This window comes from Pleurodeles waltl, chromosome 7 (genome assembly GCF_031143425.1).
Source record: "Pleurodeles waltl isolate 20211129_DDA chromosome 7, aPleWal1.hap1.20221129, whole genome shotgun sequence".
NCBI classification, from domain to species: domain Eukaryota; kingdom Metazoa; phylum Chordata; class Amphibia; order Caudata; family Salamandridae; genus Pleurodeles; species Pleurodeles waltl.
Window position 1 is genome coordinate 1,512,583,462 of NC_090446.1, and position 144,179 is coordinate 1,512,727,640.

The 144,179-nt window shown below is 45.9% G+C and overlaps 1 protein-coding gene across 2 annotated transcripts; it reads right to left on the reverse strand.

The window, feature by feature from the left end:
* Positions 1 to 19,242: 19,242 nt before the first annotated feature.
* Positions 19,243 to 117,209, reverse strand: LOC138246608 (phospholipase A2 inhibitor NAI-like). 2 transcript variants are annotated; one of them, XM_069201308.1, is made up of 5 exons: positions 117,064 to 117,176; positions 103,839 to 103,958; positions 60,079 to 60,228; positions 23,257 to 23,406; positions 19,243 to 19,548 (listed from the first exon to the last, which is right to left on the reverse strand). In XM_069201308.1, exons 1-5 carry the CDS (start codon positions 117,098 to 117,100, stop codon positions 19,424 to 19,426), a joined length of 582 nt encoding a protein of 193 aa, XP_069057409.1. In that variant the 5' UTR covers positions 117,101 to 117,176; the 3' UTR covers positions 19,243 to 19,423. The 2 variants fall into 2 exon arrangements, with proteins under 2 accessions (XP_069057409.1, XP_069057408.1); XM_069201307.1 differs by lacking the exons at positions 19,243 to 19,548; positions 23,257 to 23,406 and adding an exon at positions 55,697 to 58,961 and having other exon boundaries at positions 117,064 to 117,209.
* Positions 117,210 to 144,179: the final 26,970 nt, after the last annotated feature.

The following is a 144,179-nucleotide window of genomic DNA, read 5'->3' on the forward strand; positions in this document are numbered from 1 at the left end:
TACATCTCCCAGGTGAATGCAATGTTCCCTGGCTCAGTGCATCACGCCTACATCCTGCGGAATAGCAGCATCCCGTATGTGATGGGTCAACTCCAGAGGCACCGGGTGTGGCTATTAGGGGACTCTGGTTACCCCAACCTGTCCTGGCTATTGACCCCAGTGAGGAATCCCAGGACCAGGGCAGAGGAAAGCTACAATGAGGCCCTTGGGCGGACTAGGAGGGTGATCGAATGCACCTTCGGCCTCCTGAAGGCCAGGTTCAGGTGCCTCCATATGACAGGTGGTTCCCTATTCTACTCACCAAGGAAGGTGTGCCAGATCATCATCGCCTGCTCAATGCTTCACAATCTTGCATTGTGACGGCAGGTGCCTTTTCTGCAGGAGGATGGTCCAGATGACGGTGTTGTGGCAGCTGTGGAGCCTGTGGACAGTGATGAGGAGGAAGCTGAGGAAGAAGACATAGACAGCAGGGAATCAGTCATACAGCAATATTTCCAGTGACACACAGGTGAGAACAATTTTTTTACTATCACATTCACTTTCACACTTCCACCTCTATCCTGTCTGTCAATTAGTAGCAGTATTTGGTAACTGAGTTGTACATTTCCATTACGGTTTCACAGGTGTGGTTACCAACGTGTGTCATCTGCTTGCATCCTTCATGGGCTTGTGATGTGTGACATAGGTATGTTGGCATTACATTTGAAAACGCATTTTATCACTGTCATTGCTAATAACATTTTCAAAATCACAGACTGACTCCAGATTGTTTTGTGGTTCAAGGGTGTTTATTGAAGTGCTAATTATTGGAGGGGGTGGCAAAATGGTGATGGGTGATGGTGGAGGAATATCCATGGCAGAGTCCAGTCTATTAGTCTCACAGGTGCACTGCCCATATGGGCATAGGAAGTGGAGCTGGGGCAGTTCCAATCTGGACAGGGTAACAAAGTGAGACAGTGGGAGGACAATCAGGGTGGTCTCATTTCCTGGCGGGGGTCTTGCCATTTTGCTCTGTCCTGTTCCTGGATCTCAGGGACCGCTTGCGGGGTGGTTCTCCATCTGCAGGGGATGGGGTGCTGGTGTGGTGGTCGAGGCGGGGCGTCCTGTCCACTAGCGCTGGTGGAGGTGGTGGGCAGTTCATCGTCCATGCTAGTGTCAGGGGCCCCTTGGAGTGCCACGGTGTCCCTCATGGTCTTTTGTATGTCCTTCAGCACCCCTACCATGGTGCCCAGGGCGGAGATGATGGTTCTGAGCTCCTCCCTGAACCCCAAATACTGTTCGTCCTGCAGGCGCTGGGACTCCTCAAACTTGGCCAGGACCGTAGCCATCGTCTCCTGGGAGTGGTGGTATGCTCCCATGATGGAGGAGAGGGCCTCGTGGAGAGTGGGTTCCCTTGGCCTGTCCGCCCCCTGTCGCACAGCAGCCCTCCTAGTTCCCCTGTGTTCCTGTGCCTCCGTCCCCTGGACCGTGTGCCCACTACCACTGCCCCCAGGTCCCTGTTGTTTTTGGGGTGGTGGGTTACCCTGGGTTCCCTGTAGTGGTGGACACACAGCTGATTGGCATGTCCTGGGGACGGAGGTATGGGCCCGCTGGGTGGGTGCTGTGCTGGTGTTACCAGAGGGTGGAAGGTCAGTGTTGGGCTGTGCCTGTGCAAGGGGAACCGACTGTCCCGAGGCCCACGATGGTCCGGGCTGGTCATCTGGATCCAGTTGGCCAGAGCTGCTGTCGTCACTCTGGGCCTCTTCTGTGGGTGGAGTGGAGATGTCTGGACCCTCCTGTGTGGTGACGTTACGTAGTGGTCCTGCAGGGGTATAGGAGCATGATTATTGCATGTGTGTGTCATGGTGTGCAATGGGTGGGTGTGCGTGTACCCCAGTGCAAACATTCCTGTGTGGGGGCTTGTATGATGATGGTTGGGGGGTTGTCATGGGTATGTGCAGTGAGCATGCTTTAGTGCTGGGTGTCCATGCTTAGTTGTGTCATGCAGGGCTTGGTGTTGGGATGGGTGTTTTTTGTTATGAGTACATTAGTGAGGAGTTGGAGTGATAGGGGAGGGGGTGAGGGTGGGGGTGTGTGATAGCATGCAGGTAGGGTGGGGGATATGATAGTTAAGATTTGACTTACCAGTGTCCATTCCTCCACCGACTCCTCCGAGGCCCTCAGGATGCATGATGGTCAAGACCTGCTCCTCCCATGTTGTTAGTTGTGGGGGAGGAGGTGGGGGTCTGCCGCCAGTCCGCTGAATCGCGATGTTGTGCTTGGAGACCACTGAACGCACCTTCCCCCGTAGGTCGTTCCACCTCTTCCGGATGTCCTCCTGATTTCTTGGATGCTGTCCCACAGCATTGACCCTGTCGACGATTCTTCGCCATAGCTCCATCTTCCTGGCTATGGAGGTGTGCTGCACCTGTGCTCCAAATAGTTGGGGTTCTACCCGTAGGATTTCCTCCACCATGACCCTGAGCTCCTCCTCGGAAAACCTGGGGTGTCTTTGGCGTGACATGGGGTGGTGTGTGGGGTGGTGTATGTGTTGATGACTGTGGTGATGTGTAGTGGTGTGGGGCGTTTTGAGCGTGGATGTTGCATGGGTGATGGTGTTGTGTGCCTCTGTGCGGTGGGGTTGTCTATTGCTGTAGTCTCTCTCTGGCTTTCTTTCTGATTTTTTGGTCGTAGGGGTTTGTGGGTATGTGGGTGTGTGTTTTATATTGTGTTGGGTGTGTGGGAGTGGTATTTGCATGTGCACCAGGTGTGTGTATTTGGAATTGTCCAATGTGGCTGTGTTTTGGAGATGTGTGTGTATTTTGAGCGCAGCAGTGTGTACCGCCAATGGAATACCGCGGTTGAAAGATTGCCGCGTGGATTTGTGGGTCGTGATAGCATGGGCGTGTTTCTGTTGGCGTGATGGTGGAGGAATTGTATTCGCCAGTTTATCACTGGCCTTTGGTGTGGCGGAGTTGTGTGGGTGTCTGAATTTCGGCGGATTCCGTGCTGTGGGTCATAATAGCTGTGGCGGAATTCCGCGGCCGTGGTGGTGTATTGGCAGTCTTCTGCACGGCGGTAAGCGGCTTTTACCGCCAATGTTGTAATGACCCCCTTAATCTTTAAAAATGTGTATCTTCACTTGTGTATGTTGGATTTTTGTTGTTTTGGTCTTGTTTTACTCAGATAAATACTGGCTATTTGTCCAAACTGGTGTGTAGTACTTTTGTGGTGTTTTCACTGTGTTACTGTGTATGTGCGTATACAGCAACTTTATACATTGACTCAGAGATAAGCCTGACTGCTCGTGCCAAGCTACCAAGGGTGTGAGCAGGGGTTATCCTAGATGTGTGGCTCACTTACCCTGATTAGAGTGGGGGTCCCTACTTGGACAGGGTACAATCCCCGACCAACTAGAGACTAAGGGGGTGATTCTGACCCCGGCGGTCTGAGACCGCCGGGGCCAGGGTCGGCGGGAGCACCGCCGACAGGCCGGCGGTGCCCCGCAGGGCATTCTGACCGCGGCGGTTCGGCCGCGGTCAGATGCGGAAAACCGGCGCTGCCCATGTGAATCCTGCCCATGTGAATCCTCCATGGCGGCGGAGCGCCCTCCGCCGCCATGGGGATTCTGACACCCCCTACCGCCATCCTGTTCCTGGCGGGTCTCCCGCCAGGAACAGGATGGCGGTAGGGGGTGCCGCGGGGCACAATGGCATGGGCACTGCAGGGGCCCCGGTAAGAGGCCCCACTTTGTATTTCAGTGTCTGCTATGCAGACACTGAAATACGCGACGGGTGCCACTGCACCCGTCGCACCTTCCCACTCCGCCAGCTCAATTCTGAGCCGGCGTCCTCGTGGGAAGGATGATTTGCCCTGGGCTGGCGGGCAGCCTTTTGGCGGTCGAACGCCAGCCCAGGGCAAATCCCAAAATACCCTCAGCGGTCTTTCGACCTCGGAGCGGTATTTTGGTGGGGGAAGTCTGGCGGGCGGCCTCCACCGCCCGCCAGACTTAGAATGACCCCCTAAATTTCTCCACACAGATATGTCCTTGCAATTTCTTTCTGCACAGATATGTCTCTTGCAGTCATTCTTCTGTGCACATAGGTCATGGGAGATTTTCTCAGTACTCATTTATGTGCTTTGAACTCATTTCTGGACAGACAGATTTTCTAAATTCCCATTTTTTAATAGTGATCTCATTTTCCTGTATATGTTCCTGAGATCCCACATTTAGGAGCATGGCCTGAACTCCTTCCTGTACATAAACCTGCTTCTCAGTCCCCCATTGCTGTAGACATAAATGTACAGAGAGCTTAATATATTTTCTGTAAACAATTGTTATTGGCATTTTCATAAATAATACTGTACAGTAGCAGTGGTTTTTTAGAAGGGCACATACATCTAATAATAAATGCAATGTTGGTGCACTTGGGATGCATACTCGTCCCACCAGAGTTGCTCCCACCCCAACGGAGAACTAATGATCCAGACAGGCCACCATTAACAACCCTCCCTCCCTCTAAGTTCCCCCCACCCAGCCCTCCCAACCCAGGCCGACTGGAGTGGTGACTAATTAAGAGGAGTGTAAATGCAAGCATGAGTGTACAACAGAGGACAAACATGGTGCCCATTGCACTGTGGGTCCCTATAATGCACCTACTGCCTCTACAGGAAGGGAAGATGTGCATCTGCAGCATTCTAGGAGACCACATTCAGTAGCAAGTGATCCTCTTGATTGTGTTACACTGCTGGTGAGTGTGGTGCAACTGAACACTCATCTCTACCCAAGACATTGACTGAGGTTTTGGTGCCCTTTCGAAGCTCCTCTATAAGGGCCTTCCATGCTTTGACCATTTTCATGGAGCCCTGGCCCTAAGGGATTTAATCACTTGACACATATATCACCAGATATAGCTTTGCGTCAGTATTCTTGTCTCAAAACCCAATTTTTTTACATTGAAATCCTAAGATATGTTTTCTGTACATAGAGGTCTCTTTTCAGAATTTGTGGATCTTGGACTTTGTACTTTGGACTTTGTGACCATACATATCTAGATATTAATTGGGGGTGAGGTGCTCTTTCTTCACACATATATGTAATGTGCCAGATTATTAGCCTGGGTGACAGATCACATTCTCGAGAAGAGCTGACACAGCCCCCACAAAGCCCAAACAATCTCACTCCTTCTGTGGGGAATACATGGTTCGTCCCAATTACTTCAGCTAGGCTTTCCTCCGAGAAATGCATGTGGTAGATGTACAACAGAACAAAATACATTCAAGACACAATGATTGCAAAGATTTTCAAATTAAATTAGTTACAAAGGGATAACCCTAATAGGAAAAACTGTATATCTTGCAGAAAATCAGTTGTAGGTACCAGGGTTCACTGAAAATGAACTAAACTCTCCCAAATCGGTAATGGCGTAAGTGAGTGGGGAAGGCATCTTCAACCCTAATTCATGGAATGTGGGAAGCAGTGACCAGAGTCCCATGCACAGCTCACTTTGTACATGTTTGAGGCCCAACCCTTTCAATGGTTCAAGACTACAACCCATAGTCAAGAACTGATTCACAGGGCCAGACATGGGTATTCTACAATCCCATGAAAACCTGTAACTTTGCTGAATAAAAACACACACCATTAAGATGTGGGTCCTGCTCTTTCATTTTTTAGGATGTGTTAACACTTTACTCAGTACTGTTGAGATTTATGAAAGAATGTTCTTTAACTTCATTTTTGGTGGCCCAACTGTCTTCAAACCTCCTTTCTACACCAGTTCCTGGCTTTATCTAGAGAAAGTGTTTCTGCAATTCCTGTTTGGTTCCACAGCAAAATATTGAGCTACGACTGCCATGTGGGAGTCCTGTGCAAAAGCACAAACTCACTTTTCGCCCTCCTCAAATACATGGAAAACCTGACACATGTGAATACAGGAGAAATCATTTTATATTTCAATAAACATCTGCACCCTCTAACCACAGTAGAGCACTCATATTACAGTCAGTCTCCATTGGCAAGTTTTGGACTCCCCAGTTCTTGGGGACAGCAGGAGACAAACTTTCCTAAACCATTAGGGCTGTCTTTCAGCTTTGGAGATGAAATCCAGATCTAGAGATACAAAACTCTGTGTAGTCCTCTGTCAAGCAGACAGCCAGCTTGTACATGGCTCGACTCATGCCAGACACACTGTTGACCCAATCTTCATGTCCAGCAACAAGATCACATTTGACAACATCTCCCCTCTCACATAAACAGACCACTCCATTGTACACTTATACATCAGTGCTACTCACCCAAATATACCCAAATTAACCACCAAATTTGGCCACAACTTGAGAAACATAACAGAATCAGACTAGACCATTGCCCTCAGATCAGCCAACCCTCACTGGTGACCTATGAAAAGAACTACAAAAAGATCCACACACCTTCAACTACTGGATCTCGGACTGTGCCAACAACCTGACACTGATGAAAAAGATCAAACACACAAGAATGAGCACCCAAGCATGTGGGTGCACCGAGGAGATCAGAGACTCCAAGCACCACTGCACGCAGCTGGAAAGAAAATGGAGCACCAGCTGAGACAACGCCTGCAGAGTAACTTAAAAATCTTCTCCTAGAAGGTATCATGGGCAAATCAAAGAAGCCAGGAAAGCAACCCTTGTGACCAGACTCAAATTCTCCTCTAACACGAGGAAAATAATTCTTCAACATCGTCAAGGAAGTTACCAACTCAACAGCTGCCACCAACACAATCAACCCCTTGCCGACCCTCAGCAACAACCTTTTGGACTACTTCAACTTCGCATCTCAAGCTCCAATTGAGGCTAATCCTAAAGATCTCAGCAACTATTGGCCTATCTCACTCTTTCACTTCCCTGCCAAAACCCTCAAAAAGAAGATGAATGAGCAGCTTGAAGAGCACTACCTTCTGGACCCTATCCAATTAGGATTCCAAAGCAACCACAGCAGGAAGCCACCCTCCTAGCAACTTCTAAGTCGTGGACAGAGGAGAAATCACTGCACTCATCCTACTCGACCTCTCGATGGCGTTCAACACTGTCACCTAGTCCCATCATCACCAGACTTTAGGAATCTGGCTCTCCTCCTACATCTTCAACAGGATATAAATGGTTAAACTCTCCACTTTCACCTCCAAACCCAAGAAGCTCATCTAAAGAGTTCCAGTGTGATCCTCCCTCAGCCCGACCCTGTTTAACATTTATATGGCACTTCTCGCCCACATCATAGAAACCATGACTTCAACACAGCTTCCTAGGCTGATGACACTCACCTCATCCTCTCCTTCACTGACACAAACAACACAATCAGGAAAGAATTCAGTGCCTGCATGTCTGCATGTCTGACATAGGAAACTGAATGCAAGAGAAGTGCCTCATTCTCAACACAGATAAAACATAGGTCCTGATCTTTGGAAATAAGAGTTTCCACTAGGACTGCTCTTGGTGGCCATCCGACCTGGGTCCTACACCTACCTCTACTGACCAAGCCAGAAACCTCAGCTAGGTCTTGAGAAGTTTCCTGAAAGTAAGGAGGTCTTTGGTCTGGCGCAGGTGGGTGGGAAGAGTCTACCACATTTTGGCGGCAAGGTGCAAGAATGATCTCCTCCGGTTGTAGTTCTGTGGATGCGTGGGACGGTTGCGAGGGCAAGGTCGGCAGAGCGGAGACTATACTCCCTTAGGAGGTAAGTAATATACACAATATATACACTAGTACCCAAAAACAGGTATGTACACAGTCAGAAAACAGTGCAAATAGTGAAAATCACAATAGGTTGCAATGGGCAGAGGGGGAATACAAACTATATACTAAAATAGTGGAATGCGAAAGTCAGTTTCCCACCTAGGCAAGTGTAGTGTGTAGAGGGGCACTAAGACTGTAATAAAACACCAAAGGTAAGTAATAGAACCCACCCCAGAGCTCAGGAAAAGAGGAGTAAATCACAGTAAGTTTCCTGAAATACATAAGAAGTTGTGAGATAAGATTATGCAAGAGCCAGAAGAGACTGCAAGACACCAACAATAGATTCCTGGACCTGAAGACCTGTGGAAGAAGCAGACCAAGTCCAAGAAGCACTGAAGAGTCCAAGGAGAATAGGAGCCCCTGCTAACCCGGATGAAGGTGCAAAAGAAGAACCACCGGTGAGCAGACAAAGTCAGTTAAGCACCCAAGAAAACAGTTGCGGGTTCCTGGGTGGTGCAGAAGATGTCTCATGCCAGATGGGTGATTGCAGTCTGGTTTGCATTGCTGGATTCCGCCAACCATCCTTGGCACACGCAAGGCTCGCGGTTAGCAGAAAATGGCGCTGCCAGGGACCAGGAGGGACCTGGTGGCATCTACCCAGGAGGAGGAGACAGAGGGGGCTCTCAGCAACTCAGAGAGCCCCCAAAAGACGAGGCAGTGCACACAGGAGTCCCACAGCATGGGGACAAAGAAGGTGTAAATGAAGGCCCATGCAGCACGACACAAAGGGATCCCAGGCCGCCGGAGAACCACTCAGGAAGCTGTGCATCGCACGATGGAATGCTGTGGGCCAAAGCTGTGCTGTGCACAAAGAACTTCTTGAAAGGTTGCACACAAGCCTTGGCAACTGCAAGTCATGCTGTGCACGGGGGTACTGTCTTGCATGAGGAGGCAAGCTCTTACCTCCACCAGAGTTGAACAGCTAGATCTTGGGACTGTTGGGGTCACTTTAGTCCACCACCCATGTTGCTGGATCCGCTCTCGTTGCGAGAGAGGACCTACGCCACCGGACATCACTGCAGAGAAGTGCCTGCTGAAGCAGGGAAGTGACTCCATCACTCCATGGGAGATTCCTTTAGTTCTTCTGGTGCCGAAGACAGGCATTTCTCGGAGGATGCACAACTTTGAAACTGTTGCAGTTGCTGGCAGGAGCTGAAGTTAAAATGTTGCAGAAGTTGTCTTTGTTTCTTTGTTGTAGTTAGTAGAGTTTCTGGAAAGTTCAGCTGCGGTTCCATCTGTAAAAGATGAAGTAAAGGATACAAAGGATTCCTGCTGGAGTCTTGCAATCCGAATCTGAAGAAACACCTAGACGATAGACCCTAAATAGCCCTGAAAGGGGGATTGGTCACCTAAACTGGTAAGCACCTATCAGGGGAGGGCTCTGACGTCACCTGCTGGCACTGTCCACTCAGATGCTCCCAGAATGCCCCACCACCTTGGAATCCAAGATGGCAAAACTCAGGGACACTCTGGAGGAGCTCTGGACACCACCCCTGGGGTGGTGATGGACAGAGGAGTGGTCACTCCCCTTTCATTTGCCCAGTTTTGCACCAGAGCAGGGACTGGGGTCCCTGAACCGGTGTAGACTCGATTATGTAAGGAGGATACCATCTGTGCCCTTCAAAGCATTTCCACAGGCTCTGAGAGGCTATCCCTCCCATGCCTGTAACAACTATTTCCAAAGGGAGAGGGTGTAACACCCCTCTCCCAAAGGAAATCCTTTGTTCTGCCTCCTGGGCTTGAGCTGCTCAAGCAACAGGAGGGCAGAAACCGGTCCATGAGGTGGGAAGCAGCTGGGGCTGTCTGGAAAACCTCAGAAGGCTGGTATGGCAGTACTGGGGGTCCACTGTGGATCCCCCAGAGTGCATTGGATTGTGCAACCAATACTACAATCAGTATTAGGGTAAAATTCCAAGTTGTTAGACACCTTACATGGCCATATTTGGGGTTACCATTGTGATGCTGGACCTAGGTGTTGACCTATGTCCAGTGCACGCCTAAAATGTCATCCCCGCACTCATGAAGTCTGGGAAAATGGTCCTGGATGACGTGGGGGCACCTCTGCTAGTACATGGGTGGCCTCACACACAGGTACTTTGCACCAAGCTTTCAGGGTTGGAAGGCCTGACATATAGGTGATATATAAGTGACCTAGTGCAGTGTAAATGGCTGCAATGGCAGTACTGTAGAAGCCTTTGTCTGGGCTCCCTATGGGTGGCAAAGTAATGCTGCAGCCCAAAGGGATCCCCTGAAGCCCCAATGTTCTGGGTACCTAAGTACTATGTACTAGGGACTTAGAAGGGGGCTCAGTATGCCAATTTGGGATGGAATACTGGGTTACCAGTATGTAGTGACAAGTTTAGGAACAGAGAGAGCATAAGCACTGGGGCCCTGGTTAGAAGGATCCCAGTGACACAGTCAAGCATACTGACAAAAACAGTGAAACATAATGACAAGTAGGCCACAAACCATAAGCACTGGGGTCCTGGCTAGCAGGGTCCCAGTGACACAGTCAAACACACTGACAAACAGGCCAGAATTGGGAGTAACCATGCTAGAAAGAGGCTATTTTCTCACAGCTACCACATCCTCAGAATGCTTCACAAAAGTTTCAAATGGCTCCCCATGCACACCAGATGCCCGGTCACCAAGGCCCTCATCATCATCAGACTGCATTGTCTACCCATACAGAAATGCTACAAATGTAAGCTTCTTACCCACACCTATAAATCCCCCCACAATGCAGGACAAGTGATGCTCAGCAACACAATCCAACTCTATTAAGCCCCCCAAACATATGTGCTAAACTTCTCTGCCTTGCCTTAGTCCTTGGCATCCACAGAATCAAGACAAGAGGTTGCATTTTATCTTTCATCGCAGACAAAAACTGGAACAAACTCCCTTTACACATCAGAGCCACCACTCCACTCCTTGACTTCCACAAGAAGCTGAAGACCTAGAGGTTCAAAAAGGAACACCTCTAAACACATTCTTCTGCTCCTGGATACCCTCATGGGTGATAAGCTGTGTCAGACAAATCTACATTGCATGACATAGAAAGACTTCAGCTGTAAAGAGGATAATTTATTTTTCTTGGCTTTCTTGGGTAATGCCATCTCTCAGGTGAAAGATGACAAACAGGAATATTTAAAGGATAAACCTAGCCTGTTTTCAAAGGATGATGAATAACTCAAACTACAATTGCCAAGCATTCTCAGACAAGATTTACAGCAAAATGGCTAACTTCTGTTCTAGGGTACCACTTTTTGGCAAAAGCTATTGCAATGTACATTTCACCACAGTGTTGAGATTTGAATGCAGAAAGGTTCTCTTGGGTTTACTTCTTGATTGCTTGGAGAAATGGTGACTCCTCCCAGTAGACACCCTGCACTTAATATGTGTGATATGTGTCCAGCGTTGTATTAGTGAGCAAATTATCACAAAGGGCAGAAATAATCCTCCTCAGCAGTTTTCGATATTCTTGATTGCAGTTGATTGCAAATACTGAGACTGAAAAGCAAAGCACTCAACCCATCCAGAATCATGGTTGAGAAAAGGCCTAAATTATGGACTTCCAGAAGAAAGAATATAAATCAATACTGTTGAAAAAAACAGAAAGCAAATGTTCAGGAACAAAAATATATGAACAGGGATGAAAGATTAGGGAAACAAATGTGTTGAGACTCATCCTTCTCTCACAAAGGCATCCTTATTTATGATTTGGGCAGGAAATAACATTACCTTAAAAAGGCTTCCACCTTTGTGACAGGCAATTTCAGAAAGCAAAAGCTAGTCTCCCTATCCCCTCATAAAACTGGTGTTTCCAGGAAATGAAAGGCAAAGTAGAAAGAACTAGCTGTTGGACACCCTCAATTCATCCACACCCTTTCAGTCATCCAACATTCTGCCTCCCATAGAGTTATTTGCCAAGTCCCATAACATTGGAGTCACTGGTACTAGCTCAGTTGAGTAACAGACCATGCAGAGAGCACAAGATGCAAAGGCACACTCTATTCCTATTAACAGAAGCAAGGCCATGGGGACACACTACTATCTGAGTCTTACTATGGGGTGTGAAACACAGAAACAAATCATTCCAGCCACCTGATTCCCTCTACTAACCTCCATATCTATAAGTTACTTCCAAGACAGGCTTGGTTACCTCTACCAAATATCCAGGAATATTTCTCTCTCTCAGCTTCCAAATAATCTCCCCCCCACACACCTTTGTATGACTTCATTTGTCTCAGAAAGGATTTGGTGTTGTGAGCCATATTCACTAGGAATTATAGCCTGGGTGTGTTCGAGTGAATTTCCCACCTCTTCCTGAGTCCTTGGTGTGGGCTTTCATTTGAAATCAAGTAGCTCACCTTCATAGTCCAAGCCATGAGCAGTGAGAGCTGCAGGAGGCCATCCAGGAATTAGTATGGCCTTTTGCTAAGGTACAAGTAAGCATAATCAGGATTTTAAAATCTGGATTACTGCGATGGGTAACCAACATATTGATTTGGTTTTGGTATATTTAATAACTTATATGTTGTGAAGTGTGTAGCTTTTTACCAGATGTCATCAACTTTGGGGTTTAGTCTGGCTGCAATTCTAAAAGCAAGCTGATTTTCCTGCTGTGAAAACATTAGCGTTTGAGCATGCTTAACCTTCAAGCGCAAAATATTTGTCTTATGGGTTGTACCCTAAAGCTAAACCTTTTGAACTGTGCAAAACATTTGCACAGAGTTGTGGTTGTTAACCCATAGTGTCAATTATGCAAGAAAAATGTTTTATTTTCAGAACTGAATACATGAAATTGAGAAAAACACTATTTGAACTGGTAGACAACATGTCTATGTTAATCATTCATGACACACCAAAAAAGACAGTGAAACAAATCTGTAGTACTAGCTCATGTGACCACTACTGAGATACTTTTCAAACAATCAAGAAACGCTGCATGTGAATCTATTTATTTAGACAGTTCTCTACTCCAAGATGGTCACAGATCCCTTTACATACAAATCTGTTGGGACAGGAATGTCTCCTGCATGGCATTTGGGCATGTTCCTCTTTCCTGAATTATGAAAGGCATGCACTTCAGAAATCCTGACTTCTATTTTGGACCAGTTGTCATGCTAATATAAGCATGTGAATCAAGGTCCAGGTCTATGTGACTCTGAGCAGCAGGCTAGCAGACTAGCCCTTGGAGTCACTGTTGGGGTCTTGGATTCAGGTGCAGGACCAAATCCCTCTGACTCAGGCAGGAGGGCAACGGGGCAGCAGTCCATTAGGGAAGCAGTCCAGCACACTGGTGGACCTTTCAGCATCACAGCAGTCCTTCATCCTGGCAGGCTATCCACAGGTCCAGTAGTGTACTGAGGGGCTGGAGGCTGAGGTCCAATATTTATATCCAGTTCTGCCCTTAAAGTAGGATAAGGATCTAGAGTTTTCTACTTGAAGTCCACAGGTTTCCTGCCTTCCCTGCTCTGACTCCAGACTAACTATAGGGGATATGCAGCCCTTTGTGTGGAGACAAGAAACAGTCTATTCAAGTTGAATTAGGTCTGTGCCCAGCTCTACCCTCCCATCCTGTCAGTGAGGGCCCATTCAGGCACACCTAAGCTCTCCATTGTGTGTGGCTGTCTTGGAGGAATACACAGAGCGCAACTGTCAGCTACACCCAGTTCTGTGACATAGAGAGAGGCAGAAGGAACTAAATGAATAAGGCAGGAAATTGCCAACTTTTTTAAAGTGGCATTTTCGAAATTGTAATAAAAAATCCAACATCAGCATGAGATAGACTTTTTCATTACAATTCCACAGTCACAAAACATTAACTGGTTACTTGTTCTCATTTGGAAGTTACAGCATGTTAACTGTAATACGCTAACTCCAATGTTGATCTATGGGAAAGATAGGCCTTGCAGTAGTGAAAAACAAGTTTAGGAGTTATTCACTACGAAGACATGTAGAACTTAAAAGTACACGTCCAACTCTTTATATACCTTCCTCCCTGTTCTCTGGGCTGTTCAGGATTTATTCTAGGAATGACTTACATGTCGTAAAAAGGAACGTTTAGCCCTGGCAAAATGTATTTTGCAAAGTCGACATGGCAGTGTGAAACTGCACACACAGGCTGCAATGGAAGGCCTGAGGCATGTTTAAAGGACTACATAAGCGGGTGGCACAATAAGTGCTGCAGGCCCACTAGCAGCATTTAATTGACAGGTCCTGGGTACATTTAGTAACCCTGTGTTAAGGACCGATGAGTACATTAAATATGCTAGGTGGGGGTAACCAATGCTACAATTTTTTAAAGGGAGAGCACATGGACTTTAGAAGTGGTTAGCAATTGTAAGTGCAGAGAAGGAATGTAAAATGTTTGGGGGAAGAACACTCTAAGGCTGTGCAACAAAGAGTAGTGCCACTGATATGTGTCTGTCCAGAACTGTGTGCTGGTAACCTGTGTGTTTAACACTTGCATGTGAATGTGTAATGTGTGTAGCACATCTTGTAGCATGGTGCTTGTGTTTAAATAAACCTGAGTACTGAAGCCAGTGGGATCTATTTTGGTGCCCGCCCCATGGCCTGGTATAGCACACACAGGAGGTTGAGGACTGTTCTCCAAGACTGTGAGAGAGAATTGTCTCTATTCTAGTGACTGATTGAAGGAGATCCAGACACTGAGGTGAGGTCAGCGTCAGGGCTACCTTTTGAAATCCAGAAGGCCTTTGTTGGAAATAGACTGCTGATTACTCTTCCTTTGCATTGAGCGAGAGAATATAGCCCTAAAGAAAACCAAATGTCTGATTATATTTTGTGTCATCTTTTCAAAATGTTTTATTAAAATGTAAGTACAGATTGGTGGTTGGAGTTCAATCTGTTTTCCTATACTTTACAATGCAGAGATTGCCTCGCCTCCCCTTACAGTGATGATCTCCCTGTGTAAAGTATAGATTACGTTTACCTATACTTTAGATTACTTTTACCTGTACTTTCCCATACGGAGATCTCCTCCTTGACTGCCAAGTTTTCCAATGGTAAAGCATAGGGAAAGGTAAAAAATGTTTGTTCAAATTGGAAGTTGATAAAACTAGTTTAACATTACATATTAATGTAAATTATTTTATGCATTTATTTTAAGATTAGAAACAAATACAAAAATGCTGCAGTACTATTAACTACATTTTTAATTAATAATTCAATTATTTAACATATTTCATATTACATTAAAATTGTTGTGAAGAAACAAAATAACTCAGTCCAAGCCTGCCAGTCACCTTAGAGTAGTGGATGGGGTCCCTTGAAAGAAAGCATCTGTGACAGAGCACTGGTGGTCTTAGATGGGAGAAGGCAGCATAGAAATGACTGGAGCTGAAGTAGGGTTGTCACCAATCCCAGAGAAAACTGCCAGCTCTCTCTTCATGTTTTAAGATTGTGCATGGGCCTGGACATGATTCTTAAGTACAACTTGATATGCAATAATATGTAATCATTTTAACATTTAACATGGCCTTTCTGCCTTTGATTACGGAAGCTATCAGTCAGAGGACATAAGGTGCTCATAAAAACACATTTTAAAGTGTTTTGTTTCTTAACTTGACTCATAAAGGTATATATTGATAAGCGATAAAGTATATGGGAGGGCATTAAATGTTAGTCATTCCAAGTGATTTCACAATGTTTGTATTAAAGGATATGGACAGAGCCCTAGAGTTTTTGTTTTCCTCCGGCACGCTTTGAATAAGGTGTCAGGCAAAAGTTAAAAGCAGTTTTAAAAAATTGACAAATGTATCAATAAAAGCACAGTATTGAAAAGCGGAAGTAACCAGCTTTACTTAAATATTTTTTGTTTAAAACCAAAGTAGTCAAAGCAAATAGCCTTTGTGTTACATAAAATAATTCAGTTAATTCAATATTTAAATAACAATATTTAGTTACTGTGTTGTAAAGCAGAGATCTCAACCTCTCTCTTGTCAGGTGTATTTTTTTTGTAACTTGGTTCTTGTTATTGTGCCTTTTCTGTTATAGGCAGCGCTACCAGAATGTAATTTTTAACTACTCACACCTGAAATGGAAAAATGTGAGGTCACTGTGTAAGGTCTTATCTAATGGAGGACTTCTTGTACATATGTGCAGCATGGAAGCCTTTTCTGTCATTGTTTCCACAAAGCATATTCTTGTACATTATTGTTTTCATACTCGAGCAACAGGAATGTTCAGCAGCATTGCAATTTTAGTTTTCTTAGGTTTCCAAACTAAAATCTTTCTCTCATGTATGACAAGGCAGTTCATGATACCAAAGCAGTGTCCATGGGCCTGCAAAGAAGCGCACCGAGCACATGATTGTATTGGGCAGGTCATGATAATGCCAGGCCATGACATTGTGAGAGGTCTCGATGTAGTTAATTTGTATTGCTGGGTACAATTTCTGACACAGTTAGTGTAAACTACCCACAAAGGGTCATTGAATGTGCCTCAGTGAAAGTTTCTGCTATGTGTGCATACAAATTGGCTGCTTAGGTCAAAGACAACGTTTTCCCTAAGGTGTCACTCATAGGCCCAAGTTTAAGAGGGCCTATCCCCACTTTAGAGGCACCATTTTTTATGCTAAGGTGGCCTTTTCCCTATGCCATATTTACAAAGTAAACCATTTGCACTACATTATGTATGCACCATGTATAATGTATGCAAAGGGAGCGTTCTCTCGTTAGGGGGACTGAAAAAATGGCACAAAGAAATCTAAGAGATTACTTTATGTAATTATTTTTGGCATTTTTAACGCCTGCTCAGAACAGGCATCAAAAGGGATCACGCCATTGTTTTAAATGGCCCCTATGTACCGATCAGGGTTAGCGCCAAAATTTTGGCGCTAGCCCTGAACAATACATCAATAGCGTCAAAACCTTTGACGCTATTGGCCCCTACCCTGTGCCATGGTGCACCGTAATCTAAACACTGCGCACACATGGTGGTGTTAGAGGGGCGCTAAGGGGTACAAGGAAAGTGGTGCTACACTAGGTGCAGCGCCACGTTCCTCAAATATGCCCCATAGTATAACATGTGAAAACTCTGCCTTGGTGGATTTAATAATTCCGCCGGCAGAATTGGAGGAGTTTTGTAATTTCAGGTGACTCTTGTATTGCAAAATTACAAATAAATTCTGCTGTTCTGCTATCGGAATTTATCTGCAGTGTTTGGTTTTTAAAGAGGGTTGGAAGAGGGAGCAGTCCCTCCTCGTTTAAAATCCACTACAGATTAAAGTTTAGTCTGCAGTGATTTTTAAACATAGAGGTTTAGCTCCCTCTTCTGGCTCTGTTTATTAACCACTTCATGCACTCGAGGGGTATGCACTACAGTGCACACAGCATTGCATATACCTCAGTGCTCTTACATACTCTGCTGTAACCACTGAAGAGTATGTAAAGGCACCAAGAAGTATGCATGCACTTCATTTGGTATCTGCCAACGCTATTTCTTAGCACAAAATGCATCCTCGTGTTCATTTTTGCATGCAAGAGTGAATTCTGCGCTAAGTAAAGAGTGCCAAATGTCCATTCAGCCCAAATCGAGGAATTCCATGGAATTTTATTGGAATTCCACTGAATCAACTTCGGCTAATTCTGCCCACCCCTAGTGAAGACTGAAAATGTTATACATTAGCTGCTGCAAACATTGAAATGTCACACATAAGCAGACCAAAATCTGGTAGCCCTGTTTAACATGGTTAAATGTAGGCATTGTGTCACCCACATATACAATAAACTCAGGGAGGAGTTCTGAAGGGACGGATGATTTATCTTAATCTAGGCAGATGCATTGAAAAGTTAACAACATATTTTACTCCGAATGTGAATTTATCAACAAACAATTTAAATTTGTTATCAGGGCCACTGGAATTATGCAGCATGAAAGAAATTATGTAGCCGGTTTGACTAAATTGTGCAGCAAGCAATTGTGCATGACGTAATGTCGCAAATTTTGGGCTATTCATAATTTTATAATTTTTTAACATGTAAACAATGCCGGGACAAAGGGTCAGCCTTATTAGTAACAGTTTAACATACAGTAAAAAGCAAAAGGAATAATGACCAGCCAATTTTTGCATAGGTTTTTCCACTGCACGGCAACACCTGTCACTGACATTTTAGTAACTTTTGAACTATTTAAGCAAGAAACTTTTTTTTGCTAAAATATGTATTTTATGTAGCAGATCATGAGTTATGTGGCAAATGCAGCAAAACCATAATAATATGGAAAACAACACATCAGCAGAATTGCAAAGTTCCAGTGGCCCTGTTAAAAACACAAAACATCAATTACCCATAATACCCATAGCTGCTTGGGCCATCACATGGATCTGCATTATTTTCTCAATGCCTTTTAAATAATAAAAAAAACAATAGGCAGACTATCAGTGATGTCTCTGGAAGTGAATATTCAAGTAGAACACATTAAGTCGCAGATAAACTGATGCTACACCTGGGCACTCAGAATAAGGCATTACATGGGAAGGGGAATTGCCAGTCATAGAATAGGAGCTCTGAAAATTTATGGTAGACTAACTCACTCTGCAAAGTATATATAACACGCTGAATATTCACCTTTCAGTGTCTATATTTAATTTGAATATGTACATCCCTTACATACCTACTCCCTTATTCAAGCGTCATTGAAGGGAACATTCACTCAGCCCCTAATGCTAATGTTGTTAATAAAAATAACAATACTATATTAAAAAAATATGAACACAACTTAGGGTCCCCTTCACAGAGGTAATTTACGCATAGTAAAGTTACAAGTGTGGAGTCTCCACACTCCGGGCAGACTGTAGTACAGAAATTCTGACCCAAATGTGGAGACACTGCCCTGAGTGCAGTGACTCAGCTCTCATACCTTTAGAACATGTAAGTTACCTTTGTGATTCATGCCCATTGTTTGCAGTGTACAATCTTTGATGCTAAACATGTCATGGAATGTCCTGCTGATGTCATGTGCATGCAGGAGGCAAAGGTGAAGTACTTCTACTGGGTGGTTGGTGACTTCAAGGAAATGGGCATTGTGTAGGTGGCCCTCACCGTTCCTTGCAGCGAGGTCCACTACTTTTTCACCACACGAGTACATTTGTCCTGTTATGGCTCCCTTTTAGGTTGCCCTAACTTTAGAAGTGCAGATTGTAAATAGGAATTGGCTTATTTTTTTGTGGGTGTTTACACGTCAATCCCTAAACCCCTCAGTTGTAGTAAGTATTCCTCATTTTCCAGCCTCACCCTTCGGTCCTGCCCACATTTACAACTAAAATGTGTACGTTCGTGTGCAGAGACCCCACACTCATCTTAGAAAAATATAGCATAATTGGGCCTGTAAACTTGGCAAGTAAGTTTGTGAAAAACATGTTGCAGTGTTTTTTGTAATATTAGAAAATGAACTACAAGACACAGTTTTAGAATAAGACCATGTGTGTCCCTTGTTTCAGCATAAAATGGAGACGGATCTCTGGAGAATATACTATCTTCTCTTTATTAATATAAGATCAAAGAAAAGTGCAAATTTAGGCAGAACCATACTCATTAGTACTTGATCATTATATGCAGTAATTCTATTTTGCAGACCTTAAAGAAATACAATAGCCAGGATAAAAACAACAAAAGAATGCACTTCCTGGCTGGTGCTGATTGGCTTTCACCACAGAGGCGAGAAGCAATCAAAGTGTTGAATAGTTGGGATGAGGCGACCTGGAAACCTGATGGACGGATCACAACTCGCCATATTGACACAGCCGCTTGCTGTCAGTTTAACAGGATTATCTATGAAGAAACAAAAGTAGGGATCAACAAGCAGCAGTGCACATAAGACCCGCCTTAACTAATACCCCAGTTTCTTACACCCTCCATCCCTGTACATTCTTCCCACCAGACAATGCTGCGACTATAGCTATTTTACAGAAGAATCAGGCCCATATTTATACTTTTTGACGCACAACTGCGCCAATGCAGTTGTGCGTCAAAAATTTTACCGCCGGCTACGCCATTCCAAAGCGCCATGCGGGCGCCGTATTTATTGAATGACGTTAGCCGGCGCTGCGGACTGGTGTGCGTAAAAAAAAATGACTCACACCAGGCAGTGCCGGCGTAGGGGAAAATGGAGCTTGGGCGTCAAAAAATGGGGCAAGTCAGGCTGAGGCAAAATTTTGGCCTCAACCCGATTTGCGCCATTTTTTTCAACGCCCAACCCCAATTGAAATTACTCCTGTCTTAGCAAAGACAGGAGTCATGCCCCCTTGCCCAATGGCCATGCCCAGGGGACTTATGTCCCCTGGGCATTGTCATTGGGCATAGTGGCATGTAGGGGGGCACAAATCAGGCCCCCCTATGCCACAAAATAAATACGAAAAAAAATACCTACCTGCACTTACCTTTCTTTCCCTGGGATGGGTCCCTCCATTCTTGGGTGTCCTCCTGGGGTGGGCATGGGTGGCAGGGGGTGCCCCTGAGGGCATGGGAGGACACCTCTGGGCTCCTTCCGAGCCCGCAGGACCCTTAACGCCTGCCCTGACCCAGGCGTTAAAAAACAGCGCCCATCAGGCTGGGCGCCGTTTTTTAACGTCTGCCCCCTCCTCAAAATGACGTCACAGTGTAAATAAGGCGCACAGGCCTTAAAGTCATTTTTTAGAAGGGAACGCCTCCCTTGCATATAATTAACGCAAGGCAGGTTCTCCCTTCTAAAAAATGGCGCACATGGTGGAACTTTGACGCCCGCTGCGTCGGATGTCAAAGTATAAATATGGGGCAGTGTTTGCGCCGAATGTGCGTCAAAATGTTGACGCACATTCGGCGCAAACAGAGTATAAATATGGCCCGCAAGGTCTTTAATGAGGCCCTCCCTCCTGTTCAAACTTTCAATTAGAGATACTCATCTTTTTACACCTGAGTGCTAAATGCCAAGAGATTACAAAGGCAATCAATATTTCAAATTCCCTCCCAAAACGCTTTCCTTTTTTCATGTAGGTTTCACATAACTAGGCTGTTTTTTAAAGCATGAAGACCCCCAAACTCAAGGCAATCACTTACAAATTCATGTTGTGAGGGGAAGAAATCAGTGGTGTGAAGTTCCCTGTGCAGGACCACCAATATGCATTACAGAGCTGAGAAGGTAGGTTCTCTGAGTTCACGGGTGGCCCAGTCGATATGGTGCATGATCTTAACCAAATCAAATTCACACTCCTCACTTACTTAACAACAACCTGGAGCCCTTAAAAGGAATTTAGTATTGTGGTTATTGGCTATAGAACATCAGTTCCCAACCTATGGTCCGGGGACACCTGGGGGTCTACAAAACCTCCTCAGGGGGTCCGTGACAGCTTACAAAATTAAATAATATTAACAGATTAATAAAGTGCATAATGATAATGTGGCTAAATGTACTATTGAAAATTTTTAAATTTACTATAAATGTCAAGAAATTTGAAATTAGAGGCTAAAAATTAAATGAGTAACCTCAGATTGATTCAGTGCAGGTGAATCAAACAGAATATAGCATGGACAATGTATGGCTTCCATTGTATTTAGAAAAGCACCAACCTTCTTATTAAATTACATTTTTTATTTTTTTCATTTATATTTGTTTGCAAAAAAAAATGTGTTATGATTCATGTATGTGTTTGATGAATGCTTGTTGCTGTATTTTTTGTTTTCTTTTGTGTTTGAAATCATCAAAAATGTTTAGGTCTCCTGCTTCCAGTAATGACTCAGTGGGGGATAGTGGGGTCCCCGGGTTCCAATAATGATAAAGTGGGGGTCCACAGAAGTCAAGAGGTTGGGAACCACTGCTATAGAAGATTGTGCTAGGCCGAGGCCTGTGCATCAAGTGGAAGAGAAAAAGCAAAGTTCATGGGTCCAATTCACAAAGGTAAAGTTTGACCAAAAGTCTAACTGTATTACTTTTTGGCATTCACTAATATAAAAGTTTGACTTAGACCAAAAGTCTTACTTAGAACAAAAGTCTAGCTTTACTACATTTCAGTTTTACAAAAAAAAGTTAGACCGAAGGTTTAATTTAAACTAAAAGTCTAACTGTACTATTAACCTCAATTACTGCTTGACTGGCGATGGGCCCTGAACAGTGGCACATGGTTAGGGGTAGTGATGGTTGATGATTGCAACAAGTGGTGGGGCATAAGTGCACTCATATGATTCCGCTCTTCAAGCGAGTATAGCAAACAGGCCCAATCCACTGATATTTAACTGCAGTTGCCATCTTGGTCACAGGTTTCAAATGCTGCTGGTGCCCTTTGCCTTTCTCTCATCTAAGATAAAAAATAAAAACAATTGCCTCCACTGATCCTTCAAACCTGGCTAAGAGGCAAGAGAATATGGCTGCCCATTTAACCTTTCACCAACATTACCAGCCTTGGCCCACCAGCCAAATCACTTTCACCTGCCCAGTTACCCTCATTCATGCACACTCACTCATCCCATTCAGGAATTCACTCTCCTTCACCCAAATGTCTTTCTTGACCTACTAATGCACATTCATGCATCCATAGTAAGCTTTCCACTACCACTCACCCAACACAAAATACTCAGTCACTCATAATTAGCCACTCACTCAGTAAAGCAATGAGATTTGCAGTGTTGAACTGGCCAGCTCTTTTCTCCTCTCTGTTGAAGATGCTACAATTTAACTTTCTATGCTTTGGACATCGGTTCTTCTGTGTGCCCCTTGCTAAATGCAGAAAAGTGCCAACAAATTATCATTGTTTCTGCCTGCCGGCTCAGCAGAATGCAGGACCGGGACATTGATGGCGGCTCCACATGGAGCCGCCGTCAATGCTGCTCTGAGGCGGGTGCAGGAGCACCCGTTGCGCAGATCACTGTCCATAAATCAGGCAGTGACCTGCATGACGGGGCACTTCATGGTGGACCCTGCAACGCCCATTTAGTGCATGGGTAGTGCAGGGGCCCCCAGGGGGGCCCCGGAGCACCCCTTCCACAAGTCTCCCCTGCCATGGAAAGGCTGGTGGAAAAAGGGTTCTTTATCTGGCGCTGCCCTGTCAGATAAAGTATTCTGCCATTGTTAGGATGCCTGTAGGCGGTAGCCTAGCGGTGGTGGAAGGTCGCCTGTGGCGGTCCCCACAGCCTTCATTATTTGGCGGCTGAGGTCGCCATAACGGAGGTGGTCATTACTGCGCCACCGGCATGGCGGTCTCGGCCGGCAAGTTCATAATGAGGGCCTATGTATGCTTTTGCTAACATGCTGTTTCTAGCATCAACATTTTATCTTGTTGTGTAGCCATAGAAATAATACATTACACATTTAACTTGGCTTAAGATTCACGTTACACTGGGACACAAGGTACCGCTTTAGCAGAGGGCATTCCAAGGTCAGCACAGAGTGATAGGACATTCTTTGCATGCTGCTCAGCCTGTCAGGGTCCATTTTGACCATGTGCTCACTACCTTTACACAACTTGCTTTTGAAAGTGCATGCTCTGCAGACCATTGATGCTAGCATACCTCCAGTAAGGTCCTCGTCTCCTATGAAATAAGAACAGTGTTCCTCCTCCCCAGTGCATTCTATTCTTGTCACTTCATCACACCCGGAGGTGCCAAGAGTTAGACAGGCATGACACGTAACACCATTCAAAGTGCTGTTTCTTGGTCCAACTGTGAATTCAAACACAAAATCCAATTAGAAGCAAAACATGATAGAGGCAGAGGTGGGCTGACTTTGGAGAAAAGTAAGATAGTCCACAACAGGTAGGTGAGAGTGAAAGGCAAGCAGAGGTGGAGAGTGCACAGTGACACACTTACAGGCCAGATGCAGAATAAAAATATGTTACTTTGGTGTACTAAGGTAAGTGATGTCTCATTCATAGCCTGGCTGTTCATACTGGATTAGGGGTTTGCGAAATTTGCGTAATTTGCCTTTGCACAATTATGTGAATTTTTGGCAAAATTACTCAAATTACGAACAATATACAAAATGCAAATCCATAATTTTGCGCTACATTGTAAAGCAAATTATGTCCGTGCATCAGTTTTTGACACGAGGACTTATTTTGCACTAAAAACTAAAGATTCTGGCTCGTATTTATACTTTTTTTGCGTCGCATTTGCATCGTTTTTTGACTCAAAAACGGCGCAAACTTGCAAAATACCATTGTATTTTGTAGGTTTGCGCCGTTTTGCGTCAAAAAGCGGCGCAAATGCGGCGCTAAAAAAAGTATAAATACGGGCCTCTGTGTGTTCACTGTAAATGTTTACTGCACACGGTGAGTAATTCATCACAGTGGCATAATGGTGCATTTCGGGAATTTGTTAGTTTGCCTCTGACTCCCATTTGTGTTTGTGTGGTTCATCATTTTACAAAAAAAAAATTGTCGCGTGAATGATAACTAATGTGAATGGATTTTAAATGGGTAAGTAATTAAACGCCACATATCTATATGTTAGAAATTGTGATTTCCTAATTGCAATTCCATACGAATCGCAAAGTGCAAATCGTAATTCCAAATGTACGAAACTCCATTGAGTTTCTTTTGTGATTCACAGTGAGTCACAACAGACCTACCTCACGAATATTAATGAGTCAGGTTGCAATTTGTGACCCATCATAAATCACAAACATTATAAGGATGGTGGCCTGCTGGGGTCAGCAGACAACCATGCCTTTGAATGCTTTTAAATAAAGCAATCTTTTTTTTTTTAAACACAGCCCATTTTCCTTTGAGGAAAAGGGGCAGCGTTTAAAGGGAAATAAATGAACATTTCCTTTTTTATGAGTAGGCAGTGGTCCACGAGAGCACTGCCTGCTCTTAAAATATATATTCCCAACCATTCTCAAAGGGGAAGGAGTCCACTAGGAATGCTTTCCTATTTGAGAATGGCAAATGTTTTGCAACCACATTTTGGTCACAAAGCATTCGTACATACCTGTCCAATTTGGTATTAGGAAGGGACACCCCCAACATCCCCTTTTCTAATACCAAATTGGACGGCCAAATTGCTATTCGATAACAATTTACCAATTTGCAATTTGGCCTTTGTACATTCCAAATTGCATTTTTCCAGTCAAAATGCTTGCAATTAGAAAAAAGCTTTGTCACTATCTATTGTTGCTGAAGCGCAGCCTTATTCCAGACAGGTCTCACACACACACACACGTATGAGCGACACATGCAGTCACCCGCAAACACACCTATACTTGTTACAGACTGCTACTTTTAGCTTTCATGTGCAGAAACTAACTGCTATGATAATGGTTTAGAAAAAGGAGTACAATGTTGTGAGGAAGTAGATCTTTTTGTGTTGTTACCCCCAGTTTTTGGGTGTGATGCTACTGGTTTTTGAACTCTTCACATTATGCACTGTTTTCCAGGTTGATATACGTGGCTAGCTCCAAATTGGCATATTTAACTTTCCAGTATATTATGTAGGAAAGATGCCAATGGCTAGGAAACATTTGATGTTACCTGTGGTTTGAGGCACATGTTGTTCCATCCACTAGGCTGACAATCAAAATATGGCCTTGGGCCTACCTGAGTATCATGACTGCTGCAGCTTTGAAACCTGCTGTTATACCTGTCAAAATAACCCTTTATAACAGGAGAGAACCCTATACTCAAATACTAAATAAGTCACCCTTAAATGGGCCATTTCCACTTAAAAGTAGTACATGCAAGAATTTAGTGAAGGTATGTCCCTACAGTGACTAGCCCCCAAAGGCTATTTTCTCTGTAAAAAGACTGCAGCTATCCTATACGAAAAAGTAAAGTCAGAGTAAAATTTATCTTGAGTTATCTTGAATGAAGTTGACAGAATGCACTAATCACTATTTTCAATGTTTTAAAAATCGAATTCACTAGTAACGTCATATTATTATTAAATATTTAGGAAACAGGACTCTTAAAGTTTATAATTTGTCTGCCTGAAACTCCAATGAGCTAATTAGAATTAGCCTGCCAGCAGCTGGCCCCTGTCACTGCTCTTCTTAATGAGGGTTGAAAACTGCTTACAGAGAATAAAACAATGGCTTAGACTTTTTGGCAGAAAGACCTTGGTGTGAGGTATGTGACTGCTATAAGCTTGGGAAGGATAGTTTTAAAGAGGTCAGAAACATCATTAATTTGGAAAGGGAGCAGTGTGAGTTATGTGAAAAGGGACTCAGGGAGATTAGAAGACTTTGGGGTAGATTTAAGAAAAGTGGTGCTGCACCAAGGGCAGCACCACTTCTCTTGCGCCCCTTAGTGCCCCCCTACTGCTACTGCCATATTTATATACACCGCACCATGGCAGTTGTTAGAGAACTAACATCAAACTTTTTGATTCTAGTTTGGCGCTTTGCAGGATTAGCCTCACAAATTTTTATATATATATATACTCACTGAAATAACCAAAAGTTACAGGGGCGTTATAGTTAGGTTAACATTTCTAACATAAAAGACCAGTGAAATTCAACAGTTACCTCAACTAACTATAGCTTGTGCCCTGTAATGCACTGCTTATGACCTCACATATTGCATCATTCATGTCATGGTCAGTGACATCATTGATGACATCTCAAATGACATCACTGATGACATCATCAAGTGAGTGTAAGTGGTTCTATGGATGTGTGAGTGGATGTACGGTGGGTCTACTGGTGAGTGAGTGGTTGAGTGTGTTGGTGCTTGGGAGACTGAGTGGATGTGTAAATAGCTGTATGGGTGACCATGTGCCTATGTGAGAACAGTGAATGGGTGTCTGAGCGGCTGCACAGGTGAGCAAGTGGGTGTGTTCTTGCCTATCTTGTTTGCTGACTGGGTGTTTTAGTAAGTGTATTAGTATGTGAGAGTCCATCTTAGTGACTGCATGCATGAGGTTTACGTGTATGAGTGGGTATATGTATAAGTGATTGGTTGTGTCAGTTGCTTTATAGGTAGGTGAGTCAGTTGATGTGTCAGTTTCTGCATCGGCAAGTGAATGGATGTGTGAGTGAGTGCATGGCTGATTAAGTGGGTGTGTGAGTACCTGCACATGTCCGTGAGTCTGTGAGAGAGGTTTCATCAGGGAGTGACTGGGCGTGTACGTGATTGTATCAGTGACTTGGGGCCTCATTTCAAATTTGGCGGTTCCGGGACTGCCATGTTGGCGATGGACATCGCACCTCCAACAGGCTGAAGGAGAAGACCACCATATTATGGCGGCAGTTACAACAAAATATAGCCAAAGCACCACCAGCACCGCCACCCTGGTCCAGCCAACACAGTCAACAGTATACATCTGCTGGCTGGCAGAGACCATGGGGCATATTTATACTCCGTTTGCGCCGAATTTGCGTCGTTTTTTTTTCGACGCAAATTCGACGCAAAACTAACTCCATATTTATACTTTGGCGTTAGACGCGTCTAGCGCCAAAGTTCATGGAGTTAGCGTCATTTTTTGGCGTGAACACCTTCCTTGCGTTAATGAGATGCAAGGTAGGCGTTCCCGTCTTAAAAAATGACTCCCAGGCATGTGCGTGGTATTTATACTCCCGGGCAAAAATGACGCCCGGGAGTGGGCGGGGCAAAAAACCCTGCATTTGCGCCTCTTTTTAACGCCTGGGTCAGGGCAGGCGTTAAGGGACCTGTGGGCTCAGAATGAGCCCAGAGGTGCCCTCCCCTGCCCCCAGGGACACCCCCTGCCACCCTTGCCCACCCCAGGAGGACACCCAAGGATGGAGGGACCCATCCCAGGGAAGAAAAGGTAAGTTGTGGTAAGTATTTTTGTAAATTTTTTTTTGTGGCATAGGGGGGCCTGATTTGTGCCCCCCTACATGCCACTATGCCCAATGACCATGCCCAGGGGACATAAGTCACCTGGGCATGGCCATTGGGCAAGGGGACATGACTCCTGTCTTTGCTAAGACAGGAGTCATGTTAATGGCGTCTGGGCGCCCAAAAAAAATGGCGCAAATCGGGTTAAGACGATTTTTTTTGCCTCAGCCTGACTTGCCCCATTTTGGGACGCCCAAACGCCATTTTTCCCTACGCCGGCGCTGCCTGGTGTATGTCGTTTTTTTTCACGCACACCTGGCAGCGCTAATTTTTTTGGCGCAAAACTGCGTTAGCGCAGTTTTGCGTCAAAAAGTATAAATATGGCCCCATGTTTCTGCCGGTCAGATTACGAGGTTGCACCCTGCCAACATTTCTGCAGCGGTCGCACCACCACAGAAACCCAGGCAGAAACCAACTATATAAAATGCGACACTCACCTTTAGGAAGCCATACTCGTCGGGAGCCACCATGGAACCTGAATTACACATCTTCCCACTGCTCCTGCTCGCCCACAGACATCGGAATCAATGCCAAAGATGACAACAGCAATCATGAGTACACACACACTTACCTGTCACATTTGTAAATTGTCAAAGTGTGCATGCACAAACAAAATACCAATCGGAAACGGGTGACAACACACACATAACCTGACACTGACACACACTCACAGACAGCCACATACAACACACACATAAACAAAACACACACTATGGCCATCACACACACACTTCAGAAACACACACCTATGCCCAGAAACACAGCATATGCACAGTCACACACAACACACAGCACCACCAAACGACACTACAACACCACAACTGCAACACCATCAATGCATTGGCAAGCACCCACAATAGACACTAACCATTGACAAATCACACATACAACACTGCGTACCACAGGGAACGAACACACACTATCACACAACCATACAATGCAGCATTCAACATACCCAACAAAAACACATCACAACATATCTGACATACCATTCACAACACACAGTCAAAGCACCCAAAAGCACACAATGCTTCAACAAACACATGTCGACACAAACACCAATCATACCATTACAACAACATCATACACACACTCGTCACTGGGGGAGAAATGCACTGCATGCAACCTCACATGCTGCCCAGACAAAATAGGTAGCACAAGCATCACTTATACACAAAACCTCACACACACAAACGGTGTCAGCCATTTGCTAATATGCCCTAAGAAAAGAAATCCAGGACAAATATGTAAAGTCGAAAACAACAACTAGTTGGTCCACATATACATCAAATAAAAAAATATCCAAGCCCATAGGCCAGTCCAAATATATATAGTGCAACATGCATTTGATGCACATCTTGGTGCCCCAAACTTGACTCCTGACTGTCATGTAACCTCCACAGGTAGGGGCATTAAGGGGGCAGGCAGACACCTCAGGGATTATGGGGGTGGAAGAGGGAGACTTTGGGCTTAGGCTTGGGAGGGGGGTCATTTGAGATTGAGCTTGGCTTGGGGAGGGTTGGGTTCTCTTGGGAGGGGTAGACTTCTTGGCGGGGAAGGACAGGGGTACTTGCAGGGGGGTAGGGGATTCCTTGGAGGTGGAAGGGATGGGCCTGGGGATGGAAATAGAGCATATATGGGTCTCGCTTTGGGGAAGCGGAGTAGGGAAAGGTCAAAACATGAAAGGAACACTTTTTAAACACACAGGGACGGTCATCAGAATGGGGTTTGGGAGTGGAGGGTGAGGGAGTGGTTGTCTGATGTGTTGTTGTGGTCGTCGTGGGAGTGTGAGTATGGGAGGTAAGCTTATGGGTGGTGGCTGTCTGTTGGATGAGTGAGGGCGTTTTTATGTATGGGGCTGAAGGGGTGGAGGTGCTGAGGGATGCTGTGGTGGGTGAATGACTGTCTGTTGGGGTGGTTACTGCAGGTATGGTGTATGTGCCGCATTTAAGAATGTCAGTGGTTCCGATGTCTGTGGGTCTAGTGATTGGGGTGGATGTCTGAGGGTCTGCTGTGGTGCTGTCTGCGTGTAAGATAGGTGTAGTGGATGGATCTTTGAATGTTGGTGTGGTGTTTGCTGGTGTGTCAGGTGTTGTGTCTGTTATGCTGAGGGTGGTGGGGATGTCAGGTCGTGACTGTTGATGTGTGTGCCGGTGTATGTTGCTTGTGTGCATGCCAGTGGTGTGTCTTGTGTTTCTGTTGGTCTGAGCTACCCTTGGATGTTGAGGTGGATGCATGCTTGTCTGTCTGGGTGCTTTGGCTGGATCGGGGAAGAGGTGTTTGGGATTAGGAAAAGGAAGGTGGAGGTGGAGGGGAAACGGTACACAAAGGGTAACTGGCTACCATCAGTGTGGAGGCCAGAGCCTGAAAGGATGCCTATAGGCCAGCCAGTGCACCATGAATGCCCTCCAGGAGCGCATTACTCTGTTGTTTCTGAGCTGCCAGACCCTGGATGGCATTCATGATGGTCGACTGACCCACAGAGCTCGAACTCAGGAGGTCAGTAGCCTCCTCACTCAGGGCAGCAGGGCTGACAGGGCAGAGGTGCCTGTGGCAAAGGAGAAGCCTACCATCTTGGGTGAGCAGGCATGGCCAACTGGGTGGGGAGGTACAGGGAGGGTGGTGGTTAGAAGCGGGTGGCAGATAGAGATGGTACTCAGGTGGTCTCAAATGGGTCCGCCACTGCTGGTTGTATGATGGACCCAAGCATGCCAGAATATCCCATGCCTTAACAATACAGTCAGAACCATGACCACATCATTTTCATGCATGCCTTTACAACGAATTTCATTGGAAAAGCATGCCTTGTAAAGGCATGTGTGGAAGCGCATGTGAAACGGCATGCGTGGTTCTGTCATGCAACCCCCCCACTGGCCTTGAGGCACAAAACTACCCCCACACCTAATACCTAAACTAATCCAAATGAGCCCTAAAAAAACTATCCCAACCCCTCCACCCCAACCCTAGTACCCCCACCTCCCCACCCACACTGAACCATAAAAAACTACCCTGACCCCCCACCCCTGACCCAGAAAACTAAACTATCCCAACCCTCTCACCCGCTGAGACCTAAAACAGAACTACCAAACCCCCAACCCTTAAACACTAAACTAACCCAGACCCCCCACCTGTCCTGAACCCTAAAACCTTCCCCCAACAAGTAAACTACCCAGACCTCCCCACCTACCCTAAGCCTTAAAAACTAAATATCCCCAACCCCACCACTAAAAACAACCCACCAACACTGCCCCAACCCCACTTACCTCACTGTGTCCTCTTCCAATACTTCTTCCTCTTCTCCTCCCTCTTCCTGCCGTTCCTTAGGCTTTCCCCCACCCCCTTAAAAATAAACAATCCCGACCTCCACCCTAATCCCTAAATACAAATGTACCCAAACCCCCTACTCCCACCCCTAAAAAAAAAATAACTCAACCCCCTCACCCTAAGCCCTTAAAAAAAATAGCCAAACCCCCACCCCACCCCTTAAATAAGAAAATAGACTGCCCTGACCCCCACACAAACCCACCAACCCCAATCTAATAATCCATCCCTCACCCTTACCCCAGCCCCACTTACCTCACCGCATCCTCCTTGTCCTATCCTGAACAATGCATGGCTTTTTTTGTGCCTTAACCATGCATATGTGTAGTTCAGCACATGCATGGTTAAGTCACAGAAAAAGCCATGTGTTGTTCAGGCAAGCGTGGTTATGCTTGCGTGGAAACATCTGCATCCTTAAGGATGCGTTGATAAGGACGTTTCTTGCCACCGCCAGGGAGTGTCAACTAGAGGAGGATTCCCATGAAAAAGGCATGGATCCTGCCCCCCCTCCGTGGCACTCCCCTCGCCCTTCAGGCCATTGGGTTCCTCGGTGCCAGTGGTCTCAGCACTTCGGTTCCCGTGGTCAGCAGCTTCCCCACTCAGCTGTGCCCTGTCTCCTTTGCCTGCTGATGCACAGAAAGACTGAGAGAGAGAGAGAGAGAGAGAGAGAGAGAGAGAGAGAGAGAGAGAGAGAGAGAGAGAGAAAGAGAGAGAGAAAGAGAGGGTCATCACATTCTTCATGCACAAATACTTTACAACATGCACAACAGTAACAAAACAGCTCTTGTAAATAACGCCCCAGTTAGAAACCATTCAGAGCCTACAACACGTCTCAACAGAATACTTCCAAATTCCCCACATGACAACAGTTTCACCTACAACATAAGTCAACCATCTGACCACTACTTCACCATCCTATCAATTCAGGTGTAACTCAAAAGCATCATGTGCAAGATGGATTGCCTACATCAAACATCTGTCCTCATACAGAGCATCACCGTTCATCATCAAATCAGTCTAAGAAAATCCAGTTAACTGATAATACAATATCATGCCTAATCCTACTCCACACCTGTTCAGTCCATCACCAGAAAAATAATGTTCCATGATAGTAAGCTCATTCCACTTCACATATGACACAGCATGTTGCTTACCAATCACATGCATAACTGATCATTCTGTACACAACTTACACACTGGCAAAAACCTCAGATTAATACACTACAGGTGGCATTTCCATCTAGTGTGCATCACAAAATGACATATCATGTCATTGAAATATCTATCTAAATACGTGTAAAAGATACCTTAGGGGTTTCTGCACCTACTAATCTGATAGATTGTCACATTGACAATAATTAAATGTACTGCAATAGGGACCTACCTAGTACACAGGAAACATCCACAGACAACTGCAGGGAGCATAGTTACAACAACAAAACAATGGACACCACACAATGTGCATGAAGGGCTCATACCATTACACCATGCATGCTGAATCAAAACCTCTACATGACAACATCTGAACACCTCCATCACTAAAAATTGCAGAGACCTGTGATTCCCACTACCTAAGTCTATAACTAACACTTACACAACTGATTACTAATGTACCCATGAATGACACATACACCTAGAGTCAAGCTAATTTAATTACAACATATTCCACAACACTATCGGGTTTATGTGAAATGGAGCACCTGCTACACCATTAGGTCAGGCTGAAATGAGCAGAGCCATACCCAAAAGTGTCCGAACTGACTCAGATTTGCAAAGGTGAGTCTGGGGAAAAAGAGGGTACAATATCAAATCAGGCCCAAAGTATCAATTGACACATGATGTAGGCAGCAGATAGCATATGTTGCACTCACAATAGGTATGGCATTGGCCTATACAGCATGTACAATACACATGGGCTAATGTTTCAGCAGACTGGCCACTTACCTTCTCTGCACCAAATACATTAGGGCATAAGGTATTTTTACACATGTCAATGTGATACCATGAAATGTCAATGTCTTCTTGTCTCCATGAATTCCACATTGTAGGATGTCTCAAATGTATGAATCTGACATGATAATGGGGACACCTCCTCACACCTCATAGGGATTGTAGTAAGCTGACCATACCAAAAGCCTGATTTGGATGACAGCCTCATGTGAAGTGTCCAACTATTAAAGGACACAGGGTTACTTGGCCTTGTTACTCACATGTCAGACCCAATGTTGTACATATAGCAGATCCAGTAGAATAGAAGTGCTCCTAGACCAAAGAGCTATACAACTTACCACTGGATAAATAAACTTGGGGACACTAGGCAGGAAGGATGACACAGCAGGTTACAAATATGTATGGCTGAGTAGAATCACGCATATGAATCAGTCACATTTGCATCTCCACATGCAGTCATACTATATGGTAGACAAAGGTGATTAAAATGTTCCCATGAACAATACAATTGCCTCATCTGTGTTTGTATATTGGCAACTGTAGCACCATGTCTTCCTAGCAGTCACCATACCAGTAGTACGTACCACATTGTCAGAGCTGCAATACTTAGGCATCATACACTAAACTATAAGAGGCAATTACATGGTTTCTGTCAGTACTTACCCCCTTGTGGCTGCTGTGCTGCCCTCAAACGCCCATCCACTTCAGGGTAGGCCACCACCAAAAAAATGTGGTTCATTGGGGGGGTCAAGGTCCGATGGGCACCCCTCCCTTCTTGGGAGGACATTCCCAACTGGGCTTCTGCTGTCTTCCGGGCCAAGCGTCTCAGGTCCTCCCACCACGTCCAACAGTGGGTGTTCCGCCGGCTGTAGACCCCAGGGTTCGCACTCACTTGGCAATGGCACACCAAATTCCCTTCTTCTGATGGGCGTTAACCTGCAATGATAACACAAACAAAAGGAAAAACTAATGTCCACTTGTTCCATAGCACTAGTAGTGGATAGTACACATCAGTGACGCAAACATTCCCATCCTCTCAACTCACACTTATTCATAGATTATCATCTGCATGCATCAACACCTTCACTACTTTAACAATCAGATACACCATCATTCACCATACCTATCACACATTGGTATTGCATTGGACTCACCTGCTCTTCTGGTGCACCATGTAGCTGCTCATACTGGGGTAGGACCTCCTCCACGAGCTTCTCCAGCTCCTCAGGGGTGAAGGCAGGGGCCCTATTACCTGTAGGACGTGGCATGAGAGGTCCCAGAGGCAGTACACAGCAGCTCAGGTAGTGGAGGTCTTGCTGGCAGCAGTGTCAGGAGTCATGTGAGCAATTCTGCAGAAGTGGTGGTCACGTCTGCCATGTACAGGACAATCATCGCCGGCAGACATTGCCAGTGGCCCAAGTCCGCCAAAGGCAGCAATGTCTTCCAATGGCGAATTCCACTGCAGCTGTGACCACCTTACGCCTGTGGACTTAGGTCACTTCCTGTGTCCAGTACAGTAGGTGAGGCGGCTGCCATTTTAAACACACTACATGTATAGAAGCGTTTTATCATCTGGGTCACCAACTATACCCTATATCATACAGTACCACTGTAAGTTCTGCCTTCATGTTTAGTTGTCAATTTCTGTATCTGTGCAGTATATGCTGTGTACAGGAGGACATGTGTTGTTAGCAAAGTACACCTACTCAGATGTTCCCATCATTCCTAGAACACGTAGATTATGAGCAACAATATGTGTAAGACAAGACAAATGTGTTGGACTTACAACCATGTACAGACACAGATAAATCTATATGTGCATTCAATAGTTAAGTCGGGGAATGTGCCCAAGGAAGGTGTCATTGGGTTCATACCTATTTGCTGTAATGTAGATATCTGAGTTTGTAACTGAACTCCACAGCAGATATGTGTGAGCTGTGTATCTGACTTTACAAGGTGTTGGCATGCTGCATTTCACATACTATGTTGAAATGTTCATCACATAGATTTCCTGCCATAAGGAGAGGACGACAACCACCAGTGAACTGTCTACTAGTATACCTGAACACAATGGAGAAGAGACGTTGTATCCAGACATATTGGCTGAATCGTCGCACCTTCATGGGTCTTTGTGATCAATTGGAGCCAGATCTGATGCCTGCCATTCACAATCCTTATAGCATACCTCCGTCTTTCAAGTCTTGTCAGTGCTGCACTTCCTGGTCACTGGGTCCTTTCACAAAACAGTAGCCCTAACTGCAGGAATGTCTCAGCCCATGTTCAGTCTGATTTTGAGGGATGTTCTGTATTCTTTGTTGAAACACCTGGCAAACTACATCAGGTTTCTCCAAGGTGCGGATTTGGCCTCTGTGGAGGCAGAGATATATGCTATGTGACACATTCCACATGTGGTTGGAGCCATAGATGGCATCCATGTAGCCTTGGTTCCCCCCAGTACCAATGATTAGAGGTTTAGGAACAGGAAACACTACCACTCAATCAACTTTCAGGTAGAGTGGCAGACCAGTACATTTCACAAGTGAGTTCCAGGTATCAGGGGTCAGTCGATGATTCCTTCATTATGCGGAACAGCAACGTCCCACTGCTCATGACACAACTCCAAACAGAAAGGGCCTGGTTGGTTGGTAAATTACAACTGGAATGTGTGTTTGAAATGTATGTGTAATAACGTGCCACACACGTATGTAGTAGAACAAGGTTTATTGACAGACTCCTGCAATACCACCTCATCTCTTGTCTCTGCCTCCTACTCAGCTCTCTATACCAACATTCTAGGGTGTACTCCTGGTTGTTCCATTCTCCAACATTCTGTAGAAGATCCTTGGAGTGCTCCACTTTTACAAGGAAATGTGGTACATATAATTACACAAGGTTAAGTTTCCTAAAAGATAAGATTATAATGTTTGTATAATGAATACACTATATAACTTGAATAACGTTCCTATGTGAGTTAATGACAATGTTATAACAAATCATAACACTTCCTCCTTCCCACCAATACATAATAGAGTCTGCACCTCAATTGTATATTACTACTACATATTATAGTCTTTGTGCTATGTTGGACTAGTTTTCCTCCTTGGGGGATCAGTTGGGCTTCTCCTCATCGTAGTATCACTCAGTACCTTGCTATTTCCCTATTCAACCTCCAACTCGCTGTCTTGGTCTCGAGTTATGCGGTCCATACTCCAGGTGCGACCGTCCTCCAGGGTCACCACATTCTTATGCACTTTCGTTATTCTCAAAGGTTTTGAGAATTTGCCGCCTTCCTTCCGAATGGGTCCAGGGAGTTTTACTCTGACCCATTGCCCAATGACCCATTGTTTATTTCTTGTGCCATATTTGTTATCTTACCAGTCCCGGTTCTTCCTCTGGTTCTTTCGTACTTTTGTTACAACCTCCTCTCGTCGTACCCAACAGGGTTCGCCCCCTGTCAACCAATTAGGATTCAATTTAGTCCCTAGTAGCCTTCCTTTGAGCGAGAGGAATGGGGATATCCCTGTGACCAAACTGGGTGTGGTGTGATATGACCACAACATTTGCTTGAGCGCCACTTCACAAGATTCTCGTGACATGGTCACTAACTGCAAACACTCCTTGATCATCCTGTTAACTCTTTCCACAAGACCATTAGCTTTGGGGTTATACAATGATGTCCTAAAGTGCTGGACCCCACTTTTACTCAAGAACTCCTCCATGGCCCCTGATGTGAATTGTATGCCATTGTTTATAACAATTGTACTTGGGATCCCTTCTCTGGTGAATGCTTCCTTCAAAAAATCCATGACATCTTGTGTTGTCACATTATACACGATTTTAGTCATCACCCAATGTGAGTGATAATCAACTAAGACTAACAGAAATCTATCTCTTGCTCTAAAACACGTGAGGGGTCCTAGGATGTCCAACCCCAGTTTGTCCCATGGTTTGGTGGGGACTTCAACGGGAGACAAAGGAGATTTGTGCATAATTTTAGTTTTGTCGCTCATTGCACAATTAACACACTCATGCACAGTGTTTTCCACTAACCTGTCCATAGTGGGGAACCAGTAAGAGGCCCTCAATTTAATTTTAGTCATTGTCCTCCCTAGGTGTCCCTCGTGTGCCAATCCTATAAGCTTGTCCCATAACTCTCGTGGGGGAACGATTCTCTCCCCTCTCATCACTAAGTCATTGGCCATATGCAGCTCTGACCGCACCTCCCAATATCCCCTTAAGTCTTCCTCTATCTGTTGGGATCTTTCTGGCCAACCATTCTGTATCTTATCTTTTAGGGCCTGTATTGTTTGATCGTTGTCTGTAGCCACAACCCACTCCTCTCTGCTAATGCCTGACAATTCAAAAAAACAAACTGGTTCAGTGGTCTCATTTTGCCTGTCTTGCTCTCCTTTCCGGTGTGGTCTTGAAAGGCAATCTGCTAATATGTTTTTTTTCCCTGTACATATTGCATTTAGAAATTGAAGCCTTCAAGCCCCGTAATCCATTTGGCTATACGTGGGGTGGCATGGTCACTGTCTTCAGCGGTGAATAAAGAAACAAGGGGTTTATGGTCTGTTCTGACTAGGAAAGGCAAGCCCCGAAGGTAGAGCTTAAAGTGGTTAATCGCCCAAAAGCATGCTAAGGCTTCCCTCTCTATTGTGGAGTAAGGAAGCTCAGCCTCTCTATCCTTTCCTCCCCCTCCACACATTAGGATAAAGTGGCGCCTAGACCCTTCCCGCTGGCATCCGTAGTCAGCCATGTTTTCCTGGGGTCAAAATTCCCTAAGCTGGGACAGTGTGCTATGGCATCCTTCACCTTCGCAAAAGCAGATTGACAATCAGTATTCCACTCAAAATGCAAGTTTTTCTTCAATAATGACCTCATGGGGGCAGTGACCACAGTAAACTTATGGACGAACTTTGACATGAACTCAGCCAAACCCAAAAACGATCTCAGTTCTTCCTTACTAGCAGGTGCCGGGGCCTATTTTACCGCTATCACCAAATCGCACATAGGTTCTACTCCATCCCTACTTATCTTATGCCCCAGATATTCAACTGTCTCCACCCCCAGTTGGCACTTATCCTTCCTGATTGTCATGCCAGCATTGTCAAGGTCCTTGAATACTTCTCTCAAAATGGAATTGTGCTCAGATTCTGTGCTCCCATACACTAATATGTCATCTTGAAAGCACATTATTTGTTTGATTCCCTGTAATACACTTTGCATGGTCCTTTGGAATACTGCAGCCGCTGAAGCAAGCCCAAAGGGCATTCTGCGATATCTAAAAGCCCCAAATGGAGTGATAAAGGACATGAGTGAACATGATGATGGGTGCAATTCCACTTGGTGGTATGCAGATGATAAATCTATTACGCTAAAGTACTCAGCTGATCCTAACATACTCACCATTTCATTTATTTTAGGTAAGGGGAACCTGTCTACCCATATGTTGGCATTCAAGTCCTGCAAGTCTACACATAGGCGTATACCTCTCCCATTAGGTTTCCTGGTCACCACTATGGGAGATAACCACAAGGAACTCTCAATGGGTTCTATTACTCCTGATTTAATCAAGTTATCTAATTCTTCCTTCATGGGCTCCCTCATCAGGTACGGGATGGATCTGACCTTGTGTACCACTGGTGTTGCATTTTCCTTGACTTTAATATTGTGTTGATAGTTTTTCAACAAGCCTAGTCTGTCCTCAAACAGTTTAGGGAATTCTTCACATATGCCTTCACTCATTCTTTGCATTCTACTAGTAATACTTGTTCTTTGTTGTTGGGATTCAGTTTGACCCCTAATTCCTTTTGGTATCTCCATCCTCACAAGTTGGACCCTTTATCAGTGACATATACCATTCCTTCACTGTGCTGATCCTTGAATGATATACCTAATTCTAGCATACCCCTTAGGGGTATGGGATCATTGTTGTACCCTCCAGGCTTTATATTGGCCAGACGTAATTTGTACCCTTGGTTTTAGAATTTGTCTGCAAAGGTTTGGTAGTTCATGAGAGTAAATGGTGAGCACGAATCAGTGTACGCTCTCACACTAATTGCATCTAGTTTTATATCGCATGTGGGGTACGAATTATTGGGGGGTTGAGAACCATGCTTTTCCTTGACTTGGAGGATAAACTTGTTACCTAAATCAGTGAACTCTTCTACTCTGTTTACTAATTTCCTATTACTCCTATTATTCTTACATACTCGAGCATAATGCCCCTTGGCACCACATTTCCTGCACAGGCAGTTACGAACAGGACAAAAGGGACTATTAGCAAGGTGTTTGTTGTTCCCGCATCTAAAGCATTTCCCTTTCGTTGCTTCTTCAGATGGGTTTTTCCATATCAAAGTGGCTAATAGTAGAGAGTCTTCCTCCTTGTTAGCCATTCCCTCCTCCTGCTTAATTTGATTGTTTATTACCTTCACTCCTTCCGTTTCGGGTGTATTTTTGATCTCCCTCATGCACTCAACTGTGTGCTCAATGCTCTTTGCAATATCAACAGCTTCTTTCAGAGAGGGGTTATGTGTTAGAAGCTTCTCTTGCACCCGTGTACTGTTTGTGCACCTCACCAACTGGTCATGAATTAGCGAATCCTCTAATTCCTCAAATTCACACATTTGGGCCAGTCCTCGCAGAGAGGCAATATAGGTGGCTACTTTTTCATCCTTGCCTTGTATTCTACAAAAAAGCCTATGGCCCGTATTTATACTCCGTTTGTGCCGAATTAGCGTCGTTTTTTTCGACGCAAATTCGGCGCAAAACTAACGCCATATTTATACTTTGGCGTTAGACGCGTCTAGCGCCAAAGTATGGGCAAATAGCGTCATTTTTTTGCGTGAACGCCTTCCTTGCGTTAATGAGATGCAAGGAAGGCGTTCCCGTCTAAAAAAATGACGGCGACGCAAATGCGTCGTATTTATACTCCCGGGCAAAAATCACGCCCGGGAGTGGGCGGGTCAAAAAACCCCGCATTTGCGCCACTTTTTAACGCCTGGGTCAGGGTAGGCGTTAAGGGGCCTGTGGGCTCAAAATGAGCCCACAGGTGCCCTCCCATGCCCCCAGGGACCCCCCCTGCCACCCTTGCCCACCCCAGGAGGACACCCAAGGATGGAGGGACCCATCCCAGGGACATTCAGGTAAGTTCAGGTAAGTATAATTTTTTATTTTTTTTAATTTTTTTGGGTGGCATAGGGGGGCCTTATTTGTGCCCCCCTACATGCCACTATGCCCAATGACCATGCCCAGGGGACATAGGTCCCCTGGGCATGGCCATTGGGCAAGGGGGCATGACTCCTGTCTTTACTAAGACAGGAGTCATTTAAATGGCGTCTGGGCGTCGAAAAAAATGGCGCAAATCGGGTTGAGGCGATTTTTTTGCCTCAACCTGACTTGCCCCATTTTAAGACGCCCTAACGCCATTTTCCCCCTACGCCGGCGCTGCCTGGTCTACGTGGTTTTTTTCCACGCACACCAGGCAGCGCCGGTCTGCTAGCGCCGGCTAACGCCATTCCATAAATACGGCGCCCGCATGGCGCTTCAGAATGGCGTTAGACGGCGCTAAATTTTTTGACGCTAAACTGCGTTAGCGCAGTTTAGCGTCAAAAAGTATAAATATGGGCCTATATCTTTCCAGGACTATATTCACTTTGTGGCCGAAATGACTCTCCAATTTGTTGAAAGTTTGCTGGAAAACATCTAAGTTGTCCCCCTCTTCTTCTACTTCATCCCCTAAGTCAGTCAGGTTCTCATAAACGTTCCTTCCCTGTATCCCTAAGTTATGTAAAAGTATGTGTTGTTTCCTCAATGCCGTTAACTCCCCCCCCATGGCATTAGGTAAGTTTCAAATAGTTTTGACCATTCCTTCCAGGGTAAGTTGGGTTCACCTATTTCATTTAAAAATGGGGGGGTTAGGACATTCCTGCTGCTGCCATGCTTGCTAAGAATAATTTCACAGTAGAGTAATTATGACTTTATCAGTGTGAGTCCTGTACTTTGGGTCTTTAGTATTCAGCTTCTGCATGGTCACAGCTCATGTACATACTATCTGCCAGCCAATATGCCACAACAGATACTCATCCACAATATTTTGAAATTATGGGAATTGCTGCTGAGGGATATCCTACCTAAAGGGTTATAGATATCTCTAATCGTGCATATATACAATAACATACAAAACTTCCCAATTGTATAACAAAGAACACAATAAACAAACTTGAAGTAAGCTACTTTCTTATTACTAAATAATCTTATGCAATACTTTTCAATTATGTAAAGATGAACACAATATATATAAAAGATTTTACAGTAGCTGCTTCCTTATCTCCAGACACTTTCTGTATTTGTTAATTACTGTGACAACAAGGTAATTGAAAAGTCTTCTTGCTGCCTTGATTCGTTCTGTTGTGGTCGCCTGTGCGCCTTTTATTTTGACGGATAAATGCCGCTTCCCCAGGTTGAGCCTTTTATTCTGAAGACGTGCTAGCCGAGGTTCCGCCTTCCCAGCTCGCGGAAGTTAAGGGAACATCTTTGTGAGGAGAGGATATAATTCAGTTCTGTGCTGCTCCTCAGCAGTGCGCTGATGCCGCTGGACTCCCGATGTACACGCACGAGGTAAGACCTTCAGTTCCACCGTAAGGCACCCATGCTGCTTTTCTCACGCTGGCAATCGAGCGCGGTGCTCCTCACCACAATTGTTTCTCACCTGTCACTCGAGGCGCTCTCTGCTCACCACAGCCGTCCCTCACCTGTCACCCTAGGCGCGCTCTTCTTCCAGTGCCCATATATTTTACACAGCGCTTTCCACAGCAACCTCCGCCCGCCATGACATGGCAGCGTAATCGGACCTTCACAGAATCTTCCACGCGACACACACACTAGGTCTCTGCGTAGGAAGCAGGGCAGAAACTATCCTACTTCTCACATCTGCTTGAGGATGCTATATTCTAGTGTACACTCTCCTATATAGGTTGAAATTAGTAGTGGGAGCCTTCCTAGCTGTGTACACTCAACAGGTATTCACTTAAGGCACTTCACTCAGCCGTACCTTCCCTTGTAGTGCACTTACAGTTCTGTAATGTCTCTCTGAGGTGCTGAACCAATCAGGGGCAAGGAGTCTTCACTGCCCCTGCGCAGATCCCATCCTCGTCACCAAAGTCCTCTGTAATAACGTGCCACACATGTATGTAGCAGAACGAGGTTTATTGACAGACTCCTTGCATAGCACCTCATCTCCTGTCTCTGCCTCCTTCTCAGCTCTCTACACCAACATTCTAAGATCCTTGGAGCGCTCCACCTTTACAAGGAAATGTGGTATATATAATTACACAAGGTTACGTTTCCTAAAACATAAGATTATAATGTTTGTATAATGAATGCACTATATCACTTGAATAACGTTCCTATGTGAGCTAATGACAATGTTATAACAAATCATAACAGTATGTCTCCTGTCATCACAATGTTTGGTGTCTCACATATATGTGTGTGTTTTCTTTACCAATTTGTTCACAGGTGACTCTGGCTATCCAACCTGACCTTGGTTGTTGACACCAGTGAGGTATCCAACCACGCCAGGTGAAGTCCGCTACAGTGAGTCCCATGGGAGGACAAGGCGTGTCGTTGAGCGAACCTTTGGGCTCCTAAAGGCAAGATTTAGGTGCTTGGACAGATCAGGAGGAGCCCTCCTTTACCCACCCAACAAGGTATCTCAAATAATAGTTGCCTGCTGCATGCTCCACAATATTGCCTGTAGACGACAGATACCATTTATACCAGATGAGGGGGAGCCAGCAGAGCCTGTGGGTGCTAATGCAGATTTGCCAAGTGATGAAGAGCCAGAGGAAGATGAAGCAAGAGACTCTAAGGCAGATCTCATCAATGAGTACTTCAACTGACAAAAAAGTATGTGAAGTAGACATAATGTTGTGGGTCACATTTGCAACCTGAAGTAGATGGGTAGCATGTCACCTCCTTTATTGCATCGTCTGTGGGCTTGTAGATAGCTCCAATGCCTATGGGTGAGTTGTGCTTGCAAACTATAAACTGAATTGTGTACAGAACAGAGTGGTCTTCATTATCATGTATTGTTGTAACAGATGCAAAGTTACACTTCTGGACATGACTTCCCTGAACTGAGGAGTCTATCCTTCTATGTTCTATCTCTCTTCTCTTCCAAACACAGATTTGCCTAGATCCTGTTTGGTTGATCAACCTTGGCAAATGACAGACAGTGTCAAACGCAGATGGGAATTGCAGACAGACATGAGAAGTGGGCATGGCTGATACCAGGTAACTTTGAGTCTTGAGTATGTGGAGTGTGACTGACATTGTTAGACTGTCAGGATACTGTGGTGGAAAAGTGTTTTCCCATGTAGGTCACCTGTAGGGTACATAAGGTTGTCAAAATCTGTCATTTGTGTCAAAATATGTGTCTAACTCATGTTTAAATGTAGTACCACAGCCTCTCCCTGCACAATGGTAACAGTTTTAAGTATCCTACCTTGAATCTAGCTTTCAGTTTGTTCCTACTTTGCAGACCAATGTGCATGTCACTGTGGACTGACGTAGGTGAGTAACAAGCCTACATGCATGTAACCAATACAAGTGAAAGTTTCCAGGTATGGGTAGATCAGTACTGATCTCTGTCTGAACCATGGTATATTTATATTTGGAAGCTATAGTATGGGTATGTGATAAGGCTTTGCCAGGTGATACAAAGAACCAATCTGTGTGCCTCCTGCCTTGTTGGTAGAGTGGCATGACCCTAACTTCTATATCGTGTAGTTTAGCTTTGAGTTCAACCTTAGCAGACATCCAGATGCTGCTCTCAGTCATGCTGTTTGTGCTGTTAGCATATATTTCACTGATTGTGTGTAGTTGTAGTTTACGACCTATTTGGTATCTGTCCTGTTACAATCCTATTGTAATGAGTCTCCTACTGATGGAGTCGATGTATGGGATCCATAACAATGGGTGTACAATACAGAGGGACATGAGCAGTCTAGAGTTGGCATGCCTAACTATTGTACATGTTTGATAAATGAGACATGAACAGGACCTGTGTTAAAGTGTGATTTATTGTGGAAATACAAAAAGATATGTGACCATAAACTTTAAACGCACACACAATAATGTTGATAGGTTTAGCAATCGTGGATGACATCATCAGGGTAGCTGCTACACCATTTGGGAACACAAGTCCAGTGTCCTTGCACCATAGTAAAATGGATATTGGTTACAGAACAGTCAACAAGGTGTTTATGGGGCACCAAGGGGAACAGTTCAGGAGAGCTTTACTTCCTGGCAGTGGGTTTGGTCTTGGCATCTGCTTCTGCCTGATGTCTGGGTGGACATCCACGTTTGCATGGAGGTTCTTCAGCTACAGAGGGTGGGGTGACAGAGACGTGTCCTTCACCTGCCAGGGCCTCCATTCCACTAGCAGCCGCTGATGTGGGAGGGCCTGATGTATCATTGGGTGTGTGAGTGGCTGTATGGGTGAGTGACTGGGTACATGGGTGACTGTATGGGTGAGTGTCTGGGTGCATGAGTGACTTTATGGGTGAGTGACTGGATGTATGAGCGGCTGTATGGGTAAGTGAAAGGATACATGAATGGGTGTATGAGTGAGTGGCTGGATGTATCAGTGGATGTAGGGGTAAGAGAGTGGATGCATGAATAGCTGTATGAGCGACTGTTAGGGTACATGACTTGATGTATGGGTGAGTAAATGGGTGCATGAGGGACTGTATGGGTGAGTGACTGTGTGTGTGAATGGGTGTATGGGTGAGTTACTCAGTCATTTAGTGGCTGTATGGGAAGGAGAATAGGTGCATGAGTGACTGTATGGTAAGAGTATGGGTGCAAGAGTGACTCTATGGGTGAGTGTCTGGGTGCTTGACTTGCTGTATGGGCTAATGACTGGGTGGGTGAGTGCATGTATGGGTGAGTGATAGGGTGTAAGAGTGGATATATAGGTGAGTGAGTGAGTGACTGCATGAGTTGTTGTATGGGTGACTGGCTTGGTGTCTGATTGGCTGCATGGGTGAGTTACTGGGTGAGTGAGTGCCTGTATGAGTGAGAGATAGGGTGTATGAGTGGATATATGGGTGACTTACTGATGGCATGAGTTGGTGTAAGGGTGACTGATAGGGTGTATGATTGGGTGTATGGATGAGTGGCTCGGTGTGTGAGTGGCTGGACGGTGACTGACTGAGTGTGTGAGCAGATGCATGGGTGAGTGAATGGGGCATGATTGCTCTTTGGGTGGGTGATTGGATGTTTGAGTGGCTATATGGATGACTGATAAGGTGCATAAGTGGATCTATGGGTGAGTGAATAGGCGCATGAGTGACTGTATGGGTGAGTCTACTGACCCGGCACAAAAATTAAAAAACTTTCACATGCACTGGGAAGCTAACACACCATGCAGATCCGAAGACATACACATTCTCAAGTCAGGACAAGTCACAGTTCCATTTCAGCAACCAATGAAACAAAAGACTGGCAGCACATCTGCTTGTGCCTGTTAGAATCAGAAAGAGTAATGGAAGGGATCAAAATATCTGTCTATAATTTCGTGGCCAATCTACTACTTGTTTCTTACTCCCAGCATCCTAACCCACCCATAACTTCAACTGACAACAGCCTGCCTCAGAAGCACCACAAAAGACATACCAAAATTATACATATCTGCAAACTTGACACAACATTCACTCCTTGTAATGCCCCACACCACCGTCTCATGAATGCTCATCATCATGCAAAGTCCACTTTTGGTAAATTCCAGAGATGTAGAAGACCTCACTAATGAATGTATATATTCTTAACATTGAGAAGTAGCAGACCACCTAACATCAGTTACTAGCATTTCTGAAGACTACACAGTCAGTCACCAACCAAACAATCCAAAGCCTTTGAAGACCTGGAATTCCTTTCTTTGTTGACTGTGATGCCAAACCTATTCAGAGACTAAAATATAGAGATCTATTTTTGATCCCCTTAATTATTTTCCATTACAATGGTAAAAATGTGTAATTGTATGGTGGCTGCCCTCACAGAAATGACCATACTCCTCTGTATCTTTAATGCTGCCTGAAGTTTTACTGATACATTTCAACTACAACATTTCTAATGAACCTCTTTGTAGAACATGGACCCGATTCACAAAGGTAAACTTAGACCAAAAGTCTAAGTTTAGAATTAAAGTCTAACTTTACTTGTAGTAAAGTTAGACTTTTGGTCTAAGTTTAGATTTTTCATCCACATTTAGACCCATAGTCTAAAGTTAGACCAAAAGTCTAACATTACTCATAGTAAAGTGTAAATTTAGACCAAAAGTCTAAACTTAGATCAAAAGTTTAACTTTACTACCAGTCGAAGTTTACCTTTCTGAATTGGGCCCTATATGTTCAATCTTCTGTCTAAATCCTCCAAAAGATGGTCTGGAGACCAGAATGTTGCCAAAAGACTGCCCACCAGTGGCTCAGATCTATTCTCATGTTTAATCATCCAGGCATTCTGCGCCTAAGGGTTTAGTTTTTCCTTATAGGAGAGATCCACTGATTCAGAGGACCATGCTGAGATCATCCTGACATCCAGCTGAGCTGACCTGCAAGCAAAACAACTGACAGCTCTTCTCTTAGCAACCGACTGACTAGACCCTTTGTCCTTCTCTTGTGCTAAGATAGCCCCAATCAGGCATACGCTTAGTCACACATGTGTAGGCACTGTCCTTCGAACCAGTCCCGTTCCCTAGACACCATGGCTCAGATGGTCCTTCACCTCAAGAATACAAGGATCATCACAATTCCCCGAGTACAGCAACTATGGGAGCCGTAAAGAACCTGCAGGAGCACTTCCTGCTATTGTAAAGCATACCAATACACCCTCTCTTCACCCCCATCTACTTCAGTACCCAGAATGTACTACTGTAGAATCCTCCTGGTGATCAATGCTTATTTGCTTTGTAGCTAGGTTTGGGTATCTGTAATTATGCTTATCACACATTCATGAATCTATATCCAAGAGGTATAGGATAAAGGAAAAAGAAGTGTGAACAGCAGATTATGAAGGAGGAGACAAAGAGAAATGTTAAATGTTGTAGAAGTTAGGCAGATGAAAGAAGGAAGGGGGAAAATAGAGGGTAATAAGCAAAGGACAAGGAGAAGATTAAGATCAGAAGGAGAAGTAGAGATAGTGAAGGCTGCTAGGAAGAGAATGCAAGCATGTATGGAGAAGAGGTTACAAATGATTAAGAGTGGAAGGGTAAGGGAAGTGTACAGAGGAGGAGAAGGAGAGGGAAAGAGATAGAGGAAAAGTGTGAAGAGAGCAAAAACATAATATCCGGAAGAATGTATAAAGGAGTTTAAAAATTAGGTAGAGCATGAAGGTGAATATTGAAGAGAGGAGGATAAAGAGGCAATGATGAAACATGGATACAAAGGGAACGAGTAGTGATGATAGCATGTGAATAAATGGGCATGTGCAATGTGTAACATGAATAGATGTGAGGAGGAATGAAAGGAAGAAAAAAGGGAGAGAGGGAGGCTCAAGATACAGTGAAAAGAGGATAAGGGAGCAAGAAAAGAGAAGAGATTGTGATGAGGAAAAAATCTGTATGTGGTATTTATATAGCGCAAACCTGGGCAAAAGAAAGCAGAGCACGGTAAAGGCTCAAAGGCAAAGATAAAGTCAAGGAATGACTGAAGGGGTAGCCGGGTTCTGACAACAGAAACGGTCCCTTCCTGCACCATGAATATAGTGTTCTTTGAAGAGGGAAGTCTCTTTTCCGAAATGGAGCAAGGTTGGGGCACTCTTGATGGATAAGGGAATGGCAATCAAGATTATGGGTGCAAAGATATAAAGGTTTGTTGATTTTTTTTTTTTTTTTGCACATCTTTATGTCTATTCTGATGATGTGCTTCCTGTGGGTGGAGCAAGATCCAGCAGAGATGGTTGCCTTGTCAGCCAGATATATGGATGTACTGGTCTTGATAGCTTTGTAGGTGATTAAGCTGGTTTTGGAGATGGTGTTGGCTGGCAAGGGAAGTCAGTCATTTCTGTGAGAGTGGGAGAGATGTTTTCATAGTTTCCATGCCATAGAAGAGATGTACTGCAGTGGATAAAATGGCCTAAAGGGAAGCCAGATGGGACTCTAATTGCCCATAGAACAGGTTACTTTGTCAGCTTGATCCACAATTCTGAAGTTGCATTCTTGCAGGAGCAGTATCACTTCTTTTAGTCAAAAAGTAATACTAAGGACCTGATTCATATCTTGGCGGTATTACCTCCGATCTGCCGTGGCGGCATGCCCAAGTAATATGTCAAATCGACGGTGTCCCGACTGCGTATTTAGATGTATTGCAGCTGAGCCACCTACCGCCACTACCGAGTGCTCTTCTGGCGGGTTCCTGCTGACTATATCTAGATGTTACATTTCTGCAGGAGGTCTAATGGTGGTGGATTGCTGACAGAGGGAGCCTGTCAGGGGCTGCAACATACTCTACACAAACACACATTGCCATACATCCATGACACAACATACACACATTATGGACACTACATCCACACAAAACACAACCACAACAATCAACCCAACTACACACTCATCTACACAAACACAATCAACCAAAAGCATGACTACACACATCACAACAAATACAACATCAAAATAATAACACAACCAAACATACACATCAACATTAGATCCTTATGCAAGTGACATACACACTGAGACAGCCACATCACCCACTCCAACTCCCTCCATCTCACTCAGCCAAGCCAATCTCACACACACATACATGTACTGACTCAAATACACTAATGGAAGCACAACATTACCAGTACAGGTTCCCTTGCAATGTGCACACATGGACATGGTTGACAAGTGTGATGTCATTGTTATTGTGGTGCTATTTGGCAATGAATACCAACATCAAAATAACAATTGTGTATGTGATCGATATGTGTCTTTTACCAGTATGACACCATCGATCTCTGATACAAATGTTTTTCCAACATTGGCATGTCACAGGTATTAAAAACATTATTGTGACATGTATATGACTGCAGTGGTCCCAAGCTCATGTGCAGCAACCACACAATCTACACAGGTAATGCGGAATCCCTACATTCAAGTCTGGTGATGGAGGTCCTCTGTGACAGCAGTGTCGGCAGGTCTTGTTCAGTAGTGTAGGGGGCAAAAACAAAAGTGGAAACAGGAAAAAGGTAGGGTTTTAACTCATTTCCCTTCCAATCCACCAACTCAGGTGTTGAGGTAACAGTGGGACAGTAAGCTTGGCACATCGTAATCTGATCAGTGGGAAGAATGTCTCTCTACCAGTCACTATTTTCAATGGTGCTGTCAAAGTGGGTGGAGATTCCTGGTATAGTCAGCAGGACTCGGGCAGTCTTTTGCAAATGGTCCCTGAGGTACTGGGTTTTTCAGAACCGGTACTGATCCGGTAACCCAGCGGTGCCAGGGTACACCCAAAGACCTCGGGTACTTTCCTGATTCTGACTACAGAAACTCAGAGTCTTCTAGGTGAAGTCAAAGATCGAATTTATTGGCTGCAACCAATTGACAGGCGTCCTAGAAGTACAACAGCACGACTTGTATGTTCTCAGGAGACTGTGTGTCAATGCAAAATCAGGTTTCCTTATATACAGTTTTTTAAGCTTCAGGCAAACATTCTTGACATTTTGGTTGGTCATTCACATGTTTTCACTACAAAGGAAAAAACAGTGTCATGATGAAACCTCATATTTCATGTCATCCAACCCATAATAAATTACCCGGCAAGGCCTAGAATTTCACATCAGATAAGTGTGGACCCCCAATAAAAACGGGCACCTCCCCCTCGTAAAGTAAGAAGAAGAAAAGAGCAGGTGCAGGTGTGAGCAAGATTAGGCAGGGTGTGTGAGCGATAATAAGGGTTTTATGGCATGGTGTGCCTTGATGCTATCTTATTCGGCCACTGGGAGAGAGACTGACCAAACAGGTTTGGCCTGAGGCAATGGTTCCAGCTTGCCCAGGTCAGAGAAAAGTCAATCAAGGTGTACGTGTCCTTGGAATCAAATCCGACTGTATTATAAGCCTATGTGAGGGCAACTTTTAAAATGGCTGTCGTGTATAAAATGGGAGCCACGAGTGCAGGACGAAAATGGCGATTTCGAGGTGAAAACGCTGCTGGAATTGAGCGAAAATGCTCATGCTTAGTGTACTAGTCATTATCGGTCTTTTGATACTAAAATCGTACTGCTGTGGCAAAGCAGATTACATGGGTCCAGAATTTTTAGAACCACAAACCCTCCTTTTGCCCTTACATAGGCAATAAACCTATTCTCATGCTAATCTGAGTCCAGGTCTATGTTTCTAAAGTCGTTGAGATGTTGCTGTAACATCATCCTAGTATTTAGCTCGTCTCTTGGTGCAGGTTTCCTTATGCATGATGTAACACAGAGGCCACATATCGCAGGGGCACACTGCACGCATAGACAGAACAGGAAAAGAATGGCCAAGATCATCCCAATGACCATCAGAATCTTCCATCCCCATGCTGATATCAGTTCCCAGAGCCATCCCATTAATGACCAATCTCCTTTATTTAAATGAATAGATTCGGAAATTCTATGCAGTTTGGAGATGGCCTGGTATACTGTTGGAGCGTTATCTGGGACAAAAACACAGCAACTCGACTGGATCAATGTACATACTCCACCCCGGTCTGCAAGGATGACATCTAATGCGACCCTGTTCTGAAGGGTCATAAGACGATCCGACTGGAGCTCAGCAGTCAAGTTACCAAGGGCACCAGCGGTTTCAGCCACGGTGGATTCAACCACTCTTATCAATTGCCTTATACTCCTGCTGTTACTTATTTGTCCCCAGAACGGCAGAAAACCCTTTACGAAGTCCCCAAATTCTTGTCCTGCAGTGTCTTCTTCACTGAAGACGCCTCTAACTATCCTTGTCTTGTGGTAATCTGCCGCTGCTGTGTAGGTAGGGGGCAACAGGAACGAAACGAAGCATGTGCCCGAAAAGTCAGGGGGCAACCATGTAAAGGCTCTATCATGGCAGATGAAATAGGTACCCTTAGCTGCCAAAAGCGGAGTGGAGGTCTGAGATGCGAAGACATATGTCTCAGTGCAGACGCTTTCCCCTAGCTGAGCTCTGGGATTCTTGCCAGTACCCTGCAGACACAGGTGACCCTGATGGGGTACAACCCAAATCAGGGAAGATATCTTAGCTTGCTGTTTCTCATTCATTGTGGCTTCATATCCGGTCATGTTCCATCCTATATATGCCATTGTCTCATCTCTGGGGATAGTCTCGTAGGAGATATTGTCCTTCATCATGTCTATGATTCCTTTAACCAAAGCATTTTTCTTAGGGTTGTCTTCCGCAAAACGTAGGGGGTAGTGTGCATAGATGAATATCGTTCTGAATGCCCACACGGAACCATTGTGGCTAAAAGGCAGGATCAGATAAGGGATACCTTTATCTGCTGTGTGAGGCATAAGGCCACACACCCAACAGTTAGTTGTATTTATCACTAGTTGGTGTTGGTGCAAAAGCTGGATGAAGGAGTTATTAATGAACTCTAGTCTCCTAGCAGATTCATGTTTAGGGAGGAGTTGAAAAGAATGTGGGGAAACAGTGGAAGGAGGAGGTGCAGACGAGGTAGTGGGTGCCAATATCACATTAAAACAGAATAAAATATATCCTATAAAAAACATAAGTATACTAAATAACATAAAAATGCACAGCAGCAAAAACCGTTTCCTGGTTATCGTTTCACATATTCTCTTCTTGAAACTCAGTCTTTCAACATGTTCTCCATTTTGGAAAGATTCCATCCTCTAACCGTTGCCGCTCGTGGCGGTTGGTTTACTTCACTTAGGAGTGTTCTGAATGTTCCAGGCCGCCCTAGAACAAACCAGACCTGTAGACCTTGTGTCCACAGGCTACCCCCCTAAGTCTTTTCAGCCACGATCCTACAGCTGAACCCGGATGGAGGTTCAAAAAATACAAAAAGCAAAAAGTCATTCAAAAATAATTTTCCATATTGGAGAACTTTGCTAAAGAGAAGAAAAGTAAACTGTTTTATTTGTCCTTTATTCTTGGTCGTAGATTATAACGGTTAGTCCCAGGTATCGTGTGGTCCTGAAAAAGGAGTTCAGGTTCTGTAGTGTCCAATCGGACTGACGGTGATACTGCTGATTGTAAAATGTAATCACTTTCTTTCTCAGTGAGTGTTCCTTTTATTCGTGCATCGCTGAAAGGCAAAAAACGTGGCACGATTTCAGTCTCTGAGTCGGCGACACCTTCCTGGACCCACCGGTCACATGTCAGAGGTAGGGGTACCCTTTTGCAATGGGTCCCATGGATCCAGTGTTTCTTCCCTTCTACTCGAACAGCTGATCTTGTGGAGAGAAGAACGAGGTGCGGTCCGGTCCACCTGGGCTGCTAGTTTTTGGTTCGCTGAAAGTTCTTTATTAAAACCCAGGATCCAGGCTCAATGGGATGACCTGGAGATTCAGAGACCGGAGGCAAGGTGTCGTGGACCTGTTGATGTAAGACACGCAATTTAGCCGTCAATTCATACAGATAGTCAAGCAAGACAGGATGCTCTATCTCGCTGAACTTCTTGGGCCTAGGCACTCCCCATATATTGGCCGGGCGGCCAAAGACTATTTCGTAAGGACTAAGTTTCACTCGTGAATGCACAGTCATTCTGGTTGATAGGAGTGCTAAGGGTAGAACGTCAGGCCATTTGAGACCAGAGCTCGCTTGTATCTTGGCCAATTTTAGCTTTAGAGTGCCGTTATAGCACTCCACTAATCCAGCTGATTGGGGGTGATTTGCAGCGTGAAACTTTTGGTTGATGCCTAGCCCTTCGCATACTTTCTTCATCACTTGACCCACAAATTCACTTCCATTGTCACTCCAGATCATTCTCGGCATTCCGAACCTAGGGAAGAACTCTTTCACAAGGGCTTTGGCTGTGGATAGCGCAGTATTGTCTTTTAGGGGATAGGCTTCCACCCATCTTGAAAAGGCACAAACAACAACGAGTACATATTTTAAGTTGTTGCACCTCTCCATGTGGATGAAATCTAGCTGCAAAACCTCAAACGGATACGTAGGAGGTGCAAAATGACCAGCTGGAGTTGGGGTTCCTCTACCAGGGTTGTGTTTCAGGCATACCATGCAATTTTTAACTAAATTTTCTGCGCACTTGGGAATTCCTGCATTTTGCCATACTGGGGCCAACAACTTACAAATTCCTTTCACACTGATGTGAGCCATTCCATGAGCCATTGTAACTACTGCAAGCACATACGAATCGGGTAGCAACCATCTCTGATGTTCTGACAACTCGACCCAACAACCATTCGCATCCAATTTACCCGTACTTTCTCTCCACACACTCAATTCTCTCTCTGTGGCTTCAGCTTGAATCAATTTCACGCTTTCTATCGTGTCTTCACACATTCCAACATCACCAATCCATCTTGCAGGGCTCGCAACATACATTCGGCTCATCACATTCCTTGCCGTTTCTTTTGCGACCTCGTCAGCAAATGCATTCCCACGACCAACATCATCAGTCACCTTTTTATGTGCTCTACACTTCACAATCGCAACTTGCAACGGTAAAGTAAGTGAATCAAGGAGCTCATTTACCAACTGACCATGCTGTATTTTAGTTCCATGCGAGGTCAGGAACCCACGTTCCTTCCACAAACGCCCAAAACTATGGGCCACACCAAACGCATATTGGCTATCGGTATAGATAGTCACTTTCATTCCTTTTGATACTGTACATGCTCTTGTTAGGGCTATTAACTCAGCTGCTTGGGCTGAATTATGTGGGATACGTGCAGCTTCAACAATCGTACACAAAGTTGTCACAGCATACGCCGCAGTCGTGTCACCATTCGGGAGCTTAAAGCATGAACTATCCACCCACAAAGTACCATCACTCTTTGCAATGGGAGTGTCCAGAAGGTCTATTCTCCCTTTCGTTTCCTCTTCTGTTCTACGGAGACAATCATGTTGTTCAGAAGTATCTAACTCCGTCACAATTGGCAATAACGTAGCTGGGTTAAGTGTAGTGCATCTTTTTATATGTACATGGCTTGCTAACAATGTCAACTCGTAACCTGACAATCGAGCACTAGTTAAATGCTGTGTCTTGGTTCTGTTTAACAACGTGTCCACTGCATGTGGAACCATTACGACTAATGTGTTATTCATCACTAAACCAGCAGACTGTCGGATAGAAACAGCAGCTGCCGCTGCCGCTCTTAAGCAGCTCGGTAGTGCCTTAGCTACTGGGTCTAAGGTTGAAGAGAAATAGGCGCATGGACGCTCCCTGTCTCCAAACTGTTGTGTCAAAACTGCTAACGCACAACCTTCTTTCTCATGGACATACAATGTAAAAGGCTTGCTGTAGTTGGGGGTACCCAACACAGGAGCTGAACATAATGCATCACGTAATTCGACAAAACTTTTCTGACAATCTTCAGACCATGGGACGGGATTTGGTATATCTTTACAAGTTAAGGCCACCAAGGGTTTGGCTATTAACGAAAAATTAGGTATCCATTGTCTGCAATATGATGTAATACCCAAGAAAGCACGCACTTCTCTTTGTGTTCTTGGAACACTCATTGCTGCAACAGCCCTGATTCTCTCCGGGGTCAGTTGCCTTCCCTCCTTCGAAAAGAGATGACCTAAATAGGTCACTTCTTTTTGACAATACTGTAATTTTGAAAGGGACACTTTGTGGTGTAAGTCAGACAAATGACGCAATAATGACAATGTTGCTTCTTTGCAGATCTCCTTAGTATCTGCGGCAACTAGCAAATCATCGACATATTGAATGAGAGTGGCGCCATCAGGTAACATAAGAGTGTCAAGTTGTGCTTTCAAAGCCTGACTATAGATAGATGGACTTTCACAATAGCCTTGAGGAGCTCTCTTAAATCTGAAGCTTCGTCCTCCCAAATTGAAGCCAAAAATGTCCCTGCTCTCTTCTGCAATAGGGATGCTGAAGAAAGCATTCTTTAGGTCTATTACTGAGAACCAAGTGGCTGAAGCCGGAATCATTGTCAACAATGCAGTGATATCGGGGACGACTGGAAACTGTGGCACAACTATTTTGTTCACCTGTCTAAGATCAATTATAAACCTATAAACAGGTGGCTGAGTAGGGTCAGTATGCTTCAAGACAGGCAAAACAGGACTATTGCAAACGTTGCCTCTTGTCTCTTCAATTACATCCTTCTCAATCAGATCACGAATAATTTCCATCAACGCTTTTTCCCCCTCACTAGAGATCTTGTATTGGGGAATACGTGGCATTTTAACATTGGCTTTTAATGTTATCACATATGGCTGAATTTCCAAAAGACCTACATCATTAGGTCCAGTAGCCCAAAGAGTATTAGGAAGAGACGAAAATTCTGGTGGAAATCTGTCCTTTGACAAATACATTGGTGAAACCACTTTCTTACCCAATGTGAGTTGCACTCCAGAAGGAGAGCAATACAATGTCGCATACAATCTTTTTAACAAATCTAATCCTAACAAGTTCTCGCCACAACCTGTCGTCAAAATAAGGGGTGTTTCAAATGAACAAGGTCCAACAGAAAGAGATATAGGGTTAGAAATCGGATTTCTAACTGGGGCGCCGGAAAAACCTACTGATACATTTGTTTCGCCAGACAAAGGTGCGCCAGGGAGTTTTGAGTGCATAATAGTTCTCTTGGTAGCACCAGTATCCAACAGAAAAGGTTCTGACACACCTGATGCAATCACCTTAACATAAGGCCCACTCTGATCTACTGGAACTGAAACAACTCCCTCTCTTTGTCTATGGCTGTCCTAGCAATCATTACTGTCCAAATGCTCACCCTCTGTATAGTAATCATCAGTATAGTACTGAGCAGTCCTATCAGATGCATTAACCTGTTGATCAAATCTGTTCATTGAGTTTTGAGGGAGGAATGGGCGCGCGCTCTGGGGAACATATCCACGTCCTCTTCCTCTAGGTGCTTGTGGAACACCTCGACCTCTTAAACCAGAAGTACCATTTGCGCGCTGTAGCAAAGCAGGGCAACTATACTTGAAATGACCCTCTTCCTTGCAATATGAACACTGATTGGGACCTACTGGGATACGTGGTTGAGCATACTCAGCTCTTTGCGAGTTTCTCTGAAACGGTTGGGGCTGATAGTTATTCTGATAGTTGTTCTGTGCACCACTATTCTGACCACCACGTAGCGGGTACGCTTGTTGTAACAGAACCTTCGTTTTCAAATCTTTTGTTTTCTTCTCTACTCTATCTCTCTCATCTTTATCTCTATTTTCGTAGTACTGTGCAGTAGCCAATATCTGTGCCGAAGAGGAAACTGCCCAAGAACTTTCTGAGTCTTTTAACTTTTTACACAACTCAGGAAGCAGATTATGCACAAATTTATCGACGAACAAACGTTGACCACCTTCCGTGCTCATATCTTGACCACTGTGGTCCACAAACGTTTCTTCAAACCTGGTGAAGAAATCTGATACCGTTTCTTCTTTCTTTTGCTTACATGCAGACAATTTATCCCAGTTTACACGCATTGCAGGCATTATAGTTTTCATGTAATCAATAATTCTACCAGGAAGTTCTGTCACTAAAGGCTCAGGTTTAGCACCACCAATTTGTCGGGCATCTGCAGCAGCAATATTAGCCCATGTGTCACCTAATTCTTGAGCATGGTCTGCATGGCGAATCTTTCCCCATAAAGGCTGTGGAACAACATTCCCAAACAACATGTCTATGTCCGCTAAATTCAAAATGCAAGACCCCGCAGTCTGTGATAATTCCTTGTAATACCCTGTAGGATTCTTACGGGGATCAGGCAATGTCTGCTTAAGGGCTAAAACTTCAGCTCGCTTCCATGGAACGTGTACCCATACACGCTGGAAGTGAGGCAGGACAGGTGGATTAGCATTTGGGTCCCCTTCCCTCCACTGTGGGGGAACTTCTCTCATGGGGTACTGTTTCCCTTTCTTTTTAGCAGAAGAATCATATTCAAACAATAACCTGGAAACACCTTCAGTCCTAAACGACAATAACGTCGCAACTGCTTTCTCGACATCTGAACCCACAATCAAACTTGTCGAAAAATCAAACCGTACACGACACAACTTAGGCGGATTGGGCTCCAAACCATTTTCCTCTAAATCCTCAGAAAGAAAAGTACACATTTTCTCAAAAACGTATCTCTGTTTCGGTTCTTCCCACTGATGGAAGACATCCATAACAGACTCTAGTTCATATCTCGCTGGTTCAGTAACCCATTTATGCGCCAAATAATTCAGTGTCTCTTTCTCCATACCATCAGGCAATTGGCTACGCAATTGCTTACGCTCTGTAACTGGGGTCGTAGCTAATGACCCAAAGAGAGGGGATAAAAGACTAGTCACAGTGTTTGTCATTCTCTGACGGATAGAGGGAGAGGTTGACAAATGTACAGGAGGAAAAACAGAATGAGACAAGGCAGAGACAGAAGCAGTGTCAGAAACAATACCAGGAGTGGTAGTCGCTATAGTAGTCAAAGTTGTAGGAAGTAAAGGCAGAGCAGATGTCAAAGCCGGTGGCCCTTGAGAAGGCTGCACCGGAGGAATAGGAACCAACTGAAGAATAGCTGGTGGGTGCTGGGGAGGAGCAGGAGGCAATGCAACCCCTGGTTGTGCAACTAGAGGTTGCGGAGGTGCTGTTGCATTCTGCGCATAGGGTGGTGGCGAACTTAGCAAATGCGACATTAGGGGATCTTTTTCAGAGTCTTTTGCTGCATCTTGCTGAAGAGGCGACAAAACTGGATAGCATTTATCTACTGTCATTTTATGTCGCCTATGCAACTGCTCATTCAACTGTTCTGCTTCGTTATCTTTAAACTGTATAGCAGCTTGCATAATCGAAATACCTTTTTCTCTCTTATTTTTCTTAGCTAATTTAATTTCCTTTTGCTTGGCTTCTTTACGCCATAAGCGGAAAGAATCACACATTGCCGGCCGGGCTTTCTTCTTAAAAAGTCTAACTTCGAGGTTATCTAAGATTTCTGTGTCAAAGCTACCATTTTGGGGCCATTTTAAAACACCATCTTTTCTGGTGTAACGGATCCATACTTCATTATATGTGATGGGGCCTACTCCGTGCTTCACATATAGTTCATAAGTTGGAGTTCCAATCGGAGGAACCGGACATGAGTCCTCCAACCGGGAGTCCCTTTTACAACCAAGACAAAACAAATTTCCAAGTCTGCTAAGACCAGGCATCTTCGCTCACTAGTCTAGCTTCAAACTTCAAAGGATTATCGTTTACGATAGTCTCGTGAATACACGAGTCCTTCGGCTTTGGTACTTGCAAGTTCCAAATCAAAGTGATCCCGAAGGGATACCAAACCAAATGTCCAACTTAAGGACCAAACCAAGTGTCCAACTAAGGACCAAACCAAGTGCCCAACTAAGGACCAAACCTGTCCAACTAAGGACTGGGAGACGCTCCACTTATACTTAACTGAAAATATCAATGACGTCACCAGAAGACTCGTCTTATCGTTTCGCTCTACCAAACATCAAGGGTCCAAATCAGGGCGATAGCCAGGGCAGCAGTCCTTCGTAGCCGCCTGGAAGCGGGGAACCTCGCAGCAAAGACTTTCGGACCACGTCGACATGCAGGGGTCGATGAAGTGGCGGCCTTCCTCCAGAATTTTCACTCGAAGCTCCCTACGGACCTCAGGCTTGGACCGGTACCGCTGGTATCGCCCCACGTTGGGCGCCAACTGAGGTACTGGGTTTTTCAGAACCGGTACTGATCCGGTAACCCAGCGGTGACAGGGTACACCCAAAGACCTCGGGTACTTTCCTGATTCAGACTACAGAAACTCAGAGTCTTCTAGGTGAAGTCAAAGATCGAATTTATTGGCTGCAACCAATTGACAGGCGTCCTAAAAGTAAAACAGCACGACTTGTATGTTCTCAGGAGACTGTGTGTCAATGCAAAATCAGGTTTCCTTATATACAGTTTTTTAAGCTTCAGGCAAACATTCTTGACATTTTGGTTGGTCATTCACATGTTTTCACTACAAAGGAAAAAACAGTGTCATGATGAAACCTCATATTTCATGTCATCCAACCCATAATAAATTACCCGGCAAGGCCTAGAATTTCACATCAGATAAGTGTGGACCCCCAATAAAAACGGGCACCTCCCCCTCGTAAAGTAAGAAGAAGAAAAGAGCAGGTGCAGGTGTGAGCAAGATTAGGCAGGGTGTGTGAGCGATAATAAGGGTTTTATGGCATGGTGTGCCTTGATGCTATCTGATTCGGCCACTGGGAGAGAGACTGACCAAACAGGTTTGGCCTGAGGCAATGGTTCCAGCTTGCCCAGGTCAGAGAAAAGTCAATCAAGGTGTACGTGTCCTTGGAATCAAATCCGACTGTATTATAAGCCTATGTGAGGGCAACTTTTAAAATGGCTGTCGTGTATAAAATGGGAGCCACGAGTGCAGGACGAAAATGGCGATTTCGAGGTGAAAACGCTGCTGGAATTGAGCGAAAATGCTCATGCTTAGTGTACTAGTCATTATCAGTCTTTTGATACTAAAATCGTACTGCTGTGGCAAAGCAGATTACATGGGTCCAGAATTTTTAGAACCACATCCCATCAACATCTAAATCATGTGGGCGGACCACCAAGGCTGAAGACAGTGGGACAGTACCACCAAGATCAAATCAGGCCCTAAGTTGTCCTGCTTTTATTCACAGAGTGTTGCTTTGAGGTGAGGTTGGTATCTAGAGTGAAGTTAAATGACTTGCCATTGAATGAAAATTGGGGTTTATATCCGTTTTATTTAATTTTGTGGAACTAGTTTAGGACACCATGTTGCTTGTTGCTCTTTGCAGAAAAACAAGAACCTCCTATTGGTGGGTTTGAGCTGCAGGTAGTTAGTGTACATGTATGTCTTCATGAGTTTCAGGTTGAGTTGCATATCAGGAGTCTTTCACGTAGACTTGTGTGTCACTGGCTGGGTGGTGGAATTATGAACAAATAAACTAAAGGCATTTGAAAGATAATGAAGACAGGTGGGAGATGAAAGGAGGATGTTGTAGAAAGGGGAAAAAAGGAAGAGGGCCGTTGATGGAGTAAAAGAGAACTGGAAAACAAAAAAAGAAAATAAATTAATGGGAGTGGCTCACATGTCATGACTCCACTGTTGCAGTTATTTTCTTTGCAGTATACAGTCTTTGACCGGTCCGTTAATCCTTTGACGGTCTCAGTGTAGTAAAGGTCTACAAATGGCCCTTTTACACAACCCTTGAACACCATGTGAATTGGTTGTTGACCCTCTGAAACATAATACACAAAATACAAAGAACAGTGTATGAAAAAATTATAAAGAGTCACTGTCACAACTCCTACCATCAGAAAGAAAGGCTGGAGTTGTGTTCCAGTAGGGCGAGCAGAATAAAGGCCAAATCTAGAACACTGTTCCAATCGTAATCATTCAAAAACCTTCCATACATTATGGACGCACCATTCCACATATTTGAATTATCATCTGATCTAGGCAGTTAGGCAATATCCATTAAATTGGAGAATTCTTGAATAGCATTGAATATGTTGTCATAGCAGGTTTTGAATGTGTTAACCCCAACCACGTATGGAAAGTTGTTGAATGATTACCATTGGAACAACTCCTTCCATGGCAGGTATGTCTAAAAGAACTATTCCAATTTGTGATTACTAGTTCAAGGTTGAAGACCGATGCTCTTTGGGTGAAGAGTAGTGAATACTAGTGATCCATAGCTGAAGACGAATGACCAACGGTTGAATATTGTTGCTAAAGGGCAATGGGTGAAGATTAGTGGTTCACTGATGAAGACCACTGGTCATTGGTGAAAACTAATGGTCAGAAGACACAATGGCAGATCTGCACAAATATAATGAAAATTAGATGTTCATGGATGAAGACAAATGGATCACTGGGTAAAAAAGTGGTCAGTGGCTGAAAACTGAAGCCGATGGGTCACATCGGTGAATACAAATGGTCAATGAATGAAGACTGACTATTAGTAGGGCATGGCTAGTAGACAATATATGAATAAACATGATGATTTGATAAGAACTGTTAGAAATTATGTAATCAGAGAGTTGATGGAAGACTTCAGAATTCATTACTAGAGTTACCTCTTCCAATGCATTACTAGAGTTGCTTGTTGTCGGAAAATACTATCTTGCCTGGCATGTTATCCCTATTTTTACTTGTGTGTCAGTTTGTTTTTGCCTGTGTCACTGGGATCCTGCTAGCCAGGATCCCAGTGCTCATAGTTTGTGGCCTATATGTGTTCCCTGTGTGGTGCCTAAATGTGTCACTGAGGCTCTGCTAACCAGAACCTCAGTGTTTTGGTCTCTCTGCTTTTAAAATTGTTAATGCAGGCTAGTGGCCATTTTCACCAATTCTGATTGGCACACTGTGTAGGAAAGTACCATCTTGCCTGGCATGTTACCCCCATTTTTACTTGTATGTATGTTTGTTTTTGCCTGTGTCAATGGGATCCTGCTAGCCAGGACCCCAGTGCTCATAAGTTGTGCTGTGTATGTGTTCCCTGTGTGGTGCCTAACTCAATCACTGAGGCTCTGCTAACCAAAACATCAGTGTTTATGCTCTCTCTGCTTTTAAAGTTGTCACTGCAGGCTAGTGACTAATTTTACCAATTTTAATTGGCACACTGGAACACCCTTATAATCCCCTAGTATATGGTACCTAGGTACCCAGGGTATTGGGGTTCCAGGAGATCCCTATGTGCTGCAGCATTTCTTTTGCCACCCATAGGGAGCTCAGACAATCCTTACACAGGATTGCCACTGCAGCCTGAGTGAAATAATGTCCATGTTATTTCACAGCCATCTTACACTGCACTTAAGTGACTTATAAGTCAACTATATGTCTAACCCTCACTTAGTGAAGGTTAGGTGCAAAGTTACTGAGTGTGAGGGCACCCTGGCACTAGCCAAGGTGCCCCCACATCGTTCAGGGCAATTTCCCCGGACTTTGTGAGTGCGGGGACACCATTACATGTGTGAACTACATATAGGTCAATACCTATGTGTAGCTTCACAATGGTAACTCCGAACATGGCCATGTAGCATGTCTAAGATCATTGAATTGCCCCCCCAAGCTAAATCTGGTATTGAGGTGCCAATCCCATGCATCCCAGGGGCTCCAGCATGGACCCTGGGAACTGCTAAACTAGCTCTCTGGGGTTTTCTCTGTAGCTACCTCTGCTGCCAACCCTCAGACAGGTTTCTGTCCCTGTAGGGCCTAGGCATCCCTGTCCCAGGAAGGCAGAACAAAGGATTTCCTCTGAGAGAGGGTGTTACACCCTCTCCCTTTGGAAATAGGTGTTAAGGGCCTGAGAGGAGTATCCTCTCATGGCCTCTGGAAATGCGTTGAAGGGCACAGATGGTGCCCTCCTTGCATAAACCAGTCTACACCGGTTCAGGGATCCCCCAGCCCCTGCTCTGTCGTGAAACTAGACAAAGGAAAGGGGAGTAACCACTCCCCTGTCCATCGCCACCCAGGGGTGGTGCCCAGAGCTCCTCCAGTGTGTCCCAGACCTCTGCCATCTTGAATGCAGAGGTGTGAGGGCACAATGGAGACCTCTGAGTGGCCAGTGCCAGCAGTTGACATCAGAGACCCCTCCTGATAGGCTCTTAACTGGTTAGGTAGACAATCCTCCTCTGAGGGCTATTTAGGGTCTCTCCTGTGGGTTTCTCTTCAGATAAAGAATGCAAGAGCTCACCAGAGTTCTTCTGCACTTCTCTCTTCAACGTCTGCCAAGGATCGACCGCTGACTGCTCCACGACGCCTGCAAAACCGCAACAAAGTAGCAAGAAGACTACCAGCAACATTGTAGCGCCTAATACTGCTGGCTTTCTTGACTGTTTCCTGGTGGTGCATGCTCTGAGGGCTGTCTACCTTCACCCTGCACTGGAAGCCAAGAAGAAATCTCCTGTGGGTCGACAGAATCTTCCCCCTGCAAACGCAGGCACCAAACATCTGCATCACCCGTCCTCTGGGTCCCCTCTCATCTTAACGAGCGTGGTCCCTGGAACACAGGAGATCCAAGTGACTGCAACAGTCCAGAGGTCCTTCTGTCCAAATTTGGTGGAGGTAAGTCCTTGCCTCCCCACGCCAGACAGTAATCCTGTGTACTGCGTGAACTGCAGCTCCTAGGGCTTCTGTGCACTTTTGCAAGGAATACTTTGTGCACAGCATAGCCCAGATCCCCAGCACTCTGTCTTGCATTGCTCAACTCGCTGAGTTGACCACGACTTCATAGGACCCTCCTTTGTAGTGTTGAGACAACCGCCGTGCTCAGATTTCTTGAATGCCTGTTCTAGTGCTTCTGTGGATGCTGCCTCCTTCTGCGTGGGCTCTCTGTGCTGCTGAGCGCCCCCTCTGTCTACTCTTCCAAGGTGTGACTTCCTTGTCCTTCCTGGGCCCGGGCAGCACCCATTTTCTTCAACCGCAACCCTTGCAGCTAGCAAGGCTTGTTTGCTGTATTTCTGCGTGGAAACAACTCTGCATCCTCCACCACGCCGTGAGACATCTTCTTTGTAAAGGAAAAGTTCCTGGCATCTTCCGTTGTTGCGGACTCTTCAGCTTCTTCCACCCGGAGGCAGCCCTTTTACACCTTCATCTGGGGTTTAGTGGGCTCCTGCCCCCCCGGACACTTGCGTGACTCTTGGACTTGGTCCCCTTCCTTTACAGGTCCTCAGGTCCAGGAATCCGTCTTCAGTGCTTTGCAATCAGTTGTTGCGTTTGCAGAATCCCCATCACAACTTTAGTGTGTTTCTGGGGTAGTAGGATACATTTACTCCTACTTTCCAGGGTCTTGGGCTAGGGTATCTTGGACACCCTTAGTGTTTTCTTACACTCCCAGTGACCCTCTTCACACTACACTAAGCCTGGGGTCCATTTGTGGTTCGCATTCCACTTTTGGAGTATATGGTTTGTGTTGCCCCTAGGCCTATTGCATCCTATTGTATTCTACAGTGTTTGCACTACTTTTCTAACTTTTTACTTACCTGATTTTGGTTTGTGTGTATATTTTGTGTATTTTACTTACCTCCTGAGTGAGTACATCCTCTGAGATATTTTTGGCACATTGTCACTAAAATAAAGTACCTTTATTTTTAGTAACTCTGAGTATTGTGTTTCTTGTGATATAGTGCTATACTATGTAAGTGGTTTAGTAGGAGCTTTGTATGTCTCCTAGTTCAGCCTAAGCTGTTCTGCTATAGCTACCTCTATCAGCCTAAACTTCCAGAACACTACTAATCTACTAATAAGGGATAACTGGACCTGGCACAAGGTGTAAGTACCATCAGGTACCCACTATAAGCCAGGCCAGCCTCCTACATTGGTGGTGCAGCGGTGGGATAAGTACTTGTAATTGCTTTACCAGTTTGTCATTGGTGCTTTTCACAAGAAAAACATATACCAAATACTTCAGAATATACACAGTTAAACTAAACAGTTTAACTTTCTTTCTTTACACTTTCTAAAAAGTTTCAGAAACGTTTTCAAAAGTTTTCAAAAGTTTAAAAAAAGTTCTTCTCTTTTCACTAAAAGTTTCTAACCTTTTTTCTCTCTGTCTTAAACCCTTTCTAACAATCATGTATGCAGTAGAACTTACTCCCACAGTTGTCCAGGCAACATATGGTAGTTTAAACTTTAAAAGTTGGAGGGGGGGAGTGGTCACGATGGCGGAGCGCTAGGACGTTCCTTTTTGCGCTCCGCCGCCTCGGCCTGGAAAAGCGACCTGTGTCCAGCCTGGGGGAGGCCTGGAGGCTTTCCCTGTTTTGTGCGGCTCCCCCCGGGTGTTCGGACGCGGCGGTGCTGGTTGGAGCCGGGTTGCACCGCGTCAGCGGGAGGAGCGAGGCTCGGCCAGGCAGTCAGGGCGCGGCCGCGGCACGCGTGAGGCGCAGCCTGGGCCGCGTGACGGGCCTTTCCCTTGGTGCCCCTTGGAGCCAGGGCGCCGGGGTTTGAGGGCCGAGGATCCTTCCTGGGGCCCCCTGATAACCGGAGTGAGCCGTGGGGCACGGCACCAGGTGGTTGTGGCACCTGAGGAGTGAGCGGTGCTTCTGGAGCCCTGCTGATCCGGTGGTGACTGGCAGAGCTTCTCCTATCGGGCGCCTTGGAGCAAGGTTGGTGAGGAGCAGGGCCCTGGTGGATGGCAGGGATCCGGTTCCCTGACCTCCGGGTTGCACACCCCAGCACCTGAAACGTTGCTTAGTCTGGCCTGCAGTCCTGTGTGTGGGCGAAAGGAGCGGACCATAGTACCTGGTGGCAGCTGGGAGCTGTACCCTGGCGTGGTTCGGAGAGAGCGGTGCACGCCGACCGGTCTTGGTGGACCCACGGAGCTGAGCTGGTGAGGTGAGATCAGGCCGGCACGTCATGGCGACATCGAAGTCCAAACATAAGCGCTCAGTGAGGGACATGTTGACAAGGGCGCGCTCTACGCCGGGGCCTATGATGGAGGACTTACCTGAGACGAGGGCGTTGGAAAGTCGAGTTGAGACGGAGCCAGAGGAGAGTTCTTCTGTGACGAAGGGCTTTCTGACCTCCCTGTTTGAGTCGCTCCGAGGTGATATTCAGGAGGCCTTCTTGAGAAAGTCTCTGACTCCGATTCTGCAGTCCCCGGATGGTGCTGTATTGCTGGGAGGTGATTTTAATTTGGTGATGGATGGGGACCTGGATCGCTCAGGTCAACGGTATAGTCAGACTGGGTCTTTGTCGGATTCTGGGCGGCAGTGGCTTAAGGAGTGTGAGCTGGTGGATGTGTGGAGGAGCGCGCACCCTACGTTGAGGGACTATTCCTTCTACTCACTGGCAACCAAAACATATGCTAGATTAGACCTTTTTCTGGCATCCCAGGAGCTTCTCCCCAGAGTTAGAGACCTGGCGATCGAGCCGCGGGCCTTGTCGGATGCTCCGGTAACAGTTGAGATTCACACGGACATGGAGAGGGTTAGTCCATCAGGATGGCGATTTAGAGACTCCATGCTTCAGAATAGCGAAATGGTTGAGGCGATTCGAAGGGCAATAATAGATTACCTTAGCTTTAATGACAACGGGACAACAAGCATTGCAACACTGTGGGAGGCACTGAACACTGTCCTGAGGGGTGAGGTGATGTTGCTTTCTTCTAGGGATAACAAGGCGAGGATTCAACTCCGGTGGGGCTTGGAGCAGCGGGTGAGGGTGAGCGTTTGCTCACATGAACGCACCGGTGCTCCTAGAATATGGCGAGAGCTCGAGAAGGTCCGGAAACAACTGAGGAGGTTGGACTGGGACAGGGCAGAATATGCAGTAGTCTGACTCAAACAAAAGTATTATGTAGGAAGCAATAAGGCCGGCAAGCTACTGGCGCATAGGTTGAGAGCACAGCGCGCAGCGTCACTGATAAAAATGGTACGATTCCCTTCTGGGGCGGAGGCACGTACGAGCTACCAAATAGCGCAGGCTTTTGCGGAATTCTATCGAAGTCTGTGTATGGCTGAGAAGCCCGTGACGTAGCCCCAGAATCCTTCTTAGAGGACATAGCAATTACACCTATGTCGGCGACGGACTCTGCCTCGTTAGATCATCCTATAAGGGCAGAGGAGGTTATATCTGCGATTGTTCGCTTGCAGATCAGGAAGTTGCCTGGCCCCAACGGTTTCTCTGCGCTTTTCTATAAATCCTTATGTGCAGAACTTGTTCCCGTTCTTGTGCGACTTTTTAACTCTTTTCTGCAAACGGGTGTGCTTCCGCCTAGTATGTTAGACGCTACCATCGTTGTTATCCCGAAACCGGGGAAGGATCCGTAGGAATGCGCCTCGTATAGGCCGATCTCCCTCCTGAATATCGATGCCAAACTGTTTACTGGCATTTTGGCACGCCGTCTCAACTATTATATGCCGGGGCTTGTGGACCCCCGACCAGTCGGGATTTATACTTCATAAATAGTGCAGCGATAATACCAAGCGATTGCTCCATCTCTTGGATAAAACTGAACGTTCCCGTAGGGCGGCGCTCTTCCTGTCTGTTGACGCTGAGAAAGCCTTTGTTAGGGTTCACTGGCCATACCTGTTCAGGGTGCTCGAACGCTATGGACTGGGTTCAGGTTTTATAACATGGATCGATGCATTTATCAAGAGCCTCGGGCAGCGGTCCGGGTTAATGGGACTCTTTCTTTACCATTCGTCGTCCAAAGAGGCACCAGGCAGGGGTGTCCTCTTTCGCCCCTCCTGTTTGCGCTTTACATGGAGCCACTGGCGCAGAGGCTCCGGGACAACCCTCAGATCACGGGCATGAGGTTGGGGGGGGATGAACACCTCATTTCGCTGTATGCGGACGACGTCATTTTTACTTTGGCGGAGCCCATGAACTCACTGCCGGCACTAATGGGTGTTATTGAGGAATTTGGGCAGGTTTCGGGGTTCCGAATGAACATGCTTAAATCACAGGCCCTGGACAGGTTTATCCCTGCGGAGCACGAAAGGGACCTGAAGGCCCGTTTCCATTTTACATGGACCTCTTCGGGGCTCCCATATCTGAGGATTGAGCTGGGCACTACGGTTGCCAGTACAGTAAAGTTGAATTATTCTAAACTAACGTGGGAGGTGCAGCGCGACTTGGAGTCATGGGAGGCTTAAACTTTCCTGGCTGGGCAGGGTTCCGGCGGTGAAGATGACCATCCTACCGCGTATACTTTATCTGTTCCAGGTGCTCCCACTGGAACCTCCCCCGGGAACGATAGCGTCCCTCCAAACAGTGGTCTTAAGATTTATTTGGGAAGGGAAGGCGGCGCGGATATCACAGCGGGTTCTGTACCGTCCTAAGAGGGAGGGGGGGCTGGCGGTCCCCTGCCTCCTTCGATACTTTCAGGCAGCACAGCTGCGCTTCCTTCTGGAATGGAGCCGGCCAGCTTCGGAGAAGCATTGGTGCTTCATGGACCAAGCAGTGGCGGGCTCTCACATATGGAAGGAACCCTGGCTTAGGCGCCGTCACAGGGCGCAGGGGTTGTATATATCACCGATTGCGGAGGTTACGATGAGAGTGTGGGATTGGGTGGCCGGCAGGGCGGGTTTGACGACGTTCCCGTCCCCAATTACTCCAATGGGCGCGAACCCTGATTTTTGCCCGGGCTTACAGCCTGAGGCGTTGTGTCGGGGTATGAGGGTGGATGCAAAAGGGTAGGATATTTATTCGATGAGCATGGGGTTATCCCCTTTGACCAATTGAGGGAGCAATATGGCCTGACTGAGGCCGATAGGATGATTTACTACCAATTAAGACACTGGGCACTGCTTCCGGCCAATAGAATATTATTCGACAGGCCGTTAACCCCATTTGAAAAATGTATTCTAATGAAAAAGGACGATAAGCGCGTGGTTTCAGAACTCTATGCCCTCCTGCGGGGAGAGACCCGTCCAATCAAGACTAGGGGTCTATTGAGATGGGAGAAGGAGCTTGAGAGGGAACTATCTGAGGATGAGTGGGAGAGTGTTTTTTATAGGGTGCACCACACAGCTTATAACACAGAAGGTACAGAGACAGCTTAAAAAGTAGCCTCCTCCAGGTATTACACCCCTAACAGGATCCATGCTTGGAATCATGACAAATCTAGTAGCTGTTGGAGGGGGTGTGGGGGGGGCACGCTTGTACACCTACTATGGCATTGCCCCAAGTTGCACAGGTATTGGAAGGACATAATAGACACCGTAGACAGGGCTTTTGATACCCAGATCCCTACATTCCCTGCGTATAATTTGCTTGGTCTCCCCAATCCGCTCACTTTTCCCCTAAGATCTTTGAAGGGTTGGCAGATGGCCCTGGCCTTGAATGCTGCCGTACAACTTCTGATATCAGTGTTGGGGACAGAGCAGATCCCGTCAACAGTCTCTTGGCTGCACAAGCTATGGTTTATCCTTGCCATGGAAAAGCTATCCCTGGCTTCACAGCTGCGGGCGGGGACTTTAGGGAACTCTGGCAACCGTTTCTACGTATTTTATCTGGGGAGTTTTCAGAGCTGACATGCCCAACCTATCTGAGGGTTCTGAATTTGTATTGATTGCCTGGGAGGTCATCTTCAAAGAGAGGTTAATTCTGGACTAGCACCACATGGTTTAGAGCCTGAGATCGTTTGATTAATGTATATCCAACTAGCAGTGGGGAAACATAGTTGTGTTAACTGTATAATTATTTTTTTTCATTGTTTCGCATGGAATAAGCTAACGTTGTGCCTGTTCGCAATATAGTGATGTAGTACATATACACGTGCGATGTTCTAAAATTGAAAACTTAATAAACAGATTTGATCTATAAGAGTTTGAGGAGTCTCTGCACTGAAAGATGTTTAAGCACTGGTAAGAATCCTACCAAAGATCTTCCCCTTAGCCTTCTCCTAGAAAGTGACCAGAACCAGTCTCACCCATCCCAGGATCAGGAGGTAGAGGAGGGGGGTACCCAGCAAGACTCAGAGGAGTCCCCTGAGGATGCTGGGGACTGTTCTTCCAAAGACCTGCCAGCTAACAGGCCATCCAGTGACACTGGTAGTGGGAGGGGGTCACACACTAGTAGGGCACCTTTCACTCCTAAAGGCCAGGTTACTAGAGTCCAGCCAGTTAGGGACAGTTCTCACTCTGCCAATTCCCACATTTCTCCTGTGTCTCAGAATTCCCAAGCCTCCCACCCTGATGATTACATTATGGAAAGGAAACTCAGAAAGCTGAGGTTGGAAGAGGCCAGGCTGAAGCTAAAATAGTAGCAGCTGGTCTTATACAGGGAATCTCTGGCTGTAGTGAGGGAAAGGCAGAGGTTGAGGTTAGTTCTCCATGGTGGCAGCAGCAGTGTTTTTGATAGCAATCCTGTGAGAGAACAAGATTCCAGAAACATGCATAAGATAGTCCCCCCTTACAAGGAGGGGGATTACATTAACAAGTGGTTTGCTGCTCTTGAGAGGGCCTGCACGGTGCAGTTGGTCCCTCAAAGGCAGTGGGCTGCTATCTTGTGGCTATCTTTCACTGGTAAGGGTAGGGATAGGCTCCTTACTGTCAGAGAAAGTGATGCTAATAATTACTAAGTTTTGAAAGATGCACTCTTGGATGGATTTGGCTTAACCACTGAACAATACAGGATTAAGTTCAGAGACACCAGAAAAGGGTCCTCTCAAGACTGGACAGACTTTGTAGACTGTTCAGTGAAGGCCTTGGAGGGTTGGTTACATGGCAGTAAGGTGACTGACTATGAAAGCCTGTATAATCTAATCCTGAGAGAGCATATTTTGAACAATTGTGTGTCTGATTGGTTGCACCAGTACTTGGTAGACTCAGACCTGACCTCTCCCCAAGAATTAAGAAAGAAGCCAGACAAATGGGTCAGATCAAGAGTGAACAGAAAAGTTCATACAGGGGGTGACAAGGATGGCAAGAAGAAGGATGGTAAGTCTTCTGACAAGGGTGGGGACAAAGATAAAAAAACATTCTTTATCAGGCCCACAAAAATCCTCTGGCGGTGGTGGGTCCAAATCCTCTTCCCACAATCAAAAGAAGCCATGGTGTTATTTATGTAAAGTAAAAGGCCATTGGGCAAGTGATTCCACTTGTCCAAAGAAAAACACCAAGGCTCCCACTACCACAACCCCAACTGCAACCTCTAGTGCCCCTAGTAATAGCAGTGGTGGTGGGAAGTCTACTACAAATAACCAATCTAAGGGTGTAGCTGGGCTCACCATTGGTAGTGTAGTTGGGGTTGGCCTTGTTAGGGAGACCACAGAGGCTGTGTTAGTCTCTGATGGTGGTATTGAATTTGCTACCTTGGTTGTTTGTCCCCTTAATATGGGTAAGTACAAGCAACTTCCCATAATAAATGGTGTTGAGGTTGAGGCCTACAGGGACACAGGAGCCAGTGTAACTATGGTGATAGAGAAACTGGTTCACCCTGATCAAAACCTACTTGGTCAGCAGTCCGAAGTGACTGATGCTCACAATATCACACTTAGCCACCCCATGGCTGTTGTGAATCATAACTGGGGGGGGGGGCGTACTGGTCCAAAGAAAGTTGTGGTAGCCACTGAATTACCTGTAGATTGCTTACTAGGCAATGATTTGGAGACATCAGCTTGGGCTGAAGTGGAGTTGGAAGCTCATGCAGCAATGCTGGGCATTCCTGGGCATATTTTATGCTTTGACAAGGGCTCAGGCCAAAAAGCAAAAAGGACAGGGAAACTTGGATTCTGGAACAATGGACCAAGTGCTCCCAAAAGCTAGGGGTAGTAAGGGTAAATCCTTGCCCACTATCCCTCCCTCTCTAGAAGATTACCCTTTTGAGGAAGAGGAATCCTCTCCCTGTGCAGAACCTACACCAGATGAGCTGGCAGCAGACACTGCTGAGCTTTTGGGTGCAGGGGGGCCTGCTAGGGAAGAGCTGAGTGTGGCACAGCAGTCCTGTCCCACACTAGAGGGTTTGAGACAGCAAGCTGTCAAACAGAAGAATGGGGATGTTGGTCATAGCCATAAGGTGTACTGGAAAGACAACCTCCTGAATAATGAGTCAAGGGACCCTAAACTTGGAGCTGCCAGGAGATTGGTCATCCCTTTGCAGCTTATGGAGTTTCTTCTAACCTTGGCACATGACATTCCTTTGGCTGGGCATTTGGGCCAGAGTAAAACGTGGGCCAGACATGTACCATTGTTTCACTGGCCTCATATGTCAGAGGACACCAAATAATGGTGTCGTGCTTGTGTGACTTGCCAAGCGACTGGCAAGACTGGTGGCACACCAAAGGCCCCCTTAACTCCACTTCCTGTGGTTGGGGTGCCCTTTGAAAGGGTAGGGTTTGACATAGTTGGCCCCCTTAACCCTCGAAAAGCTTCAGGCAATAGGTTTATACTTGTGGAAGTGGACCATGCCACTAGGTATCCTGAAGCAATTCCCTTAAGGACCACTACAGATCCTGCAGTGGCAAAGGCCCTCCTGGGAATCTAGTAACTTCATGTCTGCATACCTCAAAGCTATGTAGAAGGAGTGCGGTGTAACATACAAGTTCACTACTCCTTATCATCCACAAATAAATGGTCTGGTTGAGAGGTTTAATAAAACTCTCAAAGGTATGATAATGGGACTCCCTGAAAAACTCAGAAGGAGATGGGATGACCTGTTACCTTGCATCCTTTTTGCTTACAGGGAGGTACCCCAAAAAGGAGTGCGCTTTAGCCCCCTTGAACTCCTCTTCGGGCACCCTGTGAGAGGTCCCCTTGCACTTGTGAAGGAGGGTTAGGAACAACCTTTAAAAGCTCCTAATGAGGACATTGTGGACTATGTACTTGGCCTAAGATCAAGAATGGCTGAGTACATGAAAAAGGCCAATAAAAACCTTCAGGCCAGCCAAGAGCTCCAAAAGCAATGGCATGACCAGAAGGCTGTCCTGACCCAGTACCACCCAGGACAGAAGGTGTGGGTATTGGAGCCTGTGGCCCCAAGAGCACTCCAGGACAAATGGAGTGGACCCCATGTCATTGTTGAGAAAAAGGGTGAGGTTACCTTCTTGGTAGGCCTGGGCACTGCCAGGAGTCAAATTAGGGTGCTCCATGTCAACCATCCGGAAACCCTACTATGACAGGGCTGATTTGACACTGCTCGTGGCAACTGATGAGGGACAGGAAGAAGAGAGTGAAACTCTCCCTGATCTCTTCTCCGCCACTGAAGCTGATGGCTTAGTGGAGGGAGTGGTGCTTGCAGATTTCCTTACTGCTGAGCAGAAGGACAACTTCATTAATCTCCTAGGACAATTTTCTGACCTCTTCTCACTGATACCAGGTACAACTACCTGGTGTGAGCACACAATCAATGCTGGAGACAGTTTACCTGTCAAAAGTAAGATTTATAGGCAGCCTGACCATGCTAGAGATTGAATAAAACAAGAGGTACAGACTATGCTGGACTTAAGAGTTATTGTGCCTTCAGAAAGCCCATGGGCTAGCCCAGTGGTGCTTGTCCCAAAACCTCACAGTAAGGATGGTAAATGAGAAATTAGGTTTTGTGTTGACTACAGAGGTCTCAATCAAGTAACCAAGACAGATGCTCACCCTATACCCAGGGCGGATGAGCTGATAGATACATTGGATTCTGCCACGTATCTAAGCACTTTTGATTTAACTGCAGGGTATTGGCAGATTAAATTATCAGAAGATGCTAAACCCAAAACTGCATTTTCAACCATTGGAGGGAACTATCAATTCACTGTGATGCCCTTTGGTTTGAAAAATGCACCTGCCACTTTTCAAAGGTTAGTAAACACAGTCCTGAAAGGGTTGGAAGCTTTTAGTGCAGCATATCTAGATTATATAGCTGGCTTTAGCTCCACCTGGGATGAGCACCTGGTCCACCTGTGGAAAGTTTTGGAGGCCCTGCAAAAGGCAGGCCTCACTATCAAGGCTTCAAAGTGCCAGATAGTGCAGGGGAAAGTGGTTTATCTGGGCCCCCTTATAGGTGGGGAACAGATTGCACCACTGCAGGGGAAGATCCAGACTATTATGGAATGGGCTCCCCCTACAACTCAAACCCAGGTGAGAGCCTTTCTAGGTCTCAGAGGGTACTAGAGGAGGTTCACTAAGAATTATGGCTCCATTGCAGCTCCTCTTAATGACCTCACTAGTAAGAAGATGCCTAAAAAACGGAGTTGTGGACAGCTAGCTGTCAAAAAGCTTTTGATGAGCTCAAACAGGCCATGTGCTCTGCACCGGTCCTAAAAAGCCAATGCTACTCCAAAAAGTTCATAGTCCAGACTGATGCTTCTGAATTGGGGGTTGGGACAGTGCTATCACAGCTTAACACGGAGGGCCAGGATCAACCTGCTGCTTTTATCAGCAGGAGGTTGACCTCTAGAGAAAAGTGTTGGTCTGCCATAGAGAGGGAGGCCTTTGCTGTGGTCTGGGCACTGAAAAAGTTGAGACCATACCTGTTTGGTACTCACTTTATTGTTCAGACAGACCACAAACCTCTATAATGGCGTAAACAAATGAAAGGTGAAAACCCTAAATTGTTGAGGTGGTCCATATCCCTACAGGGAATGGACTATACAGTGGAACATAGACCTGGGAGTACCCACTCCAATGCAGATGGACTCTCCAGATATTTCCCCTTAGACAATGAAGAATCATCTGGGCAAGGTTAGCCTTATTTTCCCTCGTTTGGGGGGGTTGTGCAGGAAAGTACCATCTTGCCTGGCATGTTACCCCCATTTTTACTTGTGTGTCAGTTTGTTTTTGCCTGTGTCACTGGGATCCTGCTAGCCAGGACCCCAGTGCTCATAGTTTGTGGCCTATATGTGTTCCCTGTGTGGTGCCTAACTGTGTCACTGAGCAGACAAAGCCATCGCTGTGCAATTATTTAATTATATCTTCCTAAGATGGCTGATTTGTTACCAGTTAGGCCAATGTTTTAGTTTCACGTTATCAGTGCCACTGTGCTAGGGCGTCACTATCAAGCAACAAAGATAAACAAACTGTAGGTATTCACATTAGGTACTTTCCCTCTCCACGCCTTCGGGGGAATTGATCCTCACTGAATCCCTCACTGTTCAACATATACATGGTCCCTCTCACAGCCATCGTCAGAAGCCGCGGTATGAACATCGTGTCATATGCCGATAACACACAACTCATCATTTCCATCACCGAAGACCCAGACACGGCCAAAAGTAACTTCCACTCAGGAATGGAAGCCGTCGCCAACCCCCGAACAGACTAAGGGCCTGATTACAACTTTGGACAAATGTGACGGATATACCACCAGCCGTATTACGAATTCCATAGGATATAATGGACTCGTAATACGGCTTGTGGTATATCCGTCACTTTACCGTCACTTTTGGGACAGATTAACACCTCCTCCAAAGTTGTAATCAGGCCTTATGTACGTCCGCAACCTAGGCATCATCCTCGACTCCTCCCTATCCATGTCCTGCCAGGTAAACTCAGTCGCCTCCTCCTGTTGGCACACACTCCACAAACTTCGGAATCAGGTGTGAGGACCCAGGTGCGAGCACTTAGCAAGAGCTTGCAGAAGTCACACGTCCTGGTGAACTGTGGCCAGTGGTGGCTGGTGGATTGTAAATGTGGTGGGTTGGAAATTTTACACCTAGTATAATGTGTGAGCATGGGATGCGGGGGATTCTTCCACCACAAGAAATTTGTTTGTAACATTTATTCAAATGGGGTATTTTACGGCATACAATTGTAGTGTGGTCAGTTTTATGTATCCTTTGCGCATTAGCTTCAGCCTTTGTGCACTTTGCCCTGGATGTATTTTATTCTTTTGCTTGCAGCTTAGAGCCTCTGTGCACTTTGCTCTAAATGCCTTATATTCTGCTTCGTACTGTTATTTTTCAAATAACCAGTTTTACGGTCTTGTTTTATTTTTTATATCACACTGTTTAGCCTACTTCAGAACTGGAGTTCTCAATAACACATTCCGGTTCACTCTGTGCTTCAGTCAAGGATACAGTCTGGTACATTGCTGATAGACGTGGTAGGAGTTTAGTCTTTGGCGTTCTTGCGTAGGGACATTTTGTGATCATGCTGACATGTTAGTTATAAAACACTTCCTTGTCCAAATACATGTAAGAGGGAGATTCCGACCAGGGAACCACAACTAGACGCTGACTGCCTCATTGCAGATGCTGAACAAGATCACAGGTCTTAGCTCAGGTATGAGGGTTGATGTCTTCCCAGGGACTCTGAAAGGCAAGTTAGAAGCTTAACATGCTGTGCTCGAAATAGAACTAGCTGAGAGAGAGTAGAAATTGTTAACACCATGATAGCGTTATTCTTATGTTTCACTCTCCTCGTGACTATTTCAATCCTACTGTGTTGTATGGTTCTGGTTATTGTGGCTCACACCTTAATATCTAAAATGCAGTCGTTTTATTAAAACAATATATAAAACCTAAACTGCCTTTGTCATTTGTATATGAGATCATACTGTAAATGAGAGAGCTGGTTTGGATCTGAGTGACCACGACTTCCCTGAGAGGTTCCAAAGAACCTCGGCTGCCCAATCATCCCTTCCTCTTGGCGCAAAAAATGAATACGCTGGAAGCAGTATTTCCCCATACGGGACCTCAGGATAAACATAAAATATTAACAATGTGTTTGCCGTATGGAATGGTTCCTACTGTGGACCATTTTAATACTTGGTGTTTGCCGCGCTCAACACTACAGCACACAGTACACCAACATTGGCTAATCTACCGGAAGTGCTAAAACAAATTCAAGATGAATATGGGGCTGCCCCAGCCTTATATTTAGGGATGCAGCTGATGGGCAATTTTGCCGCGGTTTCTTCTATTATTTTGAGTAATCTCAAAGGGGAGGCAGTGGCACTAGCGGTGCGTATGCGTCTTCGAGACGTCCCGCAAGGTAACCAGGAGCGGGAACTGCCGAGAATAATAGCAGAAACATATTCAAGTATCGGTCGTGATAGCCTTGGGGCTAGACCGTAAAAACCCCAGTTACAGGGTAAGAATAGTAAAGATACTACTAAGTAACAGCAACCTGAGGGTACTAAAAAGCGCTGGGAGAAAAAACAACAGACACCTAAAAAAGATAGGGGACAATCTCCGCAACCGGAGACCCCGCAGAATAGGTATAATCTCAGGAATAGGGATAATTTGAAGATGCCTGATAGATATCAATATACTGATACACGCCAATCTTGTTCCTTTCAGGACTCCTCCGAGAAGAGAAACAAGAGAGGTGGGCAGTCAGAGCGGAGAACAGAGTACGTGAAAGCGAGACAGGAGTCACAACGTTCATCGGAGGTTTCAGTCAAACAAGAAGAGAAACCGACCCAACAAAAGCAGCACTTTAAAAAGAAGAAAGTGGCGGCGGTCTCAGTTAAACATGCCACTCAAGAAGAGAGTTCTCTTGAAGAACAAGACATGGGCGTTAGCACTGTTAGACAGCGCGGCAGAGGTCACAATAGTTCGCCGGAGTCTTCTAGAGCATCTGGAGGTGAAAGCAACTGATGATTTCATACAAGTCGAAACAGCAGATATGCGTGTCTCTGATCCCGATAGAGTTTATACAGTAACTTTACAATTAGAAGGGGATGTTGAGCGTACTATAAACGCCATCTTTTGGGACCGTGTGATCAAATTGTATGAGGTTCTGATGGCCGAACAGGATTGGCCACCTGACTTTGTTCGTGACTATCCAGTTGGGGTTGAGGTTATTACACCTTCATTCTCACCACTTGTTCCGGGAGAACTAGCAGAGTCCTATAGTAAGACATGGGCTCTGGCACAGGCTCCCGCCCTATATAGAAATAATGTGGGGTGGGATAGAAATTCACCTTATCATGTAATTCTGATAAAGGGCGAACCACAGCCGCAACCGCAATATCCTATAAAATTTGAAGCGAGGGCATCGGTAAGGAAAATTCTTACACAATTGGAGTACCAGGGAGTAATTGAACCCTGTGTCTCGCCGATGAATAATCCCTTATTTCCAGTAGCTAAACCAGACCATTCTTATAGGATAGTGGTGGATTACAGACATTTAAATGGACATACACGCACATATGCAATACAGAATTCACACAGCGCTGCGCTCATGAATAATATAGTGCGTGAGAAATACAAAACAACATTAGATATCTCGAATGGATTCTTCTGCCAAGATATAGCGCCCGAAAGTAGGGACTATACAAGCTTTAGTGCGTTTGGCTCTCAAAAAACGTTTTGTTGTCTGCCTAAGGGGTATAAGAATAGCACAGGTCTAATTTTGGCTCGTGTAACTGAAATTTTGCACGAGTTGGACACCGAAGCTTTATTATATGTTGATGATATATATCTGACCGACGATGAGTTACTGCAACATCTAAGGCGGGTAGCACGCATTGTTGTGGGATTTGCTGAAATTGGCTATAAATTTAATTTAAAAAAATCGAAGATTGCCTTCCTCAGCGTCATTTTCCTGGGATATGAGTTGTCGAATGAGGGCAAGAGTTTAGCGCCACACTTTTTGGAGAAATGTGCTCAGTTGCAACCTCCTAATACGGTTCGGAAACTCCAGTCATTATTGGGGTTTCTAAATTTTGGCAGAACTTACATTCCTGATTACGCTACACGTATTAAACCATTATACGAGTTGATTCGCCCTAATTTTTTGAGTAGATTTTGGACGAATGAGCATACACATATTCTTCGAGCTTTGCAAACTGATCTCTTAGCAGTAACACATTTGCACACTCGGGACAATAAAACGCATCTGGTCATCAGGGTTATGCCTGGTGCCGTTGGGTTTACATATGTCACCTTTAATGAGGGTGACACAGTCCCGAAAGCATACATGTCGCACTTGTATTCTGCTGCAGAACAACGTTTTGCACAAACTGAGAAAATTCTCACTGCAGTACAGATGGCTGTGATTAAAGAACGACCTCTTGCCCAGGGCCAACGCATCATTGTCGTTTCCCCGATTCCAGCCTTGGAGGCTGTTACAAAAGCAAGTGTTCCTAATTTGAAAGCTTTACACCCGTGATGGATTCAATGGGCGACGTCTTTGACAGCCACTGATGTAGATTACATATTTGACCCTAAACTGCAGTCTCAAGAATTCCTTCAATATGAAATGGAGTACCCAGTTCCCGCTGGCATATTGCCTATTGACCAATATCAGGTGGTCCTGTATACCGATAGTCTGCGCAACCAGCGGTTGGGACTAAACAACAGTATTCTGCTGCATGTGCGGTAGTGAGCGGTTATATGGAGGGGGAAGTGTTCTGCCCCCGACATACTTATACACAGACCTTGGGAGATTGTACGGCACAGTTGGCTGAGCTGAAAGCTCTTTTGTTAGCCTTGGAATACGCGGATCCGGCAATACTTACTTTGCTGGTTTGTGACTCCTATTACTGTGTTCAGTCTTTCAATGAATATTTGCACTACTGGAGATTGAATGGGTTCAGAGATTCCAAAGGTAACACCATTAAGGACAAATTGCTGTGGGGAAAGGTTGCGGATCTGAAGGAAACGCTTCCTAAAGTCCATGTTGTGCATACACTTGGACACCAGCGCGGTGGGATACACGTTGCTGGGAAAACTTTGGCTGATGAAGCCGCAAAATCGGCAGCGGCAGTAGCCACTGTGGCCGCAGTAACTCGTTCGAGTTCCAAACCAGACACAGAGATTTTGGCTGCCATAAAAGCTACGGCTGATGGCACGCCATTTCCTAAAGGATTCCCTTCTAAATATAGTTACTGTATGGGTGGTATGCTAAACGCTGTAGTTAAAATCCCAGGCGTTGGTGTACGTGAAATGCCCAATAAAATTGAGCGACCTCGATTCATTACTGCAGCACATGAGGGGGCGGCTTCTGCACATGCAGGAGTGGCTGCCACCATTTCACTCTTACAGGCTTGTTATTGGTGGCCTGGTCTCTACAAGGAGACAAAGCAGTATGTCCTTTGTTGTGATGTCTGCCAACAAATTAAAGTTTCCACGGCTAGACGCCGGTAGCAGACTCCCCTTCTTATATCAAATAAACCTTTACAGTGTGTGTACTTGGATCATTGTGGTCCGCTGACACCAGATAGTGCATACAAATATATATTGGTTGCTATAGATTCGTGCTCCAGATTTGTGTGGGTCTGGCCACAGCGCTCGGCTGACGCTCGAACTGTTATTAAAGATTTGCGTATCTTTGTCGATACATTTGCAGTTGCGGCTTTTCATTCGGACCAGGGCCCTGCCTTTGCCTCTAAGGCATTCAGGGACACCATGGCTTCGTTGGGGGTCCAGCTCCAGTTCTCGTCTCCATTTCATCCAGAGGGAAATTCTGTTGTGGAGCGTTTAAATCGCGATTTAAAGCAATCCTTAACGGCCAGAGTTATAGGTATGGGTCGTAGTTGGCTAGCCCACCTGTGTGGGGTACAGAGAGCACTTAATAACTTACCTAGAAGGTCCCTGGGGGGGTCGTACTTCATATGAGTGCCTGTTTGGAACACAAATGTATGTTCCTGTTCTACATGGTCCTGGTGTGGAGACGGCAGATACGCCCTTTGACATAAATGATCGTTTCACTGTTTTGCAGGATTTACAACAATTCCGTGAAGATAACTCTTCTGCAAGTGCTGCCTCCACAGGAATTAAGGATGAACCAGTAATGTCTACTGGTTGGATTCCCAGGATTGGGGATCTTGTGCGTGAAAAGGTCGCAGTAAAAAAAAAATTTGGTCCTTCTTATCGGGTGCCTGTCCCTGTGATAGGGATCAGCGGCACGAGAACTGTAATTTTGCCACCGTTGCAAGGGGCCAAAGGAAATTGCTTTGTTTCCATTGATAATGTCAAGTTACAACATGTGGCCGATTCTGCACAGCAGACCAAGAGGGACACCCAGTAGTTCCGGAATCCCTCTCACTACTGGGGAAGAAGTTCCGCTGCAGGTGATTTGCACCAACGCTATTTCCTCTCCGAGCTTGGGGAGGGTGGAAGCTGATCTTGCGATTGTTCCACAGACGGCAAATAATTTGGAATGTTTTGATTGAGTTGCTGTACGTTCTACTGATATTGCTGAACATGTGGTTTATAGCGTGCCAAGGCGAGAGCCACCATCTGCTTCTTTGTTTACGGTTGCACCTTTTGCGAGAACTGCCTCTGGCTGCTTCAATACCACTGATGATACCGTGTCGGACTCCTCGTCCTCTTCAACATCAGCCCTGGGTCCGCGTAAGCTGATGTGTTGGCTTAAACACACATATTTTGTTGTTCCTTGGAACTATCTGTGGCTTTTTATGACTGTAATGATAATTTTCTTGTGGCTGGGGTTTGTAGTTACCTTTTTTCTGGTAATACATGGTCATTTTCTTCCTGAACGATCTGACCTTGAGCAAGTGGAGACGGTGTTGAAACCACATTTTTCGTCGCATATGGTTTGAAGAGACTTGTCCTTTGTGAACATTTCTGCAGTGCCAATTCCAGGTCGTATTGTGCAGGATAGAGTGATGTTTGATATATATGGTCCCACAGAAATAATTCAAATACCGCGTGTTCTCAAATTATCAATGAATGATATCGTTTTACCAGGCATTGTATCTGATGATTGGGAAGTGAAGACAGTGGATTCTATGTTGACGGAATTGCAATATTATACTGTCTATGAAAATGAAGATGCTTACCTATTTAGAGATAATTATGGTGACATGTTTTGCTACAATTATTATGGACACCACTTTATTCATAGAGCTAGTAGCCCTAAATCGATATTTGAATATATGCAATGGGAACATTGCCGGACTCCTCCACAGGGGAGCCCTAAAACGTATTCTGATAAATTTGCATATTTTTCAGGGCATCATCAACAGAATGCTAAGTCTTACTATTTTAAAGTTACTCCGCATGCTAATAAGCAAATGTTATTGACTGATACTAAATTACTGTATTCAAATTTGCTTGTATCCAAACTTTCGGTTGAGGGGTATGAAAACTGGTCCAAAACTGTTGATTTGAAAAGTGTCTGGGGAACGAAAAATTGGCAAATGCGGGGCATGGACACATTGTTTAGGGCGTGTATTATTCCTGTCCAAATGATTTTCCTAAATGACACTGTACAACAGACTAGTTGTTTGGGCTTAGCAACGATTAGAGATTTGAATTTGCCTAGCATTCCTGTCCCTTCCAAATTGAACAATTGGCAGCAATATATTAATGCCACGTTTAGTGAGCTTCCAGACTGGGTCCAGAATGGTACGCTTAGCACTTCATTGATACGTGCGGGCGGGTGGTTATTGTGGCCCTTAGACACTAATGGGTGTCATCAGCGTTTTGTCACCTCTTCGGGGGGGGTTCAGGACTAGTAGGGCAGACCCTTGCTACATATCACCAGAACATGCTGATATCATTACTACATACAGCGTGGGGAAACTTTGTCAACAATGGTTGAAGTCATCCACGCTGGATGCAGTTAAGACACATCTCACGTTACTGTCTAATGATACTGACTTGCATGATTTTTTGTCAGGACCAAGAATGCCGCGGAAGAAACATTTTTTGTATGAAGTTTATAATGAGATTTGGAAACTTTCACAACAAGAGGCAGCGGCACGGTTGAGGCAAATTGATCAGGACAATTTGATACAGGCTTTGTCTGTTGTGGATAATGGGATGCATACCCTTTCAGACTGTGTATATACAATTGACAACATTGTTTCCTCTGCTATAGACATTATTAAATCTGATATGTCTTCTTTATATCATGGGCAGAGTCAAATGCGGTCAGTCATGCAGTTGGGTTGGACTCTACAGACCTTGAAGGCAGGTCGCGTTCCGTAGCAGCACATTCGTGCCAGGGAGATATTTATTTCCTTTAATTTAACTCGTCAACAACAACTGATGGCTAAGAAGGAAGTTACTTATGTTATGTTAAATATTGAAAAGTTGGAGAAATTGCCTTTTACTGTGGCTGAGATTCCGTCAGCTGAGTGGTTGATTCATGGGGTTATTAATTTGCCTATCTCCACTCTGCAATTTACTTCTTGTTTAAAACACATTCCGGTGGGTAGATATGAACGGTTGGGAGACAGTTACATACACGAGGTGTGGGAGCTTCCCTTTCTATACAGATGTATTAATGGTTTGAGGGAGGTTTTTCTTAGCGGTAGCGAATGCAAAACTTCTGTCAGCCATTCAATGGTTTGTAAACAGCTGTCTTTGCACAGGGCGTGTAATGCCTTGATTGCTAACTTTGCTTGTTATCTAAAGGGAGTTCCAGTCACGGTAATTAAAAACACTTTCCAGGTGCTTTCAAATGGCAGTTACATCCTTCTTAACAGTGAACCCTGTTGTGGCATGCGTGCCGGAATAGTTTACGTAGTCATTGTCACTAAGGCCGTTACGTGCTGCGGGAATGTGTTGTTTCCCCCCACTCAAATTAGGGAGGTAGCGGACATCTGGCCTCATACTGCTACTTCCAAGGTGAATTTCGACAAGTTGAGTCGACTGAAAGCTCTATTGTTTCAAAAGCATGTGGCCCTTACATCTGCTAGCGAGACTTACGCACTTCAGGTGGCGAGGTCATCAGCCGAAATACAGTCCCTTTTGAACACTAACTTTCCAAGTCACTTTGGTGAACTCGTGGGACGTATATTTAATGCGTCCAGCACTGCTGGAATTGCACATTTTTTCAAAGCCGTTGGTGTTGGTTTTGCTCACACCTTCTCTTCCATATTCGGTTCAATACCTTCAGCTATTCACTCTATTTTCGGAAGCATTTTTGGGGGATTCGCGATTACTTTGGATTTGTTGGCTGGGGTTTTGCTGTTGCTGCTGTTCATCCGCAATGGCTGTCCCACTGCGACGAGATCCCATATTAGCGCTCCCGTCAGCGCAGCTGTGTCGTGAACACATGATGCAGCATTTCGGGGCACACTCCTGGGACATTTGGAGTGTGACTGGTCTCTATTATTCCGACCGGTTTTGGATTGTGTGCAACCCGTGTTTCGGTGCCTTTGGTGCTCGATTGAACATGCACTGGCTCTCTGTCTCTCATTGCAGCGCCCCCCAGTGGTCGATACTGATCTGTTGATGTTCCCGATTAGGGCTCATTCCCAGACTTGTGCACTGCGGTTGCGTTTGCTTCGTGAGGCAGTTTATGAGATTCCCTTCCTGGAGGAAGATGGTATTGTCTCATTCATAGGCCCTGCACGAGGTGCCGCCCTGGATGGTTCTGGGGCTTTGTAACACACCTGCTCCATGATAATTGTTGGCGTGGATTTTCCGATGTTGACATCTGTCGAAGTGGAGGATCTCCTGCTTTCAGTGGCTTCTGTCTAAGAATTGGATTTTTTTTTTTTTTTTACAATTGTCATTATAACAAATTTGGCTTTACCGTCACATGCTTCCCAATTTAAAATTAGTTTTCTGCTTTGCTGTCCTCGGACCTTGTCGAAATATATTTGATGTGTTTTTTATCTGGGGCATATTTTTATATTATTAGAACCACTTGCTACTGACAAGGGGAGGGTGTAGTGTGGTCAGTTTTATGTATCCTTTGCGCTTTAGCTTCAGGCTTTAGGCCTTTGTGCACTTTGCCCTGGATGTATTTTATTCCTTTGCTCACAGCTTAGAGCCTCTGTGCACTTTGCTCTAAATGCTTTTTATTCGGCTTCGTTCTGTTAGTTTTCAAATAACCAGTTCTACGGTCTTGTTTTATTTTTTTATATCACACTGTTTAGCCTACTTCAGCACTGGAGTTCTCAATAACACATTCCTGTTCACTCTGTGCTTCAGTCAAGGATACAGTCTGGTACATTGCCGATAGACGTGGTAGGAGTTTAGTCTTTGGCGTTCTTGCGTAGGGACATTTTGTGATCACGCTGACATGTTAGTTATAAAACACTTCCTTGTCCAAATACATGTAAGAGGGAGATTACGACCAGGGACCACAACTAGACGCTGACTGCCTCGTTGCAGATGCTGAACAAGATCACAGGCCTTTGCTCAGGTATGAGGGTTGATGTCTTTCCAGGGACTCTGAAAGGCAAGTTAGAAGCTTAACATGCTGTGCTCGAAATAGAACTAGCTGAGAGAGAGTAGAAATTGTTAACACCATGATAGCGTTATTCTTATGTTTCACTCTCCTCGTGACTATTTCAATCCTACTGTGTTGTATGGTTCTGGTTATTGTGGCTCACGCCTTAATATCTAAAATGCAGTCGTTTTATTAAAACAATATATAAAACCTAAACTGCCTTTGTCATTTGTATATGAGATCATACTGTAAATGAGAGAGCTGGTTTGGATCTGAGTGACCACGACTTCCCTGAGAAGTTCCAAAGATGTCATGAGCTTGGCTGCCCAATCATCCCTTCCTCTTGGGAGAAATGAGGCACTGCTAGTTAGCCGGAGCAAAATCGGATTCAGGGGGACAGAGGTCCTTTCCAAGTGGGTCAGACTCAGTCCCCCACACTGTGAACGATCCTGCTACCTTGAAATCCAGTAGTCTCATTTAGGATAATGAGAGCCCACGCGACACAATCAGTCCACTTCATTGTAAGGCAAAGAGCAACAGCTCAGTGTGCAGTGTTTTCTCCTATATTTAACCACACACATATGTATGCACTGATAAAAGAACAATAAAAACCTTGGTTCAAAACGTCTATTTGTGTACAATCCATTTTGCAAGTAAATGCTTTTTACAGTTCTTTTGCCTGTTTCAGCCTTTCATCTACTCAAAAGAGATTTAGACCAGAAGCAGACAAGCAAACTTCCTTCATACTAAGTGAACACTAATTCTGGCGATACCCATATATTGCTTCCCTGAAATATTGTACCATTCAGCCAAGTAATTTTCAATCAAGATACTCAGTGCCTGCTATGATTGGCTACGTAAGTGCCAAGCGTTGTCTCTGCAGAAGCCATCTGGGCATTGTCTGTTGTTGTGCTCATTTTTCTTGAATTCACCTTTTGTTTTGTGTATGCTTGCTCTTGTTGTCCACTAATGACACACACAGCCCACATTAAAAATATTTTCATAAACTTTCCCACGTACATCTGTCTATGAAAACCTTTTGATGTTGCTTGTGAAGCAGTTGTTTCTGACAGTGTCAGTGTATAACACCACATTTAAATATGTCATTGAGTTTTAAAAATGCTTAAGGGTAGGCACTGTGAGTGCACACACTATTAAACCATTTGTTTTTACAATTGGTTTAAAAGGGTATCAGCAGGCACCAGTCGCTGCCTAGTGCTTTGCACTCTTCTATAGCCAATAGTAGCTCCCCTTGCCCTCTGAACAGGGAAGTGAGGGTGCTTATTGTATACAATGCCAACATGCATGAACAGTGTCACAAAGGACCACAAACAGCATGCAGCTGACCAGCTAGCAGATGTATCTGAATAAAGGGGTGTCATACAAGTGCCCCAATACACTCACACATGCACATTACTGCTTTATAGGAATTCATTTTTTGTACCATTTTCTTGCACAGAAATATGCATTTGCTTCTTCATTTTTATCAATACTGGTTGGTTTCTTGCAAAAACCTTCCCTGTTTAGAAATTAGACTGAGTTCAGCTTGTTCATCCAAACATATGTTTATAATGGCAACAGCCAGACAGAATTTCAGTAATAATACATTTTGAAGATGTAGGAGGCTAGTCTGGTTTGTAGTGCGTACCAAAGGTACTTATACCATATACCAGGTCCAGTTATCCATTATTAGTCAAATGTAGTCAGTGTCTAGAAGCCAGGCTGTCTAGGGGTAGCTGTAGCTGAGCAGCCAAGGCTTATCTAGGAGACATGCAAAACTCATGCAATACTACTGTAGTCACACAGTACTTACACACATGATTTATTTTTAGTGACACAATGCCAAAAATACCTTAGAGACTATAATTCCTTATGAGGTAAGTAATATACACAGTATATACACTAGAATGCAGAAATAAAAAACAGTTAGAAAACAGTGCAAATAGTAAGAATCACAATAGATTGTAATGGGCCCTGGGGGGAAGACAAAACATATACTAAAATAGTGGATTGCGAAAGCCGGTTTCCCACCTAAGCAAGTGTGGAGTGTAGAGGGGCGCTGGGAGTGTACAAAAACACCAAAGGTAAGTAATAGAACCCACCCAAGAGCCTAGGAAAACAGGAGTAAATCAGAGTAAGTTTCCTAGAACACACAAGAAGCTGTGATAGAAGATAATGTAAGAACCAGAAGAGACTGCAAGACATCAACAATGGATTCCTAGACCTGCAGACCTGTGCAAGAAGGGGACCAAGTCCAAGAAGGACTGAAGAGTCCAGGGAGAACAGGAGCCCCTGCTAACCCATATGAAGGTGAAAAAGAAGAACCACTGGTGAATAAGAACAGTCAATACTGCACCCAAGAAGACGGATGTGGGTTCCTGGTTGGTGCAGATGATGTCCCATGCCGGATGGATGATTGCAGTCTGGTTTGTGTTGCTGGATTCCACCAAAAGCCTTGGCACACACAAAGCTAGTGGTTAGCAGAAAATGGGGCTGCCCAGGACCAGGAGGGACCTGGTGGCCTCTACTCAAGAGGTGGAGACAGAGGGGGCTCTCGGCAACTCAGAGAGCCCTCAGAAGACCAGGCAGCGCACACAGGAGTCCCACAGCACGAGGACAAAGAAGGTGCAAATGGAGGGCCATGCAGCACAACACAAAGGGATCCCACGCTGCCGGACAACCACTCAGGATGCTGTGCGTTGCAGGATGGAGTGCCGGGGGCCTAAGCTGTGCTATGCACACAAGCCTTGGCAAATGCAAATCACGCAGTGCATGGGGGTACTGTCTTGCGTGGGGAGGCAAGCACTTACCTCCCCCAAAGTTGGACAGCTGGACCCTAGGACTGTCGGGGTCACTGTAGTCCACCAGCCGCATTGCTGGATCCACGCTCTTTGTCAGGAGAGGGGACCCACATCACCAGTCATCGCTGCAGAAGGGTGCCTGCTGAAGCAGGGAAGTGACTCCTTCACTTAAAGGGAGATTCCTTTGCTTATTCTGGTGCAGGCTGAAGACAGGCAGTCCTCGGAGGATGCACGACCTGGAAATAGTTGCAGTTGCTGGCAGGAGCTGAAGATACAATATTGCAGAAGTTGTCTTTGCTTGTTTGTTGCAGTTTGTAGAGTTCCTGGAGGGTCCAGATACAGTTCCGCCGGAAAAAGATTAAGTAAAGGATGCAGAGGATTTCTGCTGTCTTGCAATCAGAATCTGAGGAAACACCCAGAAGGGAGACCCTAAATAGCCCTGAAAGGGGGATTGGTCAGCTACACAGGTAAGCACTTATCAGAGGAGGGCTCTGACATTGCCTGCTGGCACTGACCATTCAGAGTGTCCCACCACTTTGGAATCCAAGATAGCAAAACCCAGGGAAACTCTGGACGAGCTCTGAGCACCACCCTTGGGGTGGTGATGGACAGGGGAGTGATCACTCCACTTTCCTTTGTCCAGTTTCGCACCAGAGCAGGGACTGGGGGTCCCTGAACCAGTGTAGACTGAATAATGCAAGTAGGGCACCATCTGTGCCCTTCAAAGAATTTCCAGAGGCTCTGAGAGGCCACCCCTTCCATGCCTGTAAAACCTCTTTCCAAAGGGAGAGGGTGTAACACCCGTCTCCCAAAGGAAATGCTTTGTTCTGCCTTCTTGGGCCCGAGCTACTTGAGCAACAGGAGGGCAGAAACCTGTCTGTGAGGTGGCAGCAGCTGGGGCTGCCTGGAAAACCTCAGAAGGCTGGTATGGCAGTACTGTGGGTCTACAGTGGAGCCCCCAGAGTGCCTGGAATTGTAAAACCAATACTAGAATCACCCGGGTGTTAGACACCTTACATGACCATATTTGGAGTTACCATTGTGAAGCTGGACATAGATATTGACCTATGTCCAGTGCACGTGTAAAATGGCGTCCCTGCACTCACAAAGTCTGGGAAAATGGTCCTGGACAATGTGGGGGCACCTCTGATAGTGCATGAGTGCCATCACACACAGGTACTTTGCACCCAGCCTTCAGGGTTTGAAGGCCTGACATATAGGTGACTTATAAGTGACCTGGTGCAGTGAAAATGGCTGTGAAAGGGTGCATGCACCATTTCAAGCAGGCTGAAATGGCAGTCCTGCAGAAGCCTTTGCATGGGCTCCCTATGGGTGGCAAAAGTAATGCTACAGCCCATAGGGCTCCTCTGGAACCCCAATTCCTTGGGTACCTCAGTACCTTATACTAGGGACTTATAAGGGGTGTCCAGTATGCAAATTTGGGATGAAACACAGGGTTACCAGTATGTAGTGACCCATTTGAGAGAAGAGAGAGCATTAGCACTGGGGCCCTGGTTAGCAGGATCCCAGTCACACAGTCAAACACACTGACATCAGGCAGAAAGTGGGGGCAACATGCCAAAAAGAGGGTACTTTCCTACAGAAGACAACTCAGTAAATATTTGCATTATGGAGCAACACCATCTATTGATGTATGTAAATGCCAGAGTTCAATTTAGGCACAAATGAAGCACAGCTGCTAAAAAAATTCCTGTCATGTGTGCACTGAATAAAAACTGAATAAAACCTGTTTTGTTGTCCAGGACAAGTTCCTTTATAATATTGGGTCTAGTCTTCTACTTGATATTGCTGTAATAAACCAGGAGAGTCAGGCTTAGCTCCATAACTCTTCTGAAGTGAAAACACACGCAATACTGAACAAGCGTGTTCCCAGTGCGCTCCACTTAATATCCACCTCCTCTCCTGAAAACTGGCAAGCTGTTGCCACCCAGTACCTCATCGATCAGGCATGCCCCCGGCCATTAACGTAAATGGAGCTCTGTTAACTCTCCCAGGGTCATTGAATAAGCACTCGGAAAGTAATCCTTTGAAGGCCTTTGTAAGTCACACACTCCCTCTAGTGCTGTAGCTTGTGCCTGCAGGTTGAAGAAAACCTCGCCGACCTGGCACATACACAGCAGGACATGTCCAAAATCCATCTCCTTCCCCCGTAGTAAAAAAGAAAAAATGCACAGATTCGGCCCACTTTATCACAGAGCAGAAAGTAGTCATTTAGGGCCAGATGTAGGTAGGTTTCCTTTCGCGAGTTGCAAATTGCGAGTCCCAGCGACTCGCAATTTGCAATTCGCAAAAGGAAATGCAGAAAGGTGTCTCAGACACCTTCTGCGACTCGCTATGGGGTCGCAAAGACCCACCTCATAAATATTTATGAGGTGTGTCGCAGTTTGCGATCCGATAGCGAGTCTAGGCACTCACGGGGATGGTGGCCTGCTGGAGACAGCAGACCACCATGTCCGTGACTGCTTTTAAATAAAGCAGTGTTTTTTTCTTCTCTTTGCCGCCTGTTTTCCTTAAAGGAAAACGAGCTGCAAATAGAAAAAATACCGAAACCTTTTTGTTTTGGTTTTTTTCAGAGTAGGCAGTGGTCCATAGGACCCCTGCCTGCTCTGAAAAAATATTTTTTGGGGCATTCACAAAGGGGAAGGGGTCCCATGGGGACCCCTTCCCGTTTTCGAATGAGTTACCATCCACTTCAAGTGGATGGTAACAGCGAGTTGATTTGCGACTGCTTTCGCAGTCACAAATCAACTCTACATCGGGGTGCGAATCGCAAATAGGAAGGGAACACCCCTTCCTATTTGCGAGTCGGAAACACATTTTGCGAGTCGGTACCGACTCGCAAAATGTGTTTCTGCATCGCGTAAGGGCTTTTGCGCCTCGCAAACGGCGTTTTTCGCCGTTTGCGAGGCGCAAAAGCCTCCCTACATCTGGCCCTTAGTTTCAACTGCTTGGAGTTTCTTCACTTCTTGCTTCTCCATCATGGTAGAAGGGTGACACCCATCACAATATTTATCACTAGTCGCCCCTGACAGCTGCATCCATCTTATGAGCATTTGCTCTCAACAGTAGTACAAAAGAGCACGAAGTACACTACAGCTACGTTTCTCAAACCACCACTGCTATGCAACACCTTCAAAAAGCAAAATATTGGCGCCAGGTGGATTGCATGGATCAGGACGTTAGATGACTTCATAGATGCCCTAGAAGAACTCGATGATTAGAAAATCATTCAAAAAGGTAAACTTACACCAAAAGTCTAAACTTTGACCAAAAGTCTAACTTTACTATGAGTAAAGTTGTACTTTTGGTCTAAGTTTTGACTTTTAGTCTAAACTTAGGCCAACAGTCTAAACTTAAACCAAAAGTCTAACTTTACTATAACTTTTGGTCTAAGTTTACCTTTGTGAATCAGTCCCTAAGTATTTAAAGAACCCTGCCGGTGATGGAGTAAAAGAAGTGCTGGATAAAATCTTGCAGACTGATGCAATATCGTGCCATCAGACCAAAGAAGCATTGGGTACCAAGTTCAATCCGATACCGAATGTCAACAATGAAAGGTAGATTTTCAATCAAGCAAGACCGCAAGCTTGTGAAAGAATGGATGAGTTTTTTTAAAGACTTGATGTGCTTATCAAACACTGTGAGTTTAGTCAATTCAATGGCGAAGAAGCCATGGGCCTCACAGTGATTCATGGCTGTCTTTCAGACCCTGTTAGAACACGAATGTTGATAGAGTTGCTCAGTTTACAGAAAATACTATTGGCTGCAAGAGCTGGTGAAAGAGCAAATCAACAAGCTGCTGTTTGGAAGCTCGAACATTGAAAAATTAATCAGTGTTGGTCATGAAAAGCTAGAACAAGTACAAGCTAGATGCAAGCGGGTCGACAATGTGTTTCCGATGTGGGTTTTCATTTCCCCATGAAGATAAATATCCAGCCATAGGACATACAGGCAAATGTTGTGGGAAAGAAAAGCACTTCATAATGGTTTGCAGAGAAAAAGAGAAACCAAATGTGTCACGGAGAGAAGAGAAAATGGATGCCAGAAGGTTCCAGAAGCAGTCTCGCCAGTCGCCACACTCTCAAGGTCAAAAAGCAATATCAATGACAACAAGTAGAAACCAGACAAAGTCGAGCATCGTCAAGCTCATCCAACAAAGGCTCTTCAACATAATTATCAAGCACCAATGAAAAAGACAGGTGTGCAAGGAACAGCAGGTGCATGGTGGTTTTGGCTGCTTGCAAGGAAGAACAATAGACAAAGGCAAACCATGAAACGAAGCAACAGAATTTATTTGGACACTGCCCCAGGTTTACAATAAAGGTCAACAGCTGCCCCATAACCTTTTTCATAGAAAGTGGTACATTTATTAACATCATCCCATTTCAGAAGTTCAATAGCCTGTCTCTTGTACCACACCTCGCCCGACTGTATGTGCTCTAGGGTTTTGTAGAGTCCATCAGGTTTCCAGGTGATACCTCAGTGATGATTCTTGAGTGCTTGGAGCAGCAGGCAAAGTTTGGTGCCATTTTCTTTGTGCAGCCGGACTTCTGATCTTGTGCCTCGAGTATTCTTTGTTCCTGGTCTTCTTATGTCCATCAAATCTGATCTGTTGGTCTTGGGATGCCCACTAAATACTGCATTTAGTGGGGTGTTAGATGGACTACCTGGTGTGGCCAATGTGCCATCTACCTAAGGGTGGCTACTCCCACTAAGTGACCACGTCCTGTGGGAAGGGGTCACATCCCTAACTCTGATTGACTATCTTTCTACCATCAAAGTTGGAGGAAAATGAAATAGGGTGCTCACCTTGCCTGCCACACCTGAGGGGTGTTGCAGGCTGAGGGGGGGCATTTCTCCTACTCTGGCTAAGTTTTCCCAACAGTTTTCCTGCTCAAAGTGGGGGAAAAACTGTTGGGCAGCCATCTGCTGCCAACAGCAGAGGGGTGGGTCAGATTTTAAAGGCGGTAAAGCATTGAATCTGACCGCTGGTGCAGAATACCTGCCTGGGGGAGGAGGTGTGACACCTCCACCTAGGAAAGACTTTGTGTTCTTGCTCCTAAGAGCAGAGGCTCTTACCCCAGGAGTCCAGACTTCGGTCTGGTGGTGGCATGCTGGCTAAGGCCAGTCAGCAACCATGCCTCCAAGGTGCCCGCTGGGTACACTTTATAATAAATCCAACACTGGTGTTACAAATGGGGTCTTTGGTTGGCAGTCAGGTTACCCCCCTGTCCAAGCAAGGGCCCTCACTCTAGTCAGTGTAAGTCACGCACAATCCAAATTATCCTGTGCCCACCCTCTGGTAGCTTGGCAATGAGCAGTCAGGCTTAACTTAGAAGGCAATGTGTAAAGTATTTGTGCAATAAATCATGCAATAACACAGTAGAACACCACAAAAATACATCACACAGTGTTTAGAAAAATATATAATATTTATCTGATAAAATGCAGGTCAAAACGATTAAAATGCATTAAGTATATGTTGAGATAGCACTATAAAAGTGATATAAAGTGTCTTTAGTCTTTTAAAAGCAATAAATGGGTCTTTCAAGCACAAGGTACCTGGTTTGCATTCAAAATCTCTGCAAAGAACCGCAGAGGAGGAGATGCGTGGAAAAAAAGCTGATTTCTCGGGCTGCACATGGGAATCCGTTGCTTCGTTTTCGCGTAGGGACGGTTTGCCGTCGATTTCCGGTGCTCGGTCGTGGATCCTCTTTGGGTTATGGGGTTTTCGGACGCCCCGGGGCGATGCGTGGATTTCCGGCGCTGACAGGACGAAGTCACAGGGGCTGCATCAATCCGGTGGGCGTTGCGTGGAAATTTCTACCTCAAGGCAGGCGCTGCGTCCATTCCTCTCTGGAAGTTGGGCTGCGTAGTTCCGGCTCGGCTGTGCATTGATCCAGTGGGCTGTGCGTCGAATTTCCGTTCGCTATGCTGGTGCTGCGTCGATCTCCTCGTTGTGAAGTCGGTCTGCGCCATTCCGGTTCAGCGTGTGGTGAATTTTTCACCGTGGTGCAGGCTGTGCATCATTTCTGGCAGGCTGTGCGTCAATTTTTGCCACAAAAGGAGTCCTTCTTGTGGAGATGAAGTCTTTTTGGTCCTAGGACTTCAGGGAACAGGAGGCAAGCTCTATCCAAGCCCTTGGAGAGCACTTCTCACCACAGCCAGAGAGCAGCAAGGCAGCAGGGCAACAGCATGGCAGCAGTCCTTCACAGAAAGCAGTCAGATGAGTCCTTTTGGCAGTCAGGCAGTTTTTCTTGGCAGGATGCAGGTTCTGGTTCAGGTTCTCTTCTCCAGGAAGTGTCTTGTCAGGTAGAGGGTCTACCTCAGAAGTATCTAAGTTGGTAGGGTCAGAGACCCTGCTTAAATACCCAAATGTGTCTTTGAATTGGGGGAGACTTCAAAGAGTGGCTTAGAAGTGCACAAGTTCCCCTTTCAGTTCCATCCTGTCTGCCAGGGTCACAGAAGGGGGTATGGCAGTCCTTTGTGTGAGGGCAGGCTGCTGTCCTTTGACATGTAAGTGTCAAACCCTCCACCGTCCCAGCCCAGGAAGACCCATTCAAAATGCAGATGTATGCATGTGAGGTTGAGTATCCTGTGTTTGGGGTGTGTCTGCGTGAATGCACAAGGGAGCTGTCAACTAAACCTAGCCAGATGTGGATTGGAAGGCACAGAAGGATTTAAGTGAAGAGAAATGCTCACTTTCTAAAAGTAGCATTTCTAAAATGGTAATATAAAATCCAACTTCACCATTAAGCAGGATTTTGTATCAGCATTCTGGCCATACTAAATATGACCTGGCTACTCCTTTCAGATCAGGATCTACCACTCAAACAGTATATGAGGGTAGCCCCAATGCTATCCTATGAAAGGAGCAGGCCTCACAGCAGTATAAAAATGAATTTAGGAGTTTTACACTACCATGGCATATAGAACACACATGTCCATGTCCGACCTTTGATCTACATAGCACCCTGCCCTATGGGCTACCTAGGGCCTACCTTAGGGGTGACTTATATGTAGAAAAGGGGGAGTTTTAGGCTTGGAAAGTACTTTTCAATGCTAGGTCGAAGTGGCAGTGAAACTGCACACAGAGGCACTGCAGAGGCAGGCCTGAGACATGGTTAGGGGGCTACGTAGGAGGGTGGCACAACCAGTGCTGCAGTCCACTAGTAGCATTTCATTTACAGGCCCTGGGCACTTGTAGTGCACTTGACTAGGGACTTACAAGTACATTAAATAAGCCAATTGGGTATGAGCCAGTGTGACCATGTGTTAAGGAGAGAGCATTTGCACTTTAGCACTGTTTAGCAGTGGTAAAGTGCACAGAATGCTAAAGCCAGCAAAAATGAGGTTAGAAAAAGAGAAGGAGGAAGGTAAAAGGTTTGGGGGTGACCCTGCAGAAAGGCCATTTCCAACAACTGGCATCAGTGTGGATTTATTATTCTGAGTTGTTTGATATCAAACAATCCAACATTCATATAGGCAATATAGCTGTGGAACTTGTAATGACCAGTGTTCACCACATATATGTGCTATGGCTTCCCTCTACATCTACTATGTAGGCCTGCCAGAGGGGTGACTTACCTGTATTGCATGCAGTGTTAGTGGACATGGCAAGTTTGAAACTCGAGTTCCATGTCGGATTTGCAACTTTTGAATACACCTGTCATGCACTTACAAGGGAAGCCTGCATGAGGTTTGTGTGGGCCTCTCAGAGTGACACAATGGGTGGTGCAGCTCTGGGGGGGGGGCCCTCTTCAGTACCCATGCCTTGAATACCAGGAGTACCATTTACTAGTGACTTACCCAAATGGCTGAAGTGTCAAACATAGTCCAGTTTTGGGGAAAGAGATCTTGCTCTGGGAACCTGTTTAGCAGGGGCCCAGGGCACCTACAGTTCGAAACCGCTTCATTATCTAGGAAAAATGGTGGGGGGCTAATATGTCAAACCAGGCTCTTTTTCACACTACCACCCAAAAGAAAGGGGATGAAACTGCTCTTCCCCTGGAGAGTCTTCATTCACTATGTGGAAGAACCTGGAAAGGAAGTCTGCATTGGCATAGGCAGTCCCAGGTCTCTGTTCCACTTTAAAGTCCATTCTCTGTAGAGATATGGAACGCCTAATCAGTTTAGCGTTTTCACATTTCATCTGTTGGAGCCACCTGAGAGGCCTGTGGTCTGTATGAACTATGAAGTGAAAGCCAAACAATTATGGATTCAGCTTCTTCAAGGCCTAGACCACAGCAAATGCTTCCCTCTCCATGGCACTCCATTTTTACTCCCTTGGGGAGTAGTCTTCAGCTTATAAGAGCAACAGGCTGGTCATGTCCCTCTTCACTGGTCTGGGCTACGGCTGCTCCGATCTCAAGTTCAGAGGTATCTGTTTGGATAATAAACTGCCTGGAGTAATCTGGAGCTTTCAGGACTGGGGCAGAGCACATTGCATCCTTCAGAGTTTCAAAGGCCTTTTGACAACTCACTGTCCAGTTGATCTTTTTGAGCATTTTCTTGCAGGTGTGTTCTGTGACGGGGGCCACTAGGGTAGCATAATCCTTTACAAACCTCCCATAGAACCCAGGCAAGCCAAGGAATGCCCTGACTTGAGTCTGGGTGGTTGGAGTTTCCCAAGCCAGAATTGTCCAGATCTTAGGCTAGAGTGGAAGACCTTGGCCTCTACCATCTAAGTGGCCCAAGTATATAACCTTTCCGTGCCCCCTATCTGGCACTTCCTGGCCTTGGTAGTGAGACCTGCCTCTTGCAGGGCTTCAAGACCTTTCCAAGGTGGATCAGGTGACCCTGCCAAGTAGACAGCAATATCATCTAGATAAGCAGCACTAAAGGATTCTGGCCAGCTAGGACTTGGTTCACCAATCTCTGGAGAGTGGCAGGGGCATTCTTTAGTCCAAAGGGCATGACAGTGAACTGATAGTGCCCACATGGAGTGAAGAATGTTGATCTTTTTGCTCCAGGGGTCAGGTCAATCTGCCAGTACCAAGATGTAAGATCAAAGGTACTCAGGTATTTGGCTGTTCCTAATTTGTCTATGAGCTCATCAGCTCTTGGAATTGGGTGTGCATCTGTTTTGTGTTACAGAGTTGATGCCCATGAAGTCCACATAGAACCTCATTTCCTTTTTCTCACCCTCAATCAATCAATCAGTTATTTTAGAGTGCAACTATTCACCCATGAGGGTCTCAAGGTTCTGGTGGTGGGTCTGTGCCTTATTCAAAGAGCCTGGTCTTGAGGTTTTTCCTCAAGATGGTAAGTGATGGGCTCTGTCTGAGGTGCATGGGCAGGTTGTTCCAGTTCTTGGCTGCTAGGTAGGCGAAGTATCTTCTTCCAGCTGTGGCTTTCCGGATGCATGGGATCACTGCCAGTGCTTCTGGGCAGAGCCGAGAGGTCTGGAGGGGTTATTAAAGGAGATGTGATGGTTCAGATAGGCTGTACCAATGCTGTGAAGTGCCTTGTAGGCATGGGTGAGTAGTTTGAAGTTGATTCGCTTCACCATTGGGAGCCAATGGGGTTCCTCAGGTTTTGAGACAAGTGTTCCTGGCGGGGGAGGTTCAGGATGAGTCTGGCGGTGGCGTTTTGAATGAGTTGCAGTTCTCTGATGTTCTTTGATGTGGTGCCGGCGTAGAGTGCGTTGCCATAATTGACCTTGCTTGTGACTAAGGCATGGGTGACTATCTTGCAGCAGTTCACAGGAATCAATTTGTAGAATTTGCAGAGTTGGCACAGGGTGTGCCAGCAGAAAGAGGTGACTGCGTTTACCTGTCAGGTCATTGATACAGCATACCAACACGGCACAGCAGCATTAAACACAAGCTAAGGATATATAATGCCTTATCGACAATATCCCACTTAGTAGCCCATCCCTCACTTACTGTTATCTACATTGACATACCAACTAAACTGCACACAAACTACTGCCATAATATGGCAGAGTGATGTTCTATGCCTTCTTACTGCTCAAGTATGCCCGGGTGCTGGTAATTTTAAATAGAGCCCCACTATCATTGTATGATATACACCCTGTGCCAGATGACCTTAGGCACTAATTAATCGATGGTGGCCCTTCTCGAAGATGTCAGCATGTCGATCGTGCTGCTTGGATATAGTGTCACGTTGTCAATTTCCAGATTACCCCAGAGAAGCCCTCATTATTAGCTGACGTTTGCTGCAGATTCTGTGAAGCACAAATTAATATGCTTGTTTCCTCCCTGCTACATTATAGCAGTCACTCTCCTGCCCCCCAGACTTCCCCGCTAAGACACATTTGTGCTACCGCATGCAACCAGATACCACATGTGCAGTCACATTCGACAGGCTAACCTATTTAATGAATAACCACCCATGGCCTGCATTTCCATTTCCATGCGCTTGTCCAAGCAGTGACGATAAACTCATATGCAAATTCAAAAGCCAGCTCAATCCTTTCTGCATTTCTTTGGCAGTTTATGTATCATTAGTTCGACCTGACTGTGTCAGGGCACTTTACCAGAGCGTTCACTGTCTAATACAAGGCACTTCCCTTGTAGGCGGAGGGAGATTTAAGTAGTTGTGCCCGTGATAGTGTTAGTTTTTTCATTGCATTTATTTAGCACTTTTTGCCACTCACAAGGCACTGAGGCGTCTATACTCCATGGACCATTGTATCAAATCAACCTTCCCCCTAGCGAAAGCGGCACCATTCACCAACAACAAGCAGCTGGCAAATCCAACTAATTGAGCATCTGCAAGCAGCTCAAACTGTCAGAAAACACAGAAAAGTTATGCAAAACATTGCGCAAGTTAACAAAGCTTAGGGCCAGATGTAGGAAGGCATTAGCGTTCGCCGTTTGCGAGGTGCTAATGCCCTCACGCGATGCAGAAACACATATTGCGAGTCGGTACCGACTCGCAAAATGTGTTTCAGACTCGCAAATAGGAAGGGGTGTTCCCTTCCTATTTGCGATTCGCACTGCGATGTAGAGTTGATTTGTGTCCGCGAAAGCGGTCGCAAATCAACTCGCAGTTATCATGCACTTGAAGTGGATGGTAACTCATTCACAAACGGGAAGGGGTCCCCATGGGACCCCTTCGCCTTTGTGAATGCTCACAATAATATTTTTTCAGAGCAGGCAGTGGTCTTATGGACCACTGCCTACTCTGCAAAAAAACGAAACTAAGGGGTTTCGGTATTTTTTCTATTTGCAGCTCGTTTTCCTTTAAGGAAAACGGGCTGCAAAGAGAAAAAAAAAACTGCTTTATTGAAAAGCAGTCACGGACATGGAGGTCTGCTGACTACAGCAGGCCACCATCCCCGTGAGTGCCTAGACTCGCTATGGGGTCACAAACTGCGACCCACCTCATAAATATTTATGAGGTGGGTCTTTGCGACCCCATAGCGAATCGCAGAAGGTGTCTGACACCTTTCTGCATTTCCTTTTGCGAGGTGCAAATTGCGAGTCGCTGGGACTCGCAATTTGCACCTCGCAAAAGGTAACCTACCTACATCTGGCCCTTAGTGACTTGCAATCTCATGGGACACAGATTCACATCCCAGTACGATGGACTTAACTTTTTCAGTTCGTTGTCAGCAGCTTGGAGTCTGCTGGACAGCGCTACCATTAAAATAGTGCACAAAGAGATATAGATGCCCCACACTGGTGATGGTTCACTAACTACGAGGACTTATTGTCACTTAGGGCCAGATTTATAAAAAAACAATTTGCGTTTCTTAAATAGCGAATTTTAAGAAATCGCTATTTAAGAAATGCAAAATGGTATGCATGATTTTTGCAATTCGGTAATAGCGATTTCTTGAAATTCACAAATGCTATTACCGAATTGCAAATAGAGAACCCGACCCCATTCGCACTTATGGGCCTGTTGCGAATGTTTTTGCATTTCCCAAATTGCGAATTCCAGTTAGGAATTCGCAAATTAGGAAATGCAAATCCCAGGGTGCTGGGGGCGTAAGGCCCCATCTGCTGCACCCCAAAAATATTTTTAGGGACATGTGAAGCACACAGATGCCTTAGAGGCACGTGTGCACTACATGTCAATTTTAAAAATGCATTTGTAATGCATTTTTTAAAAATTGCACATGGTTACCACCAAACTTTAATTTGTGGTAATTGCATTTCCTAAATGCCCAGTTCGCATTTAGGAAATGCTTGATACATTTGCTTTGGAAATCGCAAATAGGAATTCTCTATTTGTGATTTCCAATTTAGAGAATCGCAATTTTAAGGAATCGCAATTTTGGCGATTCCTTAAAATTGCACTGCGAATGCCTTTCATACATTGTGAAAGGCATTTTTGCATTCGCAAACGGCCGAATTTTGTAATTCGTGCCGTTTGCGATTGCAAAAAAGCTTGATACATCTGGCCCTTAATGCCTTATGGCAGAGCACCTGTATTTTTCTTTCTTGTTTTTTTGAGAGCTTAGTCCTCCTGCCCAAAACCCCTTCAGTCCATGCCCCACCTCCCAGTAAGTACGACAACAGGTATCGCTTTCTTCCCCTACACCGCTCATCTCTGGAGTTCCTTGCAGGAAGCTTGGACAAAATTTAAAGTACCTACTGCAGAGGCCTAAACCCCCGCCATCCAGAGGTAGAAAGTTATCCATCAAATAAAATAGGGAAAACTAAGCCTTTCATCTATCTGGAGGTTATGCACTAGGAACAGCCCTTGCTTACATTCCGTTTTAGCGCTATATCACGCACCAAGGTGTCGCATAGGTTCCCATTAGGGTAATGAGGCTATTGGATTTGGGTGGTAGGATCACCTAGGTTGTGAGTACTGAGCACAATTCCACACCTGGTGACACCTGTCAGCCTAATCTGGGGTTTCCGGCTAACTAGCAGCGGCCCATCTCTAACCGAGATGATTGTGGCAACCGAGCTCATGATAAGATAGACTCCACAGGGAATCGTGGTACATCAGATCGCATCCCGTTCTCTCAGTTACTAAGATCTCACTCAGGCAAAGACTAAAGAGGCAGAATATATTTAAATAAGCTTTTAGTAAAATATCTGCATCTTAGATAAAAGCAGGTGCATAGCAATAATGAGGATAATGAAAGACAATAGGAGCCGGCATGTGACTAAGAATGTAAAACACAAGAACAGTCCTACCATGCGGTCTAAACAGGGGAGTGGATCTATAACCCCTCACCTACGCAGAGTATGAGCACAGCATACCAAGCCTAATCTGCCCTTCGAGTTTCCCTCTGGAAAAACATCATCCCTCATACCTGAAGAAGAGGCCTGAGGTCTAAAAAGACACCGTCCCCATCTGGATCAGGGCTCATCATCTAAGCAGGTAGCTGTAGAGAAGCTTGCAGCAATCAGCATACAGTTGTGGTCATCTGGCTGGAATCTCCCTCTAACGAATCTGGGACTAAGGGTATTTTATAATAAACCAGCTGACATTCTAAGAAATGGTCCCCACGTATGAGTGTGTTGTTCTCTGTGAATGCAGGAGACACAGCATACCATGTTTGTTGGCAACCCTATCTGACTGTAGCCTTTGAAAACCACAAAGTGAACTTTATGTCCTACTAAGAACACAATGCTTTTCTACAGCACCGCAAATGAAGCTATTGCTAGAAAAACAAAGCAATGCTGAATAAAACGTAGATGGGGGAAAGTGCACAGCTGCAGGCCTAGTTAGTTAAAACAACGTGCCTAACATAGCTACACAACAAAGGCACCCGACTGTGGAGCACGTTTGTGGCCCTTATTATGATTTGTTGTAGTTGTAAACAATTAGGCTGCAGGGGCTGTAAATCCACTGAAAGCATTGGCTTAGCTCATTTTACAACTGTGCCAATGTTCTGCACATTGATAAATGAGCTTCTTTTATAATTTTATCTAGCTAGAAACTAACAGTACTGGAACGCTCATGAGCCCCAGTTACATAACACAGTGATGCATTCATTTAGACAGCCTCAGGGGGTTTAAGTGGTATCCCCAGAATCACACTATGCTAAGCCAATGCTGAGACTAGAACCTGGTTCCCCAGGTGCAAAGTCAGCAGCTCTGGCTGTTAAGCCACATCCTCTTGCTTGGGTTTCACAGGGAAAACAAAGCACATGCCTGTTTAAAATGAGTTTCCAGGATGAATTCTACACACATGACATAGCACCTCATCTACCAATGTTCGGCCGTCCTGCGCTCTCTTAAGTGGGGCTGAAATTATCAGCTTTGTCTGTTTTACAACTGTTATATATACTAAGTGCACTGTTCCAAAGGAACAAAAAGACCCTATATAATGTATAGGAAGAAGGGCAAAGGTATGATTTATTCCAGGAGAGCCCTCAAGGACCCAATAGGGTAACAGGTTTCATCATTGGGCTATCTCCACGTCAGACCAGTGCTGCAATGTCTGGCGGACCACCCAAAAATAGGGGTGGTACTTAACCGTTGGCCAATCACCAAATGGAGGTCTGCAACAAGAACTGACTGAAAAATGGAAAAGGGAGTGAAGGAGAGTGAGAATAAGATAAAATTGGCTCTGAACCTTAAAGCATCACTTTAATGAGTCAGAAACAAGGTACAGGCCAAGATAAAAAATGTATATGAAGAGTTTTAGTGGGAATAATGTCCCGCTATACTCTATGAAGGAGGAGGGATAGTATGCCTAATCCTGTCTAGATGGTCAACATGTTTTGCGTCCTTACTTGGTCAATAAATGATCCCGTGATGCTTCTTCAGGAACCAGAAAACTACTTCTCCTGTTCAAAAAGAAATTGTATAAGTGCTGTAATGTCACTTACAAATTGAAGACAAAGTCTGTCAACATCAGTAGGTCAATCAGTCGCCCTGCCTAAAATCGGAAGATAGACAACAATTAGTGCCATCGTGTAAACAGGTATAAAACAAAACAAAACGCAATCACAGTGAAAAACACCCCCAATGTGTCACATGAGAAATAAAATAATATGGAAGCTTACCATCCTGTATTCAAGATTGAGCTTCCTAGGACCGCGCTAGCCTTAACCAAGGAGGTATTACTAGGCATGAAAATAATATAACAAACAGAAGTACGTAAAAAATATATACAGAGTCATAAGTCAAGGGGGAGGCACCTAAAAATATCAAATAGAGATGGCCAACGGTTAAGTACCACCCCTATTTTTAAGTGGTCCGCCAGACATTGCAGCACCGGTCTGACGTGGAGATAGCCCAATGATGAAGCCTGTTACCCTATTGGGTCCTTGAGGGCTCTCCTGGAATCAATCATACCTTTGCCCTTCTTCCTATACATTATATAGGGTCTTTTTGTTCCTTTGGAACAATGCACTTAGTATATATAACAGGTTAATTTGGGAGACCGTGCACTGGACCAACAATCTCCCTGTCCCTCGTTTGTATGTAGTGTTTTACAACTGCGCCCATGCTCTGCAAATCAATAAATGCAGTTCTTTAGTAGCGTTTTCCTTAGCACAAACATGACCCGAAGGTACTGGAGCGCTTTTCATGAGCACCAGATACCTTACCTAATGACACTTTAATTTTTGGCAGCAGCGGTGGGACCAAGAAAGAGAGAGGGATGCTCACGGTTCCGCTGGCTTGTGCTTTCTTAAGCCATCTGCAGTGAAGACACTGCTAGCTTTGGGAGCACCGCTGTTCCCTCCCCAAACCCTGCCCATTGTGAGGTTTGCCTCCTCCCCCTTGATGTGAGCCGCCCCACACGACTCACCATTCTGTTGGAGGACACTTCCCTGTTCCAGCGAGTCTCGTTGCGTAGGTTCCAGCCGTTTCCAGTATCTCCGAGCGTGTCGTCCCTGTTGCTCGAGTCATTGCTGGGGAGGCTGTGACAGTGCGTGGGTGCTCCCCAGATGGCTGACTTCTTCTTTCCAAAGCAGAGTCACATCACTGTGGTCCACAGAGGTCCTCTGCCTGATATTCACTGAGGCCGTGCATGGACGTCAATTCACCAAAATGCCAGGGGTAGCAGAAGTGACATCACGTGCCCTTTGACTTCCACTTTCACTCACATATACTTATACATGCAGACAACTTCACACTTACACACACTCTCCCACATAAACACACTCACACCTACAAGCATGCGCGCACACAATACATTTAAAAGCATTTTTACTTTTGTCAGCTGCCATGGAAGGGCACATTCAAGCTAATTGTCCCTTTTTTATTACACTAATAGTGAATAATATGTTATTATTCACTAGCAGTGTAACAGAACTGACAGAAAACAAAGAGAGCAAGTCCCAACTGACGTCCATAAGAATGATCTCCCCCAGTGTTCCTAGTTCTCAATTTCCCACCTCTGAGGCCAGGGGTCACAAAGGCAGTGCGAGGGATCGTGAAGGGCAAGCCAGGGGTCGCAACCGAAGGGGGTAGTGGGATGCCCCTCCTCTTGTTGGTTTCCCTCTAAGGTGGCTTGAACCTGTAATTTCTAGGTCCCCAAAGGCTGGTATTGCAGTGGCCACTAATGCCCCCTTCGTTGTTGGCCTCTGCCCCAAAATTCAAACTCCCAAACCCCACAGCAATAGATAATCCCAACAAGATCCTAAATTAAAACAGTAAATCACTCACCATAATGCACCTCCACTATAGAAAATTCACAGAACTCTTCACCTTCTTCACAGGTTTTGGAAAGGTCAGGACACTCCATGCCATTCCTATTTTCGCATACTTTACACTGTAAACAGTTTGCTAGAAAAAATAGAGAAGACACATCTGCGTTGGACTAACTTTGGAGGCCAGTGTTTGCCACAAATGCAATGTGAACTAGTAATACTTTCTTAAAGCAGGAAATACGTGCTTAGCCTTTATGCAGGGGGCAACACAGCCTGATCGACATCAAAGAACAAGTACTTGAGGGCAGAGCTTTCATTCCATTGGTGAGAGAAAGGGCATGAGTTGTACCTACATTGAATTTTGAAAACAAAAAAAGTTTTGAATGTTGAATGTTCCCATCCCAGGGCATCAGGCTGACCGGCATGATGCCAAATGATGGTGATTCAGGTTAATTAGAAGGAGCCAATAGTAGCAGCTGTTCACCCTGGGCTTTTGGGGCATCTAGCACTGGCAGTACCAGCTCTACTTTTAGGGCCAGATGTAGGAAGTTCTGATTCGCAAAATCGGATGCAGTACGGTGTCTCAGACACCGTCTGCGATTCGCTATGGGGTCGCAAAGACCCACCTCATTAATATTAATGAGGTGGGTTGCATTTTGCGACCCCATAGCGAGTCCCTGCACTCACAGGGATGGTGGCCTGCTGAAGACAGCAGACCTCCATGTCTGACTGCTTTTTAAATAAAGCTGTTTTTATTTTTTATTTTGCAGCCCGTTTTCCTTAAAGGAAAACGAGTTGCAACATAAAAAAAATAACAAAACCATTTGGTTTCGTTTTTTCAGAGTAGGCAGTGGTCCATTGGACCACTGCCTGCTCTGAAAAAATATTTTGGGCAACATTCACAAAGGGCCCTTCCCTTTTGCGAATGGGTTACCACAAGTGTGAGACTGGTGGTAAATGCATTCGCGGTCACAAAGCAATTTAGCATAGCGATGCGAGTTGCAAATAGGAAGGGGACACCCCTTCCTATTTGCGAGTCACATTCACAATTTGCGAGTCGGTAACGACTCACAAATTGTGAATGAGCATCGCGATCGGCATTTTGCAACATGCAAAATGCTTCCTACATCTGGCCCTTAGTATCAGTGGCACTGAGTAATGGTGAGTGTCCTTGAGAAGTGACGGATCACCTTCCTCTTGACAGATAGTCACAAAGGCAGAGTATTCCACCTGGGAATAAAGTCACCTGAGATCAGAACAGTAGATATGGGGAGCCTAGCAGAACATTGTAGCACATGTATTTTGAAACTAGTTCAGTCATGTTGTTTTAGGGTCGAGCCTGTACTAGCATGCGCTTGCGGATGCGTATTGCCTGCAAGACGCTTTAGTAGTTAGAAAACGGCTCGGAGCCCTGTTCATGTCACGTCAGTGTGTTTCATGGGTTCGTGGGCTTGCCTTTTAAAAGCTGCTTTCTTTTATTAGTGGAAGGCATGCATACGTCATGCCTTTTCCGGTGGTTAGCCCTCCTCGAGAGCAGCGACCAAATACTGAAAACATACTAGGCTCGATGTTTTCTGTCCGGCTTGTGGACTACTTTTCATCTTTTTTCGCAGTGCGATCTCGCTTGGCAGAAGTCCAGCCCTTTGCATGACATCGACCCTGTTACATAGTTAATTGCACTTTTGCCGGTTACATTGATAATTGCACTTATAGCTGATTGGTTTCACTACGAGTGAAATGTAGCAGCGTGATCACGCTCTTTTTTCCCATTTAATGTGGCAAAAAAATTCCGGTTGGGAGTTTACAACTGCTAATAGCTCTAACTCTGGGAAATGCAAGACCTGTTGCATTGCAAATGCTTGTTTTATTTGCAAGGGGCAGCAGAGTCCTTCTTCTTCCTGTCTCTCCTAAGAGGAGAGTGATCAGAGGATGCTGAGGTGACACAGGTCGGGACAAGGGCAATAGCTGGCAATGTAACATTGTGACTCATTGTCTGCATGGCCCTAGAAACGACAGATTAAATCAGTGTGTCTGAGCTCCATTTCTCTTTTTCTCTTCATCACTTTCTCTCTTCCTATCTCATCCCTTCTCTCTCTCTTTCTTTCTTACTTTCCTCCTTTCATTCTATCTTTCTTTCTGTTTTCTTTTGTTTCTCCTTCCTTCCTTCTACCTTTCTTTCTTTCTTAAACTTATGTGCGATGCACTAAGAGGAAGGGTAACCCCACCCACTGTGCCAATCAAACAGAGCTATAGTTGACTGTGGAGCCCTAATAAGGGTGAAACTGGTCTTGAGTTGCTTGTGTTCTGGTTTAAAGAGGACCTGACCCAGCAGTTCGGGCTGGACTTGCCCTGATGGAGCAGGGTTCAGTAAGGGCCCAAACTAATTTGCATATGGCTGGATCCAAACTGAGACGGCATAGCAAAATAACATATTATATATATATATATATATATATATATATATATATATATATATATATATATGTGTAACTTATTGGAGGTCACCACTAGGTAGTTAGAGTTAGGAACTAGTTTCTATAGAGAATTCTTTTTTTTCACTTGCCTACATCTTTGGGGCCGGTTGACGAATCAGCATGAAATTTTCCCAGAAAATGTGCTGCTCACGTCAGCTGCTGTCTGGAATGTTTGAGGGTCATCTATCAAGTGAGGGCCCAAAAAAAAAGGGGGCATCCCAAACTGTGTGTTCTCCCTGCTAATTCACATTGGAATTTTGAAGAGGAATAGCAGCCGAACACTGGACGGATTTACACCAAATTTGGCTTAAAGCTAGCTCTTTGTCCTGAAAACAGCCTTTTTAGGTCGAGCATTCGAGGCCTCTTGTATATACTTTTGTATATACTTCTATACTTCTTTGTGGGCTCTCTGCTTTTTCACTGGTTTTTTTCAGTGTCCTTAAAAAATCCTTGCTTGCTAGTGGTCAATCCTTGCTCTTTGTCCCACCTTTTCCACAGTTGTACACTCCCCTGGAGCATGGCCCTAGTACTTGTACCCTTCCACTTGTGCCTATGGAGCATGTGCTTAGGGATTACTTTGTTCAAAGGCTAATAGCATTTGACCAGAGCGCTGGATGCTTCAGTGGCCCCAGTCTGTTTCTGTTAACAGGGCTCTAGTCTATTACTTACTTTTCATCTGCAGTGATGTGTGACTTTGTTTATTCCATTCATTACTCTCCCTCCACATTTTCTGTTCTTGCATTACAAATGTTTTTTCCTTTTGTCTGTCTCTGCGAGCTCTCAGCAGCGCTTTGAACCGGCTGCTTATGTCAACTGTTTTACTTTTTATTTTCAGTTTATGGCAAGAAAACGCTAATAGCTGAAACTCGAGCGAACACGAGAGCTATTGCAGGTCAAATGCTTGTTCTTGTCTGACTTCAAAGTGATTGCTTGAATGTTAGTGTGACTGGCGGTCCGGGTGCATGACTAATTTACATTCTTTCAGCAGCCCGGAAATATCCTCCAGCCTCACTACCCGTCTAAACACGTCAAGGTTTTCATGAAGTGCCTTGTTGCTGGGTTAGCTACTTCTAAGCCATTTTAGTCTCTTTGCGCATTTGAAGATTTTTGTGTATTCAAAGCAGCATCGGTTTTGTTATATCAACCCCACCCTTGCAAGTGTTGTTTCCGTAGATTTCGACAGAGGCGCGTTGTAAATACTGAAATCCGGAACTGAGGGACTTGGCGGGGCGGGCTAATCCGGCAGTGTTTATGGCACTATGGGGGTCATTCCGACCCTGGCGGTCCATGACCGCAAGGGCCGGGGACCACGGAAGCACCGCCAACAGGCTGGCGGTGCTTCCTGGGCCATTCTGACCGCGGCGGTAAAGCCGCGGTCAGAAAAGGGCAACCGGCGGTTTCCCGCCGGTTTACCCCTGGCCCAAGGAATCCTCCATGGCGGCGCTGCTTGCAGCACCGCCATGGGGATTCCAACCCCCTTCCCGCCATCCTGGTACTGGCGGTAAAAACCGCCAGGAACAGGATGGCGGGAACGGGTGTCGTGGGGCCCCCTCACAGGGCCCCATAATGATTTTTAGTGTCTGCCACTGCACCTGTCGCACCCCAGCAACTCCGCCGGCTCCATTTGGAGCCGGCTTCATCGTTGCTGGGTCTTTCCCGCCGCGGTTGGAATGACCGCCTATATGTTCCTTCACAAAGGAGATATGCACATGATGCTGTTCAATACATTCAATACATATTAAGTGGCTTGGGTATGTTTTTTTCGGTTGCTTTTCTAAACCACAAACTTAGAAACGGCCCAGACAGAAGCCACCTTGCATATAAATAAACCTCTTAGCCACCACGGCTCTCTGTCCTGACAGCAAACAGCACCTTCTCTTTCTCTCTAAATAAAATACATAATGCCTCCCGTTGTTTGCATCCCCTCCACTCTTTTTTCGTAGTTTACCTCTCTTCCACCCCCCCTCCTGTCGCTGTTCCCTGCAGGCAGCTTCTTCCTCTCTCCCACACCAAGAAGTTACTTTGCCTATGCTGCTGTGCCCATGGTTCTGCTTTTTCTCAGCTTGCAATCCTTGTTTGTTTAATTTAAACAGGATGAGGAGAGCCAAGGGCAGCTGTGTTTATGAGATGTAGCTGATAAGCTGTCTCTGCTGGAGGATCGGTGTGAGGCAGGCTGTTTGCTGAAGAACTGAGGCCACAATGTAAATGCTGTAATGATTCATCACCCAGAGCGTCAACACAAGCTGACCTCCTCTTTCTTTCTAAATTTGAAAAATGCGTGACAATGCTTCTTAATATTTAATTATTCATTGGGAGATTTCTTGAGTGCGCAAAAAGCTAAAGAGCGCTAGAAAGCTTTCAGAGAAACTATACCTTTGTGGTGCATGCCAATTATTTTAGTAAATTAATTTTTTGATGTCAACTACAGTGTTTTGTTTCACAGTTGCTTGTGCTTCTGGGAATTTATGCTACTAAGGTTTGTTGATTTGAACTCAAATTATTTTTCACTGCACTGCGCATCTGCACACATTTTGTGCTTCTAAGTGGCTAAGGGTGAGTGGTCATGTGGTGAATAATTTTGAATGGACCGCCTCCCTTATCGCTGCTTGCCCCCTCCATCTATCATTACTTCTTTCCTTTGAAATGGATGCTTATTTGGACAACAGATCACATCTGCTTCTAAATGTATTTTCCGATAGGGCACCTTAATGTGTGCAGCACAGCATGACCTGTCGCCTTCCTGCCCTGATGAAATCTCAGAGTGGCGATATTGTGACTTGTACTGATTCCTATTTCTGTAAAAGTACTTTTGCGCACATGCACACTTTTTGTTCTATATTTATAGCGCACACAACTGCACTCAATGCAAATACACTCAATGCCACTGCACTCCACTCTATACTGCATCACTCCAATCTATGCAATGCCACTCCGCCCTACGCAACACCCCTCCACACAACACCACTCTGCTCTATGCAACGCCACTCTACTCTAATGCCACTCTAGGCAGCACCACTCTATGCAATGCCTCTTGACTCACACAAGGCCACTAAGGTCATGGAGCACCACTCTACGCATTGCAACTGCATGCTATGCAACACCACTTTAAGCCACTCCATGCAACTGTACTCTGCTGTACGCAACACCAATCCACTCTACTCAATGCCACTCCATGCAACTGCACTCCACTCTACATCACTCCACGCACCACCTTTCCACTCTACACAACTCTACGCATCACCACTCTATGCCACGCCACTCTATGCCATGCAACTCTATGCCATGCCACTGCATGCAACACCACTCTGCTCCATGCAGTGCCACTCCATTCTATGCAATGCCACTCCAGACAACTGCACTCCTCTCTATGCCACGCCACTCACCTCCACGCAATGCCACTCAGCTTTACGCAACATCACTCCATCCAACTGCACTCCACCTTACAGCACTCCAATCTACACCATGCAATGCCATACAAAGCCACGTAACACCACGGTCTCTCCGCGCAATGCCGCTCCACACACTGCCACTCCATGAAATGCCATTCTACACTATACATGGCTAAAACGTATTGACAATGCCCAAAGTTCGCCCACTGCCGAGACCTATTGGCTTTGCCAATGCTTGTTTTTATTTGGTGTAAATCCGTTTGGTAGTTTTTGAGCTAATAAAGAAAATTAAAATGTGTATATAAAGGGACGCGAAGGCTCCACAATCTCCCGATCTTGTGCTGAGATCTGACTGACTGCCAACACTTTAACCAGGAAATGTTGGCAGCCATCTTGGACTCAGCTTCAGCCGAGTCCCAGAAAAAAGATAAAAAAATAAAAAGGATCCAGGGTAGGGCCACCCTGTCCTCTTATCTCTGATGTTGGACAAAAGAAAAAATTGCCACCAAATGGCGACAGGGTTGCGAATCTGCAGCAAACGTTTAAAAAAAAACAAGTGCGGTCACCCATGCTTGTTTTGGTAAAGCCCCCGGGTGAGCCAAGTTAAAAATAAATGAGGGGGGTGCATGGGCCCCTTCCTCCTGGACCGCCACATCCCCGGACCCAAATTTGTCAAACAAGTAGGGGGGATCTTGTGGACCCATCCGACGCAGCCCCGTGGACCGCTACCTTCCTGTGGCTAATATTTTATGATATGTGGGGGGCCACCACCTCCATAGGACTGTAATAGAAGAATGAAGGGAGACCATTGCAGACCCTCAGCCCTGGGGACCACTACTTCCCAGGTGCAAATACAGTGATAGAGGGGAGCCATGCAGTCCCCTCTTGAGGAGTCATAGATAGCCCTGGGAACCACCATCCCCCAGGGCCGGCTCCTGCTATGTTCTGGGGTGCCTAACCCCAGGACATAGCTGTTTGCTCTGACTTGGCGGAAGTTTTGACAGATCCTACCAAGTCAGACCAAGCACACCACGCCCAATAAGGAAGAGCTGTCAAACAGCTCTCACTTGCTGGGAGCAGAGATTTCCTCTGTTTCCCTGCCTGCAGACATGCTAAGGTTAAAGCTAAATTACAGTTACAAAACCTTTATTGATTCTTTATATACATATACAAGCACAACCTAAATTAAACTGGAGAAATTACAAAAATATAATTATCGGTTGTATGATGGATTCACACATGCCTTTATCAAGCATGCCTTTGCAATAAATTCCATTGTAAAAGCAAGTTTGGTAAAGAAAGATGCATGGTATATTGTCCGCCATCCTGCCCCATTACACCTGATACCATACTCTGTAATCTATCTTGCCTCATCTCTTAAAACTGACTGTTCCACCCCTGAGCCCTACACCACCCGCCGAGAGCACTAAAGGTAACCCCATCCTGCCCTTAAAACCACCCCGGACCCTCCCCCCACCCTGAACCCTAAAACCTACCCCATCCTGTCCTAAAAACTACCCTGACCCCCCACTCCTGCCCTGAACCATAAAGGCTACCCCACCCTGTCCTAAAAGCTATCCCGCCCCTCGCCCTGAACCCTAAAACCTACCTCACCCTCTCCTAAAAACTACGCCAACCACCCTGCCTTGTCCTAGAACCTACCCCTCCCTGTCCTAAAACCTACTCTGATGCCCCACTTCCGCCTTGAACCCTAAAACCTACCACACCCTGTCCTAAAACTCCTAAAAACTACCCCATCCCCATTCTGAACCCTAAAACGTACCCCAACCTGTCCTAAAACCTACCCAGATGCCCCCACCCTGAACCCTAAAACATACCCTGCCCTGTCCTAAAATCTACACTGTTCCTCCACCCCACCTTGAACCTTGAAACATAACCTGTCCTGTCCTAATATCTACCCCAATCCCCCAATCCACCCGAAAGCCTAAAACCTACCCACCCTATCCTAAAAGCGATCCTGACCCCCCACCCTGAACCATAAAACCTACCCGCTCTGTCTTAAAAACTACCATACTCCCCACTCCCACCCTGAACCCTAAAACCTACCCCACCTGTCCTAAAAACAACCCCGTCCACCGCCCTGAACCCTAAAACCTACCCTGCCCTGTCCTAAAAACGACCCTACTCCCCACTCCCACACTGAACCCTAAAACCTACCCCAACCTGTCCTAAAAACCCCCACCCACCCCAGCCCCATTTAACCATCCACCATTTTGGTCTCATGAAGAACACTCCACCATATTACTCCCTGGCACTGAAGGAAACAGCATTGTGTTTGAATGTTCTCCTTGTGAAAGGAGAGAATGCTGTAACTTGCAGTGAAGTCAACCAATGGCTGAAGTGGGCTGATGCATTGCCCCCGACTGTCTGAAATCCCTGTAATTAACTATGCTATAAACATAATTTTAATAAAAACTAAAAGTCATGGGTAACACAGATTTAAAAAGGCAATCAGTTTGGCATTGACTGCTAGCCTCTAGAAAGAAAGAAAGAAAGAAAGAAAGAAAGAAAGAAAGGAGGAAAGAAAGAACGAAAAGGCAAAGCAGAAAGGTAATAAAGAACAACAATAAGAAATAAAAAAGGAAGAAAGAATGCAAGAAAAAGGAAGAAAAAGGAAGAAAATAGTAAAATAAGTCAAGAGGAAAGAAAGAAGGAAGGAAATAAATAAAGAACAATGGAAGGAAATATAGAAAGAAAGAAAGGAGGCAAGAAAGGAAGAACAATGGTAAGAAATTAGGAAGAAAGTAGGAATTGTAGTGTAGGGTTCGATGTAAAGATGAGAATAAAGAACAAGTAGCCAAGTCTCCAGTAAACAAGAAGGGAAGTTTATTCAAAACGAGAGACACACAGCGATGGTGTGGCTGCATCAGTCAAGGACAGCAGAAGCCTGCCCTTAAATAAGGACCCAGCATCAGCAGGGTTCTACAAAAGGACACAGATATCAACACATTCTGCATTCTAACAAAACATATGAAAAGCATTTCTAAAAGCTTACAACAGGAAGGCAAGAAAAATGGAAATGAGAATGCAAGAAGGGAAGAAAGAAGGTAAGATGGAAGGCAAGAAGGATGTAAATAAAGAAAGAACGAAAGAAGGGGCAAAGAACAGCATGCAATAAATGGCAAGAAAGAAGGAAAGAAATACAAAATAAGGAAAAAAGGAAAGAAAGAAAAAAGAAAGAAAAAAAGGAAAGAAATAACAAAAGAGAAAAAAGAAATAAGGCAAGAAAGAAAGAACGAATGCAGGACAAAAGCAAGAATGAAAAAAAAGAAGCAAAAAGGAAAGAGTGTGAACATCTGATGTGCGCTGGAGCACCAATGCAATCAAGCATCAACAAAGCAAATATGTTGGCAGTGATCTTTTAACGGTGAGATCTATTGGCTTTGCCAAAGCTCGTTCATAATAATTAATTAGCATTATGGACATAAGTATATATGCACTGCCTACATAAAACCCATGACAATCATTCCTGTATGGCCACAAGTCAAAGATGAGGATGGGATGTTCATGAATACTCCTAACAAAGTGATCAACAGAGCTGAAGAAGAAAGTAAAGGGATCATGAGGTCAATCTCCTCCTTCTTAAGACCTTTCAGGTGCACCTCATCTCTCCACAGACAGCATGTCCTCATCAATTTAAATGTGCCATGCCTGGAGAGGACTCAAAGGCCTCACTCTCAGGCTAAACATGGAGGATAAGTGAGCCGTGGAGCATCTGGTTTGATAACCCAAATTGCAGTTAGGGTAGTGCAGCAAGGGAAGTGCCTGAAGCTGCAGTCAGCTGTGGAGCTGAACAAAACACTGCATGTTAAAAGTGTGTGTGCTTGATTCTGATTCAATGATTCAATACTGTACAAAACAATTAACATCTACTTGGGGAAAGATGGTATGTCCGGGGGTTCACCCCTATGTTCACTCAAAGGATATGGTAAAATAAATATTGTCACAATGTTAATAAAAGTGACAAGCAGCGTCTTGTGTGGCATTGCTTTTCATACAAGTTATGTGGTGTGCTTCTTTCTCTCTGTGTGCCAGTGATTGTCTAGATTTATTTCTCCAGATGTCATATGTATCAGAAGTCACAAGTTCATTTCTTATGATCAGAGTTTAAACCTTATTAGTTATCCTAAGTCATGAGAAATCCTGGTAACCATGATGACCTTTAAAATGTTTAGTATGAGTGGTATGCTCCTATGGTATAGAACCCCTGTTGGAGTGTTCAACCAAATGAGGTCATAGTACTCCTGGTCTGAGAGATCCCGTAGAATGCATGCACATGTAAGTTCCAAACTGATATCATCATGGTATTGATTGGGCGGAGAGCAGTGGCTAGGGGAAGCTGACTGGAGGAAAGCAAATTATTAATTAGTGTGGATGGAAATCCAACACAAGTATAAAAGGGCCTGAATTATACCTGGGGGTGGGGGTGAGGGTTGTAATATCTGTTAGGGCGACAGAGTAATTCACTTCTATGGAAATTCCATCCCTCGAATCCATATGTCCGTTGGCAACTCTAAACATTGGCAGGAACCTCCATCATGTGAATTCTTGTCATGCGTAGTAACAATTTAATGGATGGGTCTGTCAAAGAGAACAACCGTTCACCACATTGGGATATTGTTTTTGAAAAATGAAAAACTAATGATGGCTGCACCATGGAAGTTTCCCCTTGTGGTGGGGGGGTCATATTTCTTTTACTGTCCACACTGCCAGGTTTTATCTGACAGTGACAGACAGCAAACATTGGATTGTCCAGTTTATATCAGGTGAGCGGTCAGTGGCTCCATCATCACAAACATCCATCGCCTTTCAGTTGGGTGAGCATACATTGATTTTGGCACCAAACTCTAAACCCTATCCAAATTCACCAACCGATTAGATCCAGTCAAATTTTCCATAATTTAAATGAGAGCTCAAACTCTTGCCCCCATGCGACAGAAATGACACATACTCTACTTAAAGAAAATGTGTAAAGCATTAGAAGTATCAAAATAGTTAGAAAGTCAAAAACACAACACAATAAAAAGCCCTGTCCAGTTTAGAAAAAAACAAGTAAAGGATAACTAAAAAAGAAATGACAATAAAATCATAGAAATCCATTAATGGGAACCAGATATATGAATTTATGAAGATTAAAAAAAACTAGAACCAAAAATCACTAAGCTGCAATGATAGTCTTTTGTTGTGGTAGAATAAGACAAATTCACATTTTCATAACTGAGCAGTTGCTTAGCTGTAATAAGTTAATACAGTTGAGGTCTGATGCCGTAATGGCATAATTACAGTTGCCACAGAATTGGATTTTCCTTCTTCTGGGCTATTTTTAAATGAACACTAATGAGAAGAAATGAGATATGTATGTCAACGTTTATTTTTTAAATGTTATAGGTCATTAAGAAATCGAATCAGAAATAGGCATGTCGTTTCAATGGAATATTAAAGGTTGTTTGAAACTACAGCCATTAATACAATTAACTGCCTTTGAATCCATAGTATTGACTAAACAAATCTGATTAGAATTGTCCATCCTGAATATATATTAATTCTACGATCATGTGGCTGTTTGCTAATGTGTGCAATAGAGTATTTTTCCTTCTATAAATTTCACAAATGTTGTAATTATTTGTTTTGGCTCTGATTAAGAATGCTCCGGAGGGCCTCATCACACCCCATACAAAATGACTCCCAGGAGTATTAGAATTTATTGGATGCAATAAATTGCACCTATTCAAAGGTTTTTGGATTTAACAATCAGGTTATGGTTCTTACTACCCAAAGTGTGTATTCCCTGATAGATAGCACACACTTTACACCTGTTAAATTAAACAGAGGGCACATTTTGTTTACAATCAATAAATGCCCACTGTGGCAAACTCCACACAACTTGAATTCTGACAAGGAGGTCTTAATGCAGGGGGATGAAAAACTCTGCCCATTCAGCATCAGGACCACAGTTTTCAAAGACCTGGCAATAAGTGGCAGATTTTATTTGTGAACCTTCGTCTAAAAGATCAAAAGGTGCTGACACAAACTGTAAAATCACAGCGACTGTCTGAGATAATCATAGTCTAGGAAGCTGATGTCTTTGTAGACTATGATGATTACAACTCAGCTTACCGCCACTCTGTCCATCTTGGGGACCCCGTCAAGGGAAGGCTGGTGGAAAGCCAGTGCCAGGGCCCACAGGGGGACCCATGCATTGCCCATTCCCATGGTATGGACAGTGCAGGGTCCCCCTGCCCAGCACCATCAGAATGCGTACTATCTGCTTTGCTGATGTGCTATGATATTGGCCTTCGCTCCCTTAAAGGAGATGAGGCAAATATCATAACACTGTTCCCACTAGTCAGCCAGGCTGGAACACATAATACAATGTTCCCGCTGGTCAGCTCTTTAGGAACATTGTAATTCGCTCGGGGGGATGCCACCAGTTGGACGGTGGCATCCTCCCCCCGGCTTTGGTGGTCCTGTGGTGGGACAGCCAAAGTCCTAATGGGGCCCTAAGTTTGGACCAAAAGTCTAACTTTACTACTTTTTGGTATTCACAAAGGTAAGTTATGAGTAGCATCTTTAAATCCACACTCGGGCGGAATCTCCACACTCAGTGCGGAGATTCCACCCAGAGTGCAGAAATTCCACTCCTGGTGTAAAAATTTCACCATTAATGTGGACATTCCACACTGTGTGGACGTAAAGAAACTACTCGCATCTTAACCTTTTGAATACCGAAAGCCATAAACTTGGGCTTTTGATGTAAGTTTACCTTTGAGTATTGGGCCCTCCGTGTTCAGCTTTTAAAAAATGTACTTATGGAAGTGACTGGAAGAGACAAGCACATTGCCCCCTGGTGAGTAGGAAATATGTAGTAGTGGTCAATATGTGCCCTTGGTGTCAATCTCCAGCACAGAGGTTCTGCAGCAGCCCACTACAGCAGCACTGTCTAGGTTGACATTATTGTTTGGTCCTAGTGCTATGTAGATGTGATGATGTGTGCTTATTCTACAAATGCACATTCATTTATATGCATGCACAAGCAAATCGTTAGTTACATTGTTTGAAAAAAATAAAGGTAACACAACACAGAGCATTGTGCATTACTTTGCATCAGGTACTCCATGGATGCTGTATGTGTAGTGCATGGGCTGTCCTAGGATAATCAGAGAAAGCTCCTGGAACCCAGCCTGGAGGCAGGCACATAAGTTGGGTAAAGCATCTGTCAGCACGGTGATGGTTGTTTTATTAATCAGAGAAGCATTAAAGTTTGCAACTTACATACAATACTCTGTAGCTGACACTCAACCCACTGAGCTAGCTCCTGTGTACGATGCACACATACAGTCAGTCAGGTACTGCTCACCTGCACCTATGAAAGCCAGGAAAAGGATGACCCTCATGGTGATGAAGAGGATGAAGCTAGAATTGCAGACCTCAAGAGCTGACCTTTCCTGTTCTCATTGCACTTCTTCAGTTCCCTGCATCTCTTTATGTCTTAGTGCTGTGCACTCTGTAAGGCCTCAGTGTGATGTGATTGGATAGTCCTTGATGCCAAGGCTGGCACATCAAACCTGGCTCTTCCACTCTTGATGGCAGCATGCCTTCCTGGGGCAGAGCCCTCCTCCTCTCTAAGTTCCGATCTCAAGTGTGCACTGGGCACTCTTCCAGATCATTCAGAGTAATTGATTATATAATCGCATTGTGGGGATGTGGCAATGTGTCCACACAGTTGAGAAAGACTGCCAGGAACCGCAGTGTATCGTGTCTACCATCACATCCTCAATTTCTTCTTAGCATTAACTCTTTGGCTCTTTTTGTTGATAGCAATGCTCTTTTCTCATACTCCATCTCTTGATCTTCTGCATGCTTCTTCCATTTTTCAAATTATTTCAATATTATTTTCCACTTTTGCGTTGTGCATTTACGCTCTCTACATGTTGCTTTGTCATTCTTCATAGCTGTCTCTTCTACCTTCCTATCTTGCTAATCAGCTTCTCTTCTATTTCATTATTTTCCCTTTAATTTTTTCCTCTGCTTTATCTTTCTTTCCTTATGTCCTATTTAAGTTTTCCATGTATTTAGATATTGTTTATTCTCTTTTCCGTTTTCTCCTTCATTCTGGTTTCTTAAAGCTTTGGCAGTTCATCTTTTGCTTATCTCATTCTCAAGCTCATTTTACACTGTCACTTTTTTGTATCTTCCTTTTGCCTCTTTCAATCTTTATTCCACTCTCACACTTGCCATACTTTTTGGTGGATAATACCCCAATTATACTCTGTATTTTTTCTTTCTCAACCTTTTGTTCTCATATTGTTACTTTTTATTTTCCTTATTTTTCTCACTACCACACTATCCCCTCACAAGTCCTATTTTCTTTCCTTTGATTTTCTTTTTATTGTCTCTTTCTATTTTGTTTTTTTAGTTACTTCCATTTGTTTCTTCCTGATCTTCCTACTACTCTATTCATTCTTTTTAAACCTCCTTTCATCTGTCTTTATTTTCTTCCTTCCATTATTCATCTGATTTATCCTTCTTTGATCATTGTTTATCTTTTTCATTTCCTATTTTCTATATTTCTGTTTGGCATCGTCTACCTCACTTTTTTTGAATGACAGACAGCTTTTGGGTTTAATAAACTTAACATTTTATGTGTGCAGTCAAGGGGTTATAGAGGTCAGGTAAAGGTGTTTGGATGATATGCATACTGTAGGAGGCTGGCCTGGTTTGTAGTGGGTACCTATGGTACTTACACCTTATACCAGGTCCAGGTATCCCTTATTAGTGTAGTGTGGGCAGTGTCTAAAAGCCAGGCTTCATCGAGGTAGCTCTAGCTGAGCAGCCAAGGCTTATATAGGAGACATGAAAAGCTCATGCAATACCACTGTAGTCACACACTACTCACACACATGAAAAAATACTCAGTGTTACAAAAATAAAGGTACTTTATTTTGATGACACAAATGCCAAAATTACCATAGAGACTATACTCCCTTAGGAGGTAATTAATACACAAATGATATGCACTAGTATGCAGAAACAGGTGTAAAAACAGAAAACAGTGCAAATAGTGAAAATCACAATAGTTAGAAATCGACCTGGGGGAACACAAACCATATGCTAAGTGGAATGCGAATGTCGGTTTCCCACCTAGGCAAGTGTATTGTGGAGAGGGGGACTGGGAGTATTAGAAAACACATAAGGTAAGTAATATAACCCACCCCAGAGCCCAGGAAAGCAGGAGTAAATCAAAGTAACTTTCCTAGAACACACAAGAACATGAGAAAGAATATAATGCAAGAACCAGAAGAGACTGCAAGACACCAACAGTGGTTTACTGGACCTGAAGACCTGTGGAAGAAGGGGACCAAGTCCAAGAAGCACAGAATAGTCCAGGGAGAACAGGAGCCCCTGCTAACTTGGATTAAGGTGCAAAAGAAGAACCACCTGTGAAGAACAACAGTCAGTACTGCACCCAAGAAGATGGATGCGGGTTACTGGATGGTGCAGATGATGTCCCATGCCGGATGGAAGATTGCAGTCTGGTTTGCGTTGCTGGAGTCCACCAACAAAACCTTGGCACACACAAACCACGGTGTGAGTGGAAAATGGCGATGCCCTGGACCAGGAGGTACCTGGTGGACTCTACCCAGAATGGGCATTCAGAAGGGGCTCTCAACCACTGAGAGAGTCCACAGAAGACCAGGCAGCGTGCACAGGAGTCCCACAGCATGGGGACAAAGAAGGTGCAAAAGGAGGCCCATGCAGCACTACAACAAAGGATCCCACGCCGCCAGAGAACCATTCAGGAAGATGTGCATCACAGGATGGAGTACTGGTGGCCGGAGCTGCATGGTGCATGAAAGACGTAGTGGAGGGATGCCAACAAGCCTTGGCAACTGCAAAACACGCAGTGCAAGAGGTACTGGATTGCGTGGGGAGGCAAGCTCTTACCTCCATCAAAGTTGGACAGTAGGACGTCAGGACCGTCAGAACCAATTTAGTCCAACACCTGTGATGCAGGATCCACGCAACTCATCAGGAGAGGGGATCCACGCAGCCAGTCATCGATACAGAGAGGTGCATGCTGAAGCAGGGGAGTGACTCCTTCACTCCAAGGGAGATTACTTCATTCTTCTGATGCAGGCTGAAGACAGGTTGTCCTCTGAGGATGCACGGCCGTGAAAACAGTTGCTGGCAGGAGCTGAAGATACAAGGTTGCAGAAGTTGTCTTTGCTTCTTTGTTGCAGTTTGTAGAGTTCCTGGAGGGTCCAGAAGCAGTTTCTTCAGTGAGATGGTGAAGTTAAGGATGCAGAAGATTCCTTCTGGAGTTTTGCAATCCAAATCTGAAGAACCACCTAAGAGAGAGACCCTAAATAGCCCTGAAAGAGGCATTGGTCAGCTAAACAGGTAAGCACCCATCAGGGGAGGGCTCTGATGTCACCTGCTGGCACTGGCCACTCGGATGCTCCCAGAGTTCCCTGCTGTAGGAAAGTACCCTCTTTTTGCCATGGTTACCCCCGTTTTCTGCCTGATGCCATTGTGCTTGACTGTATTCACTGGGATCCTGCTAACCAGGACCCCAGTGATTATGCTCTCTCTCCTCTAATTTTTGTCACTGCATACTGGTAACCCAGTATTTCACCCAAAATTAGCAGATTGGTGTCCACTTAAAAGTCCCTAGTATATAGGAGCTAGGTATCCAGGGCCTTGGGGTCCCAGGGGATCCCTATGGGCTGCAGAATTTCATTTGCCACTTATAGGGAGCCCATGTAAAGGCTTCTGCAGCACTGCCATTGTAGCCTGCGTGAAAAGGTACATGCACCCTTTTACTGCCATTTACACTGCACCAGGTCACTCATACGTAACCCCTTAGCAGGCCCTCCAGCCCCGTTATTAAATATTAATTTTAAATGTGGAACAAAGAATTATTGCACTATTAGATTTGAATACTAATACTTCAAATAAATACTATACCTTTTTAAAAGCACAATGGCAAAAGTAAAACAGAAAATATTTTCTCTCTGTTACAATAAATAGATAAATAATTAATAACATTGTACTACATCGCAAATATGTATAGAAAATGTAAACAAACTAACAAATGAAAATAATACATGCACTAATTGTACAAATGTCATTACAAAAAACTATGAGGACTTCTTCAAAAAATAAATGAAACATAACTTATTTACAGTGTTTGTTAATATAGTGAAACAATTGACTAAAAATCTTTTCAAATTTGTGAAAGCTGGTGAGAAATGTTACACATAAAAATGTTAAGAAGTAAATGCATTATTTTAAGTTAAAATGTGTTCATTGTTGCCTTAGATTTCCCAAAAACAAATAAAGATCATATTGCACATTAGGTTATATATTTTACAAAAATCTCTTACTATACATGCATGAAAATATACTGTAGGAAGGTAAAACATTTACATTTAATAAACATAATAATAATAACAATGTAAGAAAGACTGCAAAAAAGAATGCAATTAAAAAAAAAATCAGCATAATTATAGCATACATGTATTACAATGATCCTCAAGCATAATATTAAACTGATATCAAGGAAAAGTAAAAAAGTAAACAAAAACAAAAAGCCATTGCACTTTCCTATAAATCCCACTAGAAAATGGCTTTGAAAACTGGAAGAAAGGGTAGCCGCACAAAATGGCAGCCTAAAACCTAGTAGTAAGTAGCCACACTGCAAACATAGTCATGTTAGTAAAATTATTTCACTTTGGAAAAATCAGACTACTTATCACACTTCAAACTACACACATTGGGCAAAATGTTGGACTCTGACGGGGACTCTGAAGGGGTCAGATTTACTATTTCCACACCAAATTACACATTAAGAAAATGTTGGACTCAAAATAGGTCATATTTATGCTTCCCACTTCAACCCATGGGCCTGATTAAGAGTTTGATAAATGAGTCAGTTTGTCACAAACATGACATATCCTATCCACCATATTACAAGTAGGTGTAACATGGAGTTCCTTAAATTCTGCCATCAGGTACATGGAAGATTTTTTTGTTATTATTTTGGTGCGCAAAAGGCTTGTTTTGGAGAACACTGGCAAGCATTATAATACTTTTTGGCTGCTTGCAAGCACCTGTGAGATTTTGCGGCTGCTAGCACAGCTTTCAGCCACTGCTGGTGGCACACTTCTTCTGGTGCCTTTTTCATGACACTGGCATGCGCGAGAATTCACGGCTGCACCTCTAATCAAGAAGCAGCTTTGACTGGATATTCTACTTCAACTGACCTTTCAAGTTGTTTTTTAGTACGAGATGCCTTTTATTCACTTTTCTTTTTCAACAGGAAGGAAGTTCCCCAGAGGCACAAACATCCTGATCCTGTCCAGCAGACTCCTTCCAGTGCTCTGTTCATCTCCTGGTCACTTTTCACTGGGAGTTTGAGGTGGAAGGATCACACTTTGCCTTCTGCATGTATACCATTGGATTTAGGGATGCTAGAACTGCCAATGTCGCAGTGACTGTCAGACTGCTGCACTCCAGGCAGTCCAACTGCTACATTATGACCCTGGCAGTCAGACTGCCGTCCCCACCAGGAACATTGTTCCCGATTGACTGCTGGCGGTCGGAGTTGTGGTCAGCCACAGCGGCGCTGAGTTCAGGGCCGCCGCACTGATCACAAGTCCTGTTTCTGCCAGCCTTTTCATGGTGAGGACCCTCCATGGAAAGCCTGGTGGAACCACAGTGAAGGGGGCCAAAGGGAAGCACTGATCTGCCCAGGATAATTTTGTGGGCTGTGCAGGGCCCCCTGCCGAGGACCTCTGCTTTGCAGACAGTACTCATTCTGAGGTTGCTATTGTGTAGGCTGACTGGAGGGAACATTGTAAGTGAATGTTCTCACCAGTCAGCCGATTGGGAACATCATAATTTGATGGGCGTGGGGCTGAGGCTGCCGGGCCCCTTTGTCTTTATGATAGCACAAGTAAGTTAAAAAACTATTGTATAAGGGTGCTCTTTGTTTGATAGGAATGCACCAATATTTCTTAGTACGTTTATTTAATTTTTCAAAGTAATTATGGTGGGAGGCCTGGATTTTCAGTCGGGACTTTGTTATATTTTTGCATTTAATTTTCCATCTTTTGTAAAGGAAAACTGTTGCACAGTTCAGTAAATTTTTCCCAAGCTTGTTACATTTGCATTATGCATTTATTTTACTACATGGCCTAGTCTGCCAATGGGCCATCCAGCCAGGAAGTCCAGTATTATTTATCAGTGCATAAAATAACTGTTTTTGTGGTATATGTGGTTTTAATTAAAAAGAGTTATTTAGGGTAGGGATGGCTTTGGACTCATTAAATCTGTGGGTTATATTTTCTATGTCATGTTTATTTCTGTAATAAATGTATGGGGATATTATTTGATGCCATGGGAGGATGTGTGATGTTGTAAAATGTTTAAAGCTCAGTTATTTTTCATATTTGGCAATGCTGGATTAATTTTTCAGGGTTACCAGGCCTCCTTTCTCTGGCCAGTGTGTGTGAATGTGTTTGCCATAGGCCACCATTTGTCTTTTTTTCTCCATGCCTCCCAGGGGCCATTTTGTGAAGGCAGTGTCCATAGGCCGGAATGTGTTCTTTGATTTCCATGCCTCCTTGCTTGGTGGTTGACCTACTGCATGGTACCCATTTTGTGTAGCCAGCCAGCGTGCTTTTGCAATATACCTGTATGTGCTCTTTGTGCTCCATGCCTCATAGCTTGCTGTTGTTGTTTGACCATGTGGCTAGCAGCCATTTTGTGTAGCCAGCCTGTGTGCTTTGCCATAGGCTTGTATGTGTTCCTTTTTCTCCATGTCTCCTTGATTGCTGTTGTCGGTTGACCATGTGGTTAGCTGTCATTCTGTGCAGCTACCCTTTATTCCAGATTCCAAAGCCATTTTCTAGGGGGATATATATGAGAGGGCAGTGAATTTTGTTTTTGTTACTTTTTTTACTTTTTCCTGATATCAGTTTAATAATATGTTTTGGGATCATTGTAGCATACATGTTATGAAGATGATGAACAGTGTTTTATATTACATACATTTTGTTTTGTAATTGTCACCTGCACCTTCTTGACTCTCAACGGGTTTCTCATACTTCAGTACAACACCAATAATTAATTTAGCTTTTTTTATTATTGTATTTTTTATAATTTTATTTAACTTTTATTTTTTAGGATAGTTATTTTATGTAAATAGTTTAAATTTTTGGATTTACGTTTTTGAAATGTTTTGTATTAATGTATTTTTAATTTTTTTTAGATTTTGCATCCATCCACCTCCTGACTGCACAGCCACGCACCAACATTCATTTGTTAAGTATTTTCTATTTTCCCCGGGACCTCCTGCTTGCCATAATAGGTTCACACACACCAGCAGTGTTTATTTTGTAGGATTATCCCATTCCTCCCGTACCTCTGCCTGCCATAGTAGGTGCACACACCCCAGCATAATTTTTTTAAGAATTAGTAATTTTTCCTATCCACCTCTCTGACTGTCACAGATGCACTTAAAGCAAAGAATGATATCTTTATGTTGGTATCCTGATTGAAAATTACATTCTATGTTATGGTGGTGTGGTATGACTTTAAAATGGTTGGATAAATTATTGTTAATTATTTAGGATAATAACTTAAGTAAACAACCAAACTAAATTATATGTTTTTTGTCTCTACTAATTCAAACTGTAACAATGCCACATTTCACTAAATGTTTTTCTTGCTTGTTTGCTTTTAGGTGCAGAAGAGTCATAACACATCGTACTGTCAGAGAGAAGGCCTATGCAAAATGGTTTGACCACACAACACGTGAATTGAGTCCTCCAATCTCTTCCACTTGTGCTGCTCAGTGCCACTGCCAACTGGCAGCTTAAAGATGGTGCCAAAGAAAGGTGTTGCCACAAAAGTGGCCAGTGAGAAAAAGCAGTTTACCACGACTGGTGTACCGACCACAATCTTGTTCTGGAAAATTGTACATCAATGGCACCACCCCAACCTAAACCCAAGGCAATATCTATCAGTGAGGCAGACACTGCAATCATGGCAATGCCTACAAGCAATGATGTTGAATTGGATTTGTCTCTGTTGCAAAGTAGTACACTATCATTACAGAAAACTAAGAAAAGTGGACAACAGCAGCAGCCAGCAATAGTAGATATTGGTAAGGGAAAGTAAGCATTGCTGAAAGCCTTGAAATTATGGAAAGGGGATGAGGAGAATGATGAGCCAGTCATTGTCATGGAAGCTGGCACATTTTCCTGCTCTTCAACCTGCTATAAGGACTGTGGTACTGGTACCACCACCATCGCCAGCTCCCATATTAGTAAGTGCCCTGCTGAGAACTCAATATACCCCTAGCTCAGTAGAAGTATGCACTGCAAATAGGTAATCAACAATACACCCACCTACCTCCAGGTCCTCTTCAGGCATTGGCACTAGCACACTAAGGCCCTCATTACAACCCTGGCGGTCAGTGTTAAAGCGGCGGTAAAACCGCCAATAGGCCAGCGGAAAAAAAAATTGAATCACGACCGTGGCAGAAACCCACAACATAGACAGCCACTTTAATACTCCGACCGCCACGGCGGTACAAACAAACACCACGGCGGTAACCAACAACAGACAGGCGGAGGACAATGTACTGCCCACAGTATTACAACAGTCCAGTCCGCCACCTTTTCTGGGGCGGATTCACAGTGAACAAACAAACGGCGGAAACAGGACTTTTAAGGGAAAACACTCACCTCTACACACCCCACGAGGAACCAGGACTCCATGGAACCGGAACTCCACATACTCCCTGCCTTTGTCTTCCTGCTCCTCTACCAGGAGCATGAACGACGGCGGCAAATACCACAGTGAGTACTGCACCTACGACACAGGGGAGGGGGGAGGGAAAACAGAGTGAAACACACATGCAACACACAACACCCCCACCCCCACCCTCACCCACGACAACACACACACTAATACATCATGATACATTACAGTTACATCCCCTAGCCCCCCGCAAGAATGCAAAGACAAATGGAAATGAGTTGAACGTTTGTAATCTATTAGAATTCAGTATTCAAAAAAAATATCTATACACTATTAACAAATATATACACCAATAATGCAAGTCCAAGGTATTCCACCAATTAAAGTCCGTGGACCACTGAGCCCAAAATGCATGGGCGTGGCCCACACAAGATACCTGATCAAAACGGAGAGAACACTGCTGGGGCATCAATTCGAAATACAACAGGCACCTCAGGGGGAAGGGAAGGGGGGGAACCTCAGGCAGATGAGTGCACGACGCCAGATCCACGAGGGAACTCCTTGCCCATTGATGTATCCTGGGGAGTGCAAAGCCACAGTCTCACAAGTCTCTCAAGTGGGTCGGTTGCCCACTGCTTTATCCTGGGGAGTGCAAAGCCACAGTGTCACAAGTCTCTACAGTGGGTGGGTTGCCCACTGCTTTATCCTGGGGAGTGCAAAGCCACAGTCTCTCAAGTCTCTACAGTGGGTGGTTTGCCCACTGCCTTATCCTGGGGAGTGCAAAGCCACAGTCTCACAAGTCTCTCAAGTGGGTGGTTTGCCCACTGCTGTATCCTGGGGAGTGCAAAGCCACAGTCTCACAAGTCTCTCAAGTGGGTGGTTTGCCCACTGCTGTATCCTGGGGAGTGCAAAGCCACAGTCTCTCAAGTGGATAACAGTCTCCACTGGTTCTGGAGGGGGCATGGTGCCCAGAGTGCTTCATCCTGCCAAGGACTGAGGTAGTTGATGCCTTTCTCCACTGGTTCTGGAGGGGGCTTTGTGCCCAGAGTGCTTCATCCTGCCAAGGACTGAGGTAGTTGATGCCTTTCTCCACTGGTTCTGGAGGGGGCTTTGTGCCCAGAGTGTTTCATCCTGCCAAGGACTGAGAGTGTGGATGTATCTCTCCACTGGTTCTGGAGGGGGCTTTGTGCCCAGAGTGCTTCTTCCTGCCAAGGACTGAGGTAGCGGATGTATCTCTCCACTGGTTCTGGAGGGGGCTTTGTGCCCAGAGTGTTTCAGACTGCCAAGGACTGAGGTAGTGGATACCTTTCTCCACTGGTTCTGGAGGGGGCTTTGTGCCCAGAGTGCTTCATCCTGCTCGTGGCGGGCCCAGTAGCGTTGGAGCTTTTCACTCTCATTGGCCTGCAGTGCTTGTGGCGGTAGTGTCCTTGGCAGCGGTGCTTGTGGCAGCGGTGTCCTCTGAAGTGGTGCTTGTGGCAGTGCTGTCCTCTGAAGTGGTGCTTGTGGCAGCGGTGTCCTTGGCAGTGGTGCTTGTGGCAGCTGTGTCCTCTGAAATGGTGCTTGTGGCGGCAGTGTCCTCTGAAGTGGTGCTTGTGGCAGCGGTGTCCACCCAACTTATACTCTCCCTCACCAAGGACCCCGCCAGCGCCAAGACCAACCTACAAGAGGGCATGAAGGACGTCGCAGATTGGATGAGGCTCAGCCGCCTAAAGCTGAACTCTGACAAAACGGAAGTCCTCATCCTCGGCAACACCCCGTCCGCTTGGGATGACTCCTGGTGGCCCACGGACCTCGGCACCGCACCGACCCCCGCAGACCACGCCCGCAACCTCGGCTTCATCTTGGACCCTCTTCTCACCATGACCAAGCAAGTCAACGCCGTGTCCTCCGCCTGCTTCCTTACCCTCCGCATGCTCAGCAAGATCTTCCGCTGGATCCCCGCAGACACTAGAAAAACCGTGACCCACGCCCTCGTCACGAGCCGCCTGGACTACGGCAACACCCTCTATGCTGGGACCACCGCCAAACTCCAAAAACGCCTGCAACGAATCAAAACGCCTCGGCCCGCCTCATCCTCAACGTACCCCGCAACAGCCACATCTCTGCACACCTGAGACACCTGCATTGGCTCCCAGTCAGCAAAAGGATCACCTTCCGACTTCTCACACTTGCACACAAAGCCCTCCACAACAAGGGACCGGAATACCTCAACCGTCGCCTCAGCTTCTACGCCCCCACCCGTCTCCTCCGTTCCTCTGGCCTCGCGCTCACTACCGTCCCTCGCATCCGCCACTCCACGGCGGGTGGGAGGTCCTTCTCCTTCCTGGCAGCCAAGACCTGGAACTCCCTCCCCACCAGCCTCAGAACCACCCAGGACCACTCCGCATTCCGGAGACTCCTAAAAACCTGGCTTTTCGAGCAGCAGTACCCCCCCCCTTTCCCCTAGCACCTTGAGACCCGCACAGGTGAGTAGCGCGCTTTATAAATGTTAATGATTTGATTTGATTTGATTTGGCAGCGGTGCTTGTGGCGGCGGTGTCCTCTGAAGTGGTGCTTGTGGCGGCGGTGTCCTTGCCAGCAGTGCTTGTCGCGGCGGTGTCCTTGGCAGCGGTGCTGGTGGCGGTCTTGTCCGCCGTGCAGGTTTTCTGCGACTTGCCTGCCTTTCTGTGCCCCTTACCCACCTTGGATAGTGGCGCAGCTGTCTTCCCACTCCCAACTGTACTCCTGGGAGAGGCTTTGGTGGTAGATGCTTTCCCTTTCTCTCGCCAGGCACTGTTCAACTTTTTATGCTTTTGAGGTGGGGGACTGTCCGTGGTCTGGCTCCTTGGCACACTGGCTGCCCTGCTGCCTGGCGCACTCCAGAAGCCGGTTACTGCTGGCACCACTGCGCCCGGTGATGTGGTGGCTGAGGTGCTGTGTTGGGACCTGTAAAGGCAGGCCCTAGGGGACTGAAGTGGTGGGGAAGGTGAGGGGAAGAGGTCAAGGTTGGACAGGAAACGTTTTTTGGACACACTGGGACGGGTAGATGGAGAGGGTTTGGGAGTGATGGAAGAGGTAGTGGTTGTAGGAGGTGTACGTTTGCTGACTTTGGTGAAGGTGCATGGGCTGGATGCTGTCGTGAGGTGGATAGCTGTTGGGTGGGTGTGTGCCTGCGTTTGTGTACCTTGGGAGGTGGGCTCACAGACACATTGGGAGAGGACACAGAGGATGTGTGAATGGTAGTGGGGGTGGTGAGTGCAAGTGATGTGTGTTGATGGGTGTGCTGGTGATGGAGGTAGTGGCTGAAGATGTAGTGCATGCAGGAGTGAGTGGAGACAAGACTGGGAGGGAGGAGGGAGACATGGAGGAGGGGGACACAGTGGAGTCAGTGGATGTTGGTATGTGTGCATGGGTATGATGCTTGTGTGAGTACCTGTGGGATGTGTGGTGCTTATGTTTGCCAGAGATTCCCTTGTGTGTTGAGTTGTGTGCATGCTGGTCTGATGGTGTGCTTGGGATAGGCTGAGGTACAGGGGTTTGGGTCTGGGTAGAGAAAGTTGGAGGGGGGAGGCTGGACACAGGGACAAAGGCTGCCATCAGTGCTGAGGCCAGAGTCTGAAAAGCTCGCTGTTGGGCTGCCTGACCAGAATGAATGCCCTCCAGGTATGCATTTGTCTGTTGCAACTGCCTCTCTACACCCTGGATGGCACTCAAAATGGTAGACTGCCCAACAGTGAGGGACCTGAGGAGGTCAATGGCTTCCTCACTGAGGACAGCATGGGTGACTGGGGATGGGGCAGAGGTGCCTGGGGCAAAGAAGATGCCCACCCTCCTGGGTGAGCGGCCACGGGGCACACGCTGAGGGGCTGCTGGGAGGGCGCTGCTGGTAGGGGGGGTGGCGGCTGTACCTGTAGATGCGGTGGGCACAGAGGGGCCCGCCACAGCAAGGGAGTTCACATCAGAGGAGGAGTCCATGTCGCTGGTCTCAGCTCCTGTCCCTGCCGTGGAGCTCTCCTCGCCCTCCGTCCCACTGGTGGCTTCAGACTCCATTGTCTCGCCCTCCAGGGCCATGTGGGATGCATCTCCCTCCTGCTCCGGTGCCACTGCTCCTCCGCCTGATGATGCTAATGCACACAAGAACAGAGAGACCACAACAAGGGGGGGAAGACAGAAGAAAGACATGTTGAGTGCATGCAATACCGCTCCCGTTGGTGGACACTACAGACACAGAAGCCCCTTTCACTACGCCGTGCACTTTGAGTTCCCTAATTAATCATAGGGACATGGGTTACAAGGCCTATGCCTGATTGCTGCACACATGTAAGTCACAGGAGCCTGACTAGGCGTAGTTGGCTCTGAACACAGGTGGGGTGGGGTGCCACATGGCCTGCCTTACGACAGGACCTTGCCTACTAAACTCACCCTGGCTTAGGGGAACTCACAGCCCACCTCCACCATCCAGACACCTCCACTGCGCGCAGAATCAGCTGAATGTGACTGTACTCACCCCCTTGTGGCTGCTGTGATGCCCTCAAGCGCCCATCCAACTCCGGATACGCCACCGCCAGGATCCAAAACATCAGGGGGGTCATGGTGCGACAGGCACCCCTCCCACAATGGGAGGTCATCCCCAGCTGGGCCTCCGCCGTCTTCTTGCTCCAGCGGCGAATGTCCTCCCATCTTTTCCGGCAGTGGGTGCTCCGTCTATGGTGGACCCCCAGGGCCCAGACTTACCTGGCGATGGCACGCCAAATATCTTTCTCCTGGTGGGCGCTGACCTAAAGGAGTTATACAGGGGAAAAGGAGAAGATATAACCATCCGCACCGTCACAGTCATTGGCCCGCATCCCTACCCTTGCCATGACGCACATGCACATCGTTTCATGCACGCCTCATTCTCCGCCCCCCTATCTTCCATCCACACCACACAGGCATTGCCCATTCGGCATGCTCACAGTGTACTTACCTGTTTGTCTGGAGGAACGTAGAGTAGCGTGTACTGGGGGAGGACCCCATCCACTAGTTTCTCCAACTCCTCCGTGCTGAAGGCAGGGGCCCTCTCCCCAGACACATGAGCCATTGTCTCTTCCAGACTGAGGTTACAGCAGCACTTGCAGTGTAGGTCCTATCCTGTCGAAGATCAGTTATCAAGTGATTGAACAGAGAGAAAATGGCAGTCACGTCCGCGGCGGTGCGTACCCTCACCGCCGGCGTACATCGTCATTGGCTCCTGGGACCCACAGGGTCCAATGTTAACCAATGCAGGGTTGTGCGGCGGTCTACGCCAGCACAGTTACCTCATATCCCCTTGTCCCACATTACAGGTCAGGCAGCCTCCATTTCAGGGGGCAACATGGCATTATTTTTTAATGCGTCACACATATCTAGGCCTTGCACGTACACTAATACAGGCACACAGGCCCGTATTTATACTTTTTTTGCGCCGCATTTGCGTCCTTTTTTTTACGCAAAAACGGCGCAAACCTGCAAAATGCCATTGTATTTTGTAGGTTTGAGCCGTTTTGCGTCAAAAAGCGGAGCAAATGCGGCGCAAAAAAAGTATAAATACGGGCCACAGTGTTTTGAATTGAGGAATAAAGTTGTGTTAACGTACCTCAGTGTTGGTTGACTCTCTGCTCGTTGTTCTCCTCCATAGAGCACGTCTGCTTGGGCAGATGAGGATGTGGCGGCATCCTCCGGTGTACAGACCGCTGGTGAACCTATCGACAATGGAGGAGCGACATGTAATTGTCACCTACAGACTTGCTTGTGCCACAATCCTGGAACTGTGTGCCCAGTTGGAGCCAGACCTGATGTCAGCTATCCGCCATCCCACAGGCATCCCCCCTCTAGTGGAGGTGCTGTCAGTACTCCATTTCCTGGCAAGTGGGTCTTTTCAAACAACAGTGGCCATAGCATCAGGGATGTCCCTGCCTATATTTTCCAACGTGTTGTCCAGAGTGTTGTCTGCCCTACTGAAACACATGCGCAGCTACATCGTTTTCCCTCAGGTGGAGGATTTGCCTACAGTGAAAGGTGACTTCTATGCCCTGGGACACATCCCCAACATCATAGGTGCCATTGATGGGACACATGTGGCCTTGGTCCCCCCCAGCAGGAGTGAACAGGTGTACAGAAACCGGAAGAGTTACCATTCAATGAATGTGTAGTTGGTGTGTTTGGCCGACCAGTACATCTCCCATGTGAATGCAAAGTTTCCCGGCTCAGTGCATGACGCTTGCATTTTGAGGAATAGCAGTATCCCTTATGTGATGGGGCAACTCCAGAGGGACCGTGTGTGGCTATTAGGTGAGGACATGGAGCATATACAGTGTGACTAGGTGTCTGAGTCTGGGGATGTCCCTAAGAGTTAGTGTGTGTCTAACAGATTTCCCTCAACATTTGAGGTGACTCTGGTTACCCCAACCTGTCATGGCTACTGACCCCAGTCAGGAATCCCAGGTCAAGGGCAGAGGAACGCTACAATGAGGCCAATGGGCAAACTAGGAGGGTTATAGAGAGGACCTTCGGCCTCCTGAAGGCCAGGTTCAGGTGCCTCCATCTGACAGGTGGTTCCCTAATCTACTCACCAAGGAAGGTGTGCCAGATCATCGTGGCCTGCTTTATGCTTCACAACTTGGCTTTGCGACGTCAGGTGCCTTTTCTGCAGGAGGATGGTCCAGATGGAGGTCTTGTGGCAGCTGTGGAGCCTGTGGACAGTGAAGAAGAGGACGCAGAAGAAGAGGACATCGACAACAGAAACACAGTGATCCAACAATACTTCCAGTGAGACACAGGTAAGAAGACATCACTGCCTGCTACATCTAATATAATTGTCCAGCCTCTCATTTGTGTCACCTTCACCCAGTGTATGGACCCTGAGTTGTCACTTTCCCTTTCAATTTCACAGATGTGGGTCCCATCTGTTTTGTTTCCTCATGGACTAGAGCTGTGTGACATAGGTATGTTGACAATACAATGGATATATCATTTTTACACAGTTATTGCAAATACACATTTGTGAAAGCACAGACTGACTCCATATTGTTTTGTACTTTAATGGTGTTTGTTTATGTGCTAAATAGTGGAGGGGATTGTAAAATGGTCAGGGGAGATGGTGGAGGAATGTCCATGGCAGAGTCCAGTCTATTAGTCTCACAGGTGCATTGTCCAAAGGGGCATAGGAAGTGGAGCTGAGGCAGTTTAAGGATGGACAGGGTGACAAAGTGGGACAGAAGGATGACAATCAGGGTGGTCTCATTTCTTGGCGGGGGTCTTGACATTGTTCTCTGTCTTTGTCCTGGATCTCAGGGACCGCTTGCGGGGTGGTTCTCCATCTGCAGGGTGTGGGGTACTGGTGTCGTGGTCCTGTGGCGGTGCCTCCTGTCCACTAGCGCCGGCGGAGGACGCTATTGACCTCCTGCGATCCATCTCTGTAAGGCAGTCAACCATTGTGAATGCCATCCAGGGGCTGGCAGCCGAAATGCGTAGTGGAAGTCCAAAGGTCAATATTGTTTACGAAGTAGCATGGCATGAAATAGAAAGATTATCCGAAGACCATGATAAGTCTGAGCTCAATAAGGAGCAGAGTTGGTGTTCTTGGGCTGCTAACGGTGTCGCTTCTGAAAGCGTTTCCATGCTCTGGACGCAGCCCCTGCAGATTGTTCCTTATGCTGGTCAGCACCAAGTAACTGAGAGCCATCACGGTTGCCTTCAGATGGCTGGAGTATGAGCAGGCAAGGTAAGATGAACGAGATGCTGGCTGGTAAGCGCTAATGAACACACAGGCATGTTTATGCATTGCAAGGGTGGCCCTGTCAGAGTGATAAGATCAGATGGGAACACATTTTTGATGCCCAATTTAAAGGCTGATTGGCTCAAGTTGGTAACCCAAAGATCATTCACATCCCAGATTCACTGTCAGTCCTTACGGAACTGAGGATGAGATTGCCTTGGGATGCTGGTGTTAAATTCAGTCCTTAATAGAGCCTCTACGCTGCCACCCCTGGCCGTCCCTAATTTATGACACAGGTTGAAAAAAGCTCCAGCACTAACTGTCCGCTGGTCTAGTTCCAGCCTGATCTGGGTGACAGAAAAAGACCTTAGCAGACAGAGAACACATTTGTATATCCTAATAATACAGTTTATTCAGCATGCTATTTTCTTTGCCCAGTAATATTTTGCTGCCATAGGACCATGATGGCAAAATGTTTGCTCTCATGACTTCCAAGAGAGGGGAATGGCTTGGCCCAAGCAGCGAGTTTGATAGTTTGGATAAGGTCATCTGCAGGGCCAAGGCCTTTGTTTCAACTTATTTCCTTTGTCTTATAAAGCACCTCTTGAATTGATATAGGAAAAAAAAAAAAGGAATGCAGGACAGTTTTTAATACATTTATTGAAAGGTCCGGAATCTAGGATAAAATGCATGAGCTGCAATGATTAGGATAATGAGGAGTAGCAAAATTAGGATTGTGAAAATCAGAGATCTGAATATAAACAAAACCGAACATATTTGTAATAACATGAATATAAAATCCCTACCTAAAGGCTAATCTCTAACCCCTAATTGAGAGCATGTTGATGTAAGCCAAATCTATCTGTACAGTGTCATTGAGAAGCACACCCGACCCCTGTTACCATGGTACAAGGTCAGGCCGCCAGTCTCCAGATCAGGATTCATGAAGACACACAGGCTGAGGTCAGCCAACAATCGGCATGCAGCATGGATGGGAATTCCGTATGGAACCCCCTCTAATACCCTTTGTCCTACAGGACGTTTTTATAGGAGATATGTTTATATACACGGATAAAAGCCTGATGCAGGTATGTACCTAAGCACTGGACTGTTTACGCATTCTTGGGGCCGGCAATACAAAATATTATTATGTGTGCCTCGCATTCTGTTCTTGTAATTCCAAGGAAAGAACATGATGCAAAGTATGTAATCCATAGCACTGATAATGATACTTTCACACAATTCTTGATACTGGAATTAAAACAATGGCACTAAAGAAGCAATAATACATTGAATAACATTTAATACAGAAATACAGGGCATGAATACTGGATAAAAGGGCACAGGTCACAAACCTAAGCTATCACTAAGCCCAATCGACTAAATAAAATGAACCCTTCATACAATAAAGTCACAAATGAATTCTCTGGTTTCTGTTTTCCCTTTTGAGATGCTCAGTTTCCTTTGTCAGCTGTGTTAGATGTTGGATAGAGTCCCCCACCTCACTAATCTGTTGCTCAATGGCTGTAATAAGTTTATCATGAGATAACCATTTCTCCTCAATGTGTTGATGGGGTTCATTGGTTTCCACAACAAAAGGTTTAAAGGCTCTTATGTCTTCCATGATATCCTATAAGGTAGAAGGAGCTGGTGATTTAGAAGGAGAGTCGAAATCTTTCTTTGGTCTTTTGACCAAACTAGAAGGTTTCTTAGAAACCGAACCAGAAGCTGAGAGAGGATCCCAAAGTCATTGGCGCGTTCCATGAGTATTTAGATTGTCTCAGGGTTAGGTCCTATTGTTGGCTTTTATGCCATGTGATGAGTTTGTTGGATGATGGGAGGGGTATGGCCTTCTCCCTCTGCTTCAGAGATCTGTCCATAAAGGAAGGCTGGCTTGGCAAGTTTGTTCCATAGCCATGTGAATAGAAGGAGTACAATTTTGTGACCAAAAATAACTTACGTTTGGGACTAATAAAATTAAGATGAACGCAGACACAGGAAAAAGCAGTGAGGGTGATAGAGCTTTCACAAGGCTTAGAAGCAGCATATACCCAACAAGGAATGCGCCACCTGCTGCGAAATTTTATAAACAAAGAGAGTGAAAGCAGTAGTCGAAAAAAATAAGTCTGTCAGCGCGCAATGTTAATTGAGTGAAGGAAGCCCTGCTGTGAACGACTGAACTGCTACAGGAAATATCCAATGAGGGATGGAATTGACCATAAGGAAAGCAAATAGGCCCATTTCTCCTACGAAATCACTGCAACATTAAAGTATCAAATAGAGGAAAGAAATGTCCTGTGACCCTCTGTGGCTCAGCATTGTACTTCCCTCAGAAGGGCAGTAAGGTCCAAGATGGCAAGATGGCAGCTCCTTCTGGGTTGTGCAGCATAGCAGAAGGAAAAATAAGCTGACCCGGCATGCAAAAGCGATCCAATGAATCTTGATATGTGGTGCACTTCTTCTGATCACTCATTCCAGCTGATGGGAGAGCAGCCATGCTTCAGAGGTTTCACCGGGGCTTCATGGGGGTGTTATGAAGCTGTGGCCAAATTGTGCGGACCTTGCAATGCACCCTTCTTTGTCTACTAATAAAAAAATAGTTAGATAGCACTTGTATACACCGAACATCTCTATATATGAATAACCTTTAGAAATAAGAGCATCTCCGTGTCTGTTTAGTTCCAGGGCTCTCCAAAACCCAGAGCGCATTTTATTATGAATGTCCATTGTTTCCCTGGCCTCTTTCGAGAGAATTACATAAAGTAGATATTGTTTCTGCCAGAGTTAATTTAAACCAACTTTCTTGTATTGTAAGGTATTCTGATGAAGTCATCAACCAAAATATATTTTGCTAAATACAATTGCTTGTCAGTAACACAAAAAAGATTCCAAAATAAGTTTCTCAGAGGAGGAGCTAAGGGTCATGGGGAAGGAAATTATCAGGGTAGAGCCTCAGCTACATGGAGCACAGGTGCAGCAGATATCCATTGCTAAGAAGATGGAGCTATGGCGGAGGATCGTGGACAGGGTCAACGCCATGGGACAGCACCCCAGAACAAGGGATGATATCAGGAAGAGGTGGTACAACCTACGGGGGAAGGTACGTTCCATTGCAGAAAGACACCAGCTCGCTGTACAGAGGACTGGCGGAGGACCCCCAACTCCTCCCCCACAACTAACAACATGGGAGGAGCAAGTCTTGGCAATCATTCATCCTGAGGGCCTGGCCGGACTAGAAGACGGACTGGACTCCGGTAAGTCAATTGTATACTACAACTACCCCCCTAACTGCATGCCATCACATACCCTCACCCTCACCCCCATCACTCCACTCCATCCCACACACCCTACCGTCACATATCACCCATCCTGATGCCAAGCCCTGCATGCACCCCAATGCATGGACATCACTCAAAGCCCTGCATGAACACCTATCACCAAAGCATGCACACTAGAGCGAATCAGCTAGCCCAACACATACCAACTCACACAAGTTAAAGCTGCCAGTACAAATACAACCATAGAAGGCAACCCACTGATGCACAATATGTCACACACAGAAACAATAACACTGCATTTACATTCCCTTATGTATCCCAGTCAATGTCGGAGAAGAGGTCCCAGCAATTTCTATTCCCCCCACAGAAGAGGTCCACAGTGATGACGGCGACTGTGGTCACCTGGATCTGGATGACTAACCAGGCCCATCAGGGACCTCTGGACAGTCGGTTACCCAGGTACAGCCACACACCATCACAGAGCCTCCCCCCTCAGGAAACACCACCACAGCACCCACCCAGCATACCCGTACGTCTGTCCCCAGGACACGTCAATCAGCAGTGTGTCCACCACTACACCTCACCCCCAAGACAATCAGAAGCAGTGGGCATACGGTTCAGAGGACAGAGGCACAGGACAACAGGGACACTGGGAGGACTGCTGTGTGCCAGGGGAGGACAGGCCCAGGGAACTGACTCTCCAGGAGGCACTCACCGAGTTCCTGGGGGGCATACCAACATTCCCAGGATACGCTGGGCCAGATACTGGCAAACGTGCAGGAGAACAGGAAGGACAGTACCAGGGGATCAGGGAGGACTTGCAGGCCATTAACACCACCCTGGTCTCCATTGCAGGGGTGCTGACAGACATGGTCAACATTATGATGGAGGCAGTCTTACAACAGCGGGCCCCTGAACTGCCTTCCACCTCTGCTGCCGCTAGTGGACAGGAGGACCCGCCACAGGACCAACAGGCCACCAGCACCCCTCACCCTGCAGAAGGAGAACCACCCCGTAAACGTTCCCTGCGATCCAGGCAGAAGTCAGAGACTATTGCCAAAACCCCTGCCAGGAAATGAGACTCTCCTGATTGTCACCCTTGTGTCCTACTCTGTCACCCTGTCCACCTTGAACTGCCATTGCTCCCCTTCCTATATCCCCCTGGACAATGCATCTGTGCTACAAATAGACTGGAACTCTACCCTGGACTTTCCTCCATCTTCACCCCATCCCAATGCACTTGGCCCACTCCTCCTTATCACTTCAATAAATGCCCTTTGAATAAATACAAGAATGGAGTATGTCAAATGATTTAAGTATGTATTAGTTTAACCAGGTTCAAACATTGCAATTCAACTGGACAGTAATGGTCACATAGGATAGACCTGTAGTTGGCTGCAGTGATCACACCAGGAGCGATAGTGGGGCACCAACATCTGCAAAAAGAGTTGTCAAAGGGTACAGTGAGTGGGCATAGAAGTGGGAAATTACAGCCTGCCAGTGACAATGTCAAACATTAAACTGTCAATGAAATGTGAAGTTACACTGTCTTACCTGTGTGTCATTGGAAATATTGTCAAATCACTGCAGTTCTGTTGTCCTCATCCTCATCCTCTGCCTTCTCATCTTCACTGTCCACAGGGTCCATCGCAAGGCAAGATTATGCAACATACAGCGTGCCACGATTATCTGGCAGACCTTCTTGGGTGAGTAGCACAGGGATCCACCTGTTAGATGGAGGCACCGAAACCTGACTTTCAGGAGGCCAAAGGTATGTGCAATTATCCTTCTTGTTCACCCATGTGCCTCATTGTAACGTTACTCTGCCCTTGTCCTGGGATTCCTCACAGGGGTCAGTAGCCATGATAGGTTGGGGTAACCAGAGTCACCTGCAAATATTGAGGGACAACATTTAGCCACAGACTATCCCATATGGCCCACACCATACCCATACCCATACACCAACATCCACTCGGTGGGAACCAGGGCTCACCTATTAGCCACACCCGATGCCTCTGTAGTTGGGCCATCACATTTGGGATGCTGCTATTTCTCAGGATAAAGGCATCATGCACCAACCCAGGATACTTAGCATTGACGTGGGAGATGTACTGATCCGCCAGTCACACCATCTGCACATTCATGGAGTTAAAACTCTTTCGATTTCTGAACACCTGTTCATTTTGCCGGGGGGGGGGGTGACAAATGCAATATGTGTGCCATCAATTGCCCCAATTATGTCCCATTGCAAAGAAGTCAGCCTTCACTGTGGCCAAATCCTCCACCTGGAGGAAAACAATGTAGCTGCACATGTCTTTAATCAGGGCAGCCAACACTCTGGTCAGAACTATTGAGAACATTGGCTGTGAAATTCGTGCTGCCAAGCCCACTGTCACTTGGAAAGAACCAGTTGCCAAGAAATGGAGCACAGATAGCACTTGCACAAGAGGGGAAGATCCCAGTGGCGTGAGGGATAGCAGATATCAAGCTCCAATTGGGCACACAGTCCACCAGGGCTCTGTACACAGGGTATGTCTCCATCTCCTAATCATTCGCAGCGGTAGCAATCTATGGGGCAAAAGAGTGAGGATCCAGTCACAAATTGTACATCGTAGCCACAACAGTACATTGCATGATGTCAATTTTTTATGTATATGCGCATATGTCCTGTATGTCCAATTGTATACTGTGACGTAGTTATAATCCAGGGTCTGCCCCATCCTCCCCTGAAATGTCACCCGCCTGTCCTGTGTGGAGGGACAGGTGGAAGTGAGGTAATTCCGCTGACGTTGTGTGCCGTTGCGGGAAGCAGCCGGGAACCGCCGTGGAACTCCTCATTGGATAATATTGGCCACTATGGGGTACAGTGGCCAATGGTGATGTACGCCGCCGGTGAGAATGCACTGCCGCGGACGTGACCACCATTTTCTATCTGATCACTCACTTGGTACCTGACCTTCAACAGGAGTGGACCTACACTGCATGTGCTGCTGTGACCTGTGTCTGGAACCTACCATGGTTCGTGCGACTGGGGAAAGGGCCCCTGACTTCAACTCTGCGGAGATGGAGCGACTGGTAGATGGGGGTCCTACCCCAGTACCGACTGCTGTATGGGCCTCCAGACCAACAGGTGAGTACACTGTGAGCACGATGCACGGGGCGTGAAAGCAAGGAGTGGTGTGTGTGAAGGCCTCGTGAAGGGGGGGGTGGTGGATGGCACCTGGGTGGTGGACAGTTTGTGTGCTGGGCCCTGTGTTCAAATGGCGATGTGAAGGGGTACAGTGGGCCATGAGTGTAACAGGTAGGACAATATGATTAATACATTTCCCTGTGTGTATTTCTCTGCCAGTCAGCGCCCATCAATAAAAGGGTATATGGCGTGCCATCACCAAGGACGGGCGGACCCGAGACACTGGGCATGGAAGACGGCGGAGGCCCACCTGGGGATGACCTCCCAACGAGGCAGGGGTGCCTGTCGAACCCTGACCCCTCTGATGGCCTGCATACTGGCGGTGGCCTATCCGGAGCTGGATATGTGCTTGAGGGCATCACAGCAGCCACAAGGCAGTTCCCATCATTACAACTTACGCATGGTAGGGGGTACACGGTGGGGGATGAGTGTCAGTGGGTGCCCTTAGGCCAGGCCTGACATTGCATAGTAGGTCCCAAGTTGGCCACAGTTCAGAAGTGATATTCCTGCTACCTAGCTTGTGGGCATCCACTACTGGGCAGGGCTGTGTGGGTCCCAGGTGTGCTGCAGTTGGCGCTATGTGTCCCTGCCCATGCCCTGGTGTCTAGCATTATTACTGGTAGTGCATTGCATAGTGCGTATGGCTGTACCCTGTATGTGAGTGTGCTGTGTACGCCAACGGTGGTGCTGGTGCAGCCATTGACCAAGTGTATCCTTTGACTTTCCCCCCCCCCCCTTTTGTTTTGTTACCCTGTCCTTATGTGCATTAGCATCATCTGGTGGAGGAGCAGAGGCACCGGTGACAAAGGGAGCTGCATCCCACAGGACCCAGGAGGCAGAGTCCGCTGACAGTGAGGGCACCAGTGGGATGGAGGGCGAGGGGAGCACCACGGTGGAGACTGGAGGGAACAGTTCAGACTCTGATACCTCCTCCGATGGAAGCTCCCTGGTAGGTAAATCCTCCACCCTCTGACCAGCACTGCCCTCCCAGCAGCCCCTCATCAGGATGCCCGTGCCCGCCCACCCAGGAGGGTGGGCATCTCCTTCGCCCAAGGCACCTCAGGCCCTGCCCCAGTTAGCCCTGCTGCCCTAAACTAGGAGGCTATTGACCTCCTGCGATCCATCTCTGTAAGGCAGTCAACCATTGTGAATGCCATCCAGGGGCTGGCAGCCGAAATGCAACAGACCAATGCATTTCTGGAGGGTATTCACACTGGCTTGGTGGCCCAACAGAGATCAATCCAGGCTCTGGCCTCCTCTCTGATGGCTACCATTGTACCTGTTTCCACCCTCCCCCCTCCAGCTTCCTCTTCCCAGTCCCATTCTCCTCAACCCCAACCTATCCTAAGCACACAGGCAGACGTGCATGCACACAGGATAACACACTAGAGTGGCACAGGCAAACACAAGCACCACACATCATCCCACAGGCACTCACACAAACACCATCCAGATGCAGACATATCAACATCCACTGCCTCCACTGTGTCCCCTTCCTCCTCCTCCCTCCCAGTTGCGTCTACACTCACACCTGTATGCTCTACATCCTCATTCACTACCGCCATCACCACCACACCTAGCAGAACACACACCTCACTGCCAGACACCACCACAACAGTCATGCACATGTCCCCTGTGTCCTCTCCCACTGTGTCTGTCCCCCTCCCAAGGTACACAAATGCAAGCACTCAGACACCCAACAGACATCCACCTAACAACAGCATACAGCCCATGCACCTGCACACAAACACAGCAGACAGACACCCCCTACAACTACTCCCTCTTCCTCCACTCGCAAACCTTCTCCCTCCTCCCGTCCCAATGTCCCTATGCAGCTTTTCCTCTCCACCATTGACCTCTTCCCAACCCCTCCCCCTATCCTTCACATCTAGCCAGGGTGGCAATAACCCAGGCAAGCACCTCAGTCACCCAGTCCACGGGCCCAGTTATCTCCACACCCACTCGTGGTGGGAAAGGATCCAGGGCACCAGCCAGCCTCACAGAAAGTGTGCCTTCCCCAGCTGCTGCCCGGAAGGGCAAGGAGCCTGCCCCAAGTGTTGCCCACAAGGGCAAGGAGCCTGCCCCAAGTGCTTCCAAGAAGGGCAAGGGGACTGCGCCAACAGGCAGGAAGGACAAGGGGCCTGGTGCAGGGACACAGTCGGAGCCCCCACCACCAACCATGGTTGTGCGGCTGTCGAGACTGCAGGGGATGGCCTGGAGCCTCCTCCCACCACTACCAGTAGCAGCAGCAGCACCACCACCAGCAGTGGGCAGCCGTCCGAGGCTGCAGGGAATGGGCTGGAGCCTCCCCCCACCACTACCAGCAGCAGCACCACCGTCCGAGGCTGCAGAGGATGGCCTGGAGCCTCCCCCCACCACTACCAGTAGCAGCAGCAGCACAACCACCAGCAGTGGGCAGCCGTCCGAGGATGCAGGGGATGGGCTGGAGCCTCCCCCCACCACTACCAGCAGAAGCACCACCACCACCAGCAGTGTGCAGCCGTCCGAGGCTGCAGGGGATGGGCTAGAGCCTCCCCCGCCACTACCAGCAGCATTACCACTACCACCAGCAGTGGGCAGCCATCCAAGGCTGCAGGGGATGGTCTGGACCCTCCCCCCCACCACTACCAGCAGAAGCACCACCACCACCAGCAGTGGGCAGCCGTCTGAGGCTGCAGGGGATGGGCTAGAGCCTCCCCCCGCCACTACCAGCAGCAGTACCACTACCACCAGCAGTGGGCAGCCATCCAAGGCTGTAGGGGATGGGCTGGAGCCTCCCACCACCACTACCAGCAGCAGCACCACCACCACCACCAGCAGTAGGCAGCCGTACGAGGCTGCAGGGGATGGGCTGGAGCCTCCCCCCCACCACCAAAACTGAGCAGCCGTCACCGCTGGTGGACGGTCTGTAGTCCTGCCTCCAGGGGCTGTTGTGCAGCCTGCCCCCTGCAAATCCGGTGGGAATGACACTCAGCTGGGGGACTGTGACCTTGTACTCCATGATGCCCCCTCCAGAACCAGTGGGTATGGCACCCACTCACCCCATCCTCACCAGGAACAAGAGCACAGGGCACAATGCCCCCTCCAGCACCAGTGGATAAGTCACCCACATGAGAGACTGTGGCCTTGCATTGGCCAGGACCAAGCACAGGGCATGTTGCCCCCTCCAGAGCCAGAGGGCAAGTCAACCACTTGAGAGAATGTGGCCTTGCACTCTCAAGGACAGAGCACAGGGCATGTTGCCCCCTCCAGAACCAGTGGTCTTGTTTCATCTGCTGGCTGAAGTGCCCCCTGTTCCCCATCCCCCTGAGGTGCCTGCCTATTTTCCTAACTGATGCCACTGCAGTATTCTCTCCGTGTTGCTGCAGGAGACAAGTGGGGCCTTTGACTTTGTTATGTGGCCCTGTGGCCAACGCGCTATGAGGACTGGGTCGTGTCCCTTGAACTGTACATATGTATATACCATTAAATGTATTTTGGTATTTCTACTATATTTATAGTATTAAACTCACTTTCATCTATTCCTGTAGTCCTTGCATTATTCCTGAGGGGTATGGGGTAAATATGTTTTATTACAGCATCTGATTCTGTGTATAGTGTTGGGGGTGGGGGTGGGGGTGTTGCGTGTGTGTGTCACACTCATTTTCCTCCCCCCCTCCCCTGTGTGCTAGGCGGCTGTACTCACCATTGTCGTCTTCGCCATCGTTGGTGTTTGTGGTTTTGGAGGACGTAAACGATCATTGGGAAGATCTGCAGCTCGCACTCCATGGCGGCTGGTTGTTCCATGTGTCTCCAAAGTTGAGTCCATTCCCTTCTGTGCAGTGTTTCCGCCAGGCTTTGTATGCCGTTCGTACCGCCCCTGAAAAGTTGGAGGATTCGGCTGTCTTAATACATTGGGCAGAACATTGGCTTCCGCCTGGCTGTAGGCGGCTACTGTCGTGGTGGCTGTTGTTTCAGCCCTGGCGGTCAGTGTGGTAAAGTGGCTGTCTATCTGAGTGCTTACCGCCATGGTCATAATTTGGCAGTAATTACCGCCAGCATGTTGGCGGTATTACCACCACTATATCACCTACCACCAGGGTTGTAATGTGGGCCATAGTCTGCTAGAGGATAATCCCTGACTAGATCGCTCAGTACCAGTATTAATTGATTAAGCTTTAACCTCTTCTCCCTTGCACTGGGATTGACATAGATGTTAATCAGAAGGAGCAAGAGCCACAATCTCCATTTGCTGATTTTGATTCCTTGCAGCCAACTCTCTTGAAATGTTATTGGCTCAATCTTCCCTTACAGCTTTACAGAGGTATACAGGGACCTTTTGACCTATCATGCTTGGCTCTCTCCAAGCCGGCTTCATGTGCTCAATGAAACCCGTTATTGGACAACTGTGCTCAGCCCATTTTTCCTGCAGGGTGATAATGTCAAAGCCATTAAAAAAAGCTATTAAGTTGAGGTACTGTAGTTTCTGCAAGAGGCCATTGTTTTTCCAAGAGCTCAGGGGTAGCAATAGTGCCTCGGAG

Excerpts from the sequence above, each read along its gene's own strand:
- LOC138246608 (XM_069201307.1), bottom strand. The coding sequence starts at position 58,155 with ATGCCTGGTCTTAGCAGACTTGGAAATTTGTTTTGTCTTGGTTGTAAA.